This window comes from Artibeus jamaicensis, unplaced genomic scaffold (genome assembly GCF_021234435.1).
Source record: "Artibeus jamaicensis isolate MK-2021 breed Jamaican fruit bat unplaced genomic scaffold, CSHL_Jam_final contig_60, whole genome shotgun sequence".
Taxonomy (NCBI): Eukaryota; Metazoa; Chordata; class Mammalia; order Chiroptera; family Phyllostomidae; genus Artibeus; species Artibeus jamaicensis.
This window is the reverse complement of record NW_026521900.1, coordinates 10,341,611-10,484,527: the sequence shown is the minus strand read 5'-3', so window position 1 is coordinate 10,484,527 and position 142,917 is coordinate 10,341,611. Positions and strand designations below refer to the sequence as shown.

At 43.8% G+C, this 142,917-nt stretch overlaps 5 protein-coding genes, 1 non-coding gene and 2 pseudogenes across 8 annotated transcripts; 4 read left to right on the top strand and 4 right to left on the bottom strand.

The window, feature by feature from the left end:
- The first annotated feature begins 1,061 nt into the window (after window positions 1–1,061).
- ELK1 (ETS transcription factor ELK1) lies at window positions 1,062–7,233 on the top strand. Its single transcript, XM_037160006.2, has 5 exons — window positions 1,062–1,271; window positions 3,252–3,701; window positions 4,585–5,004; window positions 5,674–5,775; window positions 5,861–7,233. Exons 1-5 carry the CDS (start codon window positions 1,062–1,064, stop codon window positions 5,957–5,959), a joined length of 1,281 nt encoding a protein of 426 aa, XP_037015901.2. The 3' UTR covers window positions 5,960–7,233.
- A 4,044-nt stretch (window positions 7,234–11,277) lies between these two features.
- Window positions 11,278–17,436, top strand: CFP (complement factor properdin). The gene is made up of 9 exons (XM_037160020.2): window positions 11,278–11,882; window positions 11,968–12,118; window positions 13,583–13,758; window positions 14,165–14,335; window positions 14,475–14,666; window positions 14,853–15,026; window positions 15,278–15,469; window positions 15,638–15,749; window positions 17,208–17,436. Exons 1-9 carry the CDS (start codon window positions 11,804–11,806, stop codon window positions 17,371–17,373), a joined length of 1,413 nt encoding a protein of 470 aa, XP_037015915.1. The 5' UTR covers window positions 11,278–11,803; the 3' UTR covers window positions 17,374–17,436.
- A 4,068-nt stretch (window positions 17,437–21,504) lies between these two features.
- SYN1 (synapsin I) lies at window positions 21,505–70,141 on the top strand. 2 transcript variants are annotated; one of them, XM_037160043.2, is made up of 13 exons: window positions 21,505–22,017; window positions 29,980–30,037; window positions 30,140–30,231; window positions 32,552–32,708; window positions 32,879–32,968; window positions 63,920–63,982; window positions 64,734–64,876; window positions 64,968–65,042; window positions 65,140–65,242; window positions 66,462–66,602; window positions 66,928–67,015; window positions 67,116–67,707; window positions 69,080–70,141. In XM_037160043.2, the coding sequence occupies exons 1-13, from the start codon at window positions 21,641–21,643 to the stop codon at window positions 69,105–69,107; spliced, it is 2,007 nt and encodes a 668-aa protein (XP_037015938.1). In that variant the 5' UTR covers window positions 21,505–21,640; the 3' UTR covers window positions 69,108–70,141. The 2 variants fall into 2 exon arrangements, with proteins under 2 accessions (XP_037015938.1, XP_037015929.1); XM_037160034.2 differs by having other exon boundaries at window positions 69,042–70,141.
- On the top strand, window positions 35,068–35,254 carry LOC119060466 (U2 spliceosomal RNA). Its single transcript, XR_005084595.2, has one exon. It is a non-coding gene; the product is annotated as a U2 spliceosomal RNA (small nuclear RNA).
- Window positions 55,981–59,549, bottom strand: TIMP1 (TIMP metallopeptidase inhibitor 1). The gene is made up of 6 exons (XM_037160073.2): window positions 59,414–59,549; window positions 58,382–58,510; window positions 57,596–57,675; window positions 57,278–57,404; window positions 56,931–57,055; window positions 55,981–56,252 (listed from the first exon to the last, which is right to left on the bottom strand). Exons 2-6 carry the CDS (start codon window positions 58,500–58,502, stop codon window positions 56,082–56,084), a joined length of 624 nt encoding a protein of 207 aa, XP_037015968.2. The 5' UTR covers window positions 58,503–58,510; window positions 59,414–59,549; the 3' UTR covers window positions 55,981–56,081.
- ARAF (A-Raf proto-oncogene, serine/threonine kinase) lies at window positions 70,132–81,438 on the bottom strand. 2 transcript variants are annotated; one of them, XM_037160056.2, is made up of 16 exons: window positions 81,335–81,438; window positions 79,901–80,055; window positions 79,640–79,743; window positions 78,766–78,868; window positions 78,521–78,675; window positions 78,310–78,408; window positions 76,217–76,373; window positions 76,085–76,112; window positions 75,862–76,007; window positions 75,567–75,769; window positions 73,083–73,259; window positions 72,935–72,981; window positions 72,305–72,423; window positions 71,944–72,075; window positions 70,912–71,046; window positions 70,132–70,710 (listed from the first exon to the last, which is right to left on the bottom strand). In XM_037160056.2, the coding sequence occupies exons 2-16, from the start codon at window positions 79,994–79,996 to the stop codon at window positions 70,576–70,578; spliced, it is 1,836 nt and encodes a 611-aa protein (XP_037015951.1). In that variant the 5' UTR covers window positions 79,997–80,055; window positions 81,335–81,438; the 3' UTR covers window positions 70,132–70,575. The 2 variants fall into 2 exon arrangements, with proteins under 2 accessions (XP_037015951.1, XP_037015956.1); XM_037160061.2 differs by having other exon boundaries at window positions 76,217–76,358.
- Window positions 81,439–89,039: 7,601 nt separating this feature from the next.
- On the bottom strand, window positions 89,040–89,595 carry LOC119059313 (60S ribosomal protein L12-like; annotated as a pseudogene).
- A 16,135-nt stretch (window positions 89,596–105,730) lies between these two features.
- Window positions 105,731–106,334, bottom strand: LOC128628216 (60S ribosomal protein L32-like; annotated as a pseudogene).
- Window positions 106,335–142,917: the final 36,583 nt, after the last annotated feature.

The window sequence follows — 142,917 nt, the reverse complement described above, 5'->3', positions numbered from 1 at the left end:
AGGCCAGACCCCTGGGGCTGAGATTCGAACGATGAGGAAGACTTCTACACAGAGGAAGGGAGCCCTACATGGAGCGAACAGCCTTCGAGAGGAGCTGGCAGAAGGAACCTCCTGGAAAAGTTGATGTGCGATTTGGTAGAAAATGCAAATGAAAATGTTCAGGTGAACGGCATTATATTAGTTTTCTATTCCTGTTATAACAAATTATCATAAACCTAGCTGCTTAAAATAACAAATTTATTATGTAAGTCAGAAGTCCAGCACATGTCTCACCAGGCTAAATCCAGGCATCAGCAGGGCAGCGTTACTTTCTGGAGGCTCCAGGGGAAGATCTGTTTCCTGGTCATTAAGGTCGTTCACAGAATTCAGTTCCCTGATGTTGTAGGATTGAGGTCCCTGTTTCCTCACTGGCTGTCAGTCGAGGGCTGTTCCCAAGTTTAAGAGGCCACTGCCGCATTCCTTGGCTCAGCACCCTTCCATCTTCAAAACCAGCAATGGCAGGTTGAGTCCCTCTTGTGCTTTGACTCTCTTCTGCCTCTTCTGTCATCACATTTCTCTGAGCTGCCTTTCTCCCTCTGCTTTTATTAAGAGTTTCTGTGATTAGATTGAGCTCACCCAAATAATCCAGAATAACCTTTCTGTTTTAAGGTCTATAACCTTAAATCAATCTACCAAGTTCCTTTTGACATAATATACTCAGAGTTTCCAGAGATTAGGATACAGACATCTTCGGAGGGACTACAGTCTGTCTACTAGAGTCTGCCCTCTGGCCTCCAAAGATTCATATTTGTCTTACATGCAAAGTTTATTCATATTCTCCTAATGTCCCCAAAAGTCTCATCCCATTACAGGGGTCATCCAAAGCAGGGCTGACGAGCTTAGAATTTGAGTATGAGGGTCTTTAGAGAATGATGATGGGCTTTGGGGACAGAGGTGGAAGTAAGATGGCAAGAAAAGAATCTCCCTCCTGCTGACCTCTGCTCCATCCTGCCCACAGACTCTTGGCTCTGAGCCATCTACCCTCCAGGTACCCCTGGGATGGCGTGAACACTACTCCAACGATGGACCCCTCTGTGACGCTGTGGCAGTTTCTGCTGCAGCTGCTGAGAGAACAGGGCAATGGCCACATCATCTCCTGGACCTCACGGGATGGTGGTGAGTTCAAGCTGGTGGACGCTGAGGAGGTGGCCCGGCTGTGGGGACTGCGCAAGAACAAGACCAACATGAATTATGACAAGCTCAGCCGGGCCTTGCGGTACTACTATGATAAGGTAAGGCCTCAGAAAGTAGGGCTGAGGACCCCCAAATTTATATCATTTATTTCATTTTCTTCATCACTATAGCTATGACTTTGAAACCAAAATTAAACTTGGCCATTTCTTACCCTTACCCTACTCTCAGACCAATGCTGGGCTCCCCAAAACATTTTTATCTCGGTTATTTTCTTGTCTTACTGCTTTGGCTAAGACCTTAAAAGTCATGCTGTCCCACCATGTCCCACACATTTCATTTTCTTACCTTATTCTTATAGCCAGAACTTTAAAAAACACTATTAATAATGACTTTTCTCATCCTGTGCTTTGGAACCCCTGGATCACTCCTGCACTCCCCAGTTTTGTTTTTTTTTTCATAATCTGCTGTTATTCCAGAATAAGAAATCCTGAAGATTCTTGAACCAAAACCTCCATGAGGGTATCATGCTAACTTTTCTTTATCTCATCATCTGAGACCCTTAAACTTTTCATCAATTATTTTGTTTTCTTTTGTTATCCTTTAGCTGAAGTCTCCCAAATAAAATATATAATGCCAGCTGCACACCCCATCCTCTTGTGTTCCCAGAGCAACAGTGGTCCACTCCAATATTTATGTCAGTTCTTTTATTTTTTCATCTTCTTCCTCTAGCTACAATTTGAAATGTTCCTCATCTTATCCTCTCAGACTTCCGCATCAGTGCTGAGTTGGCCTTCTCCCCCAATATTTAGACAAATTATGTATTTTATTTCTTTACCTGACACTTCCAAAACCACATTAATGAATACCGCTTTTCACTTTTTTTGGGAAACAAAACCACCCTGTGACATACCTGACCAGCATGAAGATATCCCCAGGGTACCCCAGCACCACCCCCGTCGGGAAGCCTCTTTTCCTCCAGAACAGCCCTGGACCTATGTGTACACCATTAATCATTTATAGCATTTATTCCATTTTCATATTCCTTTAGCTCAAACCTCCAAAACAATATTAATAATGAGGCAACCTCACTGTGCTCTGAGACCACCAGAACATCCCAGACTCTCCAGACCCATCCTGAAATATCCCAACATGCTCTGTGACCCACCCAAGCCAGCCTTGAGATTCTGCCCCAAATTTATTATTAGTATTTTAATGTTCTTGTCTAGTTGCTATCAGTTACTTCATTTTCTATTTGCCTTAGCTTAAACCTCCACAAAAGTATTAAGATGTGGCTCCTCATCCTGACCTTGTCCTGTTCAACGTCTGCATCAATAGCTTTAAATAATCCTCTATATTAGTAATACATTACTAGTAATACATTAGTAGCACATTCTTCTATATTACTTTAGTCTCTTCCAACATTTATGTCAATTACTTCATGTTCCCATCTTACTGCATTAGCTAGACTCCAAACCTGTGTCCTGGCAGCCACCCCCAAGGCCTGATCCTGTTAACCAGACACCCCTGGTTCTTGGAGCCAGGAGGAAAGCTTGTTCCTGCACCTACTTCCCTAGGTGGGCCCCATCACGGAGAGAAGCCACTAAGTGTGTGCGGGGTTATCTGAGATGGGGGTAGGGGAATTGGAGAGATGAAGGTGAAAAGGGACAGAGGGAGTCTTGGAGGGGGACGGATGGGGGGAGACATGGAAGGGAGACAGGGGAAGAGGAGAAGGGCAGTAGGCCACAGAAGAATTGTGGAGGGGAAAATTGAGAAAGGGGAGAAACTGGGGAAAATACAGAGGGGGAATTGGGATGGGGAAGAAAGAGAGGGAGAAACTGAAGGAGGAGAAGGGAGGAGCCCAAAATTGAGAGAGGTGTGCGAGATGTCAAAAATAGGCTGGGAGGGGGAACGTATGGGGAGGCAGACACAGAGGCGGGATGGTATATGTAAAAAGACCGAAGAGGGATCTGAGAGAAGACACTAGGAGACATACCCTTCCACTGTCCCCCAAAGCCACACCCTCCTTGCACCCTGGCCTTTTCTTCTAAGGTACCCTATCCTGTCTCCTCCTTTCCCAGAACATCATCCGCAAAGTGAGTGGCCAGAAGTTCGTCTACAAGTTTGTGTCCTATCCCGAGGTTGCAGGGTGCTCCACTGAGGACTGTTCACCCCAGCCTGAGGTGTCTATTACCTCCACTGTGGCAAATGTGGCCCCCGCTGCTGTACATGCTGTCCCTGGGGAATCTGCCTCCGGGAAGCCAGGAACACCCAAGGGTGCAGGAGTGGCAGGCCCAGGTGGCTTGGCAAGAAGCAGCCGGAATGAGTACATGCGCTCAGGCCTCTATTCCACCTTCACCATCCAGTCCTTGCAGCCACAGCTACAGCTGCCCCTGCATCCAAGGTCCATCTCAGTGCTTTCCAATACAGCCGCAGCAGGAGCAGCAGTGCCCCCTTCAGGGAGCAGGAGCACCAGTCCAAGCCCCTTGGAGGCCTGCCTAGAGGCCGAAGAGGCTGGCCTGCCTCTGCAGGTAAGGGCTGGAATATGGAAATTCAGTAAGAGGAGGGATGTGTAATTTGCAAATGAGGGTAAGAGAAGGGATGTAAACGTTCTATTAAAGGAGATATAGTGGAAGGATAGTGGAAGGAGGGATGCAGGTGCCTTTGGAGAAAGGGTTGGGGAGATGGGCTATGCTCATGCTGAGAAGGTAGCTACATTAAGTGTGCTACTATTAGTAGTACACCCAACTTGTATTAGGTGCCCTGAACGTATGTGTTTGCTTAATGTACTGTTTCTTCCCACTCCCATAATCAACTGCAGGGCCTTTTATTTATTTTTAAATATTTTTTTAAAGATTTTTTAATTTATCTTTAGAGGGGAAGGAGAGACTGAGAGAAACATCAGTGTATGGTTGCCTTTCATGCATCCCCTGCTGGGAACTGGCCTGCAGGGAACCAGCATGCAACCCAGGCATGTGCCCTGACTGGGAATCGAACTGCGATCCTCTGGTTTGCAGACCTGTGCTTAATCCACTGAGCTACACCAGCCAGGGCTTCAACTGCAGGGCCTTTTAACTCACAGGTTGTTGGGGATGGACCCAAGAATTTGCAATTTTTTTATTAGCTTTTAGGTGAGGCAAATGCTGCTGGTCCTTAAAGTTTTTTAGAACTATGGTTTTTCAAGACTTGGAATAATATCCCCAGGAGTCTGGTCCTGCCCCATCCCATCCTTAGGGGCAACCCTCAGATAGAAGAAGCTGCCCCAGAAGTAGCCCTAGTTCCTTGGCAAAGTCCCAATCCTGTTGGAGGACCTGCCTCGATATGCAGTTATGCCCCTAGTACCAAGTGCTGTTTTCCAAGGGAAGTCATTGCTTCGCCACCCCAGCAATCTATACATACTCCCTCCTCTCCCAGGTCATTCTGACCCCGCCCGAGGCCCCGAACCTTAAATCAGAAGAGCTGAATGTGGAGCCCGGGGTGGGCCGGCCACTGCCCCCAGAAGTCAAAGTAGAAGAGCCGAAGGAAGAGTTCAACACTGCAGCCAGTGGGGAGGCGGGGTTTGTGCCGGAAGCCCCTAGGGCCGGGCGGGAAGTCCCTCCTGCAGTTGTTATGGAGACGGCAGCGCCCGGGGGCGGCCTCGGGGCTTCCACAGCTTCCAGCACAGAGATCCCCCAGCCTCAGAAGGGCCGAAAGCCCCGGGATCTGGAGCTTCCACTCAGCCCTAGCCTGCTAGGTGGGCCAGGACCCGAACGGACTCCAGGATCGGGAACTGGCTCCAGTCTGCAGGCGCCTGGGCCGGCACTAACGCCATCCTTGCTACCTACGCACACATTGGTGAGTGTCTGCGGAGGGGCGGGGCTGGCTCCCTGGGCAAATGGGATTGGCACGGGGCAGGGGACTAAGAGGCATTAGGTTGATCCTGAGAGCCAATGTGGTTATCTGAGGGAGCTGGAGAGTGCAGGGACAGGTTGATAAAAGAAGGACAAGAGCGAGGCTCCAAAGCTGAGGGATCTCGGTCAAATGAAGGGCAAGTCTGGGAAGTTTTATGGGCGGAGAATGAAGGAATGAGAGGCCATGTGTAGGAACTGTTTCTCAGTTGGGGCATGGAATGCAGAACCTGAGCTGAGCAGGGCTTTTTGGCCTGGGATTTGCTTAGCGGGTTCTGTGAGGTAAAAGGTGGAATATAAGGGTTGGGGGTTGAGCCTGAGCTATTGGGATAATGACTAATGAGGTTTGAAATCCTCATGTGAACAGCGTCTTGTAGGTGGTCTTACCCAGTGAGGCTGGGGTGGACTTTCAAGAGTTGGGAGGGGTTGTCAATGTAAAGTTGGAGAGAGATCACAGACACATCCTTGGTAGTTATGGTGTAGGTCTGTGTACTTCCGGGGACTGACCTCGGAAGTCTTAGTAGAATATCTGGTGGGGCATGTATCAAGTTCCTTCCATTCTCACACACCTACCTGCCCGCCGCTTACCTGAGCTCTGACTACTGCTTCCCCACAGACCCCGGTGCTGCTGACGCCCAGCTCGCTGCCCCCCAGCATTCATTTCTGGAGCACCCTGAGTCCCATTGCTCCCCGTAGCCCGGCCAAGCTCTCCTTCCAGGTAGGCTCCTCTTCCCTCATCTAGGAGTGGATGAGAGAACCTAACATGGCTCCCATCCATGACCTCTCTCTATTTCTGTCCCCAGTTTCCATCTAGTGGCAGCGCCCAGGTGCACATCCCTTCCATCAGCGTGGACGGCCTCTCCACCCCCGTGGTGCTCTCCCCAGGGCCCCAGAAGCCATGACTACCACCACCACCTTTTCTGGGGTTACACCCTGAACTTCTCTCCAGCCAGCTGTCTCAAGAAGAAACATAGTTCAGCTGACAGACTCGTGCTATAGTCATGGTGGGGTAGGGTTTCTTAGGAAGAAAGATTTCTCAGTAATTTTTCCATAGGAAAATTATCTACTCTCTATTTTTGGTCAGTCTCCCAGCGGCCGCACTTATACGTCTCCTACCACAGTAGTGGGGACGGTTTATTTATTTATTTTTTGAAGGCCACTGGGAGGAGCCTGGCTCAGCCCTTTTCAGGGCAGTGGTGAGGACATCTCCAGCTTCACATTTTATCCCCCCAAGATGAGACAGTTGGGGTCTGGCTTGAGAAGGACCTTTCTTTATTTATTTCTCAGCCTGCCCTTGGGAAGCTGAGGGAGCCCTGTCTCCATTTTGGGGTGTGGGTAGAAGAGCTAGCATGTTGTGGTTTCTTATTCCTGGCTGTCCCCAAGGGTCCGGGAAGAATTTGTGCCATTAAATGGTTTTGGAGCCTTGACCAAGTCAGACTCACCCTCGGAATAGGTATTCTCACCACCACCCCCCAGCCTTTTTCTCAGACAGCCTGTCCTTTATCAGCCACCTTTTTGGCCAGGGACGAATGCCCCTTTTGTTCTTCTGCCCCTGAGAAGCCATTCCCGTGTCTGCCAAACTCCTGGGGTCCTGTCTCTTACCTCCCAATGGAGGGTTATTTGGGGGAGTAGTCCCCGTCTGGGGGACCCCTCCAGCCAGTACTCCAGGTCTCCCTGTCCCCTACCCTCTGCCATTTTGATAGTATAATCTATTTTTAAACAGGGCTTTTCGATAGGGGAGAGGGGTCATCTCTTCCTATATCTGAGATGGGGTGGGTGGGAAGGAAGGGATGGGGATGTATCTTCCTGCCGCCCCCAAGTGTTTATTTTTGATACCAAATGTGTATTTTCGGCTCCCTCCCAGCCCCCCAATTTCCTGCGGGCGGGTACAAAGGACCCTTTAAGTGTCCCTGGAGTTGGGAGGGAGGAATAGAAGGGCGTAAAGCCTGTCCTATGTGATTTCCAGGCTGGAGAGGATGGGTTCGAAGGCCTCCTGGCTCACCACCTGTCAGCACCAGCCCAGCCCAGGCCTGGACACCTGGGGGTTGGTGATTTGGGGGACGGTGCTACACCTGTCTCCACTGTTCAATTTGCTTCCCCCAAAATGGATCATTTTTTTTCTAAGAGTCCCAGAGAATGGGGAATTGTTCCTGTAAATATATATTTTTAAAGGTGATGTTGGATGCTGCTAGCATTTTTTTTTTCCCTGATGCTGTGAGGGCTCAGTGTGACTGGCATTGCTGTGTATAAAAGGTTACAAGGGTGTGAGATTGACTGTGGGAGAGAGAGTATGATACTTTGCATCAGAAACAGTAGTAGAGACTGTAGTTTGGTAACTGGGTGTGAAAAAGAAACTGTAGAAAGCTGTGGTTGTGTGCATCTCTGTGTGAAATCATGTGTGAGAGAGTAGAAGTTATAACCACAAACTTGACACTGTGTTTGTGTGAGAAATTCACTGTACAAATGAATGAGTGATTAAGGTACTGTACAAGAAACTGGTGATGCGTGTGAAGTAATATTTATGAGAAGATAGTAGGGACTGCGTACCAGCCACTGTTTCACCAGGTGATGGTGAACGAGACAAACAGTGATCAGAACAAGGTGTGAGAGCCTGTCAGCCTGTCAGGGACTATGTGTAGGCAAAAATTCACAGTATGTAAATAGGTATCTCAGTGTTGGGAGATGGATTATGTGTGAAACTGTTCGTATAAGGCTGTTGTTGCAGTTAAAGTCATGGGAGCATATGTGCGAAGTTGATTGTATGAGAGAAAATGGCTGTGAGGCCAAATGGGTGCCTGAGACACAAAATAATGAGAATGCATGATTATGTGTATGAATATTGTTTGTGTGAGAGTAGCAAAGACTGAGAAACTGAGAAAAAGTGTCTGGGGCTGGGAGAGTATGAGAGGCTGCAATTGTGTGTATACGTGGGTGTGTGTGTGTGTCTATACCTAGAACTAGTAGGAAATTAATCGACAGTTACTACTCCAGTCTAGCCCACAGGCTCAGGGACTGAAAGTGAGAGAGAAAATGATGCTGAGACTGAGTGTGTCTGAAATGGTGCAAGAGGCCCCATAAATGTAAGAGATGATAAGAAATAAAGTCAGTGCTGTGTGAAAGTCAGTGCTGAGCAGTTATGGGAGAGTGTGGGTTTTTTGTGAAGCATTTCATAAGAGAGTGTAAATCAGACTATATTTTTGTGAAAAACAGACTGCAGGACACTGAGAGACTGTGATTGGTGTATCCAGGAAACCAGCAAAGCTATAGTTGAGCTTGAGGCTACATGATAAACTAACTGATTAAAATGATGGTGTAAATGATTAAGATGGACATGAGAGACTGTGTATAAGGCTTACTGAGAGCCTAGTACCAATTGTGGATTAGTGGCCACAGATGTCAGAAACTGACAGGGAAAAAGACCATGACACTGAATGGGTGGCTGAGGCAGTGTCTGAGAAACCAGCTGTGTATCTATGTGTCAAACTCTTTGCAAGAGACGTTATTAAAGCCTATAACTCAGACTGGTATGTTGGAAGCTGCTTGAGAAGAAATGTGAGACTAGGTAAGACAGTGTCTGAGATACTGTGTAATTATGTGTATGTGTGAAACTTAGTTATAATCAGAAACTGGATATGTGAAATGGGGCCTTGAGTATGAAGAAGTAGGGGAGATGGTGATTGTGTGTGTGTGTGTGTGTGCGCGCGTGCAAAAACCTTCGTAAGAAACTAGTGGTGGCTGTAAATCAGTAACTTTGTGTATGTGAGAAAATGACAGCTTAAATCAATGGTGTCAAACTCGTTCTCACCGGGGGCCACATCAGCCTTGCAGTTGCCTTCAAAGGGCCGAATATGATTTCAGGACTGTATAAATGTAACCACTCCTTAACTAGGGGCAAGGAGCTCGGCACTGCTGCCGGGTAGAAACAAGGTGCCGGGCCAATAAAACAAGGTGGAGGGCCGGATTTGGCCCAGGGGCCTTGTGTTTGCCACCTGTGCCCTAAGTGGTTGAAACATCAAAAGGTGTGAGTCTGTGTGCACGTGGAAAACTGACTGGTGCGAGTAAATATTGGTCATGTTGGCCGAATGAAACAGGCTATAAGATATGATTGTGTGTATGAATTGTTAGTAGGAGATAATTGTTGACCGGAAATGCGTGACAGAGAAAATGACTCCTTGAGTGAGTGAGTGAGTGAGTGAGTGAGTGAGTGAGTGAGTAAATATCTGAGAAGCTGAGTGATCCTGTATGTATGTGAGCCTGTTTGTATGAGACTGCAGTAGAGGCCACAAATCCAGAACTGTGTGTGTAACTATGTTTAAAAATAGAGAAAATGATCGACACAGAATGAGAGTGCATGAGAGACTGTGGAGTAAATATGCCAGGCCTATGAGAAAATCCCCTTGTGTGTCCTCGTTCTTCTCAGTCCCCTCCTCCTCAGCCCCTGTGCTCCATTTCCCCTCAGTTCTGCAAAACTTGAAATGCCGGACTTCCCCTGGGCTTTGCCTTGGTTCCCTTCCTCCTTCTCAGAACTCTGACCCAGTCCGGGCACTTGAGACTATTCCCCCACCCCCACCCCTGTGACACCCACATTTTTTCCTCTAATCTAGACTCTCCCTCTTAGCAGTTCACAGAATCTCTCGAGTTTTATTTAATTTATTTCTGCAGTCAGCAGATTTTTCTTGGACCCTGCAGACACAGCAGTTAACACACCAGACAAAACAACTTACCCTTGTGGAGCTGGTATTTGAGAGAGGGCAGCAGACAAGAAACCTAAATACATCATACAAGGTGGCAGTACAATAATTACATGAGACAAGACTCTCACTCTTTGTTTAAATAAGAAACCTGCAGAGTCATTTTATTGCCCAAATATGTGGGAGAAGAGGAAAGCACCGACAGTCCTCTTCCACAGTGAATCTTATGAGTATTTATTTATACAGCTTAGGATCAAAGGAAATACCAGTTATAACATTATTACCAGGGCAACGGATAATTAGATAAAGCAGCCAACCTGAAGTACAGGTTTCTTGAATTTGTTTTCACAAGATAACATAGTGCTAACGCCTGAAGTCTTAGAATGCTAACAAGACCTCTTTGTTCAAAGCAAACTTTTTGAAACGGGCGACTATTATCAGGAAACAAGTACATCTCAGTGTCAACATACCTTATCGCCCATAAAACAAGATTAATATTCTTGAGAAAATTCTGTTTTATCAGTAAACCTGACCAAATCAAATTCTTTTACTCGTGCAAAATAGCATTTCTCACTCTAAATTGCAGGGGAGATTGCCTTCCTACCTTTCTTAAATGCCTTATTGTTATTTTAAATATTCTTTTAAAATGGCTCATTAAGGGTTATAAAAAGATAGCAAGTCCATAGAACTCAGTTTTACCTGCATGGAAAATGGGTTGAAGAGGAATTAAATATTAACAGTATAATAAGCATGTAGAATAGTTTTTCTAGATGAGACCTACAAAGGAAAAGAGTGGTCATGAACTGGAATGATGGTTCTTTAAGTGCGGTCCCCAGACCGGCAGCGTCATTGTTACCTGGGAGTTTCTTAGAAATGCATGTTGTTGACTCCAGACCTGCATGATTAGAAACAGGTGCATTCCAGCAGTCTATGATTGGACCAACCTTCCAGATGATTCTGACGCACACAGGTTTAAGAGTCACTGGGCTAGAGAGTGACAAGGGTGCCGTACAAAAAGGGTATCTGGGGAAGGCCTCAGGGAGGTGACATTTATCATCTGTGTATTCTTTTAGAGTGTAAGCCCCCTGAAGACCAGGATTTTGGGCTTATTCTCTGCTCCATCCAATACTGAGAATAGCATCTGGCTCCAATAGGTGACCAATAAATGTTGGATCAAAGTATGTAACAAACACAGAGCATCTACTATATGCCAGACACTGTGCTAATGACTTTTTAAAACAAGCGTGGCAACAAACCCTATGATGTAGGCTCAGGGAGCAGGGTGTCACCTACCCAAGTTACTCTGATGGAATATGACCAGGCCAGTTCCTCCCCAACCACCCCCTCCACAGGTCCTAAGGTTGTCCCCAGCTGGGCCACTGGGACAGTGGCCATCTCCAATTCACTCCTGAATTGTCCACACACTCTTGCCACTTCTCCTTCTCACTTCCCATGTGCTGACCTCCCTTCCCCATGCTGACCACAAGGGACCTCCCTTTCAGGAAAGAGAAGGGTGGGTTAAGTCAGGATGGAAAATGAAGCAATTACCTCAATGCTAACTTCACCCCATGAGGAGGGACACACTCCTTTCAGCCTTGCTGAACATCCCCATGAGGTTGATCCTGTCACCATAGGGAGTGTGCATTTTACAGATGAAGAAACAGAGTCTCAGATTCAAGTGACTTGCCCAAGGTTACACAGCTAGGAAATTCATCTTGCTCCAAACTCCTGTGCTTCATTTGCCTTCAGTAAGAATTTGGTCAAAGACCATTGACTGAGTGCCGAAGGGCTGCTGGGCAGAGCGTCAGTTGCTAGGGATACAGTAACAAAACTGGACTGAGAGGGAGACAGGAAGTAGGGAGGGTTGAGTGGAGAAGGTGGCACAGGGGCAGAAGTGACAAGGGAGAGGTGGGAGCTGTAAAGACCTGTCCTCCCCACCACTGCTGCTCTTTGCCCTCCCAGTTCCTCCTGCCCCTGGTTCCTCTTTCCTGCTGATTCCGAGAGCAGGTCAGCTCACAGAAAGTCAGGCGGGGCTGCGGGAGTGCAGTGCTCAACATGCTTAATCCAGCACAGGCCTCTCGGTCACTGCTGCTGTGGCCGCCACTGCTGCTGCTACTCACCCTGCCAGCCACAGGTAAGTGAGTGAGACCAGCTTGCCCCCAGAGGGGCCTGGGGCCACCACACCCCTGACCATACCCCCTCTCCCCACCCTGTTACAGGCTCAGACCCTGTGCTCTGCTTCACCCAGTATGAGGAATCCTCAGGCAAGTGTGAGGACTTCCTGGGGAGAGGTGTCCGTGAGGAAGACTGCTGTCTCAACCCTAACTATGCCTTCCAGAAGCCTGGCAGCAAGCTCTGTCAGGCATGCAGGTTAGGGGGAGCCTGGGGTTGGGGGAAGGCAGGAAGGACTGTCTGCAGGGTGACCCAGAACTCAACTCTATCCTTTTCTGGGGTTCCTAAGGACGGTTCCAAGGTCCTGATCATGACCGTAGCTCTGGATTTTTCAGCCTTGGTTCTGTTGATATTTGGGGCCAGAAAATTATTATTGGGGTGGGGGTTGACCTATGCATTGCAGGGTGTTTTGTAGCATCTCTGGCGTCTTAATTATTAGATGCCAGTAGCAACTCGCCACACCAGTTGTGATACTCAAAAGGTCTCTAGACATCAGTGAATGTACTGCTATAGCTTACATATATTGAGCACTTCCTGCATACTGGAAGCATTGTGAATGGGGAGCAATACAGGTATTTCTTTTTTTTTTTTTAATATATTTTATTTATTTAGTTTGAGAGAGAGGGAAAGGGAGGGATAAAAGGAGAGAAGCATCGATGTGTGAGAGAAATACTGATTGGTTGCTTCTCACACACCCCCAACCGGGACTAGCCCACAATCCAGGTGTGTGCCCTGACTGGGAATCGAACTGGTGACCTTTCACTTTGCAGGATGACGCGCAACCAACTGAGCCACAGCAGTCAGGGCTAACTCAGGTATTTCTGAAGGTGGCTCGAGTCCCCTAATTGTGATGACAGCTCATGTTGAGTACTTACTGTATACAGATGCATTGTGGAGGTGAGAGAGTTTGGGGAATGCTGAGGGCAGCTTCAGGCTCCTAGTTATGATGACACTTTACATTCACTGAGTACTTCCAGAATACCAAGTGCACTGCAGAGGCAGTGGGAGGGGCAGCGAGACGATTTCTGAAGGCAGTCATGAAGGCCACTTATATGTATTGAGCATTTACTGTATGCCAGACATATTTTCTAGCTGCTTACTGTATATCCCAGATACACTGGGGATAAGAAGCTTATGAGTTTTTTTAAGGTAGTTCTGGACCTCTAATCATGTCAACAGTTCACATCTCTTTAACATTATGCTGTGCAGGTGTTTGAGGATAGATCTGGCATATTTCTGACGATTTCTCTGAGCTCATCGGGATAAACTGATCCTATCTCTTAAGCACTTCCTGTTTGTACAGTGGTGGCCCAGTGGGTTTCTGACGTGAGTTCTGGATCCCTAGTCCTTACATTTGCTTACTGTATGCCTGGCACTATCCTTGGGGGACTTGAAAGGGTAGCGGCCCCAGGTCCCCGACCGTGAAGGTAAATGATATTTATTAAGTACTTACTGTGTGCCTGTCTCTTTCCATTCAGTCCCCCAACATCCTTAAGAGGTAGGTACTCTCATTATTTCACACATATTTGTCCCACACCCCTGCCTATGCCTGCCCACACTCTACAGCCCTATAGGCTATCCTTGCCAGCTTGGGCCAGGATGGGAGGGAGATATATATAAATATATAAATATATAAATACACACACACACTTCTCTCTGCAGGCCCCCAAAATGGTCAGTGTGGTCTAGTTGGACTCCCTGCTCAGTGACCTGCACCGAAGGCTCCCAGCTGCGGCACCGGCGCTGCATAGGCTGGGGCGGACAATGCCCTGAGAAGGTGCAGCCTGGGACCCTCGAGTGGCAGCTGCAGACCTGTGAGGACAAGCCATGTTGTCCTGGTGAGGAGGATCAGCAAGACAGGCATGCACTGCCTGTTACTAGGCGCTGGGAATAATTGGGACAGAGGCCCTGAGGGCGGGGCAGTGCCTGATATTTGTTAGGCTCCAAGGAGGAGGCAAGTGTGGCTTTCATTTTGAGTGCTATGAGGTATGGGTGGAGGAGAAATGTAATCTGATTTGGGTTGTGACCTCCTTGATGTCAGGAGGAAGATAGTCTATGTGATGAGGGGTGAAGCAGAGGGATCAGTGTGTAGGTGACTACAGTAGTCCAAATGAGCAATGATGGTGGACCAAGTGTGACAGAAGATTTGGGGACAAGATTAGCTGATGTGGTGTACATGAGGAAACAAGGACCCCAAATAACACCCCTAAACTCCATCCTGTCCCTTTCTCTTCTCTCCCACAGAGATAGGTGGCTGGTCCGACTGGGAAGCCTGGGCACCTTGCTCTGTCACCTGCTCCAAAGGGACCCGGACTCGCCGTCGAACATGTGATCGGCCCGCCCCCAAGTGTGGAGGCCGCTGCCCAGGAGAGGCAGAGGAGTCAGAGGCCTGTGACGTGAAGCAGATCTGCCCCAGTGAGTGAGGGAAGCCACAGGGCACTGATGCAGGCACCCAGGGTGGGTCTGAGTGTTATAGCATAGAACTGCCAGGGTGAAAGGACTTCAGCACGCGTGACCACAGTTGGCCTCCTCCTCCCACCCTACCCCACCACAGCACACGGGGCCTGGGCTGCTTGGGGCCCCTGGGGCCCTTGCTCAGGCTCCTGCCATGGTGGACCCAACATGCCTGTGGAAAGACGAACCCGCACGTGTTCTGCGCCTGAGCCCTCCACGAAGCCCCCTGGGAAGCCATGCCCAGGATCGGCCTACGAGCAGCGGGCCTGCAGCGGCCTGCCACCCTGCCCAGGTACATAGAGATAAGGCCTCTGATGCTCTGCTCTTGATTTGGGCACAGATGCTCTGCCATTTCATGGGATAGATCTTAGTCCACGTGACCATGGAGCTCTTCATTTGGGGATGGTCTGCCTCATGGTCTAGGGTCTGAAGGGGGGAGATCATGGTGGCCTTTCCCTCACTCCTGTTCCCCCAACAGTGGCTGGAGGCTGGGGGCCATGGGGCCCTGTGAGCCCCTGCCCGGTGACCTGTGGCCTAGGCAAGACCACAGAACAGCGGACATGTGATCACCCTGTACCCCAGCATGGGGGCCCCTTCTGTGCTGGTGAAGCTACCCGGACCCACATCTGCAACACAGCTGTGCCCTGCCCTGGTCAGCACCTCAAGATGCACCATTTCTATGCCTAAATCTCCACCCTTCTCTGCTTCTGATGCCTTGTTCCTGCCCCAAATTCCTTCATTCCTGGCCCTGATGCCTTGGTTCCACCTCTGATTCCCCCATTCCCCCATCTCATCACCCCCACTCCCTCCCCCAGCACTCATTCCTTCCTTTCCTGGCGCGGGACCAACCCCCTTGCTGGCTCCCTTCTTTGGTGCAAGCCCCTGCTACTCCTGTCTCTGCAGTGAATGGAGAATGGGGGGCATGGGAGGAATGGAGCACCTGTGTCCGCCCGAAGATGCAACACATCAGCTGTCAGGAGATCCCAGGCCAGCAGACACGCTCAAGGAGCTGCAAGGGCCGCAAATTTAATGGACATCGATGTCCTGGGGAGCAACAGGATATCCGGCACTGCTACAACATCCAGCGCTGCCTCTGTGAGTGCTCCCCAGACTCTCCTGTGAGAGTGGGCAGCCCATGAAGTGGTGGAGATTTCTGACTGTCTGCCATGGATCCCATGTCCCTGTAGCCTCCGTCTCACTAGCCTGCTGAGACCCGCTAAGACCCGCTGATTCTGACTCAGTAACTCCCTCCTCTTATTTCAGGGGAAGGCTCATGGTCAGAGTGGAGTACCTGGGGGCTGTGCACACCCCCGTGTGGACCGAACCCCACCCGCAGCCGCCAGCGCCTCTGCAAGGCCCATCTCCCCAAATTCTCGTGAGTGAGGAGGCAGAGTGTACCTAAGAAGGGGTGATGATATTGCTATGTCAGCATTTAGAGCAGGAGAGTCGGCTACCCCCACCCAGTGCTTCCATCAATGGGCCTAAGGTGCCTGCTCCACCAAGTGTCATTTCCCAGCTGCAGGAAGTGGGGGAAACTAAAGAAGAAGCTGAGAAATAAGATATTGAAGGGAGAGTCAGTAGCCTCTTTGCCCTCAAGTCACTAATTCAGTTACTCAGTCATTCTCCCATTTATTCAGTCCCACTTGTGTCCATTTGCTCACTCTCTCAGTTACCCATGCTTTGATTGGCTTGTACAGTCACTCAGTCACTCGTGCTGCTTCTGTTCACTTACTCATTGCTTCAGTCACCCATGCCTCCATGGCTGATTCGGTGTCTCACTCAGTGTCTCACTGTGCCCAGGCACTCTAAAGCCTCTTTGGCAACAATTGCAGACAAACACAATCCAGACCCCATGGATCTCCCAAGAGATCCAGGTAGGCAGGGCCCTGACAGAAGGCATATGAGGAATGGTTGGTATGTGGAAAAGGGACTGCCACCTGAACCTGGGGTTAGGAAACTGATTGGGCCACCCCTGACAGGAAGGTGTCGAGACTGTGTGAGCAGAGTCCTGGACACAGGTGATTAGCCACTCAAAGTGTTTCCATGGCCAGGGTAGCCCAGATGTGGGAGAGGGTTAAAACACCCACTCATCCCTTCTTATTTCCGCATAGTGTACATTAAGCTACTAGATTAAGTGGCTTGTTCCCATCTCATGAAAAGCCTACAATTTGGAAAGTGTTCTCCAGCTGTGGGGTTTTGAGGAGTCCTGAAAATGAGTTAAGGGTGTTGAATGGAGGCAGGAAGGACTTGGCAGAGTAAGGGAATGAATGGGGAAAGGGCTGATTGAGAAAATCAGGATGTGAGTGAATGGAGGGCTTGCTTAGTAGGCGAAATGACCCAGGCAAAGCCCATTCTGGACACGGGACTGAGTCTGGATAAAGTGGAAGAGAGGCAGAGATTACCTTGGGTCAAAGATTTGGGTACAACAATAAGACCTTGAATGTCAGGGCTAAGCATTTGGTTGTTTTCCAGTGGGCAATGGAGAAAGATGGAGAGTTCTGGATGTAAGAGAAGGTAGCTTGTGTCAACTAGTAACAATCATTGGCATTTATTGAGTACTTACTGTGTACTAGGCACAACTCTGAGCAGTTTACCTAACGTAACTCACTTATCCTCACTCAGCCCAGTGAGGTGGGTATTGTTATTATTACTTCCATTATTCCCATTTTTCAGATGAGGAAAAGTGAGACAAAGGAAGATAAAGAAATTGCCCAATATCTCACAGTGTAAAAATAGTGTTAGGCACATAATATGCACTCAGTAAGAGTTTGTTGAAAGCATTCTTGCCTTCCCTGAGCTTCTCCCTTGCATTCCCCCCTTTCTAATGCCTCAGGCCCACTGTTACCATCGTTGAAGGTGAAGGAAAGAAGAATGTGACCTTCTGGGGGAAACCATCGTCAGTGTGTGAGATTCTACAGGGGCAGAAGGTGGTGGTGGAAGAAAAACGGCCATGTCTACACGTACCTGTCTGCAAAGACCCTGAGGATGAGAAGCTCTAACACCTCTGTTCCATTCTGACACCCCTAACCTCCTAGACATCAATAAAGCAGCCTCTTCCCCAAGAGTGGAGCAATAGCATCTTCTAGGCCAAAAGGCACAGCACAGATAAAGTCACAGTGGCCTATTGTGGAAAACTATTTTCCACTATGGCCACAGTCTGGCAGGAGTGAAGGCAAATATCCACCTTTTCCACCCTTTCACTGCTGCCAGAACCCCAATGTCTGCCCCCACCCTCTCCTCTTCCCCCTAGTTCCTGGGGCCACCCAGTATATCCCTCTGCAGAGCTCCATTATGGGTTTCCTGTTTGGCTACCCGCCCTTCCAGGGACTTTCTGATTGGCTGGCGTGCTTTATCCATCTCCCCACCTCCTAAAGCTCCCTAGGTTCCCACCCGCCAGAGCCTCTGGGCTGGCAGATTCCACGTCAGTCCAGGGTGAACAGCAGCAGGCAGCAGAGGCGTGGCTGGGGTGGGCACCCTGCTGCACCAGCATGTGCATCTACGCATGTCCAACAGCCTAGCTCCAATGCTGCAATTAGTGGTGACAAATAGCTCTGGAGCGTGGGGGGTGGCAAGGAAGTGCCTATGAAGAGCTCTAAGCTGAGGTGGAGGCAAAGAGAAGCTGGAGTCCGCATCTGCCAGGAGAAGCCCAAACCCAGATACAGATTCCTGTTAGCATTTGTTCATTCATTCAACACTCATTAGCATCTACTGTATACTAGAACTAAGTCTGGGCATCTGGGGTGGAGAAGGGTGGGTAGAAGGAGAGGACATCTGAACAAGGTAACAGACTCAGAATAGGTGATCCTTTCCTTGGAACATCTTGTCAACACCTACTAACAATAGTCCTGGACATTGTGGGGGATAGGGAAGAAGAGGAGTCAGAGTGGTGTGTGTCTCCACAGTGAGTGGAACAAACCCAGACACAAATGCCCTTAGCACTTGCTCATTCATTTAGCAGTTATGATTGCTGGGCCCCTTGTAATGAGACAAAGTATAAGAATTGTAATTATGGTGATAGCTAGTACTTAGTACTTGTGTGCCTGGTAGTGTTTTAAGCCTCCATAGCATGAATTCATTTAATTTACAATGAACCTATGAGGGTTATTATTATTATCCCCATTTACCAAGAAGGAAACAAACACTATAGGTAGCGGACTGGACATTTCTGAAGCCCCATGTCAGGGGCAAAGTTTAGGACTTAGTCCTGTGGGTGGAGGAGCACATGTGTGTGGGAGGGTTCAGAAGGAAGATTTGTGACACCTGAAGTCTGTCAGGACATTCAGTTGTCTGGGTTGATTTTCCCTTGTGTAAAATGGGCTAGTTGATGGATTGAGATGAAGACAAAGTTGATAAGTATTTGGTCATCTTGGCAGGAATAAGCCAAAGTGAGGGGTTCCATTTGCAAGTACAGAGTATGAGAGAGGTATGTGTTTACAAGAAAGTGGAAGTTTGTGTGCAGTGTAAATTGCCTATGGGTCTGTACAAAAATTGAGGATGTATTGAGTTTGTGCAGTGAGTGTGAAGTTACAACCATGTGTGTACTGTAACAATGAGTTATAGGGGCGTGTATGTGCACACACACATTAAGGCAACATGGATATGTGTGTTATAAACATAGGTACACACACAACAAAGAAATGCATTCTTGGGAACCTTCTTTTAAATTCCTGCTGGAGAAGATGGAAAGAGTCCAGTGGAGCCTTACCTCTGCCTCAAAGTTGACACACTCCTGGGGGGAATCCTCATTCTTCGGTAAAACAATCTATAAATATTAATTTATAGAAATTGAACTACCTGCAGAAAGGCAGTGGTAACGGGGTCCATAAGTACTAGGAAACTAGAAATAGGACCCCTGAGAAGAAGCAGCCTAGCAACAGATTGGTAAGGAGCCAGAAAGGTCTGTAGCCCTGCAACTGCTCCTGTCCCCCAGAGAGGGCACCATAGGGCCAGCATAACTTGTTTACTTCACTTACTGAGCAAAAAACTGGGGCGTACATGCTTGGAAATGTTGGGAAATACCCGATTTGGGGGGAGTTACAGAATGTGAGGAAAACTGGGGTATTAAGTGCCAGAGAAGGCATCCAGGAGAGGGGGGGAAAGAATGTCCAAAGCCAAGGACTGGAGGTGAGATGAGCTGGCTGGGGTGGGGGAGGAAGTAGAGGACATTTTGGAGGTATTTGACTTGAGGACTGTGGGAGCCTAGGGGAAAAGGAGATGAAATACAAGACCTGGAAGAGGAGACTTTCTGAAGACCTTGGTCAAAGATGATCCTTGGGAGGGTGAGGGAGAACATTCCTGACAGAAGTCACAGCACATACAAAAATGGAGTTTTCTCTATCCCATCTTGCACCCTTAGAGGTAAGTCAAAGGATCATTTTCAGTTTGAAGGCAAGCACTCTGACTCCAGATCCCACACCATTACTATGTTGTTTTAACAGGCCAGTAACTTAATGAATGAAGAGTGGACACATGAGTAAGTAAGTGGATGATTCATCTGAAAATCCTGCAGGCAGAAGAGACTCCAAATCTGCCTACTTCTTGCCATATCTTCTACCTTCTATCATCATTCACTATGGCCCACAAGGCCCTGCCCTACTGGTCCCTGATAACCTCTCTGACCTCATCTCCTGCCATAATGGCCCTTGAATAAGTTTTTCCAGCCATACTCACACCTGTTTCTGGAACATGCTTTTAAAAATGTGGGGATCACATAGTGAACATGACCCTTTAGGAATGAATTGGAATTCTTGGGTCTCTTCATCTATAAAATAGAAATTATATTAACCATCCCATAAGATTGTTGTGAGGGCTGGATAAGACTATATGTAAACAGCTAAGCATTGGGTATTTTAAAATGGACTTGTGCTCTCATTGTAATCAGGATCTTAATAGGAGCTGACAAAATGGCTTTCACAGCCCTCCTCTGTCAAGACTATAAAGGCCATTTGCTCATGTCACAAACATTTGGCACCTACTGTGTGCATACCCTAAGGTGTGTCTTCCTCTGTGGGAAGTTTTGGGGTGCAGAGGGAGACAGTTGTGGGCACTGATACTTTGTTATTGTGGGTTTTGACTGTGTCCAGGGCAAACGACTGGACCCAGTGTGAGCAACCTAGTGTGTGTGTAGAGAGGGATAGGCGTAGTTACATCGGGGCTAGAGTTCAGGGAATGTGTCTGTGTGGTTGATCTAGATTTGTCCATCATTGTCTGTGGGCATGTGTTTTGTCTGGATGTGTATACTCATGTGACTTTCCCTGGTTCTGTGTGTGTTGGTGTGGTGCTTATGGGTATGTGTAAGTGTATATGTGTGCATGTATGCATGCGTGCCCTTGTTTGTGTGTGTGTTTAGATACCTCGATTGGTGTGTGTTTTTTGTCTGTACATGCCTCCATGTGTTTCCTTTTGTGTGTGTCTACATGTATTTCCACGTGTATGTTACTCCCTGTGATCCTCCAGCACCCCTGCCAGGGCAAGGATGTGTACCCTATTTAAGTCCCAACCTCCACCTGTCTAATGCTGTCAATACCTCCCTTGCACCTCTCTGCCTAGCTGAGCCTGTGTGTACTTGGACAACTTATCTATCCACGGGTTACTGCGTGTGACCCCCACCCCTCGCTGTGAGTGCATTCTCTACTTTTGTGTCTCCGGATATGCCTCCATTCCCACCCCCACATGCCTTCTGTGGTGCATATCAACACTGGAAACCGAGTATTTGCGGAGGGTCCTGTGTGTGGGTGCGACTGGGTGTGCAGATCAGAATGAGACGGGGTGGGGGGCTTGCGTGACCGCCCACTCTGACCTTTGCTTCAAGCACCCACCCCGCCCCCACTCCCCAAATTGCGCATCCCCAATCGGAGGGGGGGGGAAGGGAACAGGATGCGGCGTGGCGCTTGCGCACGGCCCCCTTCAGAACCACGGACAGCGCCTTCGCCCCCGCCGCTGGAGCGCGCCACTGCCGCCCCGGCACCAAAGGCGTGCTGACGTCACTCGCCATTCCTCCCCAAACTCCCCTTCCCTGTAGTCTTGGTCGCGTCCGCGCTGCCGCTGGCCCAGCCGGACTGCACCACAAGGGGCGCCAGATAGGGGGGCACGGGCGCGACCATCCGCGCTGCGGCGGTGGCGACTCAGCGCTGCCTCAGTCTGCAGCGGGCAGCGGAAGAGTCGTGTCGTGCCAGAGAGCGCAGCTGTGCTCCTGAGCCCCGCGCAGTCTGCCCCCGCGACTCATCACCAAACTGCTCCTAGGACCCCCTGCCCGGCTCCGCAGCCATGAACTACCTGCGGCGCCGCCTGTCGGACAGCAACTTCATGGCCAATCTGCCAAATGGGTACATGACAGACCTGCAGCGGCCGCAGCCGCCCCCGCCGCCACCTGCTGCCCCCAGCCCTGGGGCCACACCCGGTCCCGCGACCGCCACTAACGAGAGGGTCTCCTCGGCCGCCCCCGTGGCCTCTCCGGCCGCCCCTAGCCCTGGGTCTTCAGGGGGCGGTGGCTTCTTCTCGTCGCTGTCCAACGCGGTCAAGCAAACCACTGCGGCCGCTGCCGCCACCTTCAGCGAGCAGGTGGGCGGCGGCTCTGGGGGCGCAGGCCGTGGGGGTGCCGCCGCCAGGGTGTTGCTGGTCATCGACGAGCCCCACACCGACTGGTAAGCCACTGCTGCGGACGTCTCCCCCGCGGGCCTGGGTCCCCAGATGGTTCCGTGATGAGCAACTATCGAGCACCACTTGTGTTTCCTGCACCTGACACCCTCACCCAAACCCTTTTCCTTTAAATTACGCTGGGTGCTCTCTGTATGCCCAGTCCTTACCCCCACCTCCCCGCCACCAAGTCCTCGATCCATACAGGAAGCAATTATCCGGCGCCTGCTATGTACCTCCTTCCCAAAAGCCTGGGCTTCCATATATCCTGTGAACATTTGAGAGCCTAATGTGCCCTGTCCACCTGCCCAACCCTCTCACCAAAGGCCTTGTCCTCTAATGGATCTCGTGAGCATTTATCAAGTATGTGCAGTGTACCTCAGTGGGAGCCCTTCCCCAAGGCCTTTGACTTCCATGAATTTTGTGAACATTCATTGAGAACTTGACATGTGTTTTGTCCCCCTCAACCCTTCCCCTAAGGCCTTCACTCTAATAGAGCTTGTGAGTGTGTATCCAGAATGAGCTATGTGCTCCACCCCAGTCCTCCCCTCAAAGACCATTTAAACTATTCAGTGACATTGAATAGTTTGAGTGCCTGCTGTGTATCCCACCCCAGCTTCTCACCGAAGGTGTTGCCATTAATGGGTCCTGTGAGCCTTCATGTGTGCCCTCTGTGTGTCCCAACCCCAGGCCCCTTCTCCAAGGACCTATTTCTCAAAAAACCTAGAAAGCATTTATTTAATGCTTGTTATATGCCCCATCTCTAAACCCCTTTCTCGAACATACCATTTTCCTCAAATGAGTTCCAAGAACATTCTTGAACCTTCTCTCTGTGACTCATTTCAGACTCTCTTCCCCAAATCCTTTTCCTACAATGGATCTAGAAGGCATTTATTGAGTGCCTCCTTTATCCCCCATTCTCAAGCTACTCCTTCAAAGATCTTTTCTTTGGTAGACCCACCTAGCATTTATCCACTGCCTACTGTGTGAACTTTCTCTAAAGACTCTTTCCTCCAGTGTATTCAGGAAGCATTTATTGAGGGCCTACTGCTTACCCCATCCTCAAACCCTTTCCCCAATGCCTTTCCTCTGGTGACTTCAGTCTGCATGTATTGAGCACCTTCTACGTGATCCAGACTTCAGTCCTCTCCCTAAAGGCCTTTGCCTCCAATTAATACAGTAATCAGATATCTAGCACTGTGTGCACCATTTCAATCCCTCTTTCCAAAGACCTCATCTTTTTAATCACTCCTTGGAGCATTTGTGGAGCATCTGCTGTGCACCTAATGTGGTGCCTTTTCCACAAAAGTCTTTCCTCTCCTTGGCTGGAGGATCAAGCTTACATAGATCAAGTTTCTGCATCTTCAATCCCCTTCCCCCAAAGATTTTCCTCCAATTGATTATATGCCCATCCCTAGCCCTCCCTCCCCAAATATCTTTTCTTTGAATGGATTCAGTGTGCATTTATTTCCTGTCTGCCAGGCAGCCAATTCTAATTATCTTCCCCCAAAAGCCTTTTCCTCCAATGGCTCCTGCAAACATGTATGGAGTGACTTCTGTATGCTATATGTTCACACCTCCTCCCCAAAGTTCTTTTTCTTTTAGTGGTTCTAGTGAGCATTCCTCCATCACCCCTAGGAGAACCTGCATCAATCATAAAACCTCTCTCCAGGGTCCTTCCTTTGATAAGGCTAGAGCCTAGTTTATAAGGGTTACCCCCTTTCTACTCCCTTCAGTGTCTCTAGGATTCCCTCTCCCACTCTTAAAACTATACCTCAAAGGGTCTTACTTCTATTTAAGCCACTAAACATGTATTGAGCACCTACCATGTAAAAGTCATTCCTAGTCTGGAGGTTCTGGCACTGTCTCAAGTGCTCCCTCCCCAGGGGTCTACTTTAGTCTAAATATATTGAGTACCATTTCTTTACTGGTTAGACAACCATGCCCTACCCTAGCAGTCTTTATATTCAGAACCATTTATTCATTCTACAGATATTAATTGCATACTTTTCATGTGTCAGAGTGTGGGGGCATTGATTAAGCACTACTATATAATAGGACAACCCCTCCTTCAGTTCTTCCTTCTAATCCTAACCACAGGCTGGGTTCTCTATAGCTTTTTGTCCACTTAATACCACGATTCTTTAATGAACACTTATTATATACTACTAATAACTCCTTATTCATTATTTCTTCTCCTCCCCCTCTTGTAGCCCTAATACCCCTTCAACAGTCTTCATCCTGCTTTCCACACTACACAATCCTGAAAACTCTTAATGTGCACCTACTATATTCTGGCCAGGTTCCCTCCCCCACTTGGCAGCCATCTTCCCAACTGCCACTTTCCCCAAATAATCCAAAAAGCATGTATTAGTCTCTCACTGTACTCGGTTCAACCACATTCTCATTCCTGCAGCAGACTCTTCTAGTCTTTTCTGCAACAATCTATAAAGCATTTGTTGCACACATGCTACAATTCCTTCACCAACACCCACTCACACAGATGCCATCTTCCTGGCTAAATTTGCTCCATTGACGTCAACAAACCTTCAAGAGGCCCCTTCTAAATATTGGTAACCACCCTCTTTTAGATATTTCTTCTCCACTGTGACCCTCCAGGCAGATGCTATGCTGCTTTTTCCTTCCTTCTGGCAAACTATCTTAATTACCTACTGAATATCGACAAGACTCCTCCCCTTTCCATAATCATAACTCCAGTGTTTTCCATTTTTCTTCTAATTTGTCCAGCAAACATGTATTGAGAACCTGCTGAATTCAGTGAAATATTCTTCTCTTTCCCTTCTGCATCCCAGAAATGACCCCCCTTTATGCCAGCAGCTGCTCCAGTCTTCTTCTAGTCAATCTAGCAAATATTTATTTAGTACCTACTATAGGTGAAGTAGGATGGATAAAGGGAGAGAGCCTTGTACACCAGGCTTAATGTGGGGAACAGAGACCTTTATTTACATCACCAACTTGCAGACATTCAGAACTACACAAGTTTTAGTGATCTCAGCCTGGAATAAAGGAGGAATTGTGCAAACTCTGATGGATTGTACACTTAAATACAATCTGACACCTTTCCCACCAAACTTCACCACTCTCATTCCTTTTCATGTCTTGAGTCCTCTGTGATTTAAAGTTGCAGATTCTGAGTTGAGAGTCATCTTTCCTTTTTGGAGATAATTTAGTCAAATATTTTCCAAATTTTGGACTACCTATTACCAGCATTTCATTTGCTTCATGAAGTAGAATAAATGAAAATAGAAAATAACAGGGTATATTGCATATAAGTGGAATTATTATTTAACAAAAGTGTTACTCCAATAAGAAATAGAATCAATAATATATGACATGTTATATATGACATATGTTATATATTACATATACTATAATACATTTACTATATAATGGGTTAACTGTATATAATATATATTTGTGTGTTTTTCTTCATGACATGGAATAAAATAGAATAGGAAATTTCAGACTCCTACTGCACATAGTAAATATAATGATTTACTGAAACTTTCATTCTAATTATATATATATTTAAACACATTCTACTATACACTCTAGATACATGTACGTATAATATGTAATATACCATATATTGTATGTTATATTATATAAGACAGCCTATATTTTATTTGCTTTATAACCTATTGTGTGTATTATATAATAAATATTATATGCATAGGGTGGGTTATTATGTAAACATGTATGTAGTGGGTTATATAAACTATATTTTTTATTGTGGCTTCTTTTCTGGGACTTCCCTGGAAGCAGACCTTGAGACTCTGAGATTCGCGTGCAGATTTCTTGGGGAGAGCTCTGGGGAACAACACCTGTTGTGGGGGAGGAGTGGGGGGAGCAAGAGTTGGCAGAAGGAAAGGTTGAGCTATGATGCAGCCACAACAGAGGTCTCAGCCAATCCTCTGGGGAGCTCTGGAGCTGTGAGGATTATCCCAATGGAGTTGGGGGAGCCATGCTTCTGAATTCCTGCATCAGTCAGTTGTTGACTGCAGGCTTCCTCCTTGGAGGAGAAACAATCTTGGGGAAGGCGAACTTGTGGTACAGAGGGCAATTCCCAGGGTGGAATAGCATTGTGAAGCTTCAGCAGTAGCTGTTCCCAGACGTTGGGGGATAGATGTGAAGGCATATGTCCACCCCTTGTGCTGCTCAGGTTCACTTACTCCTTAGAGTGAGTTCATCCCATCTGGGAACACCATTTCCAGGACTGTAATTGGCCTTGTCTTCTGGTGGTAACTTGAAAGAGCATGGTTAGGGGGATGAACTACAGCCTCCACTGCCACAGTTAATAAATGTGGCATAAATAAATCTTATGCATTGTCTTCTGTACATTCTAGATTCCCCTTACCCTCAGCTAGCAGCTCTCTTAGTTTCGGTAGCTTACCTGGTTCATGGTCCATTCCCTCATCCTTGAGAGATCCCTGAGCCTTTGGTCCCCATGTTGTCCTCAGCCTGTGGCTGGGTTCTTGTCCACTTGCTATCTAAGTCGAGCAAGGAGTACCAACAAATACCCAAGTACATCACTTGGGTGCCTCCCTGCACCCACTATGTAACAGCAGCCCTGACTCCTCCTGATGATCAGGATCATGTACCCCTGCCCAGACGGTGACTCTTCTTCATGGCCATTGGCATGTGAAACCTGAAGTGTCCAGGTAGCACTCAAAGCTTAGAATGTAATGGGATTCTTGCTGTGTCCCCTGGTAGCAGTGTCCCCCCTTGGAGAACCAGGACCTCTAACCTTGCAGAGCTCTGAGGAAACAGGAAGCACACATTCCAAAAGTGGATCACTGGGATTGATGGTAAGCTGGGCCACTCCTACTTTCACCTGAGTCCCCAGACCCATGTATTTTACATATTACAAACAAAGCACAAATGATGGTCATTGATTTAGGGTGTATACCAGGTTTTGAGAATGGTGTTCTGTTCTTGCATGGTATTAAATCTAAGTTGGGGTCTTAGCTGTGGTTATAAGAAGTTTCATAACTCTTTCAGGCCAGCAGCTTCTGGGTGGTGTGGTATATAAGGTCATCTGTTGATTCTATGATCATGGGCCCACTTTTGCACCTCCTTTGCTGTTTGATATAAGGTTATGTGGGATCCCGTACTCGTGGAACACACACTGTGTAAGCCCTTGGTCAGTGATGCTAGCTAAGGTCCTGCAGTCAGGAAAGGCAAACCCATACATAAAATATTCCAGTCAAAATTAATCATTACTCTTTACAGAGTGGAGGAGGCCGCAAAGTAGCTGGTTGGTTTTTTTGAGAAATGGTCCATGTCAGAGACTCACTATTGGTCTCTGGTGCCAGCAGGCTGAACATTCTGCAATGATTCTGTAAGCTTCTACATATAGCTTCTATCTCTGTTACTCTTGCCACTTCATACATGTGCCTATCTGCCAGCACTGGGGTGACTGAATCAAAAGCCTGGCGGGCATCATCTGGCTGACTCAGTCTGTCTACCTGGTTGCTTAGTGCCACTTTCGCAGTGGATGATGTCTGGTGGGTGTTAACATAGAATAGAAAGATCTTTGCTCCTCATTGTACTTCATCTCCACTCCTCTATGTCCACCCACATTTTTGTGTCCCAGACCTCCTTGTTCTAATTTTCCAATATGTTTCTTTTGAAGCCTCTGACAAATTGCCAAGCCATTCAGTGAATATATATTCTAGTTATGGGCCACTTCTCTTTCCCCACACAGTAGATGGCCAGGTGTACAGCTAAAAGCTTTCCCCATGGGAAGCTCTGCCACTGTTTTCAAGACCTCTCTGAGTGGGGCTACAGTGTAGCCACTGTCCATTTTTGGCTTCCACTCATACACCAAGGCAATCCATTTATGAAGCAAGCTTAGGCTTTTTCTCTATCTACTGGTTGTAAGGAGTCCCTTCAAGTGAGCTGAGGGAGGCACTAGCACAATAGTGTGGATGACAGACATGGGCACCCGGGTTACCTGCTCAGGAAACTTGTTTTTCTTATTTGGGGTCAATCCTGGCTGCTGGACCTGTCTGACTTGATTAATTGGCAGGGCCTAGCTTGTAATGGACATTTCTGGTTGCATAGTTACTTGGTACCCCATGGTTAAGCATTCTGTCTCTATTGGGGCCCAGTACTACACCAAGATTTGTTTCCCAAAAGGTGTGTAATTCTCCGATGCACATGGCATGGCCTTGCTCTAGAACCTCAGGGGCCTCTCACTCAAGCTTCTCTTAAGCTCCATACTGCATCTTTTCCCACTATTGACACCTCCAGTATCACAGGAGCTGCTGGATCATATGGCCTGAGTGGCAGGACTGCTTGCATCATGGCCCAGACCTGCTGCAGAGCACTTTGAGTCAACACAGCATGTCAGGGGCTATCCGTGCTTCACCCCCGACAAATGATGGTTCCTCATTGCCTGCTAGCTGCTGGGTGACTCAGTTCCAGAATGGTATTAGAGTCTTCCTTGTGGCTTGACTTCTCTGGCCCACTGTTTCAGGTTAGGTTCTCTGGAAGCAGGTTTGGAAGCAGAAATTTGCATGTATGAGACTTATTGGGGAGTACCTTTGGGATAAACACCTGTAAGGAAGGCAGGGTTGGACAGAGAAACTGGTCCAGTGGTTGCATCAGAGGCCTCAGCTAACCCTAGGGGGAGCTCTGGGGCTGGGATGGTCCTTCAGAATCAGCCTGTATTGAGGCAAAGAAGCTGGCCTTTGTACTCATTCAGATCAGGTATAAGTCGTGAGCTGCCTGAAGTATTTGTAACCTTGGCTAAGGCAGTTCCCTGTGACAAAAGACAATTCTCAGTGGGATACAGCTGTGAGCTGTCAACAGCTAATATTCAAGGTGCATTGGCCTTGAAGAGAAAATCTGACCAGAGTATCCACTGCACTTATGATCAAAAAAGTTTGAAAAATAGTGATATAGTTTGCAGTTATCATTTTATAAATAAAAAATACACAGGTCTTTAAAAGATTTTCTTCCAACCCTAGTAAGGGTTCAATGTCAGTAATGGAGTGAGTGAGTGAGAGAGAGAGAGAGAGAGAGAGAGTGTGTGTGTGTGTGTGTGTGTGTGTGTGTGTGTAGAAAGAGAGAGAGAAGTAAATAACTGTGTTTGAGGTCTTTGGGGTATATTAGTCAACTCACAAGGGCCCATTTGTGCTATTTATATGTGTCGTAGACTCTGATTGTGTGCATGTAGGTGACCTCAAGAATGGCTTGTCCCCTCACTCCGTTCTATGAGAAAATTGATTGGGGATAAGCTTCTGTCTGTGGAGAAGTTTGTCAGGTAGGAAATCCTGGGTCTTGGGGAAGAGGCCACTGTAAACCTAGCCCAGCTGGGGGTGGACTTAGTGACAGTGACATGGCAGTTTATGATGTGCCTACTGCTGCTCTTATCCCTCTTCCCTCTGATCATTTCTACTCATCTGTAGATGCATTCTTTCCCACCCCCATCACTGCAGTCTCCAGCTTCTGTAGAACCACCACCAGCTCGCACCTCTCAATCTGTCTCTCCTTTTCTGATACCTGTCCCATCCATGGCTGTTCTGTTCCTCACAGCACACAACCGGTTGTATGTGATGAATGTGCTCTTCCTTGGGAAAAGGCCAGAGAGCCAGGATATGCTTCAGGCTGTACAAGCAGATAGAGGCACTGAGACATACCCAGGTCATTTATTTGTATCTAATGTTCTTTGCCATTTACAAACCTGCATGCAATTTCAAAGTATATTACAGTTTACAAAGCACTCCTCATTTTCTGAAGCTTTCCAAAAATATTTACAGTAACAGTGTGACAAGCAGACCATACTCTAAGAAATACCTGCTCTCTGGGGTTTAAGGACTTATTTTAAAGTTTGCAATATTCTTTGACAAAGTATTTCAACAATCATAAATCACTTTATGGGCTTGGGTTTTGTCTTCCTGAGATTTGAGCATTAATGGACGTACTCTGCTTTTCCTTTACAGGGCGAAATACTTCAAAGGAAAGAAGATCCATGGAGAAATTGACATTAAAGTAGAACAGGTTAGTTGGAGCAGGTGGACCTGGGGATCAGCTGTCCAGATAGCAGACTAAGTGGTCATTTTTATGTGATATGAATGAATTGCTGAGTTTTTTCCTTTCCAGGCTGAATTCTCGGATCTCAACCTTGTGGCTCATGCCAATGGCGGATTCTCTGTGGACATGGAAGTTCTTCGGAATGGGGTGAAGGTTGTGCGGTGAGTATTAAAAGGGCAACTTGGTGTTATAGGAGAGGCATAAGGACTCCCTTAGATCTGAGGGAGAATCTCTACCTCTGCACTTGTCCTGTGAACAAGAACTTAAGCTCATAACAATAGTCAAGGTATGGAAGCAACCTAAGTGTTCATCGATAGACAAATGGATAAAGAATATGTGATATATATGTATGCACACGCACACGTGTACATACATATATAAAATGGACACATATGTGTCTATATATGTGCACATATGTCCATATATACACAAACACGTGTGTGTAGTCTGTCCAGAAGCTTCTAGCCATGTAATATAAAAATAGAGACATTTATTGAAGAAGATACAAGATATAAGAAACATGGTACATAGGACAATGATGCCTCAGTTCCCTTCAAAGTAGGCACCTTGGGGCCTCACACAATTCTCCCAATCACCATCAACTGCACCATTGTATCTTCCTGAATCTCACTGACAGTCTGAAATCTCTTTCCTTCGAAAGGTTATTTTAGTTTTGGGAAAAGCCAGAAGTCACAGAGTGCCAAATCTGGGCTGTAGAGGGGATGAGTCATCTGGGTGATTCGATGCTTCACAAAAATACTCTGCACGAGATGTGATGCGTGAGCAGGAACATTGTCGTGATGAAGCTGCCAATCAACAATTGCTCATAGCTGCAGCCTCCTGAATCATCCAAGTAATTTCTGTGGAGGAATGTTTAGGATTAAGGCAAAATTTGATGCAGATTTGTTGCTCTACTCACTCAATCATTTTGAATTTGATGGCCACACAGTACGCATGCTCACTGAATCCATCACCCCCACAGACTACTACACTGAAGTCATCATTATTCACACATGTGCATTCCAGTCCACTCTCTTGGCTGCCAGGTTACATTGATGTCACACAAACTGTTCTTGTTATGCTAACAATGGTTGGACTTTTCCCAGACAAACTTCATACACACACACACAGACACACTCACAATGAAATATTATTCAGTCATGAGAGGGAAGGAAATCCTACCATTTGTGGCAACATGGGTGAACCTTGAGGACATTATTGTAAGTGAGATAAATCAGATAGAAAAAGACAAGTACTGTATGACGTCACTTATATATGGAATTTTAAAAAGCCAACTCATAAAAAAACAGAGTTAAAATGGTGATTACCAGTGGTTTGAGGCTGGAAGAATATGAAAGATGTTATTTAAGGGTATGAACTTGCAACTGGTAGATAAATACATCCTGGAAATTTAATGTACAGTATAGTGAATATAGACAAAAAGGTTGTATTATAATCATCAAACATGCTAAGAGATTAGATTTCAATTATTCTGCCACAAAAGTGAAATTACTATATGATATAATAGACATGCTAACTACTGGTACAATGGCAATCATGTTACAATATATAAATCAATCAAATCAACATGTCAGTCATATACCTTAAATTTATGCAATGTTATCTGTTAAATATCTTTTGATTTTTAATAACTTAGGCACAGAATGTGGAACATAGCTTCTCTTCTAAAGAAGAGTCAAGGATTCCAGCAGACCACAAACCAAACATTTCAGTTATTTATTCAACAACATTTCCTGAGCATCTACTGTACACCAGGTGCTACTCCACATTTTACCTTCAGCAAACATTTATTGAGCACCTATTGTGTGCCAGGTCCTGTTCTATGTGCTGAGAATCTGACAGCAATCAAAACAGACCCCCCAAAACCCCACAAAATCCCTCTGTCCTTATGAAGCTTACTTTCTATTGTGTGGGATACACACAATAAACAAATAAATTACAACATGTAAAGGTGCTAAGAAAAAATATATAGCAGCAAAGGGATTGCTGGCTAGTGGAGGGATCTGCAGTTTGGATATGGTAGATCATTAGTGTAAGACACATTTGAGGAAAGACCTGAAGGAGATGAAGGAGAGCTACATGCAGGGATCTAGGGGGAAAATGTTTCAGGCAGAGGGCCCATGTAAAGACCCTGAAGTTGGAATTTATTCTGGGCAGCTTCCTTTGAGGACAGCTAGTCGTCTGAGAGGTTGTGACTAGAGAACTATCAGAACTGTAGGTAAGCTGGAAGCTGACCTTGGTGAGGAGAGGAGCATGTAGGAAAGGCTTAAAAGGGTCACCAGATGGGGAAAGGTTAGAAAGGGTGCTTGTGTGGGAGGAAACAACTTGTGCATATATACTGAGGTGAGAAACTACTTTATAATTTCTAGGTGCTGTGGAAATGTGGAATCTTGCTCTTTGTTCTAAGGGTGGTGGGAAGCTTCTAGGGGGATCCTCAACACTCCTACCCATGTGCCCCAGGTCTTTGAAGCCAGACTTTGTGCTGATTCGTCAGCATGCCTTCAGCATGGCCCGGAATGGAGACTACCGCAGTTTGGTCATTGGGCTGCAGTATGCTGGAATCCCCAGTGTTAATTCCTTGCATTCTGTCTACAACTTCTGTGACAAGCCCTGGGTGGTAAGTGACAAGAAAGGTGTTATTGGCAGGGGGAATATCTCATGCATGCAAGTAGGAGCTCAAAATCACTGTAATTTTTGGGAACTGAAGAAGTTTGGAAGCTTGAATCCCCAGATTGGAGACTCCCTCAGGTGAAGGACTTGCTGACCTGTCTCTCCTGGCTCTCATAGTTTGCCCAGATGGTTCGACTGCACAAGAAACTGGGGACAGAGGAATTCCCTCTAATCAATCAGACCTTCTACCCCAATCACAAAGAGATGGTGAGTCTGGGGGAAGTAGAGTGGGCAGGAGGGAAAAGCATTCTGCCTACTGCAATAGTATTACCAATGAATGTCACCAGTGGTGTACTATCAGAGATTACAGGTGGCATGTGCATGTGAAGAGGGGAGTTGCTTTGCGATGTGTTTATTCCATGTGTGTATTCATACCATGAATTTACTTACATGATTAAAAGTGTGATTTAAATCGTTGATCCTGTTGCATATGGTACCTGCTGTCATGAGTACCAAAAATTGATTTAAATACAAATTAACACAACTAATATAATGAATCTGATTATATTACATATAGAAATTAAGTCATTGTTGCTAACATTATCAAATATTTCTCTTGATGGAAATGTTACCAATGATTCAAATTAGGACTGGCAATAAAAATTATTAGTAGCAATGTTATAAATTAAATTGCTTACAAATACCAACTGAACTGTTGGTTACTATTATCATAAAATATAATCACTAATATTACAATTTATCACCAATACTGCAAATTATTAATACTGATGTAAATTATGAATAATAGTGTTATATATTAAGTTATAGTTCCTAATACAAGTGAAATAATTATAACTAGTATTATCAAAGATTATAACTATTATTATAATTATGAATATTACTAATTATGCTCTAATATAAATTATAAGTCCCTGTTTTGAATTATATTATACTTAATAATACAGATTATATTATGATTACTAACATCATCAAATATTATAATTAACATTATAATTTATTACCAGTGTTGTAAACTAAGATTATCAAAATAAGCAATTAGTACCTATGTTTTGAATCAGGTTATAATTACTAAAATAGCCCTGGCTGGTGTGGCTCGGTGGATTGAGCACTGGACTGTGAAGCAAAGGGTCACCAGTTCAAAGCCCAATCACAGCACATGCCTGGGTTGAGGGCTAGGTCCTCAATAGAGGGCACATGAGAAGCAACCACACATTGATGTTTCTCTTCCTTTCTTTCTCCCTCCCTTCCCCTCTCTCTAAAAATAAATAAATAAAATCCTTATTAAAAAGTTATAATTACTAAAATAAATTAAACTGCCCTGGCTGGTGTGGCTCAGTGGACTGAGCACTGGCCTGTGAACTAAAGGGTCACTGGTTCAATTTCCAGTCAGGGCACATGCCTGGGTTGCAGGTCAGGTCCCCAGTGGGGGGCACATGAGAGGCAACCACACACTGATGTTTCTTTCCTTCTCTTTCTCCCTCCCTTCCCCTCTCCGTAAAAATAAAATAAATAAAATCTTTAAAATGAATTGAACTATTAGTAAAAAATTGTAAAATATTTTACAGATTATTGTTAATGTTACAAATTAAGATTACTAATATAAATTCTGAGTAACCATGTTTTGAATTAAATTGTAGTTTCTAATAAAATCATGAATATGGTTTACATTCCAATTGTTATTATAAATAATCACTAATATTAAAGTTATAATTACTAATGTAAATTATAAGTACCACAGTTATGAATCAAAATTTAGTTACAAATAAAAATTGTTCACCATTACTAATGCTGTCAAACTTTAAAACTAATTTTTTAAAAGATTTTATTTATTTTATTTTCAGAGAGGGGAAGGGAGAGAGAAAGAGGGGGAGAGAAAGATCAGTGTGTGGTTGCCTGTCACACACCCGCTACTGGGACCTGGTCTGCAACCCAGGCATGTGCCCTGACTAGGAGTTGAACCAGCAGTGCTTGGTTCACAGGCAGCACTCAATCCACTTAGCCACACCAGCCAGGGCTAAAACTATTTTTTTTAATAAGCAATATTACAAATTATGTTTGCTTGTATAAATAATCATCACTAGTTTTATGAATTAAATTACAATTAAATATCAGTATTGACCCAACATTACCAACTTGGTTAAATAACATTAGCACTATTATTAAAAATTCTTACCAATATTACAAATTATGGTCACTGATATAAATGCACAGTGTTATAAAGTTTACTTACAGATCAATATCAAATCACTAGTTCTAAGGAAACCCAATTTGTCTATCATTATAATGATAATTCCATATTCTTTAAAAGACAGTATAGCTGACTATGATTAAGAACATGGACTCTGACCATTTCTTGGCCTTTTGGCTAAGATCAAATATAGAGATATATTCTTATCAATTTAACATATGTCCTCTATCCAAGGACAACATATTAAATGCATTTTTGGAGCAGGGATATAGACTAGGAGCTCCCTCCATCCATGCAGCTCATCAACCCAGTATTGCAGCACCTCTAGGAATGGTGCACCCCCTTGGGGACAAAAAAGAAATAAAAGAACATGGATTCTGTAGCTAGAATTTCTGTATGGGAAACCTAGCTCTGCAACTTATTAGCTTCCTAATATAAAAAACATCACTTAAATGGATTGTGCCTCGGTTTACTCATCTGCAAAATGTGGGTAATAATACTCCTGCATCATAGAGTTGATGTGAGAAATAAATTATTTAGTTAATGAAAGTGTAATTATATAGGACAGTATATCTGTCATATATTAACTGCTACCTCCGTGTTGACAAAGTTCCCTTTCATTTCTAGTTTGTTGAATGTTTTTATTATAAAAGGACAAATTGAACTTTGTTAAATGCTTTTTCTATGTTTATTGATATGGCTATGTGGGTTTTGTCCTTTATTCTACGAATGTGGTGTTTACATTAATTGATTTTCATGCAAGTTGAGTCACACTTGCATTCCTGGGCCAAATAACTTGATCTGATACATTATCTTTTTAAAAAATATGGACAACTATAATTGAACAATAACAAAATAATTTAAATTGAAAATATATTTTTTATTGATTATGCTATTACAGTTTTCACAATTTTTTCCCCTTGGCCCCCCTCTACTGGGTACCTCAGTTCCCTCCAGCAATGCCCCCTTAGTTCATGTCCATGGGTCATGTATATAAGTTCTTTGGTTTCTCCATTTTCTATACTGTTCTTAACCTCCTTCTGTCTATCCTGTAACTACCAATTTGTACTTCTTATTCTCGAAGTCCCCCATGGACAGGTACCTCTTCCCCCATTCTTCCCCTTCCCCCTCCCAGCTGATTACCCTCCAAGTGTTTTCCATATCTAGGATTCTGTTCCTGTTCTGCTTGTTTGATTAGTTTGTTTTCTGTTCCTGTTATGCTCGTTTGCTTAGTTTGTTTTTTAGATTCAGTTGATAGTTGTGAATTTGTTGCCATTTTAATGTTCATAGTTTTGACCTTTTTCTTTCTTTAAGATTTTATTTATTTATTTTTTTAGAGAGGGGAAAGGAGGGAGAAAGAGAGGGAGAGAAACATCAGTGTGTGGTTATGTTTCACTGGCCTTTTCCTTACATAAGTCTCTTTAACATTTCATATAATAATGCCTTGGTGATGATGAACTCCTTTAATTTTACCTTGTCTAAGAAGCACTTTATCTGCTCTTCAAATCTATTTTTTTAAGATTTAAAATTTTATTTTATTTTTAGAGAGAGGCAAAGGGAGGGAGAAAGAGAGGAACAGAAACATCAATGTGTGGTTACTTCTCACATGCCCTCTACTGGGGACCTGGCCTGCAACCCAGGCATGTGCCCTGACTGGGAGTCAAACCGGAAACCCTTATGGTTCATAGGCTGGCCCTCAATCCACTGAGCCACACCAGCCAGGGCTGCCCTTCAATTCTAAATGATAGCTTTGCTGGGTAGAGTAATCTAGGTTTAGGTCCTTGCCTTTTATCACTTTGAATACTTCCTGCTAGTCCCTTCCAGCCTGCAAATTATCTTTTGAGAAATCAGCTGACAGTCTTATGGGAACTCTGTTGTAGGTAACTCTCTCTGCTTTTTTCTTGCTGCTTTTAAGATTCTCTCTTTATCTTTAACCCTTGGCATTAATTATGATGTGTCTTGGTGTGGTAGTCTTTGGGTCCAATAGGATGGGGACCCTGTGTTCCCAGGACTTGTATGTCTATTTCCTTCACCAAATTATGGAAGTTTTCTTTCATTATTTTTTCATAAAAGTTTTCAATTTCTTGCTCTTCCTCTTCTCCTTCTGGTGTCCCTATGATTCAGATTTTGCATGTTTGGAGATGTCCCATGGGCTTCTTATTCTATCCTTTCTTTAAAATTCTCCCCCCCCCCCGCTGTTCTGATTGAATGTTTATTTCTTCCTTCTGTTCCATATCATTGATTTGATTATCAGCTTCATCCACTCCACTTTTGGTTCCCTGTAGATTTTTCTTTATTACACTTAATACCACCTTCATTTCTGCGTGGGTCTTTTTTATGCTGTTACAGAACTCAGTGAGTTCTTTGAGGGTCCTGATAATCAGTGTTTTGAACTCTGCATTTGATATCTCCATTTCATTTAGTTCTTTTCCTGGAGTTTTGTTCTGTTCTTTCATTTGGGCCATGTTTGGTTGTCTCCTCAATTTGGCAGCCTCCCTGTGTTTGTTTCTGTGTATTAGATAGAGCTGCTTTGACTTCCTGTCTTAGTAGTGTGGCCTATTGTAGAAAAGGCACCTGTACATTGTGTGGGTTGGAGCCTTAGGTAATCACCCAAGTAGGGCAACCTGTTTCCCCACTTTGTGGCTATGTGTGGGGGAGGGCTTGGTGAGGGGACAGTGCCAGGGCCTGACTCCCAGAGATTGCCTGAGATAGCCCCTGGGAGGAAGCTATCTCTCAGCATTCACCCTGCTGCCAGTCACTTCACTTTCTCCCCTTCTCCCCATATGCCACTCGTGCCCTTCTAGCTGTTGCTCTGGTGCTGAATATTAGAGGGGGTGGTTCTGCGTGAGTCCTAAATCTGTTGTGGGCCCTTTAAGAGGAATCTCTTGAGAATCCTGCAGTTTCTTCCACTGCCCCAACCCCCACTGTTTTTTTTAACATTTTATTTATTTTTTGAGAAAGGGGAAGGGAAGGAGAAAGTGGGAGAGAAATATCAATGTGTGGTTGCCTCTCATGAGTCCCCTGCTGGGAACTGGCCTGCAACCCAGGCATGTGCCCTGACTGGGAATCGAACCGCGATACTCTGGTTCACAGGCTCACCCCCCACTGGTTTTCATAGCCAGAAGTTACGAGGACTTATCTTCCTGATGCTGGAACCCTGGGCTGGGTGGTCTGGTCTGGGGCTGGGATTGCTTGCTCCTAAGTTATCTCTCCCAATTTTTATCCACCACACATGAATTTAGGACCAACTGTTCTGCTGCCTCCCAGCACCATTTTGTGTTCCAGCTCTTCCTACCTGTCTGGATGAATGTGGCTCTTTTAAATCCTTGGTTGTCGGACCAAGGGTTGTTTTTTTTTTCACCCAGCTCTATAAACTCCCTCCCCTCGGACATCTGTTGATATCTCTCTTCTTTTTAAATATTCACATTTACAACTATGAATTTCTCTATTGGCACCACTTTAGCAGCATCTGTTAAGTTTTGGTATGTTAGGTTTCCTTTTTCATTCATTTCAAAGTATCTTCCAATTTTCCTAGTGATTTCTTCTTTGATTCATTGATTATTTAGGAGCATGTTGTTTACTTCCCACATATTTGTGAATTTTCAAAATTTCCTTCTGTTACTGGCTTCTAATTTCATTCAATTGTGGTCAGATAAAATTTGTATGATTTTAGTTCTTTTACATTTATTAAGATTTGTTTTGTGGCTTAACATATGGTTGGTCCTGGAGATTGTTCTATGTGCCCTTGAGAAGACTGTGTATTCTGCTGTTGTAGGGTGGGGTGTGCCATAGATGTCTGTCTAGTTGCTTTATAGTGTTGTTCAAGTTTTCTCTTTCCTTATTGATCTCTGCCTGGTTATTTTATACCATATCTAAAGTAAGGTATTGAAGTCTCCAACCATCATTGTTGAATTGTTTATTTCTCCCTTTGATTCTGCCTGTTACTTAATTTTTACTGACTGATTGATTTTAGAGAGAAGAGAAACATCAATCTGTGGTTACACTTATTTATGCATTCAGTGGTTGATTCTTGTATATTCCATGACTGGGAATTGAATCTGCAACCTTGGTATATAGGGACAACACTCAATCAGACTAACTGAGCTACCCAGACAGGGCCCTGCCTGTTTTTGTTTTGTGTATTTTGAGGCTTTGTTGTTAGAAGCATACGTGTTTATTATTGTTATATCTTTTTTGATAGATTAACTCTTTTCTCAGTACAAAATGGCCTTCTTTATCTTTAGTAGCAATTTGTTTTCAAGTCTATTATATCTGATATTAGTATAATGATTCCAACTCTCTTTTGGTTACTATTTGCATGGTAAATATTTTTCCATCCACTTACCTTCATCTTATTTGTGTTTTTGAATCTAAAGTATGTCTTTTGTAGGCAGCATATAATTGTGTCATATTTTAATCTATTCTGCCTATCTCTGCCTTTTCATTTGCGTGTTTAATTAATTTACATTTAATGCAATTAGTGATAACGTAGAATTTATGTTTGCAATTTTACTATTTGTAAAAAAATAGTACGTACATTCTATATTTCCCATACTATTCTTGCCCTCCCCCTACTTATTTTCTACCTACAGTCTATGCTACTTATTTTCTGTACCTTCTCCCCCCTTCTCCTCCCTTCTCCTCCCTTCTCCTCCTCCCACTTCCCTGTTGCTACCCTCCATGTGATCTTCATTTCTATGGTTCTGCTCCTGATCTATATTTCTTATGTCTTTTTTTGGCATTCCTTCATGAATATATACTTTTGTGTTGAGTAGATATTTTCCACATTTAAAAAAAAACTATTTCCTGCCCTGGCTGGTGTAGCTCAGTGGATTGAGCACTGGCCTGTGAATTGAAAGGTTGCCATTTCAATTCCTGGCCAGGGCAAATGCCTGGTCAGGCTGGGTCCCCAGTAGAGGACATGTGAGAGGCAATTGATTGATGTATCTCTTGCACATTGATGTTTCTCTCCCTCTCTTTCTCCCTCCCTTCTCCTCTCTCTAAAAGTAAATAAATAAAATAAGTGTTTTTTATTTATTTTTAGAGAGTGGGAAAAGGAGGGAGAAAGAGAGGAAGAGAAACATCAATGTGTGGTTGCCTTTCACACACTCCCCAATAGGGACCTGGCCTGCAACCCAGGCATATGCCCCAGAGTGGGAATCGAACTGGCAACCCTTTGGTTCACAGGCTGGCACTCAATCCACTGAGCCACACCAGCCAGGGAAAATAAATAAAATATTTTTAAAAATTATTTTCTTAGTAGTTTCCCTGGGGATTACAGTTAAAATCTTAATTTATAACACTTTCAATTGAATTAATACTAATTTAATTTCAACTGTATTTTAAAATTTCCTGTTTATAGCTTTCTTTTCTCATTACTCCTTTGTGCTATTGTCATACAAATTATATCTTTATACAACATATACCCATGAATATAGACATTTTTAAATTTATTTTTTCAATATATTTCATTTATTTATCTTTAGAGGGGAAGGGAAAGAGAAAGGGAAATATCGATGTATGGTTGCCTCCCATGAGTCCCCTGCTGGGAACTGGCCTGCAGCCCAGGCATGTGCCCTGACTGGGAATTGAACCATGATCCTCTGGTTCACAGGCCAGCACTCAATCCACTGAGCTATACCAGCCAGGGCTTAAATATATTTTATTGATTATGCCATTACAGTTGTTCTAATTCCCCCCCTTCATTCCCCTCCACCCTGCACACCCCCTCTCCCAACATTCCCCCCTTAGTTTATATCCATGTGTCTCGAGTTCTTTAGATTCTATATTTCCCATACTATTCTTGCCCTCCCCCTATCTATTTTCTACCTACAGTCTATGCTACTTATTTTCTGTACCTTCTCCCCTCTTCTCCTCTCTTCTCCTCCTCCCACTCCCCTGTTGCTACCCTCCATGTGATCTTCATTTCTATGTTTCCGCTCCTGATCTAGCTGTCCTCTTAGTTTGCTTTTGTTTTAGGTGTGGTTCTTAATAACTATGAGTTTGCTGTCCTTTCACTGTTCATATTTTTTATCTTCTTTTTCTTAGATAAGTCCCTTTAACATTTCATATAATAAGGGCTTGGCAATGATGAACTCCTTGAATTTGACCTTATCTGAGAAGCACTTTATCTGTCCTTCCATTCTAAATGAAAGCTTTGCTGGATAGAGCAATCTTGGATGTAGGTCTTTGGATTTCATGACTTGGAATACTTCTTTCCAGCCCCTTCTGGCCTATAAGGTCTCTTTTGAGAAATCCGCTGACAGTCTGATGGGAACTCCTTTGTAGGTGACTGTCCCCTTATCTCTTGCTGCCTCTAGGATTCTCTCCTTCCTTTTAATCTTGGCTAATGTAATGATGATGTGCCTTGGTGTGTTCCTCCTTGGGTCCAACTTCTTTGGGACTCTCTGAGCTTCCTGGACTTCCCGGAAGTCTATTTCCTTTGCCAGATTGGGGAAGTTCTCCTTTATTATTTGTTCAAATAAGTTTTCCACTTGCTGTTTCTCTTCCCCTCTGGTACCCCTATAATTCGAATGTTGGAATGTTTATAAAGATGTCCTGGAGGTTCCTAAGTCTCTCCTCATTTTTTTGAATTCTTGTTTCTTCATTCTTTTTTGTTTGGTTGTTTCTTTGTTCCTTCTGGTCCACTCCCTTGATTTGAGTCCCAGTTTCCTTTCCATCACTATTGGTTTCCTGTGCATTTCCCTTCATTTGAATTAGTTTAGCCTTCATTTGTTCCTCTAATTTGTGACTAAAATCAACCAGTTCTGTGAGCATCCTGATCACCAGTGTTTTGAACTGTGCATCTGATAGATTGGCTATTTCTTGGTCGCTTAGAGTTATGGGCTCTGGGGCTTTGAATTGTTTTTGAGCCATAATGTTTTGGTCTGTTCGCACCTGTTACATATGAGGAGTGGAGCCCTAGGTGTTCATCAGGGCGGGGCGACCCAGTCGCTGGGTTGTGATGCTGTATGTGGGGGCGGGGTCAAAGGGGGCAATAGCGGTCCCCTCTGCTGCTTCCCGCTTCTGGGGCCTGTGTGGTCTGTCTCACTGCTCGCTCCTTCGCTGGTTTATCTGTGTGCGCAAATGTGTGACTGCGGTCAGCCTGCTTCCTTGTGTCCTCACTGGGTCCACCTGGTGCTACCCCACACCTAGGATCTGCCAACCGCTTCTGGGTTGGTCCAGGGGATCTTTCCTGCCCTACCCCACTCTGCCGCTGGCTCCGCCCTTCTTACTGGTCTGGCTAAAAGGTTCGTTGTTGTCGGACTTCCATGCAGTTCAATTTTCTGTGTTTTGGTTGCATTTTTGTTACTAAAATTTTGTTGTCTTTAAACTTGGTTGTGTGAGGAGACACAATATTTCCACCTACGCCTCCATCTTGGCAGAAGTACCTAGGCTTTTTTTTTTTTTGGTTTAAAAAACATTTTTTTTTAATCTTCAGAGGGGAAGGGAAAGAGAGAGGGAGAGAAATATCAATGTATGGTTGCCTCTCATGTGTCCGCTCCTGGGAACTGGCCTGCAACCCAGGCATGTGCCCTGACTGGGAATCGAACTGCGATACTCTGGTTCGCAGGCCCGTGCTCAATCCACTGAGCTACACCAGCCAGGGCTATAAGTCCCTAGACTTTTAATTATTGTGTTTTATAGTAGGCTTTTAAATTAGAGGAAAAATGTGTTACACACAAAAATGCATTCATACTGTTTTTTAAATATTTACCTCTATATTACAGGTACTTTTTATTTCTTCATGTGAATTTAAGTTACTGTCTGTGTCATTTCATTTCAGCTGGAAGGACTCTCTCAGTATTTCTTGTAGACATGTGCTGGTGATGAATTATCTCTGTTTTTGTTTATTTGTGAATGTCTTAATTTCGCCCTTATTTTTTTACATTAAATTTTTTTCAGTTACATACACAGTTGTTAAAATATTACTGACTATATTCCCGATACTGTACTGTACATTCCCATGACTATTTTGTAACTAGCAATCTGTACTTCTCGATCCCTCTCCTTCATTTTTGAAGTAATGTATTGAAGGATATAGAATTCTTTCAATGCTTTGAATATGTTCCACTGCCTTCTGGCCTCCAAGGCTTTTGTTCTTACTGAGAGTCCCTTGACTGTGATGAGTCACTTCTCTCTTTATGTTTGGCCTTTATAAGTTTCTTTATGCTGCATCTAGATGTAGATCTCTATGAGTTTATCCTACTTGAATTAAGTTCAGTGAGCTTCTTGGATGTATAGATTAATAGTTTTATAAAATTTGGGAGGTTTTCAGCCATTTATTCCATCCAGGATTCTTTATTGCACCTTTTTCTCTCCTCTCACCTTTTGGTACTCCCAATATGTGTGCATTAGTATGTTTTATTGTATTCCACAGGTTTCTGAAGGTTTGCTAATTTTATTTATTTATTTTTCTTTCTGTTCCTCAGATTGGATAATCTCAGTTACCCTATCTTCAGGTCACTGATAATTTCCTCTGCCAGCTCAAATCTGCTGTTGAGCCCCTCATTTTTCATTTTAGTTATTGTATTTTTCAATTCCAGAATTCTATTATTTTAACAAATAGAGACTATCAACCATTCTTATACTTTTAAAAGTTTAGTTTTTTAGACAGGTTTTTTTTAGTTCTTTGAAAATATTCTAAATAGCTGATTTATAGTCTGTCTATTTATTCCAACATCTGGGCTTCCTCAGGGAAGCCTAGTGTCTATTGGCTGCCCCATTTTTTTGTGTTTGGGGCATATTTTATTGCTTCTATGCATGTCTCATAAATTTTGTTGAAAACTTAACATTTTAAATAATATAATGTGGCAAATCTGGAAATGAGACTCTTCTCTGTCTGAGGGGTTTGTTTTTGTTGTTCTTTGTTTTATGAGTGATGTTCTTGAATTATGTAAAGTGTATTCTTTGTCATATGTAACCACTGAAGTTTCTGCTTCATTAGTTTAGTTGTCAGCTAATAATTGGACAGGTATTTCTTTAAACACGTAGAATCAGTAAGTCTCCAAGCTTTTGCTGATGGACCCTTTGTGCATGTTGTAAATAGCTTACAACTTTGTCTTAGCCTTTTACTTGTGCTGAGCCTTGAGGTCAGGCAGAGTACCTGGGCATGCACGCAGTCTTATGTATATTTATGGCTTTCTGTATTCCCAGGAATATGTCAGAGCTTTTCAAAACCTCGTATGGAGATTTTATTACTCAACTTTTCTATTAGGTTTTTTTTTTTTGTCAGCTCTTTGTTTGTCATAGCTGTAATCACTGCCTTGAGCACCTGCTATGTTAAACAATTGCTACTAATTGTTTCTAAAAATCACCCTCAGGCAAAGCTGTTCAAATTAGGTGAACTCTGAGTCAGGTCAGTTCAAACTAGGTGAACTCTGAGTAAGGTCAAATAGACAAGTCCTGTGAGTGGAGTTTTCTAAGAAAGTGCCAGATGGTCCAAATGAAGAATAGCTCTCTGAGAATGGAACTTTGAAGGGACTGCAACCTAGTTCTGTCTCCTTCTGTGGTTGCTAAGCTCATGGTTTACTTTAGGATTGCAAGGCTCTTGATTTTCAAGGCTCTTGTGGAAGTAGGGAGAAGGGATGGGAAGAGGGTAAGTTCAAATGCCTCAAAACTTACTGTTTTTACTGAGATTCAGGCATTTTTCAATTGTTAGAAACCTATGCTCAAGCCCTGGCTGGTGTGGCTCAGTGGATTGAGTGCCATCTGGCAAACTAAAGGGTCATCAGTTCGATTCCCAGTCAGGGCATATGCCTGGGTTGTGGGCCAGGTTCCCAGTGGGGGACATGCAACAGGCAAGCACACATCGATAGTTCTTTGCCTCTTTTTCTCCCTTCCACTCTCTCTAAAAATAAATAAATAAAGCCTTAAAAAACCTGTGGTCAATTTTCAAAGTTCTGAAAAAATTATTTTGATAATTTTTCCTGGTATTCTCATTGATTTTATGAAGGAGAGGATTTTTATAGGCCCTTACTCTCTCATTTTCACTTATATCACCTCTAGGCATATCTTGTTCTTTCCCCACTTCAGCCCTAGGATAATGGTATTTCAAAGCCAAGATATGGCAACTAGGTGTACTCATTGCTACCGGACTGTCCTTGCATCTATGCTCCTTCATTGTACAGAGCCAGGAAATTTCAAATATATGCATATGAAGTATATTCCTACTGATACTTCCAGTTCTAAATTAACACATTCCAGGGTTCCTTGTAGCCTTTTCCCATTCTATATTTCTATTTCTTTTCTCTAACAGTGAGAACCCTAGCCTTCAACATTATCAGTATATTTACTTATTTGTTCAATCAATCCTACAGTGTGCAGAAAGCATTTTTAGACTTTCAACACCCATACCACTGTGAAAAACAAACCTAGTAAGGTACAGCTTGAGACTTGTTTGCCCTTTTTATGTCTTCAGAGGAGAATATACAGCCAAAGTACTTCATTCAAGAGTTACTTGGTTTTGTTCATGTTATTTCTCATTCAGCATGGTTATTTTAGTTCAAATGTAGATTGTTTCTCTTTGTATTAATTTTAATTTCTTAACTATACTGATTTAATTTTATATTTTATATGTTATATATTTTAAAGATTTTATTTATTTATTTTTAAAGAGAAGGCAGGGAGGTTGAGAAATATGAATGTGTGGCTGCCTCTCACGTGGGCACAATGGGGACCTGGCCTGCAACCCAGGCCTGTGCCCCAGTTGGGAATTGAACCAGTGACCCCTTGGTTCACAGCCTGTGCTCAATCCACTGAGCTACACCAGCCAGGGCTAATTTTATATTTTTAAATGTAAGACATTAGCATGTCTCCAAAAGTCAAAATATTAAAAGGCATGTACAGATAAAATGGATTTTATCCATTTTATCAGGTAAATAATCAGCTAAAATATCAGATAAAATTTTCTGTGGAATACAGTTAACAAAACTTGACCCCATTGGAGCTTAGTGGTCCAATTTCCATTAAAAAATAGAGTTATTATGGGACTACCCTATAAAACTAGCATCAGGTCCAGATGTTTTCATAGGGTAATTCTAGCAAACTGTTAGAGGACAGTTAATCCCAATGCCACATAAATTGTTCTAGAGAACAAAAAATGAAGAGAAACTTCCACATTATTTACTAAAGCAATTATAACATTTATAGCATAAAAAGCATAGACCATTTTTATTAATGAATATCAATATTAAAATTCTAAGTAAAATATTAGTAAATGAATTCAAAATTACATTAAAAAATAATGTAGCATGACCAAGTGGGTTTACTTTTGGGGATAGATCTAAGAAGAAAATCATATGATTATTTCCATTAATATTTTAAACACCTTTGACAAAATTCAACACCTATTCTGGTAAAAAATCAATCAAAAATACAAATCAACTGATTCCTTCTTAACATGATAAAATGTGTATACGTCAGTCCTAAAGTTATCAACCTGATGGGACAATGTTGAAGGCATTTCCATCAAGGTCAGGAACAAGACAAAATGCCCACTGTTTCCAATCCTTTCCAATATTGTAATTGGGAATATTAGACCAATGTGATTAGATTAGGAAAACCAAGTATAGTTGTGAGAATGGATAAGAGGACATAAAAGTATCTGTTTATAAATGATATGATAGTACACCTGTAAATCTCCCAAAGAACCAATAATAAAGCTAATTCAAACAATAAGAGAATTCAGTAACAGAATATGAAATCAGAATGCAGAAATCAGTAGTTTTCACATGCACAGATAATCAGATATAATGTATAATTGAGGAGAAAGCCCTCAATTATGATAACAAAAGAAAAAAAGATAAAATGCTTGGGGCTAAAGTCAACAAGGGGTATGCAAACTTATATGAGGAGAAGCTTAAAACACTCCTGGAAGATACAAAGGTAGACTAATACAAACAGAAAGTTGTTCCTTCTTCTTGGACAGGGTAAATTAACATCACAAAGATGTCAGTTCCCCTTCTTAACTTATAAGTTAAAAATGTAATGCAACCCTCCAAAATATACCTATAAACTTTTATCTGTAACTGGACAAATTAATATTAAAGTTCATATGGAAACAAAACCCTGCAACTATAGTCAGGGAAACCTTGAATTTGAGAGCAGGGGGATTAGTCATACCAACCTACAGGGGGTTAAATGCCTCTGCCAGGAAATATGTATTGTATGAAGCTTTTCTAATTTAAACAGTATGATGCTGATACATGAATAAACAAACTGACAGACTAAAGGAAGAAAAATTTAAAGTCCAGATATAGATCTGTTTGCACATAGAAATTCAGTAGTCAATAAAAGTGGTAAGCTTTGTTTTTGACATTTAAATTCTCCATCGGTCTGAAATTGATTTTCTTTTTTTTTTAGCACTCTTTACAAACATCTTTATTACATATGTTCTTTAACACTTTTCTATGTGCATTGCAGAATGGCCATCACATCCATTCACTTACATAATACTAGTCTCAACATAGCAAGCAAGTGGCACTGTTAACAAATATCTTTATTACATGTATTCATTGGAATTGACTTTCATATATAGTGTGAGGTAGGTATGGATCCAGCTTCATCTTTTTCCTTATAGGCAACTTTTTTTCCCCCACTGATTTGCTGTGCCACCTCTGTCATATACTGAAATCTCATATATGTATGGGGCAGGTTCTAGACTCTGTTCTACTCCACTGGTCACTTTCTCTATACCTATACCAATGTAGTACTTTCTTAATAACTATATTTTCTCATTAATTCCTGATATCTAGTAGAGCAGTTGCACCTCCTCACTCTTCTGTAGCTGTATAGAAGCTATTTTTGTCAGGGACACAAAGAACAGAACTTCAGAGGCCAGGAAGAAGACAGAGTTAATGGTGGATAGTAGGGGCAGGTGGTGGCAAAGGCATTAGAGTTCCGACAAGCCAGCTTGCCACCCCTACTTCCTCTTTGACCCCCAACTCAATGTCAACATGGAGGGGCAAAAGCTAGGCCTGGATTCGGAGAAGCAGTTCTCCCTACACTGTACTTTGAACCTCTGATGGGAAGGTTGCTTAGCCTCGATCATGTGGTGGGAGACACTATCAGGACTCTGGCTCCACTACCACATCTACTCCCACCCAGGTTGCAGACCACCAGAAATCCTCAGGGCTGTTTAGCTCAGTGTGTCTAAATAGTTACCAGTTAGAAGCGGGGTGCATGAGAGGACACTTATTAAGCATACTTTGACTTTTCTGTGACTCAGCTTCCATAGCCTGGTGATCTGCTTACATCAACCTGGTCATGTAGACCTAGGGGTAGTGGGTGCTGTGGCAATAGGGACTTCATCTCCCTTGCTGCCTGCATTCCAGATGATTTGCTCAGCAAATATTTAAAGAGGGTTCACGATGTGACAGGTGGAGTCCAATGCCAAGGTCTCTCTGAATCCAGTTTCCTCTCTGTGCCCAAGATTCATGGTCCCTTTGCAATGAGGAAAGAGAGGGTGCTTTGGGGTCAGAATTGGGGTCAGGGATGCCATGATTGTGTGAAATAGAGAGGGCAGGAGTGAGTGAGGAAATGAAGGAAGGAGCAGGAGAGATATGTCATAGGGTGAGAGGCTTACTTTCAAGGGGCCAATTTCAATGAGATATGAGAAGTCCAGAAAAGGAAACACATCATAAGTGTACAGCTTACTGAATTTTCAGAAAGTGAACATACTCCACCTGTACCCAGATCAAGAAACAGTATATGACCAGATAGATTCCTTAGCACAGTTAGAAGCTGATGGTCTTTGGGATGCTTGAGGGGACAATTGGGGGGAAGTCAGTGGGCTTAGGGAGGTTTAGGAGTTTGAGGAAGGTAGAGAGTTTCCAGCTCACTGTGATTAAGTAAAAGTGTGTGTCTAAAGTAGGAGCCTGTTGTACCTGAAAATTCAATAGCAGATATTGGGTCACCAGGGAAGGTAGCCAAGTTCATGGCTTCATGTTCTTCTCACCAGTGCTCAGCCAAGCGATGTCCCTTCATGGATATGGCAAGGTTGAATCCTGGTATGTGGCTTTGAGAGGGCGGCAGAGAAGCACCTGGAGGTGGAGTACTGTTCTCCAAATGCTTCTCCTCATAGTTTCTGCTCCTAGAAAAGAAGGGCAGCAGGGACTAAGGAAGGGCAGAGGAGCCAGGGAACAATAGAAGGAATAGCAAATGGTGAAACAGGGAGAAGTGGGGAGCAGGGAGGAAAGAAGACAGTGAGGATGGGTGAGCAGGAGGATGGAGAGCAATATGGACCATGGAGAAGAAACAGGAGGCAGGGAATAGGGAGCAGGGCTCAAGGAGTAGAAGTGGAAACTGGCAAACAGGAGCAAGGAGCAGAAAGAACAGAGAAGGACTACTACTGTGTCTGCAGGATTACCTGAGGGGCACATTCAAGACCCAGTGCTATCCTTTTCTTTAGACATTTAAAAGCTCTCCAATGTGCTCCTCCCTGAGCCACTTCTAAAGATATACCACTCATTCCCTGAAGTACAGCTTCCCATCCTTCAAAGAGCCTAGAGGGGACAGATGCTATGTCCTGATGGTCAGTAAAGTGTGACTAAATGTCCTTTGGCTAAGATAGACTGATTATTGCCAAGTGGGCAGTAGGAAAGATTCAGGACACTGAGCCAGGGACAGAATAAGCTGGGTTGACTGAAATTGGGAAACACAGTATCCTGAGGTAGGGGGCACTTTGAAGGACAATGCCCCAGGAAGGGGACACTTTATTCCAGGGCTGGAACAGGAGGGCTCAGGATGAAGAGTTCATGCAAGGTAAGGACAGGCTGGCTGACCTGTGATGAGGAATTCCTAAAGGGGAATCTCTCCTGGTAATGTCGCCACAGCTGTTTTGGTGGGTGTGTAGACATAACCACACTGTTGTTGTTTTTTTTTCTTTACAAAAAACTTTTTAAAAAATCCTCACCAGAGTATGTTTCTTTTTATTGATTTTACAAAGAGAGGAAGTGAAAAGAGAGAGACAACAATATGAGAGAGAAACATCGATCTGTTGGTTGCCTTGTATACACGCACCAACCGGGGATCGAACCCGCAGCCTTTTGGTATATGGGATGATGTTCCAACCAAATAAGCTACCTGGCTGGGTCTACACTGTCCTTTATATCTGGGTACTTCCACGAACCAGAAGTTCAGAACCCCTTTAGAAACCTTGATTGTGTATGAAGGGCAGAAAGGGAGAGGGACACTGAATCTAAGGAACATTTATGTGGTGAGGGTCTGGGGTCTGAGTATCATATAACATTAGTAGCATTTGATTTTCAGAGACCCACCCTATTCCCTCAGCAAGAACTGGGTCAGGAGCTTATATTTTGATGAGGAGACAGGTGTGGGGAAGGGATGGTCAGGGTATCTTAATGATTTGAACTCATAATGCTTCATGGTCTCAGTGAGGAGGATGAGCCCCAGGAATTAAACCACAAGGACTAGGGGTGGGAGAAACATGTCAGGAGGTTCTTTGGAGTTCAAGTATATAAGATTTTTCTCCATCCTTAAGAGTCCTGAAAAAAATTTTTTTTCAGAGCACCTCCCTGCCAGGCTCTACTACTTCAGTGGGGTTTATCTGCCCTTCCGGAACTTCACTGTGAGCCCCTGTGTTGGAGGCCTCTCTGAGGTCTGCCCAGACTTATCCATGTCTGAGTTATAATAAACAGCATGGGATGTGGTAGCTAGCACCCAAAGGCCTACCCTAAGGGTGGTCATAGACAGAGCTATGGCAAGGAGGTGCTGGGACAAAGCAGGGACCAGCAGTAAGGCAGGATTCATGGCAGAGGCCTAAGGGGTATGGCGGGGGGTGGGGCGTAGCTCACCCCCAACCAGAAAAGAATTAAGAAAGTATCCATCTAATACTACTTCTTTTTTAAAAAGATTTTATTTATTTATCTTTAGAGGGGGAAGGGAAGGAGAGAGGGAGAGAAACATCATTATATGGTTGCCTCTCCTGCATTCCCTGCTGGGAACTGGCCTGCAACCCAGGCGTGTGCCCTGACTGGGAATCAAACAGTGATCCTTTGGTTTGCAAGCCTGCACTCTATCCACTGAGCTATACCAGCCAGGGCTAATAATACTTCTTTAAAGAAGCCTAGTGTCAGGGGAAGGCCCGTTTAATGTGTGGTGGGGGCAAAAGACTGAATCTGGGCCTTTATTATCAACAGCTCCACCTCTATCCATTGGAGCTGTTGCTCTCCACAAAGGTTCAGAAGGCCAAAATTCAGTGATGGATAGTCAACAACAGGGAGGTGCAGCCTGGACATTTCTGCCCACATGAACCTGCTATTGTACTCTTTCAAGAGATCAAACCTTTAGCCTTCTGTCGAAGTAAGGATTGGTAGTTGGGGAGTAAGTCTGGAGTTCTAACAGCTTCTTACGCAGACTTTTGACTAATCTTTTTTTTTAAGCTCCACCTTCACTCCCATATCCAGAGAGAACTTGTACCCCAATCCTTTCCTTTGGTTGGGGCTGTACAGTGTAATTGGATTTGGTCCTCAGATTTTACCAATATGGTATAGGAGGTCTTTGGGACTGGATAGTAAGATGTAGGTGTCAGTCACTGCTCATAAAAAGAAGGGGTTGGTCAGACCTGGCCAGGTAGCTCAGTTGGTTAGAATGTCATCCCAATGCTCCAAGGTTGTGGGTTTGATCTCCAATCAGGGCACATATAAGAAGCAACTGAATGTATAAATAAGTGGAACAACAAAACAGTATTTCTCTCTCTCTCTCTCTCTCTCTCTCTCTCTCTCTCTCTCTCTGTCTCTCCCTTCCTCCCTCTCTCCAATCAATTTTTAAAATTAAAAAAATAAAAAGATGGTCTTATAGAAATTTACCTCTTGCCCTGGCTGGTGTGGGTCAGTGGATTGAGCACAGGCCTCTGAAGCAGAAGGTCACCGGTTCGGTTCCCGGTCGGGGCACATGCCTGGGTTGTGGGCTGGGTCCCTCATAGGGGACATATGAGAGGCAACCAAACATTGGTGTTTCTCCCTCACTGTTTCTCCTTCCTGTCCTCTCTCTCTAAAAAATAAATAAAATATTTTAAAAATAAAAAAAAGAAATCTACCTCTTCATCAGTAATTAGGGGTGAGGGAGAGATGTTTCCACATAGGGGGTAATATATTAGGGACCTGTTCTAGCAGAGAGATTTTCTAATTAGAGATATCTAAAGATGGGGTAATGTGTCAGTCAATAGGGGCTGTATGGATGGGTAGATGGGGGTTTATGAATGGAAAGAACTTTAAACAGTCTTATCAATGAGATAGACAGCAATGGTGGGTATTTCTGAATGGGAAGATATGACAAGTTAAGTCATCAATAGGATTACTTTGATGGACATATCTGAATGGGGAGATATGCCAGTGGATCAAGATATATGAATAGGGAGATTCATCAGTAGAGGTTGTCAGTGGAAATTATATGATAGAAAGACATTTCTGAATAGAGAAATTTGTCAACTAGGTAGTCACTAAGGGATATGCCAATGGGTGGACAATTATGAAGAGAGATATTTGTCACTGGAGTCTACCAGGGGTGACAGATTGCTGCTGGGTATTTGTGAATAGGGAGATTTGTCAACAGGGGTTATCAATATAGATATGTCAAAGAGGTATTTATGGATACAGAGGTAGCTCAACAGAGGTATTTGTTAGTAGAGTATTTGTGAAAGAAGGGGTTTGTACAGTCAGGAGAGGGGACTTTTTAATTAAAGGAAAGATTTCCTAGGCATTATAGATTTGTCACCTGTAGTCTTGGTGAGAGTAGAGATTTATAAATGTAGTTTTTCATCCATAGCAAACACTGCATAGTGGGAACATTATCACTGAGGGGAGGGGTGGTCCTCAGAAGTCTTGAAAATGTTGGTATTTTTCAGTGGCAGGATTTGCAAACTGGGAAACAGTATACAAGAATCATTGTAATAAGAAAAACAACTAATGAGCCCCTGGCTGGTGTAGTTCAGTGGATTTAGTGCAGGCCTGCAAAGCAAAGGATCATGGTTCTATTCCCAGTGAGGGCACATGCCTGGGTTGCAGGCCAGTTCCCAGTGGGGGATGCAGGAGAGGCAACCATACATTGCTATTTCTCTCCCTCTCTCCTTCCCTTCCCCTCTAAAGATAAATAAATAAAATCTTAAAAAAAAAGAAAAACAACAAATGAACATAATAAATATTTGAAACATCTGTGGGGGAGATTATCAGGATTATGAATTATACTGAGGTTTCCAGGGTACATTAAGTTATTCCTACTGATATTATATGTTATTTCCAATATTAGAAATGGTCATTCCTAATTTTAAACACTATTTGCAAAGTTATACATTAAATTTTATTTATCATACTACTAATAATTAATACTTGTAATGCTATGTGCCTACCACTGTTCCAGGCAATTTATATGTATGACTTCATTTAATGCTCACATTGTTCCTATGAGTTAGGCATTTTTATCCCTATTTTAAAGATGTGGAAACTGAGGCACAAAGAGGTAATGTGATTTCCCCAAGGACACAGTGCTAATACATGGAAGAGGCAGGATTTGAATACAAGTGACCTGGCTTCAGCATTCATACTCTTAATCATTATACTATATTACCTATCTAGAAATTGAATCACTGTTAGTAATATTACACATGAAGTGATTGTTCGAAGAGTTTTGTGTGTTGACCTGAAAAAATTACCGAGGGGTGAATACACCCATGGATCATCCTCCAACCCTAGCACAGACCTTGGAAGGATTCTGGGTAGGGACTGTGAAGCCCATTTTTTATGGAGAAGGACTGAGGCTTGACTGAGGGAAAGGCCAGCCCCCAGGCTACCCATTGAGCTGGACACCATGCTGAACACCTCACACACAGGGCTGCCACCCCCATGTGCTTCCCCTCAGCCATCAGGGTCTCTCCCAAGCAGAGATTCACAGATACACAGAATGCTGGGGTAGGGGTGAGGGTAACTTACTTTACTCACTTTAGTGGGTTTTCTAGAAGTGTGATGGGGAGATATAGTGACCTCAGGACTACAGATACCCTGCCAGGAGCTCCTGCCGGGGTGTGGGGGAGATGGCCTTGTATGTTGCCCTGTACTCTGTGAAAAGGGCTGCAGTAGAGTACATCCGGGTGGTCCACTCTGCCTTGAAGCACTAGTGTTTTGATCCAGGGCGCCACCTGAAAATGGGCAGGTTGGCAGGACAATGGCCTTCACACTGGGCTCCATCTTTCACCACCACTTTCTATGTCATGTTCCTCCCAGGGGTTAAAATGGCTGGGGGCTCAGGGAACAAACAGCATAAGAGTGCAGGCAGCTTTTGGTACTAGGGTTTGGTGAACTATTGGGAACTGCCAAACTCTTGCAGGCAGTTGAGGCAATAGTGACATAGCCACAAGGGCCAAACCAGGGCCTAGGCCCTTCCCTTACAGTTATACCCATCACCGAGGGCTGCCATTTACTCCTTTTGGTAGCCAGGGTTCAGAACCCACCCTCCCAAAGTATTACCAAGGTGTATATGTTGACGTAGAAATTGTTACTGTAATGGGTGTCCCCTGCTCAAGCAGATAAACCCTGAGTTCTTAAAATCCATCCATCCTGACCTGGGACATATCTTGAGCCCTCAGGGGAGCCTCCAGTAGTGCAAAAGGACAGGACCACAAAGGATCCCAGGGGCCATGCTTGGAGATCCAGAATACCCTGGAGGAGACCCAGGTTCTTACTGGCAGGAGCAGTGGATAGTCCAGTGGGAAGGAATTTGGGGGGCCTTTCTTTTACCAAAAAGACATAGTGGAGACTTTTTTCCAGCAGACTCAGGTCAACAGGTCACTTGAGTATTCCACTGAATGTTTGTACCTATCAGAATTTCTGGTTCCTGTGAGCCTCACTTAAATCAAGACCTTTGGGGTGTAAGAGGCAAGAGCCAGGAACTGGAAAGGGCCCAGAGGGGCCTGGACTCAGCTGTGGGAGCAGGAAAAGCCTAAAGAAGGGGGTGTTGGGAGGATCTCTTGCTCAGGTCTTATGGGGGAAGATAAACCAGAAATGTGAGCCTCTAGTCTAGAAGCCCGTTTTGGCGAGGGGGCCACTGTGTAGAAGGAGATATGGAGAGACGTGGAGGCTGATGTTCTTGATTGCTTTTGATTTTGAAACCTTACCTGCACTTCATTTCCGTTAAAGTTGGTCAGAAGAGTGATGAGAGGAGAGGTCGGAGAAGGGGGAGAAAGGGATTTCTGCCCATCTTTCCTATTCCCCAAACAGCCGATTCCAAGCAATCTCCCCGAGGGAGGCCATAGTGAGGGAGGGGAGGCCAAGGCTCCTCCTCCTCCCAGACTCTGTGGCTGCTTATGTGGGGCTTGGGGGTCTGGGACCCCTGGGGCTTTCCCCTTTTGCTCAAGTCAAGCTCCCAGTACAAAACCCAAGGATGGGGACAATAACACCCACAGGCTTGGATGGGGCAGGACATCCTCACTGGGTGACATTAGGACAATGCCCAAGGAGAGGAAAGCTGTTAGCCAATTGATACGGCATTTGTCAGTGGGGGATTTGTGAATGTGGGAATTTGCCAATGAGGTAGTGATTTGTCAAGCAGTGGGTAATTTATGAACCACAGAGCCCTGTGCAAATAGGATTTATAAATTAGTCTAGTGAAATGTTTTAAAGTGTTGAGAGATTATCCGATAAACTGTATTTGATAACACGGGTTAAATTACTGACATTGCAGATCACCAATGGTAATGTCAATGGAGAGAATTATGAGGTTCTGGGACCAGTGGAAGTATCCTCAGCACTCTCCATGGCTGGGATGTGGGGAAACCAGATGTCAGGGGCATCCCCAAGGCATTAAACCCTTTAAACACCTGTTCATGGCTGAGGAAGAGTCTCTTTTAATGACATGACCCTCCTCCTCCACCTTCTTCATATAGCATCTTGAGATCACACCTAACTTCCTCCCAACCGATGGGCAGAGGCTTTTTGTTTTTAATATAAAAAGCCAATACCTTGCACCCCTTATCCCCTCAGCATCTGTCCCAGGGTGCTCCCACCAGGTCATCAGTGATATGGGTTTGTTCCCAGACACGACACAGGGACACTGCCTGCTGAGTGGTAGGTCTTTATTTCATTGTCTTGAAGAAACAAAGACAGGAGTGGGAAAGGGGATGAATACTGTGCGGGTGTTGGCTTCTGCTGGGGGCAGGATTCAGGCAGTCCGGGGGCGCAGGGACTGCCAGGTGCACATCCCTGGCTTCCGTGGGAGGCAGGCAAGGTGGCGGCTCTGGAGGCCCTTGTCAGAGCCTGTGAGCAGTTGGTCTGTCCACAAGCAGTGAGTGTCACTCTGCAGTTTGCAGGGAATGGATGAGCAGGGAAACACCTGAAGGAGGAGAGGGAGACGCATCTCTGAGGGCTTCTCCTACCCCCGAGTCCCCTATGGAGAATTTTCCCCTCCCCAGCATTCATCGTTGAGCTGTATCCACCTGGATACAGACTCAAGAACAGTTCCTCCCATTTGGGGAATAGTCACTGGACTCGATGAGGTGACAGTAATCCAGTGAAAGGATCAGTTTCTTGGTGGTTGGGGGCACTTGTGGGGGTCAGTCAGGTGAGTCTCCTGAGAACTATCCCATAGGACAGGGAACAACTGGCCGTAACAGGGAATAGCTGGTAGATGGAGAACTTAAATATAGGAAGGAGCTGTGGGGCTCAGATAAAGTCAGTGGGGAACAGCATTTGGGTTCTTGGAGAACATTCTAGAGAATCAAGAAACAAACCCAGGGGAGTCGGGAACAAACATCAGCACTACAGAATAGTCACAAGGGAAAGTTAGAGGGACAGAAAGCAGCTAGAACAGTGAATTCCCAGGTGTGAGGCACAGGGCAGAGGAACATCCAGAATGTCCAGAACAGTCTTAGGTTTAAGGGAACAGCAAGGAAGATCAGGGGTAACCCAAAGGTTTGGGGAGCAGCCATTGGAAGGAGTGAGAAACAAACCGTGGTTTAGGGAAGAGCCCAAGGAGCCCTCCCCAGGTGGCAGGCAGGGCCCAGGCACTCACTGTGCATTCCTCACAACCAGCAGTGTAGAGCTTGGTGAAGCCCCGGCGCTGAGCAGGGCTCAGACTGTTCCAGGGAGCCACGAAACTGCAGGTGGTGATGTGCAGGTGACCATTCCACAGTTGTCCTGGGGAAGGGACAACAGGCAGCTTCTGATTAGCTGGGGCAGGTGGTGGGGGACTGGCAGGGTGGCCTGGCTTGGCATCCCTGGAGTACAGACTCTGCTGGGGGCCTTCTGATAGGCTGAAATTGGGGTGCTCCCTTCCCTCAGAGCCTTGCCCAGTCAGGGTTGCCCTGCAGCATCTGAGGGACAGGTAGCATGGCCCAGGACTAGGGGGCGGAGCCTCACCAGCGATGAGAAACTCCTCACTGCGGTTCTGGGACTGGTGGAAGTATCCACAGACACTCTCCATGGCCGGGGTGTAGACAAACTGGATGTCAGCAGCATCCCCCAAGGTGCTGAACCCTTTGAACATCTGTCGATGGGTAAGAAGAGGAGTATCTTTTACTGACATGATCCTTCCACTCCACTTTCTTCATATCGCATCCTGAGATCACAACTAACTTCCTCCCAACGGATGGACGGAGGGTTTTTTTTTGTTTTGTTTTTGTTTTTTGACAGGGAGATAGATGTTAGGAACTGCTGAGGAAGGGGCAGGAGGAATACCTTGGTCATCTTTATCTCATAACGCTGGTATAAGGTGGTCTGGTTGACTTCTGCTGTCCCCATGAACTTGGCCCTGATGACTGCAGGAGAGGAGAGGAAGAAACAAGTCAAATGGACTGTGTGAGCCAGTAAAAACAAAACAATCACGACAGTCATACTAGCAAAGCACATACTTAAATAGGGATCGCTGGATGCCAGACAACACACTGAGAGATTTGTACATTTGTTCAATGATGCACCTATACATGGAGTGCCCACTCTCTGCCAGGTACTGCTTTAAGCCTTTTTCATATAGTCATCATATGTTCATTCACTGAACAAATATTTTGGAATGCCTGCTGTATGCCAGGCACTGTCCTGGTAGTTAGGATCACAACAGTGAACAAAACACAGAAATTCCTTCCCTTGTGGAACTCGCATTCTAGCCAGGAGGACAAAGGCTAAAACACAATCAAAATAGATAAGTCTATTCAGAACTGGATAAGGGGAATCAGGAGTACTAGGGGACAGGGGTTAAATTTTTAGGAAGGTAACATTAGAGGCAGCCATCCATATGGATACCTGGGGAGACGGGTGTACCAGGCAGAGGGAGCAGCCAGTACAAAAGCCCTGAGGAGGGACTGGGCCTGGAGCAATCAAAGGAAGCCAGTGAGAATACCAGTGTGGCAAAAGCAGAGTCAGGGCAGGGCTGAGTGGAATTGTTCTAGAGGTGAGCTCCATCCTGAACCCCACTGGACTGAGAGGGAAAGTAAAGCACAGTGTGTGAGCAGAGTGGGCTACACTTACCAAGGTCAGAGCTGCAGAAGGCCATCTGTGGGTGGGGTGGGGCACAGGTACAGGCCAGGCTGGGGCCTGTCAGACACAGTAACAACAGGATGCCGGAGGCCAGGGGCATAAAGGGGGCCATGGTGGGTTCTGCAAGAGTGGGGAGGAGGAGTTAGTCAGCCTCCACCCCAGCTGATCCAAGGACCTAGGCAAGGCCTCCCACTCCATCCTGCTCCACCTTCACCAGAGACAGGATTAGGCTGCCACGCTTGGGCTAGAGGGGTTGGGGAGTTTGGGGATTTTAAGGGGGTGGGTATTTGAGAGCCCAGAGGATTTTAGGAGGCTAGGGGACTGGGAGAGTTTCAGAGTTGTGGAGTGTGTTTACGGGACTGGGTAAGTGGGTAGATTATGGGGTTGTGGCATTTGGGGAAAAGGGGGCTGGGGGAGTTTGAAGACTTAGTGGGGTTTGGGAATTCAGAAAGTAGAGGAGTTGGGGGTAAGGAATTTTTGGTTTGGGGAACTGTAGGAATCTGAGGGGAGGTTGGGAGTTTCAGGGTTATGCATATTGAGAGAGAGAGAGAGGAGGCCGGGAAGTTGAAGGAGGCTGAGGAATTTGGAGGAGGTTGGGGGGTTAGGAGTTGAAGAACTGGGGGGCTTAAGGGGAGATCCCAGAGGCATTTTGGAGCAGGCGAAGTTTTGAGGTTTCTAGAGAGTTGAGGATTTAGGTATCTGGGTTACTGGTGGAGCTGGGGAGTTGTGGGAGCTTCAGGGGTTTGGGTATAGGGGATCTGGGGGGGGCAATGAGGAAATTTAGGGGAGGTAGCCATTTGGGAAGCCTCTGTGGTAGTAAGGGCTCATGAGCTTGGGGGACTTGGGATGGATATCAGGGGTTGGACGGAATTTGGAGCAGTTCCAGCCTCACCCCACCCCCAACCCGTCCTCTCCCCCTTGACCAGCCCAGGGTCCTGGTGCTGCCTTTCAGGCCGAGCAGCCAGATGTCCCGCAACAGCAAAGTTCCAGCCCAGCCCTGAGGCCGCCCAGGCCCCTGCCTACCTCTGGTGTATCCTCTCTAGACGCTGGGTCTGCAGCGATGGCGGCAGTGCCTGAGCGGCGGAGGATAAATGTCCACGCGAGGGGCGGGGGTGGCAGCGGTGCGGAAACCACAGGCCTCCAGGCTTCCTGGATGCATTACTCATCCACCCACCGTCAGTAGTGGCCAAGGGGCGGGCCGAGGGCTGCCCGAAAAGAAACTTTAGCCTCCTGAACTCCCTCCCCCTGGGCCTCGCCCTGCTCATCTCCCTCCCCCATCTCCAAGTCTGGTCCCAGTCCTTGCAGGCGGCCTCAGTGGAGAGCTTTAGAGTCGGGATTCCCCTAGTGCAATCACCTAAAGTCTTCAAACTCTCCATAGTCTATCCAATCACCTGCGCCCACAAACTCCCCATGGATGAAGCCCAAATTAATTCATTTCGTGAAAAAACATTTGTTGTGCACCTACTGTATACCGAGCACACACTGAAATTCCTGTCTGGTAGATCCTTACATTCGGATGAAGGATGGGGAGGCAGAGAGGAGACTGAGTAGAAGCAGTGGAGAGAGATAAAGCAGGTGAATGGAGGAGGAATACAATGTGGGGTAACTGAGGCACTGAGAGATTAAGTTGACTTTTTGAAGATCACAATAGGTGACACAACTGGGATTTGAACTCAGTGGCCTGAAGCCAGAGCCTGGATCTTAACCCTGCTCAGAAAATACAGGCAAATAGCATTTATGTAGCACCAACTGTGTACCAGGCATTCAGCATAATTTATCTCACAAAGGTCACAATTTTTGCAACAACATGGTGGATCTAGGGACTGTTATGCTAAGTGAAATAAGCTAGAGAAAGACAGATACCATATGATTTCACTTATATATAGAATCTAAAACACCCCAAACCAAACCAGACACATACTCATAGATACAGAGAACAAACTGGTGGTTGCCAGAGGGTAAATGGGGTGCGTAAAATAGGTGAAGGGGATTAAGAACTACAGACTTCCAGTTATAAAATAAGTAAGTCATGGGGACGCAATATATAGCACAGGGAATATAGTTGATAATACTGTAATAAGTTTGGATGGTGACAAATGTTAACTAGAATTGTCACGGTGATCATTTCATAATGTGTAAAAATATTGAACCACTATTATGTACACCCGAAACTAATATAATATTTATGTCAACTATGATTTAATTTTTAAAAAACTCATAATAAGCCTCCGAGATAAGCACCGATTTTTTCCCCATTTTACAGATGAGGAAACATGAGGCATAGAGGAACTGAAGAACTTTCCCAGGATCACAGGGCATGGCGGGGATTTTAATTTATGCCAGCTGGCCTTGGGATTTTAACCCAGGCTTGGCATGCTAGGGAAGGTGCTGGTGGATTAATGAGCACTGGGGTGGGGGGAGTTGAATGATGAGGAAAGAGACCAGTGAGTCAGGAGAAAACTGATACTCTCCCATCCTGTCCTGCCCCTTCCCCACCAACTCCTCCCCTATCATGCCCCTGGTAGGGGGTGGGGTGCGGCAGTCCCTGCCTGCCAGCTTCCAGATGCTACCTGACTCTTCCCTAGGGTCCTGGGAAAGGGCTCTGAGGGCTGACTGACGTCCTTCAGTTGTTCAGGGAGGACAGACCAATAATAATAATAAGGATAGTGATGATACTAGTCACTTACTGAGCAGTTACTGTGTATTGTGCCCTGAAGTCTGTGTAAATTCTCTTCACTCTCCATTGCCCTCTTTCTAATTAAGCCAGATTAATTCAGGGAGGTTAACCCAATCAACAATACCATCACAACAAAAACTACCAGCGCTTATGGAATGCTTAATGGACATCAAGCACTGTTCTAAAATCTTTGTTAGTTCATCTCTCAGTCGATCCAGATTGGTTCCTTGTTAATGTTGGCTAACCAAGAGATGTTAAAGCAGTAATTATAATAGTACCTAACACTTTTGGAGGATGCAGACTTCCTGTGCTCCAGATAGTGTGCTAAGCATTTTTCCCGACATAACTAATCTGTTTCTCACAATATCCCTATGAGTTAGAGACTGTTCATATTCTGAGTATGCAGATAGGAAACTGAGAAAAAAGATTGACTGGCCTGCCCAGGAATGAGAGTGAAGAAATGACTGTTGGGGAGACCAAGGGGGGGGCAAAAGACGTAAAGCAGGAGTTTGGAGAAGCTGATTGTGAAAGTGGGGGAGTGAGAGTAAATGAGACAGGGGGCTGAGTAACTCAGTGGTGGGGGCCAAAGGGAGAAATGAGGGAAGGGAAAGTCCTGATGCAACCCCTCGCTGACCGTGGTTTTGACGCCAGCTGAAACCTGAGTCAGCACAGAGTTTTGCTGTCTACATGTAAAGGGTTGTGTGGATCCAGGTTATTGTGCAGGTTTTGAAAAATTGGTGGGGTTTCATGGAAGAGGATCTGGGTGTGTGACCATCTGAGGAGCTGGGTGTGAGGGTGGGTGGCCCTGGGGCCCAACTTGGTGTGCAGACGGATACCTAGCAATCTCCACAGCACACCAAGTGTTTGGACCTGATTGTGCCCTTTGTACAGATCAGGAAACTGAGGTACGGGGAGTATTAAGTATACTTCCTGGGGTCCCACATGGTTTCGGGAAGAGGAGAGGCCAAGATTCAAAGCTAGGTTTCTCCAGAGGATCCCAGAGTGCAGAGCTCCACTCATGCACACATGTGCAGGCACACATACACATGTCCACAGTGTTGTATTCAGGCCCAGGTCCAGAGGAAACAAGGAGGGTTTATAAAAAGAGGAGCCTAGAAAACCTGCTGTGTCTGTGTGTGTCTGTGTGTGCTTGCACAGCTCTCTAGCATTCTGCTGTGTCCCTGCCCCTGAGGCTTGCCTGTGTGCCTTTCAGGTTGTGTGTGTATGGTGTATGTTTGGGCCTGAGTGTTTTGTGTTGTTTCTGGCAGTTGAGTGTCTGCCTCTGTAAAGCAGGTAGGTTGCACATGTAATTGTAGATGTTTCTCCTCTCTGTGAGCTGTGAGTGTGCCCGAGTGTTACGTCAGCCGCCGCCTCTGCAGTGTTCCCCTGCAATTCTGTCTACAGGATCCTCGAAAACCCCCATCCAACACGGTGCCTCTCTCAGTGCCCCATAGTGACGCCAGTCATTTGGGAAATGAGGAAGGTGGGAGTGCAGAGGGAGGGTGATGCCTTAAGGGCAATTGGTCACCCTGAGCTTGCGGGCTTCCTGTGCCTGTCGGGAACTGGGAACCACTGCTGCCTCAGCCACCCCTCCGGGAATGCCATCTCTGTACCCTGTGGGGCAGCTGTCTGCACAGCAGATGGAGGGTGTGGCCCTATGCGCATCCATATTATGGTAGAGCTGGAGTCGCCCAACCTGGTCCCCTGGATCCTGCCCAGGGTTGGGAAACTTGAAGCATCACTGCACCTGAACATGTGAGCATATGAGAGTGTGTGTGTGTTTGTGTGTACACACCCAGGACTGTTCTCTGTATGCTTAGGAGGGTTGTGGTGTCTCTGGCTGTGTGCACGCCTCTCTTTTTGTACATACGGCAAGGCGTGTTCTGTCCCTAGATACACTTTTTGTGTGCCCAGGAGTGGTGTGGGTCTCAGTGGTTTCTGTGAGTATCCAAAAGTGTGTCTCTCTGTTTATTGTGGGTATATCTAAGGGTGTTGCATGTGTGTCTGTTGACTATGTGCCCAGTTCTGTTGTGTGTGCCTTTCAGGGTTGTGTATGCCTCTGCTTTCTATTGTTGTGCCCTGAGGGTTGTCTTTGTATTAATTACATGAGTAATATTCTGTGTTGTGTGTCCCTCTGTTGTGTGGATTTGGATGATGGAAGGGGGCTGTATGTGTTCCCTCACTCAAAAGTGTTGAGTGTGTGCCGCTGGGCAAGGAAGCTGGCCAGAAATGCTGGTCGGTTCCCACCCCACACTGTGAACGCCAGGCTAGATAAATGACTGACTGTGGGTGTCTACACAGTTGGAGAGTGTGATGTGCCCCAGAGCCTGTGTTGGTTGCAGATCTCTCCATCTCACGGGTCTCAACATGCGTGGGCATGTCTGGGCTTGGTTGTGTAGCTCTGAGTTTTGAGGGTTTGTGTGTGTGTCTAGGTTGTGAATGTGTGTGGACAAGGCTTACATACAAGGCCTGGCTGAGGGGTCCAGTTGCTACATGTTCACCACCACACCCCCATGCACGCACGTCCACACATCACTTCTCTATCATCCAGTCACTGTATAAACAAACTTTCCCTTTTCCGGAAAAGGCCCCCACCCTTGCCTCTGCCTGGGAAAGCAGGGGCAGGAAGTCTGGAGGTGGGGGAGGGAGGGACAGGCAGACAGGACTCTGGGTTTGATTATGAGCTCAGAGGTGCTGTGTGACCCCCAGCTGCCGTCTGCCTGCCTCTGACCTGTCTCTTCTGGGAAAGGGCTCCTCATGGGGCTCCTGCTGGATGGGATCCCCTCAGCATCACCCCAACCCTGGCAATCAGCCCTCCTGCCCTGACCATGCTCTGCTTTCTACCCTACCAGCTCAGCAGCACAACGTACCCCGTGGTTGTGAAGATGGGGCATGCGCACTCCGGTATGGGCAAGGTGAGTCCCCGGGTTGAGTGTGTCCCTGCATTTGTAAATGGTGTATGCTCCTGGCATTTGCTTATGTATGTAGATGTATATTGTGTATTCAGCGCACACCAGTAATTCTGTATGGTTGTGTGTCCTGTGGTGTTTTTATCTATTTGTATCTTTTCCCTCATATTCTTACATTTTGTTCGCCCAATTTTCTGACATGTAGTCAGCTAGTTTTATGTGTCCTGTTATTTTGTTAGTGTATACAGTATTGTATCTGTGTATAGGTATGCATCTGTATTGAACACACACTACATAATCTTTTACATCCAGGAGGCCTTGGGGCCCTGTATGTTTTCCATCTGATTTTTGTCTCTGTATATGTAAAAAGCAGACTTGTAATTTGTATGTTGGAGTGTGTCTGTGCTTCTGTTTGTATATTATGTATACAATTGATTTTGTGTCTGTGTGCGTATACTATATATATAGTTTTCCCACAGCTTTATTGATAGAATTCACATACCATACAACTTAACTATTTAAGATGGACGATTCAATAGTTTTTAGCATGTTCAGGGTCATATACACCCAACTTTGTGTCTCTGTGTACATGTAAAACCAGTAGGCTCAGAATTATGCATGTATGAGTCCCTTGGTATGTGCACCGAATTTTTGTGTATTCAGCTCACCAGTGTTATTTGGATGCATGCCCCCATCCCGAGGCACCCTCATTTGCTGCCCTGTCCAGCCAAGGCCCCAATCCCTACCCCACCCACAGGTCAAGGTGGACAACCAGCATGACTTCCAGGACATTGCAAGTGTTGTGGCACTGACCAAGACGTATGCCACGGCCGAGCCCTTCATTGACGCCAAATATGACGTGCGTGTCCAGAAGATCGGGCAGAACTACAAGGCCTATATGTGAGTGGAGAAATTGAAGTCTAGGTAGGGGTCTTCTGTTATGCCCTATGCAGTTCAGGTCCCCAAGAATCTCTCCTGTCTCGTCTCCCAGGAGAACATCAGTATCAGGAAACTGGAAGACCAACACTGGCTCTGCAATGCTTGAGCAGATTGCCATGTCTGACAGGTGGGTAGCCTGAACACATGGGGGATGTGAAGTGAGGGTGGGAGTGTGGTTGACCAGGCAAGGCACTGACAGGCTTTCTTGCCCCATGTATTGCCAGGTACAAGCTGTGGGTGGATACATGCTCAGAGATTTTTGGGGGACTGGACATCTGTGCAGTGGAAGCGCTGCATGGCAAGGACGGAAGGGATCACATCATTGAGGTGGGAGCACCTGGGGATTGGTGGGGGCACAGAGGGAGGAGCAGGTGCATGACAGGAAGCACTCCATGGCCCAGATCGTCCTCAGCGAGTGCAAAATGCTTAGTAATCTGTCAGGTGCTTGGGAACAGGGACACCCTGGCAAATGGCAAAATTCTAAGTAAACTCTTAGCTACTTTGTGATCTTGAACATCCTTAGTGAATAGCAAAACACTGGTTAAATGTAAAGTGCTCTGTGAACTAACTTTAAAGTGTTCTGTGAACTGACAGGTCCTTGGCAAACAGAAACACACTTTGTAAACTACAAAGAACTTCGGAGAGTACTAGTTGATACTAAAGCAGTCTGTGCTATGAAGTACCTCATAAAGTAGGATGTTCTTGGTGAATAGCCAAGTGCTTTATAACACTATAAAAAGGAGCTCTGTAAACCGGGCAGTCCTTGTTATTGAAGCAAAACACTTGCAAAATTCTAAAGCTTTCGGTAAACAATGGTGCCCCTGGTAAACAGTGCAGCAATTTGTGAACTGTAAAATGCCTTGAAAATTTAGAGTGCTTTGTTAACAGCAGCACTTCTTACATGTTAAAGCATTTTGTGTACACCGGTGCCATTTCCAAAGCACTGTCTAAAGTCTAAACACACCATCTATCCCATAGTCCTTTGTAAAGAGCAAGGAGCTTTGTAGACTGCGAAGTACCACGTAAGCCACAAAGTTCTTTATATAGGACAGAGCTCCTAGCAAACTATGAAGCAGGGATCGGCAAGTGTTTTTTGTCAAGAGCCAGACAGTGCACATTTTAGGTTTTGTGGGCTATATACTATCATTGAAGGTACTCAACTCTGCAAAAGTAGCCATAGACAACATGTTAAAAATGTGGCTGTATTCCAATAAAACTTTGTTTATTTACCTAATTTTCACATGTCATGAAATCTTGTGACTTTTTTAACCATTAAAATGTAAAAGCTATCCTTAGTTCGGGGGCTATACAAAAACAGGTGCTGGACTGGATTTGGCCCGTAGGCCCTAATTTGCTAGCACCTCATAAGCTGTTCAGTACCTTGTAGGAGGAGATAAGCCTTCCTCACACTGCAGATAAGTGCCTCTCAAACTGAAGCTTGTTTCCTTGGCAGCTGCCATGCCTTCTGCCAACTTAAAGCACTTTGTCATGCACCCTCATGTGCACTTCCTGCCTCTCTCCTCACTGGGTCCGCTTTCCTCCCCAGGTGGTGGGCTCCTCCATGCCACTCATTGGTGACCACCAGGATGAAGACAAGCAGCTCATCGTAGAGCTCGTGGTCAACAAGATGGCTCAGGCCTTGCCGCGGCAGCGGGATGCCTCTCCTGGCAGGGGCTCCCACAGCCAGGTCAGCCGGTGGTGGGCAAGCCAGCCCTTGGTCCTGCTGTGTGTCACAGAGCTAATCAGCAGCGGGCTGAGGGTGTCACCATTACCCATGCCGTGGCAATCAGGCAATTGTTTCAAAAGTTGATAAAGAGCTGCTACCCTGACTTTCCTGTGTGCCTCCTGACCCCTCCCCTGGGGGTCCCCACCAAGCCACCTGACACCCCCTCGGCTCAGCCACAAACACAGACAACACCCAGCACACAGGGAACCTGTGCTATTCTGATTGGTTGATGCGCCACTGGCTGGTAACTATTTTTAACCTCTCTTGTTCCACTCCTCTGCCACAGGCTCCATCCCCAGGAGCCCTGCCCTTGGGCCGCCAGACCTCGCAGCAGCCCTCTGGGCCCCCTGCTCAGCAACGACCCCCACCACAAGGTAAGTCAGGGGCCAGCTTCCTGGGCACCTGCCATCTGGCAATGCCGCTACCCATCACTTGCTGGTTCTCACACGTGGACTCTTTCTCTCTGTCCCTCAGGTGGCCCTCCCCAGCCGGGCCCAGGCCCACAACGCCAGGGACCTCCGTTGCAGCAGCGCCCGCCCCCACAGGGCCAGCAGCACCTTTCAGGCCTTGGACCCCCAACTGGCAGCCCCCTGCCCCAGCGCCTACCAAGTCCCACATCAACCCCCCAGCAGCCTGTGTCCCAGGCCCCACCAGTGACCCAGGGTCAAGGCCGCCAATCCCGGCCAGTGGCGGGAGGACCTGGGGCGCCTCCAGCAGCTCGCCCACCTGCTTCCCCATCTCCCCAGCGCCAGGCAGGCCCCCCACAGGCTACCCGTCAGACATCTGTCTCTGGTCAGGCTCCACCGAAGGCCTCAGGGGCTCCACCAGGTGGTCAGCAGCGCCAGGGTCCACCCCAGAAACCACCAGGCCCTGCTGGCCCCACCCGCCAGGCCAGCCAGGCAGGTCCCATGCCCCGCACTGGGCCACCCACCACACAGCAACCACGGCCCAGTGGCCCTGGCCCTGCTGGACGTCCTACCAAGCCACAGCTGGCCCAGAAACCTAGCCAGGATGTGCCGCCACCTGCCACCACTGCTGTCGGGGGACCCCCGCATCCCCAGCTCAAGTAAGGGGACCCCACAGCAGCCCTTGCCTTGCTGCTCACAAAACATGCTCCTGTACCAGGAGAGCAGCCCCAGCTCCCATGTTCCTCAGACCCAGATCCTGTTCAGGGGTCTAGAGCTTTCTTCAGTCTGGGCCAGACCCTTCCCCCAAACTGTCACCTCTCAGTCCACAGAGGCTCTTGTCCTCCATCCCAGGTCCTTTTCCCTCCATACGAGACTTGGTGTATGATTCCAGAGAAAACCCAATTTCACTTCAGAGTCTTCCCAGTAGGCCCTGGAAAGTCCCCTCCTCCAGCCCAGGTACCTTGCTGGCCCTCCTTCATACCTCCCCACCCACCAAGTCCTCCTCTCATCTCCGAGCCTTCCCTGCCAAACTCATCCCCCCTGACTCCTCCCAGCTAATATTCCAAATTGCTCCCCCTTCCAATTCAGCCCTCCCATGTTACTTCACACTCCTTCCTGTCATCCTCATACTTTTCCTACAGCCTGGGCCAGTGAATTTCAACACTTTCATCTCATGGCATGCATAAATTAATTACAAAAACTCTAAGGCACACCAAACATTGTATTTTTTTGCTGATCTGACCAAAAAATAGGTATAACTTTGATTCATTCACATGGGACACCTACTGTTGTGTTGGCTGTCGTCATTTTTTAACTTGACAATCTAAGGGGAAAGAGGTCAGTGTCCCTGACTAAATAGTCAAGTATTGCATATTTTTAAAATTCTTGTGGCACACCAGTGTGCCTTTTGCGGCACACAGTTGAAAATCACTGCTGTAGGCTCCTTTCTGGTCTATCCCCAAATCCTCCTGCTCCATCTCAGTCGCCTCCCAGATCATCACACCATCCCGCCTGCCTCTTCTGATCCATTCCAGACCCGCCCCACCTCAACTCAAAAGTCCTCACTGCCCCATCCAACTGCCCCCCTCCCCTTAGATTTGCTCCTCCCAGCCTGTCCTTGTTCCAAGCTGTCCCCACCTCCCTCCTGGATGCCTTACCTTTAGACTGGAAACCTCCCTGCCCAACTTCACCTTTCTATCACACGCCTCCCAGCCTAGCCCAGATTTGAAGATTCGGCCCTGGACTCTGCCCACTACCCCCAGATTTCTTCACCTTGGATCCCAGGGCTCCCATCCTAGCCCAGGGCTCCCCAATTCCCACCTGATAATCCATCAGGGTCCAGGTCTACGCTGATGGGTGGGAGGGTCGCAGGCATGCCCCAGGACCAGAGGGGCAGGGCTGGGGCCGGGCCTGGGGTAACGCTGTGTTTCTCTCCCCCTCCTCCCTTCCTCTTCCCCCCTCCCTCCCACGCCTCCACCTTGTCTCTCTCTAGCAAATCCCAGTCTCTGACCAATGCCTTCAACCTTCCAGAGCCAGCCCCGCCCAGGCCCAGCCTTAGCCAGGACGAGGTGAAAGCTGAGACCATCCGCAGCCTGAGGAAGTCTTTCGCCAGCCTCTTCTCCGACTGACACCCTACCCTGAGAACCCCACAAATTCCTGGGCAACCCCTCTCTGGGCCCTGAATCCACTTCTCACTTCTGAGATCTCCAACTCCCCTGAGAAGCCCTCTCCTGGTTCACTAATATCCCTCTTCTCACTCCTCCGAATGCCCAAGTCCCTAGAGAAACCTCACCCCGGGTCCTAAACTTGTTTCTCATGTTTGGAATTCCCAAGTCCTTGGGAAGCCCACTCCTGCTCACCTCAGGACCTACTTCTTAGTTTAGAACCTCCAAATTCCCAAAGACCTCCACTCCTGGTCCCCCAGAGTGCGTTTTCCTTCCTAGAAGCTCCCAAACACCAGGCAACCCACTCTGGTCGTAACACCATGGAGTCCCCTCCTGGAGACAAGAAATTCATGGGAAACCTACTCCTGGTCCCAGCTCTCTCAAGCACCCGTTGTTCCTCATCAAAATTTCCCAAATCCTTAAGAAACTTCTGAGTCCCCTTACGTGGATCTCCCATTTCTGGAGATCCACCTCTTCAAATGCCACCACCCAGCCCCACAAGGATTTCCCTTCTCCCTCCCCCCCAACTCCGGTCAATACACTGGGAGCTCCTCCCACTGCTAAGACCCCTCATTTCCCCAGGGACTCCTATCCCACTCTCCTGCCTTTGACAGCTGTCTTTAAATATGCAAACTCTACCCATTCTCCCAGAATCCTTTGCACATGGAAGGCCAGTGGTCCTCCACATCCCCACCTTTGCGTGATGTCTGTGTCTGTGACTGATGTGGCCTCCTCTCGTGCCGTGCTTGGCATATGTGGTACTCGTTCATCGTGCCGCCTGTGGTGATGCGTGCAGTGGCGCTGTTTACGTGGTCCGCACCTCCCCACAACCTTCACTCCTTGCCTGGACTCACCCCCACCCCTCAGCAGCTCTGAACCCTATGAGAAGAGTCGGGAAGCAAAATAAACAAGCAAAGGCCCAGCAGAATTATGTGCTTCTTGGTGAAGAAAGAGGGGAGTCCTTGAATGGCGGGGGGAGACACAGAAGGGGCCCCCAAATCCATATGGAGTGCTGGGGACCCCAAAATCCAGTGGAAGGCACATCAGGCACAAATTCCAGAGAGGTTCTGAGTGGAATCCCTGCTACAAATCCCAGTCATTGGAGATGGAAGAGCTCCCAAATTCAGAAGTATCCCCAAAGGCAGGCAGAAACCAAACTATAGAGGAGGCTGTGATCTGTCTTTGAGGGCCCCTCAATTCCAGAGACACTGGAAAAGCGCAAGGGGATACCCTCACCTCCCGGGGCAGGAATTGGGGCATCCTGAGGCCGTATCAGGGCAGAGATGGAACATCAATTGGTTGGTGGGAGGGCTCCTTGATGTAGAAGGCTGAGATTGGCTCCCTGGTGGCTGGGAGTGGGGCCTAAGGCACAAGGCGGGCTGCGCTGAGTAGACAGGCAGGTAACTCATCAGCCTGGGTGCGGTGCAAGGAAGGTTCAGAGGCACTCCGCTCAATCTTGGGGAGTGACCGCTGCAGCAGCTCAATCGTGGCCAGGATCTGGGGGCAGGGTCACATGAGGAGGGGTATCCAGGGCCGCATGGGAACCCAACCACCACCAGACCCCAGCCTTACAGGGAAGCATATACACACACATTGTACAACTCTGAGCCTTGAACAGGCACAGTTCACATTCACACCCCGGAGTCTTCCTTCTCAGAGTCCCCTCCCCAGGGTATCCACCCCTGCTACTGGACCCACCTGGGGGAAGAGAGGCCGCTCCTCCCGTTGGAACTTGAGGCAGTCGGACAGCAGGCGCCGCATGGCCTTGGGGCAGTTGCTGGAGATTTTGCTGAGGTCCGGGGACAGATAGCCACGGCCCACCATAAAGATAATCTGGGGTAGGGGAGACAGGGATGGATGATCTGGGCTGGGAGGCCCAGGGAATCTGGGGTCTCAAGACACCTGGGAGGTTCCTTTTGAGGAACTGGGGTATTCTGGGTAATGGGGCTCTAAGGATTGTGGTATTTCGTGAATCCAAGAATTCTGGGTATCTGAGACCTTGGAAGGATTCTCTGCTTGTAGAACACCAGGATTTAAACTTGGAGGAAGTCAAGGACTGTAGATATCTGGGGCCCAGAGGATTACAGGTTCATACCTTTCTAGGGGACTTGTGGTCTGTGGGAAATCTAAACTTCTGGGTCAGAAGGGAGCCAAAGGATTCTAGCCCTCTAGAGTTTGTATTTTGTGGGGGTCTGGGGCCTGAGGACAGTGGGTCCATGAGTCTAGAGGATCCTTGGTTTCTAAAGGCCTGGGAGATTCCAGGCCTTGAAACCAGAACTGTGAGAGTCTGGGGCCTGGGTTATTGTGGGTGCCAGGGTCCCAAAGCCTGCCAAATTCCCAAGGCCTGAATAATTGTGGGTATTTGTGAGCATTCCAGAAGCACAAAGGGATTATGTTTCTGGGAGAAATCAGATTCTGAGCTTCAGGAATCTGCAGGATTTTGAGTTCCCAGGCCAGAGGACTGACTGGTAGTTGTCAAGGGATCCAGAGGGTTTCTGGGTATTTGGGAGCTTGGGTAAATTCTGGACTTTGAGGACCCAGACGGTTGTAGCTGTGAGGGAAAAGATTCTAGGTATAGGAGGCCCAGAGAATTCTGGGAGCTCTAAACCCAGAAAATGTCGGGTTTCTGGAAGAAGTGTGGCATTCTTGGTCTGTGCAAAGGAGATTGGGGGTTTAGAGGTTGAGGGGATCCCTTAGCCTGCGAGATTGCAGGTAAGGCGAAAGGCTCACCTGGTCACGACTGCCAATGTGGCTATAAGGCAAGGAGCCAGTCATGAGCTCATACAGCACAACCCCATAGGCGTAGACATCCGACTGGAAGCTGTAGGGGTTCGGGTCCTGCATACGGATCACCTCAGCAGCCTTCATAGGCCAGACCAGGCAGGGAAACCAGGGAAGTCAGCAAATGGCTGGCCCATAGTCCCGGATCCCACCAGCCAAACAGTGTACAATTCAGAGCCACCCACATGAGGTGAAACATGAACGAAAAGTCCAGGCAAACAGGCATCTCCATCCCCACTCCACAGCCGATGTCCCAGCCCTGCAGCCCATGTCCCTATATGCCCCCGGTCCAGACCCTGGCCCTGCTCACCATCCACAGCACAGAGCCTGAGGGCTGCTCTAAGGGCTGAGCCCCGCTCCACCGTGTCTTCACTGTGGCCAGGCCGAAGTCACCGATCTTCACCGTGAGTCCCTCGTGTAGGAAGATGTCCGCTGGGGTTAAGGACCACTACAAGGACTCCCAACAGGCACGCCTCTCACGCTCACTGGGAAGCTCTCACTAACACCTCCATATCAGTAATGCCTCTAACCCTGACCAGAAGTCCCCCCGTGTCACAGAAACCCACCACAACCTTGACTTGGGTGGGGAGCTCCAATGAATGCCCCCTACACTTGCCCTCCTTGAGTCCTGATCAGGAAGCCCCTCTAAAGGCACCCACACCCACTGTGCCCACGATCAGGAACTCTCTTTAATGCCTTCCACAACTGCCACACCTTAGACTGTGACCAGAGTCCCCAAGAAGAGCACCTGAACAAGCCACAACTCTGACTCCCGACCAAGAGACCCCATTACAGGCTCCATATCAGACACAGCTCTGCCACCTGGTAAGGGCCAGGTGACACATGCCCCTCCCACTTCATCCCCAGAAGTCCCCCACCAAGAGATATCCCTCTAAGTCCCTCACCCCACTCCAGCCCTTTGACAGTGACGGGTAGATACTGTTAGATTTGAGATCTCGGTGGATGATGTTCTTGGCATGGAGGTAGCTGTAGGGGTGGAAACAGGTGGAAAAGTGGCTGGGGGCTACCTCATCTCCCTCCCCCAGGTCCCCCAGCTCCCTTCCTAGTCGCTAGGCCAGGGGGCTCACTCCATGCCCTGGGCAGTCTGCCGGGCCACATCAATGAGCTGGACCATGTCGAAGCGTGTTTCAGCCACATGCAGATGGTGGTAGAGGCTGGAGCCCTCGCACCACTGTGTGATGATGGCAAATCCTGGACGGGTCATGAAGCCCATGAACAGCAAGATGTTGACGTGACGTGTCTTCCTGCAGGCGGGGAGGACAGTATTAGGGCAGGGAGAGAAAAGAGCAACTGTCACTCACTTTCTGAGCATCAGGAATGGGTCTGTTCACTGACACCTCCTGTCATCATTTCTACCTTGCCTTTCAGGAAGCTCAGATTCAATACATCTGTGAGATACCTTTATTGGGCTGATTTGGAGCTGGGGCTTATGTTTTGAGCTTCTTCATCCCAGTCTCCCAAAAGCAGGAGGGATGGATTACCTCCCCCACCCTGTGTCACCCAGTAGTGTCTTAATCATAAACACCTGCCATACCTCTGACCCTGACCATTACCTGGTCCTGTGACCATTTTACAGATGAGAAAGTAGAATGGCAACTTATCAATATTACACTGATCTAATGTAGTATTGATAAATGCCAGGTAAAAATGTTGGTGATGTGATTATATCCTGTTAGTCACCATAAAAGGCTTAGAGGTAAAGAACTTGGTTTGGACTCAAGTTAGATGCTGTGTTCCAACCCAGGCCTCCCCAGACACTCACTGTGCAATCTCAAGAGGACACTTAACCTGTGTCTCATTTTCCTCAACTGTGATCATTGTATTAGCTATCTTATGGAGATGTTGGGAGGAGTGATTAAAAATCTGTAAGGTACACAGAACAGCACCGAATACAAGCAAGCCCTCTGAAAATTCCACTGTCCCTGTTATTATTGCTCCTAGGTACCTGGCTCTGCCTCATGGAAACTCTGTCACGTATAAATAAATAGATGAGGTCTTAGATAAAAACCTTCTTCATTTCTTATAGAAGTATTAACCATGGCTATGGTAACACCAGTGTAAACACAGTTGACCCTTGAACAGCATGGGTTTGAGCTGTGTGGATGTTTTTCAACAAATACCTGTATGTTTTTTTATCTGCAATTAGGAGTCTGCAGACTGAGGTCTGACTCAGTGCACTGATCTATGTCATTTTATGAGAGCTGAACATCTGCAAATTTGGGTGTCTACATGTGGGTCCTGGAACCAACCCCCATGGATACTGAGGGACAACTAGGTTTTGGGGTAGTCAGAAGTTACACACAAATTTTTGACTGTGCAGGGAAGCTGGCACCCCTTACCCCACATTGTTCAAGGGTCAACTGTAACATCACTGATGCCCTGCAATTTTGCCATGTCAGAGAGGGTAACAAAGCACATAAACATTCTTCAGAGCAGTCATATTACGGTTGAAATATTAATATAATGCAAATTAACAACATGCTCCAATCATTGGTATTTCACAGAGAAAGATGTTTTCTTACTGTGGCATCCATCGTGAAGATACATATTAGAAGAGCACAAGGAGTTATGATAACATCAACTCTGTAACATAACTGTGCCCACCTGTCAAGAGAGGAAACCCTAGGAGTGGTAGTAATCAAGAGTGGCAAAAACGGAACGCCAGGGTTTCCCGGCACAGATGAATTAATATAGTATTAATGATATATTAAGTAAAGCAACCCTAATCATTAATTAAGCAATGGTTAAATTATGGTTATGATTATAATGAATACAGTTGACCCTTGAATAACACATGGGTTAGGGGTGATGATCCTCCATACAGTTGAAATCCACATATGATTTTCAACTCCCCCAAAACTTAACTACTAATAGCCTACTGTTCAGCAGAAGCTTTACTGATAACATAAATAGTTGATTAATACATATTTTATATGTCATATATATCAGATACTGTCTGTATTCTTACAATAAAGTAAGCTAGAGAAAATGTTAGTAAGAAAATCATGAAGAAGAGAAAATACATTCACAGTATTATTGAAAAAAATCCATGTAGAAGTGGACACTGTTGTTCAAGGGTCAACTGTAATGCAGTTCATTAAACAATGGCATTGTTATAATTAATTAAGGACAAGAATGCAACACAATAAACATAATACTAATGACACAGTATAAGCAGAGGAGAAGGAAGGACGCAAGCCTTCCTGGCAATGCAGTTAACTAGCAGCATTAATATTAATGTAAGTGCACTCAGTGACATCCTACGGCCATACCCATTTCACAGCAGGCAAACAAGCCCCACGTTTTGGAGCCAGAGTGGTTAATTACTGTCAATATTAACCCAAACACAAACAATGACATCATCAGAGGTCTTCTAAACATACCTGTTTCCCAGAAGGGAAAAGGACACTCTTGATACAACTTAATGTTTATGGTTGTAGCAACACAAACACAGGTGATGGGCAGAAGCGCCTGAACACGGCCTTTCCCCAGAGGCACCAAGGCCACGCCCACTGCCCTCTCCCCGCTTTCACACACACGTGCAATCTCACCTGAGCACCTGCATCTCGTTCTTGAAGGCCTGGGCCTGCTCAGCTGTGGGTTGGGCCACCTTGAGCACCTTCACAGCCACATCGCCATGCCACCGCCCGCGAAACACGGTGCCAAACGAGCCCGTCCCGATCCTCTTCAGCAGCTGCACCTCACTGGGTGGCACCTCCCAGTAATAGCCTGAGTCCCGGTACCCCAGATTCTTCTGTGGGCCACATGGGCGGCATCTCAGGGGCCTGCTCACATCCCTTATCACTCGGCCTGTGGTACCCCCCACAGGTTCCCCCTGGAGCTTACCACTTTCTTCTTGTCATCGGCCAAGGACTTCCTCTCCCGCTGTTCTGACGGGGACTTGGAATGTGGGGACTTCCTCCCCGAGGACACACTGGCCGGGCTGGGGCTCCCCCGGGGGGCTCCATCACCACTACCTCTACTACCAGCAGCTGTGGTTGGGAAAAGGAAGTGAGTGGAGGCAAGTGGGGTGGAGGTGAGGCTCAGGGTGTAGGTACGGGGGACTCACCATCGGTGCTGAAACTCTGGGCAGTGAGCTAGAAGAAAAGGGACAGGGGTCAGAGAGAGGATGTGGAGGCCAACAGGAATGGCTCTCCCCTCTGCCTGGTGGTCCCCTGTGACTGCCTCCCTTGACACCAACCTGGATGAGGCTGGAGTCCATGGGGGCTGTGGTGCTGACCATATGGACGTTGGGGGTAGATGTAGAGCGGATGCGCTGGAGAGGGGCATTAGTCGGGGCAGGAAAAGGGAAGCGTTCAGGGTCTCGGTGCTGGGTGCAGGAGCTGCCAGGGGAAAGGCTGTGAAATCACTGTCAAATGAGCAGGCAAACCATTCAAGCGCACCCACCCTACCCCATCATAAACGTGTGCTTAAGCTCACACAGTAAATGTCCGCTGTTAGTGCTTTGTTCATTTGTTCAAGAAACATTTATTGAGTGCCTGCCATGTGCCAGATACCATGCTTACCATGCTAGGCGGTGAAAATAAAACTAGGCAAAACAAGTAAAAGTTTTTGCCTTCATGAGGCTGATGTTCCAGTAGGGAGAGAGAAAATAAAAGCCAAAGAACACTTAATCTGTCTGATGGTGATAGGTGCAATGCAGGAAAAAATAAAACAAAATAAGGAGACAGGAAGTATCACTGGTGATGTCAGGAAGGGCTTCTCTAAGGAGGTGACATTTGAAGAAAGACCTAAAGAAGGGACAGTGAGCCACACAGATAGTGGGGAAAGGATAATATATAATACTTCATAATAATATGTACTATTCAACTATATCATATATAATATATATAATCTATATTAGAATGATGTTTCAAAATATACATATTATAATGTTATATATGTTATATGTACATTATATAAATTATATTACAAAAATATTTATACATTTTCAAATCTTCACTCAAGGATATGTTTATTGATTTTAGAGAGAGAAGAAGGGAGGGAGAGGGGGAGAGAAATATCAATGAGGGAGAGAAACATCAATCGGCTACCTCCCATATGCACCCTGACCGGGGATCAAATCCACAACCTTTTTGGTGTACGAGACATCACTCTAACCAACTGAGCCACCAGGCTAGGGCACAAAAATATTTCTTAATGTTCCCTTCCACTATCCTGAAATGAAATTCATTCATAATTCATCCATAATTAAAAATAACATAATGCTCCAACTTTATTACTTTATATATTAAAATATATGATAGTCTACATTATATAAAAATATCATAAATCTGCCCTGGCTGGTGTGGATTGGTGCATTGAGTGCTGGCCTGTGAACCAAAGGGTCGCTAGTTCGATTCGGAGTCAGGGCACGTGCCTGGGTTGTGGGCCAGGTCCCCAGTAGGGGTTGTGCAAGAGGCAACCACACACTGATGTTTCTCTCCCTCTCTCCTTCCTTTCCCCTCTGTAAAAATAAATATTTTTTTAAAGTTATAAATCTAACCCATGATACATTATCATATACCATAAAGACATTATAAAATATATAAGACATATAAAATGCGTATGTTATAAACTTTTGATATATGAGAGCAATAATGTATTAAAATACTTAACATAGTAATTTTAATACTTAATATAGTATTAAAATACTTAACATAAAGAAGAAATAGAAGGGAATTTATAACAAAATAATATGTATTTCAAAATGGAAAGGCTTGAGCATTATACTGGAAGAATAAAGTAGTCAGAATTTAGATGCATATATAGATATACATACACACCTATATAAACACACTTATAATTAATAACAACTTATACCAGATCTTCTAAGCACTGGATGTCTTAATTCATTTAATCCTCACTAAAACCCTATGTGCTAAAAAGTATCATTATCCCCTCTTTATAGATGAGAAAACCGAGGCCCAGAAAGATTACATGACTTTTTCAAGGTCCCACAGCTCTATGCCCTTACTCACACTTGTAGGTGCTCAACAAATGTTTGTCAAGTAAAGGAATGACAAATGAATGACATCTTGTAATAAGTGTTGGTGTTCTCTCTCTCTCGCACACACACCCGTACCTTTCCCCAGCCCTGTCTTTCACCAGGGCTCCCAGTCTCTGAAGTGCTTGTTTCCTGAGACCGTGCAGTGCAGCTGGCTCACTTTTTCTACCTGTGACTTTCTGAATAAACTTTCGCTTGTATTTGGAAGAAAAAAAATGGCTTGTGGTCTATAAAGGTCTCCAGATCTCTTTCTCCAGATAGTAGCCCTTTAGCCTAGGCATCCCTACCTGGAACCTTGAAGGGTTAGCAGCTCATTTGGAGGGCGGTTTGAGGGAGCCTCATGCTGTCTGGAGCCTCCGGACAAATCCTGGACACTGTGGTAGAACCTTGAGGGCATTAGGAATATACAGCAAGGGGGCAAGGGTCAGCTGTCTATAAGAGTCTTGTGGCTGGACATCTGTCCTTCCCATCCCCCCACCTACCCCAGCCCAGGCTCACTGTCGGCGGTTGGTACTCATGTCAACACAGACTGTGGGGACCTTAGAGGAACAATGCTGGTGGAACTTGTAGCCACAGGTTTGGCAGCGGAAGCCATGGAACAGAAACTTAAGGCAGAAGTCACAGAACACCAAGCTGAAGAATGTCTTCCGTACCTGTTGCCACAGAGCAGGAAAGATTGAGGCCTGGTCAAGGATCCTCTTCCCACACCCAGGGTCTGCCCCCACTGTCAACCCTGCACTCACAAAATTGTGCATGGTCAGTGGGACATCTTCGAGGACCTCCACAATGAGCTCCTCGCCATCCAGTGGGGCAATGGCTGTGTCCCAGGCAGTGACTGTCTTTCGCCTGCAGGAAGCAGGGAGGGGAGTGAGTGGAAAGGTAGACAGAGGCCCTGGGAAGGCAGAGAACCCCTGACAATCCCTCCAAGTCTGTCATCCATGGAGTAACATCTGGCACATTTCATTCTCATCATGGCAACCCTAGGAACTAGAACCTATCACAGCCCCACTTTACAGATGGGAAAGCTGAGGCTCAACGGGCTAGTGACTCACTTGCCCAAAGCCACAGGGGATTGTGAGTAATGGAACAGTGTGAAGAGTACATGCTTTCAACCACAAGGTGAAGAGCAAATAAGATAGTGAAAACCTAACTAAATCTCAGAATTGCTAAGCAAGCCCCTGAAAAAAACAGCTGATGAGGCACTGAAACAACAAATGAAAAGCAATGTGTGAATTAAACAAAAAATTAAGGAGCCCTAGAACAAAGGAATAAATGGAAGATCAGCGAGTCCCGACTCAGCAGGCAGAGAATGGCAAAGCAGTGGTACGAGAGAGATGAGAAATTGATGAAATAGTGAAAAAACAAAACAAATGAACAAAATAGAGAGCAGTGAAGACTTGGGGACCAAGGAGAGAGTGTTGCTGACCTTACAGGACAATGAACTAATGAAGTGATGAAACAAAAGCTGGACGCACTCACAGATTCCCTGAACTAAGGGAATACTAATGAAGACTCCACAACAGCATGAAGGAGTCAGAAGACTCTGAGGAGGGAGCAGGAGATAAGCAACCAGACAGTAGAAGGACGGCGGAAGCAAGGAAGGAAGGTCACACTTACCCCTTGATGAGCCGGTAGACCACGCAGCAATCCTGATTGAGACCCCGCACTTTGAGAGCCTTGTCTAGAGAGTCATAGACACTCATGCCATCCCGAACAGTCACCTGTGCAGATGTGGGGGTGTCAGAGCCTAAGAGAGGCCCCAGCCAATTTTCCCATCCCTTGGCAAACACCTCCTCCCAGACCTTTATACCCTTCTGATCCAAGATTTAGAACTGGGTCCATCCATACCCCTGACAGTTTTGCTCCCATCAGACTCACCACTGTGCGCTGCTTGTTGGGCAGGTATACTTTAACAGTGCCCACTCCCCGGGACGGCTCAGCCCCGTTGGCAGGGGGGCCCCGTGGTGGCTCCATGGAGCCTAGGACTTTGTCAAGACAGGCTGGAGCAGGGCTGGGCAGGTGCCATGGGGCTCCTAAAAGACAGAAGAGGAATTCAGAGATCCAATAATGATAATCTGGAATCACAGTGGCAGGGGACAAAAAATAGTTCAATCTCCAGGCTCCATATCACCCCCAGTAGCCTAATTTCCACACAGCAGTCCAAGGAAACTTGTTAACAATCTTGAAGTAGATCCAGTTCCTCCTCTGCTCTGCCAGGATCTCTATATGGGGCTAGGTGGGGGTGGCCTAACACAATGAGAGACAGCACACACTGTTCTGGAGGGCACAGAAGCCCACAAGTCTCTGCTGGAGGCTAATGGAGAGGTCAGCACACACTGCAGTGGGATGTGTTGGGTACATAATGGACATGAACAGGCTGTTCTGCCTTTTTAATGGACAAGGGGGTTACCAGATGCTGTATGGAGGGAAGAGTCACGGACAGGGTGAAGGGGAGTGAATGGATCAGCTATTGCCCTTAATTTGGGAGAAATGGGAATTGCACCAGAGTGTTCTTAAGGGCACCGTGGGCAACCATAGGCCCTGGGCTGTAATGATGGTAGGCTCACAGACACTGTTAGCTGACTAACGGGAGTCACTAGACTGTGATGGGGGTTCACAGAGACTCAGGAGACACTATGCTGAAGGGAGATATAACAAAGGGAGATGAAAGTGAAGACCGTAATGGGGAAAAAAACTGGATAATGGTGGTCGCTAGACATTGTTAGGTGGAAAAGGAGGGTAATGGTGCATCACCAGTCATTGTTCAGGTGAAATGAATGGAGGTGAAGCAGAGAGGCTCCAAAATTATCCCCGTTGACTAATGATGGGGTCATAGACACATTTCTGCTGATAATGGAAGGAAGCTGGATAAGGTTACACAGGAGAAATGGGGGAATCCTCAAACGATCCAGAATAAGAAAGCAAGTAGTGAGCCACGTCTCCACGCACTTCCCGTTGTTGGTAAGGAAAGGTCATCAGATACCTTAATGAGATTTTGAGGGGACCCTGACACAACACCCCACTGTCCCAAATCTGTTCAGCTCGGCCCCGCCTACCGAGGGCCTTCCAAATCTGCGCAGGCGTACTATCACACGCGGTGGGTGAAACCATCCCCGGAAGCTTTACACCGGTATTGCCGTCTACCTCCTGCGGTCGACGATGGTCTAACCCCGGTCAAACCACTCCTCCGGTTCCGGGCCGGGGGCTCTGGGGCCCAGGCGTCGCCACCCTGTTGCTAAACTTTCGGTCCCGGTTCTCTGCCCCAGCCCAGCGGTCGCTCCAGAAACCTAACACTACCAGGCCCGCCCTCACCTGTCAGGCCGCAACGGCCGCTGTCGCCTCCATCTTGAACTTGTCTTCTTGTTTCCTCGTAAAGTCCGCCTCCACTGTCCCTTAGGCTTTCGCCATTGGTGCCACAGGACTCAGCCCTCAATCTTAATTGGAGCAGGGTCACGCCTGTCAAGACAGGACCAACGGGATGTGGGTCGCGTTCCGGATTAGGAGGGGCTGCCCGAAACGTCTGGGTCTACGGTAAATTCACCAGTCCTGATTTGCGCAGGCGTAGTCAGGAGGAATCCTGTGTGCAATGCGCTTTAACCCCAATCGTGCCGTGGCGGAATAAAACAAGCCTGTTTTTCATTCACTTGGGGCTGACTTTAGGAGTTCCTGAATCTGGGCAGGGAATCCCTAAGCGCTCTTTTTTTGTCCCAGTGACTCGGAGCCCTAAGTTGCCATTTGGGATTTTTCTGGATTTCAGTTGTACTGTATTTGAAACGGGTAGGAAACAGATCAAATATCTGCAACGTTTTCCAATTCTGAAAGTAATAGCCTTTTATAATAGTGTTCTCTAGTGTGGCCAGGCCGAAGATCTGGTCCTAGAAGGGGCAGCCTGCTGTTCTGAGGGACTTCCGTTAGAAATGGAGTTAATAAAGATTTTGAAAGTCTAGTCATATATGGCCAGGTGAAGAGGGGAGGCAAGTGTGGACCTCGAATGGGGCACAAGCACGGGGAGATGTGTGGAGGAGTTGAGCGGTAAATACAATTTTTAAAAAGATGACTTTAACCTGGTGTTAAAAATGAGAGACTTGTCACCCTCCCTTTTCTTAGAGCATTTCCTTTAAAACACACACACACACACACACACACACACACACACACACGAAATTGTCAGTTTTTCCTGCCCCTTTCAGATGTATGTAAATCTTTTAAAAGTCTAAGTAAGCCTCCAGACAGTTTTACAACCCAAGGGTATTTATCTTAAGGACCTAGAAGTCATCTCTTTGAAATGTAAACATCCAGAAGATAGCACCCCTACCTAAGTCTCAGTAGGAATTTGATCTAGGTGGCTGGCTACAAGTTAGCTGCTTGTCAAAGACAAGTATTTTATTTTTCCTTTGGATAAAGATATACAGCTACCCCAATTACCAGGTGAATTTGAGATGAACTATATGTAGCAAATGGTAATATAAAGTTCTCTTACTTAAGGACGAGTTATTGTCTTTCTTGAAAAATACATGTAATGGGTTATATCTCCCTGGCAGTATAAAAGGTCAAGGTTTTTCTGTCTTTGCTATCTCTTTAGTGAATTGCTTGTGATGCGCATCACAGTCCGGTTTAACACTTTTCAATAATAAAACTATTTCATTATTTTTACCTCTGTGGAGAGGATACACCGTGTTGGCACTAGATTTTAATTTGTTCCCTAGCAGTATGAATGGCTTGTTGTGCTTGAAGTGACTACGGTCTCCTGTTTGGAGTCTCAGGATCCCTCTGTGATAAAGTGGGAAGGATCAGAGAAAAGCCACTAGGTGAGGGAACCTCAACATGCTTCAACTTATATTTTTAAAGTGTTTTCTCTGCTTGTAAGGAGAGAAACAAAAGTTCTGCTTACTGAGCTGCCATATGACCTCAATTTCCCACTGCCCCTTTTCTATTAGGATCTTCACCATTCAATGGCTAAAATTAAAAAGACACACAATAAATAGCACATATTGATGAGAATGTGGAGACACTGGAACTTTCATGGATTGCTTCTGTGAGTGGGATCATGAAATATTACTGTTAACCTAAAATTAAAAGGCCAAAGTGAGAGGCAACAAGCATTTGTTCTAAATAGCGATTTAGAAAGCACCGATTCAGGCAGAAACCCAAATAATGTTCAGGTTAGGAGGCAATGGGTATTTATTAGAAAGGGAAGGGGAACAATTAGATTAATAGAAAGACATTTTTATAAGTGCAGATAAGCTAACACAGTGATGTTAATTCTAAAGAATGTTTTTAATTTCCAGCCCATTAGTCATAATATTTGTTTTCTTGTTGTTTTTGCAAACAGTTGTTTGGAGTACGGTGCTGCTTTAGGTCCTGTCCAAAGGCTATTTTGCCCAGTTTACACGTTCCAAAGGTTTGAGGAATAAGACATGCAAGACAGTTCCTCCAGGGTGGCAGCTCTGACTCCATTTTGAAGTGGCTCCATTTTTTTCACACTACTGAGCAACAAAAAGGAACAAACTACTTCATGTGTCTATGAATCTTTTAGACATAAGGTCCAGTGAAAGAAGCCAGACACAAAAGAGAAATATTGTATTATTCCATTTGTATGAAATCTAAGCCAGGCAAAACTAATCTATAGTGAAGGAAATCAGACTAGTTGTTGTGCTGCAGGAGAATGACTGAGAAGGGCATGAAGGAACCTTGGGAGGTGACTGGACAGTCCAGTATGCATTTGTCAAAATTCATCGAACTCTGCTATGGAAATGGGTACATTTTATTATATGTAAAATATAACCCAATTTAAAAGTGCATGACAAAAAATTGCTTCCAACATAATTCTAACATTTGGATTGTTTACAAATTCTTATTGTCTAGAAAAAATTTTAAATTCTCTTTTCTAAAATTGGATCCCTGGTCCCCACCCCATCTCCCAGTGCAAGAGCCATGGCACCACATGGAGTCAGCAACAACTCCAGTTGAATCTTAGTGAGGAGCTTCACAATGCTCACCAAAAGGAAGATGAATTTAGGGGCCTGTGTAGTGCATTTTAAATTTCAATTCATTGCAGACTGGTACAACCATTATGGAAAACAGTATGGAATTTTCTCAGAAAAATAAAAATTGACCTGCCTTTTGACCCAGCAATTCCACTGCTGGGATTATATCCTAAGAATCCTAAAACATCAATTTCAAAGAACCTATGCACCACAATGTTCATAGCAGCACAATTGACAATAGCCAAGAGTTGGAAGCAACCTAGGTGCCCATCAGTAAATGAATGGATCAAAAAATGGTGGTACATATACACCATGGAATTCTATGCAGCAGAGAGAAAGAAGGAGGTACTACCCTTTGCAACAACATGGATGGAACTGGAAAGCATTATGCTGAGTGAAATAGGCCAGGAGTTGAAAGACAAATACGATATGATCTCACCTTTAACAGTAAGCTAAACAACAAAACGAACAAGCAAGCAGAAAAAAACAAAGACACTGAAATAGAGAACAAGTGGGCAGTGACCAGAGGGGAGAGGGAAGGGAATTTAAGGGGGAAGGGGGGAGGGATTTGGGGGAACAAATATGAAGGACGCAGGGATGAGAGCTGGGGGGGTGGAGATGAGAGGGAAGTAGGGAGCACGTGACGGGGTGGGGCTGGGATGGGAGAAATAGACAAAAAACTGTACTTGAAAAATAACTTAAAACACAATGCAATTTCATTTTAAATAGTGTTAAATATAGTAAAAATATGTCAAATAAATAAATAAATTTCAATTCATTTGAATATTATTTAATTTGTTTAAAAATGTTAATTTTTAGACAATGTTTGAAAACAAATTCCTGGCTCTGTTGCACAACATTTACAAAAAGATGAGCTGCCCTGGCTGGTGTGGCTCAGTGAGTTGAGCCCACCTGTGAACCAAAAGGTTGCTGGTTCCATGTCCAGTTGATTCCTGCTCAGGGCACATGCCTGGGCTGGGAGCCAGGTGCTCTCTTGGAGGCATGGGAGAAGCAACGGATGAATGTTACTCTCCCACATCGATGTTTCTCTCCCTCTCTTTCCCCCTTCCCCTCTCTCTAAAAACTAAATTAAATCTTTTTTTTTTTTAATGAGCAAAAATCGACATCCTGAATGGAAGGGGGGACGGAGATCACTGAAGGGCAATGCTTTCTCAAGGACTCATTTCAAACCCATCCGACTGGCACAGCTTCAGCCACGTACTTCTTCACAGGTACCTGACAAGCCATGGAAGTCGTTAAAGTAATTTGGGTTATCATCATCATCATCAACACAGTAAAACCATCAGGCACAACATGTATTAAAACAAAAATTAAAACCAGAACTAGTTGATTATGGTTGTCTGATATCCCCCCGGAAATTATCCCTCTAGAAATTTCAAAATATTTTAAAGTGGTTGTTGGCTTTTATTGTTGTTGATTTTAAATTCTTAGAAACATGTCTGGAAAATATACAAAATCTCAAGTGTTCTCCGACTGTGTTGGTAATCCCACCCATTTTATAGCTGAGCAAACTAAGCTTCAGGCTGCCCTCACCGGAGGGACAGAGGGAAAGTTCGGCAATGCAAGTTGGGTAAAAAATGTCCAAACAGGGTGCAAGCCAGGGGCACTTCCTTAAGGAATCTTGGATCCACCCCAGCAGTTCTGCACGCCTGAGGCTCTCCTCTAAAACCTGCCACTTTCATTTCTCCAAAGCCACCACCTGAAGAACGCCCTTCTGAAAACCGATCGCATAACCTCCCTCAGCTACCCATTTTGGGAGAGATGACCACGCACAGATGGAGGAAAAGCTTCAGGCCCCTCTGGCTTGACTCAACAATCCCAAGTACCCCGCTCCGCAGTGCCACCAGATGTGGTCTCCAGGGAGCCGCTTTAGGCTCCAGGCTCCTGACAGGCAGTGAGATCAGCTTATAGAAATGCAGTAGAGGGAGAGCTTTAGACCACCACTGGGCTTTGAGGGGCTTTACTTCACTCATGCGCTTAGAGTTAGAAGAGAGCGGACTTCAGACACGGAGAGGCGTGGAACAGATCAATAGCTACGCCCAGGAGGTGGGCTTTGGGCCGTCCCAGCCAATGGGAGTCTGTGCGAGCCAGAGGCTGGCCACAAACCAACAAGGGAAAGTTATTTTTAACAAAATAACATTGAAAGTAAATTAACAGTATGGAATTTTCTCAGAAAAATAAAAATTGACCTGCCTTTTGACCCAGCAATTCCACTGCTAGGATTATATCCCAAGAATCCTAAAACATCAGTTTCAAAGAACCTATGCACCACAATGTTCATAGCAGCACAATTGACAATAACCAAGAGTTGGAAGCAACCTAGGTGCTCATCAGTAAATGAATGGATCAAAAAATGGTGGTACATATACACAATGGAATTCTATGCAGCAGAGGGAAAGAAGGGGCTACTACCTTTTGCAACAACATGGATGGAACTGGAAAGCATTATGCTCAGTGAAATAGGCCAGGCATTGAAAGACAAATACCATATGATCTCACCTTTAACAGGAAGCTAAACAACAAAACAAACAAGCAAACAGAATAAAAACAAAGACACTGAAATAGAGAACAAGTGGGCAGTGACCAGAGGGGAAAGGGAAGGGAATTTAAGGGGAAAAAAGGGGAGGGATTTTGAGGAACAAGTATGAAAGACACAGGGATGAGGACTGGGGGCAGGAAATGGGAGGGAGGTGGTGAGACGGGGCAGGGGGGGCTGGGATGGGAGAAATAGACAAAAAACTATACTGGAAAAATAACTAAATAAAAATTTTTAAAAAGAAAGTAAATTGTAATTAAAAAATAAATAAAAGTACCTTTATTTATTTTTTAAATTTTTATTTATTGATTTTGGAGAGAGAGGAAGGGAGAGACATTGATTTATTGTTCTACTTATTTATGCATACATTTGTTGATTCCTTATGTGCCTTGACCTGGAATGGGCAAACAACCCACTGGGGATGACACTATAACCAGCTGAGATACCTGGCTAGGGCTAAATAAAGGTACTTTTAAATGAGTGGCAATGCAACCATAATTTTTCCATCTATAGCAAAGTATGGAAGTTTCCAGTCCTGAATATTCCTTGAAGAGATTTTTTAATATACAACTCTGGGGCCAGAGTGTGGGAAGTTTACAAGTAAACCTAAACATTATTTATTAAATTTTATTTATTTATTTGTCTTTAGAGAGAGGGAAAGGGAGGGAGAAAGAAAGAGGGAGACAGGGACCTGGCCCACAACCCAGGCATGTGCCCTCACTGGGAAGGGAACTGGCAACGTTTTGCTTTGCAGTCTGATGCCCAGCCCACTGAACCACACCAGCCAGAGCTAAACATTACTTTTAATAGTCTTTACCAATGTTCATAGCAGCACAATTTACAATAGCCAAGTGCTGGAAGCAACCTAAGTGCCCGTCAGTAAATGAGTGGATCAAAAAACTATAGTACATTTACACCATGGAATGTTTCAAAGCAGAAAAAAAAGAAGGAGCTCCTACCCTTCACAACAGCATGAATAGAACTGGGGAGGCTTATGCTAAGTGAAATAAGCCAGGTAGTGAAAGGGTGAAAGACAAACACCATATGATCTCACCTTTAAGTGGAACCTAATCAACAAAACAAACAAGCAAGCAAGCAAAATAGAACTGGAGACACTGAAATAAAGAACAAACTGACAGTAACCAGAGGGGAGAGGGGTGGAGGATAAAAGGGGAAAGAAGGGGAATGGTCAAGGCAAGGCAAGGAACGGTCAATGCACGGCATGTATAAAGGATCCATGGACAAAGCCAAAGTGAGGCAGGATATAGGGTGGGAGGTAGGGGTCGGTGAGGTGGGAGGGAATGTTGGGGTGAAAATGGAGATAATTGTACTTGAACAACAATAAAAAAAAAGAAACTTACAAGTGTATTTTCATTTCTCTCCCCCCTGAGATTTATGCTATTGTTGTCATGCATTCTACTTTTACATGTTATAAACCCCATAATACATTTTTTGCTCCAATGGGCAATTATCTCTTAAAGAATTTTAAATACACAAAATCTTGTACATTTACCTATGTAGTTATCACTTCCAGTGGTCTTCAGTCCTTTGTGTAGATATTGATTTCCATCTGCTATTATTTGCCTTCTCTCTGAAGGACTTCTCTTAACATTTCTTGCCTTGTAGGTCTGCTGGTGATGAATTCTTTCAGCTTTTGCATAGCTGAAAGCTCCCTTATTTCGTTTGTTTTTAAAGTTAAGCTTTTAAAAAATTAAACCTTTCATTTTGAGATAATTGTAGATTCACATGCAATTGTATGAAATAATACAGAGAGCCCTTGCTGGGTAGCTCAGTTGCTTAGAGCACTGTCCTGATACACCAAGATTGTGGGTTTCATCCCAGGCCAGGGCACATACAAGAATCAACCAATGAATGCATCAATAAGTGGAACAACAAATCAATGTTTGCCTTTCTCTCTGTCTCTCTCTCCCCATCTCTCTCTAAAAATAAATTTTAAAAAAGAAATTCAAATTAAAAAAGTAATACAGAGAGATCAATATACCCTTTTCCAAATTTTCCCTGGTGATAATTTCTTGCAAAACTGTATCTCAACGAGGAGAGCTCCTCAACTCAAGGAGTGCGTTGGGCTTCATCTCAGTTTCCTGGCCCTTTGTTGTACCTGGAAACTCTCTCAAGGCATAAAGTTGGGGTAATCACAGAACTTACCTTCTTTATTTACCATTTCTCAAGGATCATTGTCCTCCATTTCCTGATGTCCAGTGTCTTAAAACCCACTGTCCCATTTATATTGTCAAGGATTTTTCAGTTCTTTCAGCTGGGTGTTTTATCTGGTCCTTGTTACTCCATCTTGGCTGGAAACAGAAGTACCTACTCTTGTTCTTAATAATTTTACACAATTCCCAAAATTAAGCCCCTGGGTGCTTTTCCCAAAATAATGATACAACTCTGGCCAAAGTGTTTTTTGTTGTTGTTGTCAAATAATTTTTAATTGAAATATTTCTCTTTGTAGTGCTTAACTAGCCGGGCATTCCACTGTACCACACTGTTCATGTCATTTACGATGTCATAAGGGTGGCAGCCTTTGACATTGCAGCCCACAGACTGGGCACTCACCAGGATCTCTCTAATGGTCCCGGAGAGTTCTCTGGCTAAAGATCAGTGCTGCATCTGTTGGGCAATGTCGACAATCTCATCAAAAGTGATATTTCCACTGTGCTTAATGTTTGGGTTCTTTTTTTCTCTTCTGTCTCATGGTGGTTCTTTGATGGCTTTGATGATCAGGGCAGAGGCAGAAGGCATTACCTCAGTCTGGGCCTGTCTGTTCTGATGGTCAGGTTCACTGTAATCCTCAGACCCTTCCAATCACTGCTTGCTTTGGTGACGTCATCACCAACCTTTTTTGGAGACAGGCCCAGGGGGCTGATCTTGAGGGCCAGGGCAGATGTGGCACCGACTTCCCCACCAGAGCACCTGAGGTATAGGACTTTGATCTCACTGGGGTTGAACTTCGGTAGCATGGTGCAGGCAGCTGGTGTCAGATGAACCCAGATTTGGGACGACAGAAGAAAGTTGCATCTACCCTCTCCAAGCTGAAAGCCAAAAGTGGACAAAGTATTTCTACTTAGTTCTTTTCAGAGAGAGGGAAAGGGAGGGAGAAAGGCAGAAAGAAAAACATCAGTGTGTGAGGGAAACATCGATCAGTTGCCTCTCACACGCCCCCAACTGGGGACCTGGTCTGAAACCCAGGCATGTGTCCTGACCAGGAGTCCAACCTGCAGCCTTTGTATTCCCAGGCTCGTGCTCAATCCACTGAGCCACATCAGCAGGGTTGGCCAAAGTATTTTTAAATGTTTTCTTAATCCTCACCCAAGGATATGTTTATTGATTTTAGAGAGAGAGGAAGGGAGGGAGAGGCTGAGAGAGGGGAGAGGGAGAGACCGAGAGACAGAGGAGAAGAGAGAGAAGAGAAACATCTGGTCAGTTTCCTCTCATACATGCCTGACGATTAAACATGAAACCTAGGTATGTGCCCTGACCAGGAATTGAACCCATAGCCTTTTCATGTATGGGACGACATTCCAACCAACTGTGCCACCCGGCCAAGGCTGGCTAAAGTATTTTTAAAAGCTGCTGTCGCCCCAAAACTTCTGTGATTTTTCACACTGGAAGAAGTTTCTTAACACTGAGCATTCTTCCTCTGGAGAAGGCCTATCTGTCATACCTGGGTTTGAGTCTAGGTTAGCAGTTAAATGCTTGATGTAGAAATAGTCTATGTATACAACATGCTCTAGCACAATATTTCTGTCAATCAGCCATTTTATATGAGACATAAATACCTTGAGGCAGAGAGAGAATATTTTCTGGGCCTTCTGAAAAAATGTTACTATCTGTAGAATTCCATCCTCAGCTTTAATATTAAAAAAATTTACCAATATATTTATAGAGAGCAAATGCATCTAGAATATTAGGCTTGTTGTTTATGGTAAAGAATGAAGGCATCTTTACCACATGTCATGGGCTGAATGTTTGTGTCCTCCCAGAATTTGGATGTTGAAACCCTAACTCCCATTGTGGCTGTATTTGAAGATGGGGCCTCAAAGAAAGTAATTAAGATTAAGTGAGGTCATAGGGTGGGTCCTTGATCTGACTTATTAGTGCCCTTATTAGAAGAGATTACTAGAAAGCACTCACTCACTTTCTTTCTCCCTTCCTCTCTCCTACCCTCCCTCCCCTTTTTCCTTCCCTTTTCCCCTTTATTCTTCCTTCACAAAGAAGAGGTCATATGTTCACATTGAGATGGTGGCCACCTATGAACCAAGAGAAGAGGTGTTATTGAAGCCCACCTTGCCAGCACCTTAATTGTGGACTTCCAGACTCCAGAATGTGATAAATAAATTTCTGTCATTTAGGCCTCTCAGTCTGTGTTATTTTGTTATAGAAGTTCCAAAGACTAATACACTGTATTTCTTTTTTTTTCTTTTAAAAATTATTTATTTAATTGTTGTTCAAGTACAGTTTTCTTTTACTCCCATCCCAGCTCACCCCCCCATTTTCACCCCCCTTAGTTCTTGTCCCTGTGTCCTTTATACTTGTTCCTGCAAACCCTTTCCCTTTTCCCTTGAAATTCCCTCCCCTCTCTCCTCTGGACACTGTCAACCTGTTTTCTATTTCAGTGTCTTTGGTTATATCTTGCTTGCTTGTTTGTTTTGTTGTTTAGGTTCCGGTTTAAGGTGACATCATATGGTATTTGTCTATCTGGTCCTCCCAACACCATTTGTTGAAGAGGCTATTCTTACTCCATTTCATGTTGCTGCCCCCTTTGTCGAATATTAATTGACCATAGAGACTTGGGTTTATTTCTGGGCTCTCTGTTCTGTTCCATTGGTCTATGTGCCTGTTTTTATGCCAGTACCAGGCTGTTTTGATTACAGTGGCCTTGTAATATAGTTTGGTATCAGGTATTGTGATCCCTCCTACTTTGTTCTTCTTTCTCAAAATTGCAGCTGCTATTTGGAGTCGTTTATGGTTCCATATAAATTTTTGAAGTGTTTGTATTTTGTCTGTGAAATATGCCATTGGTACTTTAATAGGTATTGCATTGAATCTATAAATTGCTTTGGGTAGTATGGGTATTTTGATGATGTTAATTCTTCCAATCCATGAACACAGTATATGTTTCCATTTGTTTGTGTGTTTCTTGATTTCTTTCTTCAGTATTGTGTAGTTTTCTGTATATAGGTCTTTTCCCTCTTTGGTTAGGATTATTCCTAGGTATTTTATTTTTCTTTTTGCTATATTGAATGGGATTTTAAAAAAATTTCTGCTTCTGCTGTTTCATTGTTGGTATACAAAAATGCCTTTGATTTCTGGATATTGACTTTGTATCCTCCTGCTGTTTTGCCAAATTCATTTATTAGGTTGAGCATTTTTTAGGTAGAGTCTATAGGATTTTCCATGTACACTATCATGTCATCTGCAAACAGTGACAGTTTTGTTTCCTCCTTTCCGATTTGGATGCCTTTTATTTCCCTTTCCTGTCTGATCGCTGTGGCTAAAACTTCCAATACTATATTGAATAGAAGTGGTGAAAGTGGACATCTTTGTCTTGTTCCTGATCTTAGTGGAAAATATTTTAGTTTTTGCTCATTGAGTATGATGTTGGCTGTAGGTCTCTCATATATGGCTTTTATTATATTGAGAAATGCTCCCTCTATTCCCTTTTTGCTGAGTGTTTTTATCATAAATGGGTGCTGTACCTTATCAAAAGCTTTTTCTGCATCTATTGATATGATCACGTGATTTTGGTCTTTGCTTTTGTTTATGTGATGTAACACTGTATTTCTCATTCAAGGATGGGGATCAAGGGCCATTTCTTTTCTCTAGTTTACACTAGATTCACATTCTTAATAACCATGTGAGCAAAGATGTTGTTAGCAAATGTCATGGAAAGAAAATCTTCAAACTGTCTTTTTATCAGTGTTTCCTTGGGAAATCACTAAAAACTAACAAGTTCTTAGTATTTATAAATATGAACTCACCTGAAAACCTTTACAATGTTATAGATGATACAAAATTTGCAGTCTAGATAGCATTCTCTCTCATGGGAACTCTTTTCCAAAACCGAAGGAAAAAAAGATATCTTATAGCATTAATGTAGAATGAGGTGACATAAGTTAGGTTCAATCCAGGTAGAAACTGGCATAGATGAGGTTGGAATAAGAGGAGAATCAGACCTCCTTCCTTCCTTCCTTGGTCCCAAGGATGAGGAGGCAAAACTTGCAAGGGATAGAATGAGATAATGTAGTCCTGTCTTTCCCACTAGGGCCTTGCCTAGCTTTGTAACCCTGTCTATGTTCATTCCTTTATTCCCAGCCTTGCTGCTAAAATAATGTAATTTGTACTGTGAATTCAGAAGAATTTTAATTGATGCTAAAAATTACAGTGCCAAAGCTATTATATTAATGTCACAGAATTGTGTTTCTCTTAAATTCCTTTCTTTAGACCTGGCTGGTGTGGCTCAGTGGATTGAGCACCAGCCTGTGAATCAAAAGGTCACAGGTTGGATTCCGGTTGCAGGCCGGGTCCCCAGTTGGGAATGTGCTAGAGGCAACCAGTCCACATCGATGTTTCTCTTCTTCTCTCTCTCCCTCCCTCCCCTGTCTCTAAAAATAAGTAAATAAATCTTTAAATTTTTTTCATTAAAAGTTTGAGCTCCCATGAGAAATGGCACTTCCTAAATTTGAAGAGTAATATTGGCACCATTAGGCCCTAAGATATTTGAGATTCTTTCTGTAACCCATCACCTAATGCTTTATTCTCTCTCTCTCTCTCTCTCATTTTCTTCATGCCAATTATTTTATATTTTACAGTTTTAAGGCTCCTAAAACTGGTAATTACTAAATCTAGTAACCTTTATCATACCTTTCTGTGTCCTCACTTGGTGGAAGGGAAGAGGGAGCTCTCTGGGATCTTATCCCATTCTCAAGGGCTCCACCTTCATGACCTAATCACCTCCCAAAGGCCCTACTTCAAAATACCATCACCTTGGGCATTAGTTTTCAACATATGAATTTTGGGATGACAAAAACATTCAATCTGTAATAGGTGCCTTACAACAGAATACAATTATTAAATGTAGAAAAAAATAAGTTAAAAATCACCTTTTTTCAATCATTCCTGATTTACACAAGAATAATTCGTGAAACCCTAAATGGGAGAGCAGGAGTTTGAGTCTACAAAATATCCTACTCATCATCAAAGAATCTCTCTACAAAATACTTGCTTATTAGAGAGAGAAAAATTTACAATAGAAAAACTTGGCAGTCATCACTTTAACAACATGATCAAAGTTAATGTTGGGACTAATACACTGCTCCAGATTAAAAGTGCCTAAAAAGAATGTGACAATTAAATACAATGTGTGATTCTAGATTGTATCCTGAATGGGGGGAAATGCTTTAAAGTATATCGTTAGGAAAATTGGCAAAATTTAAATAAGGACTATAGATTATATAATATTTCTATCAATGTTGAATTTCTTTTTTTAAATATTTATTTTATTTTTAGAGAGAGAGGAAGGGAAGAAGAGAGGGAGAGAAACATCAATGTGTGGCTGCCTCTTACGCACCTCCAACAGGGGACCTGTCTGGAAACCCAGGCATGTGCCCCAAGTGGGAATAGAACCAGTGACCCTTGGGTTCACAGGCCTGTGCTCAATTCACTGAGCTACAGCAGCTGGGGCTCAATGTTGAATTTCTTGAATTTGATAACTGAATTGTAATTTTGTGAGAGATGTTCTTATTTCTTTAGGAGATACACTCTGATGTAGTTGATAAACTTTTAAAATAATATTTTATTTATTTTATAATTATTTTTAAAGAAAGGGGAAGGGAGGGAGAAAGAAAAGGAGAGAAAAACATCGATGTGTGAGAGAAACATCCATCAGTTTCCTCTTGTTAGGGCCCCAACCTACTAGGTCCGAACCCACAACCCACGCTTTCGCCCTGACCAGGAATCAAACTAGCAACCTTTTGCTTTGTGGAATAATGCCCAACCAACTGAGCCACACTGGTCAGGGCTAGCTAACAAACTTTTAACATCTGTACTTATTCATAATGTAGTAAAAGTAAACATAAGATTTCAAATCAAGTTATTATTACTTACAGGAATAACTACATCAGTTTTCCTTTGCCCCAGTTCTTTCTCCTTTTGGGCCAATTCAGTAAGAGACAGATGGACTGGCCTGTAGGTACACAGGTTGGACTACAAGAGAGGAGCAGCAAAATTCAGATTCTTGGAGTTTATACTGGAATAAGACAACTGCCTAATCCTCTTTCCTCCTGAGAGAGAGAGAGAGAGAGAGAGAGAGAGAGAGAGAGAGCCCGTTGCACTTGATCCTAGTCCTTCAAAATCTTCTGGAATGTAAATAATTTGCTGTGGGTTCCATCTCACTTTGAAAGGTAAACATGTATCTTTGGGGTGGTAAATTTCTGCCTATGATCTCCTATTATCTAATCACTCTTTAAAATGTCCAAGCCTCTAAAGCATCTCTATAAGATTTTATTTAAGCCAAACTGATGAAAATTGCCTGGAAGTAAGATTTCAAATGCTTCCAAGAATGAGAATTTTGCAGTTTCTTGTATATATTTGAAATTAAGAAGGGAGTGTAAGGAATATTATATGAGGGTGGAAGAAAGCAAGGTGGGGATTGGATTATAGGATAGTGAACAAGATTGTGTGCTTTTTTGAGGTCCGTTATACTTATTTTAAAGGTGTGTTAACCTAGATGCACAAAAACAATGGACAAGGGTGGTTTAAAGCAAAGACAAAACTTTTACTAAAAAAGTTATGTGGATGGAGTGTGATTATTCTGTAAGTATAGCCCACTTACACATACGTAGGACTTCCACATCAGCAAGTTTTGCTCTAAAGTTTCCTGGCCCTTCCTTCCCGGTGCCACAGTTCAGCAGAAGACCTGGTGTCTGCAAAGGGTGTGATGAGGGTGCCCATCCAAGAGTACTGCGGAAGCAAATGCCCCCAGAGAGCAGAAGCCAGTTGCGGTAGGGGAAGATGAGAAGGCGGCTCTGAAGAATTGTTGGAGAACTAAGGAATGAAGAGGGGTTTAGCCAAGCGACAGCTGGTATTGGGAGACAGATGATCCGCCTAGAGGGAATGAAGTTAGTAACACTGCTAGAAGCCTTTTGTGATCTAGATTAGTCAGGCAAACCTTTTGGAGGGTAGGGTGGGGAGAGAGTAGTTTAATGGTGTAAAAAGTACCTGGTACATAAAAGGAATCTCTAGAAGTTTGTGGAATAAATGAGTAAATAATCCTTTAATTCAAAATATACTTTAATGACAGAAAGTCATAGAAAGGGTTTTTTTTCTCTCTCTTTGAAATCCAGATAAAAACAACAGCATTTCATGGTTCAGTTTTTAAAATTTGTTTCTGGAAAAGAGATCCATGCCTTCTGCACATAAGTGGATTTTTCCACTTTTTTGCCGAAAGGATAAAAATGACCAATTATATAAAGGCTAAAATGAGTCATTTCGTGTATGTTATTTTCTACTGTTCTAAAAATTCTTTTAAGAAAAAAATTAAAAAATTGGTCCAAATGTCTTGAATCTTTTTGATAAGCATGTATTTACTTCCTGTTTCTTGCCTTTTCATTCTTCTATATTTTCTTTTATGAAAATGGAATATTCAAGAAATAAAAAACAAATAAAAGGATATGCAAAACAAAACAACTATCCTAATTGTAAAATCTGGGAAATAAAAAAAATGTAGGAAAATCAGCCATAATCTCTGCAGTAACAGCCATTGTTTATCATTGTGATGTATTTCTGTTTAATGTCTTTTTCCTGAGCATTTATGTTACATGTATGCATCTTTGAAATTCACTTTTAAATGAGAATAGGAATCTCAGGGGAATAAAAGCTGCAATATGAAATACTTGCATGGTAATTACATAATGGGATATTTTCCCAAGCTGCTAGTTATTCTTAGAAACCATTTATTCTGCCTCCTAGATTAAAAGGAAATGCAGACGCCATCTGTTGTTAGCTGAACAGCTGTAACTGGAACCGGATAGCCCTGTGGGTGGAGAGTGGGAGGCTAGGAGCCCTTGTTCCTGATTTCCTAACTGGTAGCTGCAGTGTCTTCTATACATGCCTGATTATGGCTCAGAACAGAGGGCCCTCTGCTGGGCTGTGTGCAAAATTCTATTCAGGGAATTTTCTGGAAACACGCCATGGGGAATGTAGGGAGTGGGGAAAATTTGAGAAGCAAAGAAAACAATTAAGTATTCATTGGGAAACTACTTGGAAGATACAATACTTAGATCATGAAGTTAGAAAGTTCATGTTTCCTCTCCCCTTATTAGTAATACCTGAAATGTATTGACCTGTTAAGCTTAATTTTTAAAATAATTACAAAAATAATAAATCAATAAAGTTAACTGCTAAAACGATGCATTTTTATCATCACTCTGGGAAGCAAATCTATGTAATTTTCAATACCTGTAACTTTATTATCTTGAGAATCTTAATTACTGTATTTAAAAATATTAAACTTCCTATCCACCTGTAAATCAGTGGGGATTTTTTTTAGAATCACTTATCTCCAGCCACACACTGGAGCAGTGACAAAGAAACCATTAGATTAGGTGCTTGGAAACCCTTTGATAAGAATCTCTAGGCATTTGAAGTGTTGGTGTAGGCTTTACTCTCTGCTTCTCCCAGTTCAGATATTAACAAAAGAGAAGAATAAGAAAGAATTACATATAATGAGATATTTATATGTCCATTAAAATGAAGGCACTAACTTGGAAAGATGCCATTATTTTATGGCCAAGTAAATATAAATTGCAGAGCAATAAGCATTCACTGACCTTTTTGTTAAAAAATTATGTTGCTATAAGAATGACAAAGTGTTCAGAAGCATACAAAATTATATTTTTGGAGGCCTAACTTACCAGTGTTTTCTTTAATGACATCTAATTTGTCAATTATAAAAATATTCACCCTTGCCTTGACCAGTGTGGCTCAGTCGGGTGGGTGTAGTTCTCCCTGCCTCCCAATCGGGGCATGTGCCTAAGTTGCCAGTTTTGTTGCAGTCGGGGTGCCTGTGAGGGATGAACAATCGATGTTACCCTCTTGCATGACTGTTTCTTTCATTCTCTTCCTCCCTCCCCTTCACTCCAAAAATAAATAAATAAAATATTAAAAAAAATAAAATTATTCACCTTTGTTTTAATTTCATATTTCCAGTGTTTTTTTCTTTAGTTTATTTTTTAACATTTAAAGCTTCTATCCAAATGAATTTTCTTTTAGTGTGAGGAGTGAGGGTTTTCCCCCCTCAAATACCTACTAGATGCCCTAGAATGATTTGAAAATTATGTGGAATTGTCAGGAAAACGGTGAAAGCTTTTAGTGGAAGAAATCAGAACTGTTTAAATATTTGCAGTTTTATAAGTAGTGAGATGTAGAGGAAGAAAACACCACAGAACAGGCAATTCAACTAATCACTACCAAAAATAAAATTGTGTCAGGACATTACTTGAATAGGGATAAGCCACGGTATGTGCAAATTCTGATGCATGTTGTTCTGGAATAAAAATCTCTAAGTTGGTAAGGCAGAAAAATGCTTTTATTGCCTTTATCTTAAGTTTATAAGAGCTGAGTAATTTAGCCCAGGCTGGGTGGCCCAGTTGGTTGGAGTGGCATCCTGTGCACAAAATATTGTGGGTTCAATTCCTGGTCAGGACACATACTTAGGTTACAGGTTTCATCCCTCATCAGGGCCTGTACAAGAGGCACCCAACTGAAGTTTCTCTTTCACATCAATGTTTCTCTCTCTCTCTCTCTCTCTCTCTCTCTCCTTCCCTCCCTCCCTCCATCACTCCCTTCCTCTGTCTCTAAAATCAATAAAAATATCCTCAGGTGAAGATTTCAAAAAATGTCTCTGAGATAGGCACCTTCACCCTTGAACATTCCCTCTTACATCGTGAGCCATAATTTTGGAATGGTAGATGCCCTGTACTGGAAAGTATAACTCAGACAATCTCTGGTACTCCTGCACCTATACTTCACTGAAGAAATGCTGAGGTTAATGAGGCACCTGGGTAAATTCAAAAGGGAGAGTTGGGTTAAAGATCTAAGAACCACAATCAGCCTCTTTCTCCTCTAGGGAGACAGAGAGACAGTCTCTGCCTCCTTTCTGACATCCACGTCACTCCCTGTATGGTAAAACCTGAGACTAGAGTGAGACTTTTTCTGGCAAGCGTAGATGCTTGGTTGGCTGAATTCAAGATAAACAAGTAGTTGGGAAGCTGCCAAGGTAGGGTGAAGGGCCATAGGTATAGGATGGTGGAAGTCTGAAAACCTCTCAGAGGCCAGGCAGAGGTCCCCACAGCAATCCCCACCCTCAGAAGGAGCCTTTGAATGGCAGAAGGCAAATGACATGACTAGCTTGAAAGGAAGGATGCTTTGGAAGGGTGTATGAGCCTGGCTAACTAGTTCACTTCCTGTTCTCCTTCTCTTCCGGAAGGCTTTCCCAAGGGTTACAAGAGCATGGCACCCCTGTGAAACCTTGCTGAAGTGTCAGGAACCAAAATAAGGCTTACCTCCTGGGCTGTACCCACAGAGAGCACTCACAGGCCTGCATTTTGGACAGAATATGCCCCAGGGAGGGAAAGACTAGCAACCTAGTATTTATCTGACACCTGTTGTATGCCAGGCTCCATGTTGGCTGTTTTCATCTAACTAATCTAATTTCAAACTTATAAGAAGCCTGCAATGGGAGTATGTGTATCTGCCTCTGCAGACTTCCTCCCTTAATTCAAGTCTTCATTCCCTCTCACCTGGAGTATGATTTTCATTTCCTAAGCTGTTCTCTATGCTTCAGACTTTTATTTTGTTTATTCGTCTTTACAGACAAAGTCAAAATATTTCAAACTTTGTTCAAACACAGCAATGATAGCAAGAACCATCAACAAGTGACAGGCATGATACTTAATGTCTGGGTCAAAGGCCATGAGGGAGCTCTTGAATGCCTGTCAGTCCCTGCCCCTTCACTATTACTGTTCTTTCCTCCCTTATACCTTGTCGTGACCTTTAAAAAAGATTTTATTTGTTTATTTTTAGAGAGGAGGGAAAGGAGGGAGAAAGAGAGGGAGAGAAACATCGATGTGCGAGAAAAACACGATGGGCCTACCTCTCACATGCCCTCAACAGGTGACCTGCCCTGAAATCCAGGCATGTGCCCTGACCAGAAATTGAACCTGTGACCCTTCAGTTTGCAGGATGATGCCCACCTGCTGAGCCACATCAATCAGGGCAGCACTCCAGTCAGGGCTTGCTGTGACCTTTGGCATCAGTTAAACACATGCAGGAAAGAAAGTCACTTTCAAGGAGACTGGGCTCCACCTCATTACAAAGAAATGCCTCCAGTTCTGAGGAAAAGCAGAGACTGGAGATGCCACCCTGCTCCCTGCACTTGACCTGCCCCATCCATAGTCCCAGTTACCCAGGACCTGGCTCGGACTGAGGGCAGAGAAAAAATGAGGAAGATACTCTCCATTTGGCAGTATTGGGAAGTTGAAGAGATTGTGGGTCACTGACCAGATGAGAGCCCCAAACCAAAAGGCAGAACTCTGAGGAGTTACCAGCCTGTTCTGGGGAAATACATCTTTTTTGTTTTTTAAAGGTTTTATTAATTTGTTTATTTGTTTTTAGAGAGAGAGGGAGAGAGAAAAAGAGGGAGAGAAATATCAATGTGTGGTTGCCTCTCACGTGCCATTTACTGGGGACGTGGCCTGAAACCCAGGCATGTGCCCTAACTGGGAACCGAACTGGTGATCCTTCCAATCCACTGAGCTACACCAGCCAGAGCAGAAAGACATCTTTAAAGAAAGACAATCAACTTGATTCACACATGGCTTAGGTCAAATACTTGTGCAGAAATCCTAACAAATGACTCATCCTCAGATTCTGGGAGCACTGGAATATTTAAAAATTGTCATTGGTTGCAAACAATGAAGGGGGAAACATGGTGAAAAGCAGTCTTCTAAAGGCAAAAAAGGCCTGTTTTTCAGGCTACTGAATTCAAGGCCCAACACTAGTCCTAACTCCCCATTTCCATTCTTACTGCCCCCAGATACCTCCTCCACACTGCCAGTGGTCAGACACCTGCCCAACACTAGTTCGACACAATTTCTCTCCCTACATTGTCCTCCATACTCTGGCTGCTGCTTGCCTCACCCACCTCCCTTGCTGTGGGGCAGGCTTGGGATGTGAGAGCTAGAACTTAGGGCCACTGGGCACCTGTTTTCTTTGCCACAGGAGCCCACACCCTCTCTGTCAATTTGGTAAATTCTGTCTTACATCCCATAGCTTAGTTCTAAGATAACTTCATGGGAGCGGCATTTTATGGTCCCTTCTTGACAAATTCTTCCCAGCTCCCCCTCCACACGCTCTCCCTGACTGCATTTGGCCATAATGTCATCTTTCTTCCATCCTCCTCTGAGCTCCTTCTAATTCCCCTTTGTATCCCAACTGCCTGAGAGCTGTACATATACTTGGTGAATGTGGGGCTAGAAAAATAAATAGACAAATGTGTGTAGAGCTTAAGGCTTTATAAGGTTCAGTCACATCTAAGTTCTAAGATCTATGTTGTGTGAATGAATCAGTGTGCAGGCTAGGTCACTTGGCTCTAGTGTTTGCAGCCCTCCTCCTCTTCTAGGCAGCCCTCTTGGTGAACTGTCTGCAGTTGGCAGTCTGTGGGGTCTCTGGGGCAGCAGCTGGCTGGATTCTGGAATCAGCCTTCATATCTGGGTGCTTGGAGTTGTCCCCTTACCTGGAAAATATTCCCATGTGTCTTGGGTCAGGCTATCTGGTCCCTGGTCTGGGACAGCAGGAGGGATAGCTTGGTCCAACCACGAAAGGTGCATAGGAACATGTAAGTGGGGGATTCTCAGAAAGAGAGGATGGTAAGTGAACACCATTTGGAGTGATTTGACACTGGGTTTGTGTAAGGTCACTGAGATCCCTCATGGCCCCCTTCGCAATGGCAGCCTAGGGGCTAAACCAAGAGAAGGCCTACAGGCTGGGAGCCAGGTTTAGATTTTGAGGTGATTCTGAATTGGGGAAGGGGAGTGTTGATCCCAGGTAGCCTGAGCTCTAGAGACCTGCAAATGGCACAGAGAAGTGGCTGCTTCCAGTCCCCCACAAGCTCCCTCCCCCACCCACTCCTAAACAATTGTCCTGTTGTCTTGAAATGTCATCATAAAGCATTTCTAGAGTCTTTGGCCAGAGAGTAGTGACGAAGATTCTTTCCTTGACCAAGCTCTATTCCAGGTCCCCCGAACTTCTCAACTACACCTCAGCTTTTGAGCTTCTGTGCTCCTCTCTGCATTGTCCGATTTTGGCAAGAACCCTGCTAAGTCAGTTTAGGTAGAACACCCCTCCTCCATATTTGATTGGGTTCCTCCTCCACATCCTCGGATGGTGTCTGATTACCCTGGCCTGTCTTCAGAAAGAATAATTTTAGGTCGGTTTAGCCGAAATCCCCTTTAACCCTGATATTCTCTTAGGAATTTTCCATCCACTGACACTGACTCCACCTTGGCTGTAAGTTGCTACCTTCCCGTGTTGTATTCAGAATTGAACCCAGTTCCATACTGAGGTCTGTTTTCCCCTATTGCAATAGTCCTGAATAAAACCTGGTTTACCACTTTACTGCTGAGCTCCGGTGTTGTTTGACAATGGCAGGTCCCAGTCCCAGAGACCTCAGGCCCAGGCCCTCTTATCTCACTTCCTCTGCTCTCTGCCCGCAAGAGGGGGCTACAAGGTGCTAGGAATTTGCAGTCTGCATCGCACCTCAAGTTCTGTCCTTTCTGGCACCTCCTTCCGGGACCACAGAAAACCAGGAACTGCAAGAAGGGGCTCTCAGCTCATGGGGCAAGTGGTCCTGGCTCAAGATTAGCCTCTGTAGCGTCACAGCACCAAGAGGAGTCTGGGGCTTGGGCAAGTCACCAGCAGTTCCGCCCGCCCAAGGCCCCCTTTCGGCCCGCTCATTCCCCTGGGTCCAGTGATTGCTGCTAGTTCTATAAATAGCTTCTCTGGCTAAGACCCATAAACTGACAAGCAGACGACTAGAAAGGGGCTAGGGAGGGAGGGGTGAAGAAAAATCAATTAACAAGCAAGATGGAGGAGGAGGGAGAGAAGAGAGAGAACTAAGAGCGGCCACCATTTGCAAGTTCACAGTGTGAACAGCAGGAGGCGCCAGAGACCGCCTGAGGCCAAGGCCGAGAGCCAATGCGGCAATGCCCACGCCGGTTTTCCGCAGTACCGTGGGCTGTCTCTGCCTTCGGACTCCTGGCAGCTCCGCCCCGTTCTGCAAATCACTCTAGGCTCCGCCCCCAACCCCAACCGGACCTGGGTCTTTAGCGCGAATGAGTAGCCCTCCTCTCCATCATTCTCCAACTTCTTGTCCATATTTATTTTCTTTTCCTAGATGATAGGTAAATAGAGAGGGGTGTGTGTGTGTGTGTGTGTGTGTGTGTGTGTGTGTGTGTGTGTGTGTGTGTGAGATAAAAGTATTTATCCAAGCTTTATTTGTGAAAAGGAAGCACTGGAAACATTGGTTGGGGAATAATAAATTAAGAAAACCAGAGTAGATGTTCTCTGTAAAAATATAAAACCATTTAAAATACTGTTATCAAGACTGTGTAACATCATGGGAAATGATTTTCATATAATATTAAGTGAAAAATGCAGGCTACACATGAATCTATATGTAAAAATGTTAACTACACACAGAAAAAGAATTATAGCAAAAACTCACCCCAAATATGAATCACGGTTTTCCACAGGTATGGCGATGTTTTTCCATACCTTTATTTTAAAAGACATATTTTAAAATTTCAAAGTGTATACTATACTTTATAGTTATCTGCAGGCACTGCCCAGGCTATGGACCTGTAAAATAAATTTCACTTGAGTATATTGGGCCCAGGATGGCAGGTGAAGAATTCAAATTCAGCCCTGACTCAAAGCTTCCCAGGTCGGTGCAGGAAGACAAACTTGGCATCTTCTGTCCAAGTAGGAAGGGGCACTCCGTCTTCATCCTTCCAACTCAATGCAGCAGGCAATGAGTGGTCTCATGCTGTGTGTGGGACCTGATTTTTAGCTCTGGCTACAGAGGGACTGAGACATCTGGGCAAGCTGCTGAAAGAGCCACCTTTTTGCCCAGAGCACACCTGCCTACTAAGCCTGTGCTCTCTGGGGTATGGGGCAGAAGTAGCTGCAAAATAAACTGGGGGAGTGGAGGTGAGAAAAAGAAGCCACTCCTATTCCATTCCCCTCACTTCCTTTCTCCTTAGTCAGATCCTTTCCTCCTGTGTTCTCAGCATTCAACATGTCACTTCCAATTTGTCACTGTGACTGGAATAAATGGAGGGATGAGTCAGGACTTGGCAGTGATGGAGGAGCTGGAAAGGAAGGGGTGGACCTCTGGCTCTAACACTTCCTATTACAAATTCAACCCATGCCTTCAGCTGCTACACAGGTGGCTGGGAGAAGGGGACCCAGTGTCAAGTCAACTTTGGTCATTTTCCCTCCTCTCCCCAACTCACTTTGGCTTATACTTCTGCCCTGTGTCCCAAGCTGATCTGACACTTAGTGCCACTGTTTCACACTCCTCCAGGACCTCTGTTTTCACCTGATCCAGTGTACATTAAATTCTGATCCAGAATATTATTAGGATGTGAAACACATGTATCTTGAAATTGAGTCTCATCGGTTAGAAAGAATCTAACATATATTTCATCATTATGCTCTTCCCCATCTGTTTATTATTTTAAATATAATTTAGGGCTTATGGTTCATACAGTTATCAATATACTATTTTATATGATGACATTTTGATATTTTGACATTTGATTTAATAACTAGATTTAGAATTTTGTAAGCCATGATTATGTCTAACCTGATTTAGGCCTCACTGTCAGGTCCTACCAAGACAGCACCATCTGATAGAAATATAATGCAAGATGCATGAGTAATTTTAAATTTTCTAGTAGCCACTTCATAAAAAGTAAAAAGAAACACGTGAAATTATTACTTTTAAAAATATTTTATTTACTTATTTTTAGATGAGGGGAAGAGAGAAAGAGAGGGAGAGTAACTTCAATGTGTGCTTGCCTCTTGTGTGCCCCCTACTGGGGACCTGGCCCACAACCCAGGCATGTGCTCTGACTGGAAATCAAACTGGCAACCCTTTGGTTCACAGGGCACTCAAACACTGAGCCACACCAGCCAGGGCATGAAATTATTTTTAAGAGTATATTCATTTGATAAAAACAGAAAGTAGAATGGTGGAGGCCAGAAGCTGTGGGGGGTGTGCCAATTAGTGCAAATACATATATTTCTGTTGATGGAAGAAACATCCAAACCTGTAGAGAATTTTTATAAGTTTATCTGAGCCAAACTGACAACATATGCCAGGGAGTAATGAGGCAGGATAGTAAGAAGCTAGGGAAATTCCTTCACAAGTAGAGTAAGGGAAACTGAGGGAAAATAATTAAAGAAAGCCAAATGATTTGAGCAATTTACAGCTAGCTAACAAATTACAAGGTTTTATCTTTCCTAACCGAGGACACTTAGGAACAAATGGTTTACACATGCCAGACCATCCCAGGACAGAGTGGCCTTAGTCCTGGTCCCTCTTCAGTGATATTCTTTGTCAATATGAGTAAAACTAATCAGAAAATAACTCCTGACCCCTCTATATGTACATTTTAATGAATAAATATTTTGAAGAACACACTTGAAAAACTAATAAATATTCTGTTAAGGCCCTCCCCTAGGATTCCAGCCAGCCAGACAAAGATAAAATGCCTCAAGTCAAAGGATCCATTCTTTGTTCTTGCTAAAGCAGCCTGCCCATGTCTTGCATCTCTGCCCTCTTCTTCCTAGATTCTAAGGGTCCCCATGAGACTTGCAACCAGGAGAGCAGCAGGCAGCAACAGCTTGTCCTGGGCTAACCCCTTGAACCTCTGTCCAAGGCCCCTGTTTTATCTTTTTTTCCCCTGTTGCTTCCTGAGGCCCTTCCTTTGTTTCACTGTCCCCAGCTTTAATAAACATACTCTCAAAATCCCTGGAACTGTGTTGTGAAATCTTCCCTGCATAAAGTCAAGAACCCACCTACTACTGGGGGACCTGAGGCAGACCCACTATGGGCCCAGACCCTGTCCAGTAACAGCAAAATCTCCCAAATACTCTGAAGAATAACAGTGGGATTTTGGGGCAGAATTGTATGGTTTTATTAACACAAATACAACATGTAGAAACTGTCCACTCATCTTCTTTGCTCTGCAGGCTGACATTGAGGTTGGTGATATTGATGGCCAGCTGGGCAACTCTTCACAATGGCCTTGAACTTCTTTGAGGAGACATTGTGAGGAATCTCAGCACAGTAAGATTTGTCACACATAAGCAGCACTTCAAGCTCCTCGACATTGTGGAACAGGAACTTCCAAAAGCTATTGAGCAGCATGTACTCTGTTTTCTTGTTGCTCCCATAACCAAGGTTGGGCATCAAGATCTGGTCCTTGAATCTTCTGTGTACCCTATTGTAAATGCCTCTGGGTTTCTGCCAGTTCCCATTAATTTGGACATAACAGTCTGACTGGTTCCAGATGGACTTCTTGATCTTCTTTTTGACAATCTTGGGTTTCATGAGGGGTCTGAGGTCAGCCATGGTGCTAAGTAGGAGATGGCAGCCACCTCTGTAGGCAATGCCCAGGAAAAGAGAGAGTATAACAGTTTTGAAGCTTCTTTTATGCATTTGAAATTAAGGAGGGAATGTACATGGAAGCTTAGAGAAAGCAGTGCAGGGATTGAATTACAAGATACTTAAGACTATGTGCTCTCTTGAGGTTTAATATCCTCTTTGAGGATATTACTTCTGGCTTTTCAAAGGTGTGTTAACTTACATGCACAAGAACAATGAATAGAGCTGTCTTACCTTTCACTAAATAAGTTATGGCCATGGCTAGTGTGGCTTAGTTGGTTGGAGCATCCTCCCATGGTCTGAAAGATCACAGGTTCTATTCCTGGTGAGGGCACATGACCAGATTGTGGGTTTGATCCCCAGTCAGGGCATGTACTAGAAGGCAACCAATCTGTTTCTCTCTCACGTCAATGTCTCTCTTGCTCTGTCTTTCTTTCCCTTCCTCCCTCTCTAAGAGCAATGAAAAAAAATGTCTTCTGGTGAGGATATAAATAAATAAGTAAATAAATAATAAATTATAGGCCTGGGGCTGACTACCCACCATGATCTGCCCAGTTAGAAACTTATAATCACATCACCCAGTGAAGTTACTTTCCATAGAACCTCCTATTTTTAATCCACATTTCATTTAACTAATGCAAAAAAGAATATAAATGGAGATACCATTTTTTAAAAGATTTCATTGATTTGTTTTGAGACAGAGGGGAAAGGAGGGAGAAAGAGAGGGAGAGAATTGTATGAGAGATACATCAATTGGTTGCCTCTCATATGCCACCAACCGGGGACCTGGCCTGAAACCTGGCCATGTGCCCTATCTGAGAATTGAACCATCAACCCTTTGGTTCAGCCCACTGAGCCACACCAGCCAGGGCTGGAGACACTTTAAAGTGAAGTTGGAGCTACCATCCCAGAACTGCCTTGACCTGGACCAAAAGCAACATCATATTTCAAACAATTGTTTGTTGTGACTACTGGACTAAAAATTCTTTAGAATCAGCATTCTTATATTAGCGTGTCTGAATTTATAGAAATTTCTCCCTTAACGAAACATGCATAAAAAGGCCTTACTGACAACTGTAACAGCATAATCAATTAAAAAAAAAAGAATACAGAAAAAAAAAGGCCTTACTGCCCTGGCTGGTGTGGCTCAGTGGATTGAGCTCGGGCCTGCAAACCAAATGTTTACCTGTTTAGTTCCCAGTCAGGGCACATGCCTGTGTTGCAGGCAGGGTCCCCAGTGGGGGGTGTTTGAGAGGCAACCACACCTTGATGTTTCTCTCCCTCTCTTTCTCTTTCCCTTTTCCTCTGTCTGGAAATAAATAAATATAATCTTTTTTTAAGTCCTTCCTTCTTACTCATGTAATTGTTCTCTTTCCCTTTGTCATAAATACCCCTTGCCTTCACCTCATAGTTGGAACACTATTTGGGTCTCTGCTGTAATCACTGATTCGTGAAGAGCTATTCTTCTGGATCTCAAACACTTGATGCCTCTCATGTTGGGCTTTTATTTTTAGGTTAACATCCAATACATCCTCAGTTATATCATTTCAACATATAATCAGTCTGAAAATATTATAGTCATGCACCACTTAACTAAGGGGATATGTCCTGAGAAATGTATCATTGGAGGATTTTGTTGTCAAGCAAACACCAGAGAGTGAACTTACACAAACTTAAATGGTATAACCTACTACACACCTAGGTTTTGGGTATAGCTTATTGCTATGTAGGGGGAGGAAAAATAATTTTTCTTCTGCTTTTCTGGGTTCTTGCCTGAGACATCACTGTAATAAAAGACAGATTAACAGGAGAAAAAAAACAAACTTAATAACATGTTTATCTCTTGTATACATAAGACAGACCCAGGAAAACTGGGTAACTCACCAAAAGGGCTGAAGCCACCAACCTTAAATATCACCTTGATCTGAAGACTGAAGATGATGGTGGTTAGGGAGGCCAGTTTTGGGAAGTTACCAAGAAAAGCACTATAAACAAGGGTAAGGTTATTATGTAGATTTAAGTCTTGCTTTCTGCATTAGTAACAGTGTCTAGAGATAAGGTCACCCCCCCCTTCCTGGTACAGCAAGGGTGACACCCTTACAAATAGAGATTTCCCTAACAAATATAAATGTCTTTCACAAAGGGTAACTTCTACTTGGTTTTCAGAGCTTCTCCCATGTCTAACATTTCTTAAAATTAACCAACCTAAAATAGTCCTTATGTCAAATAGACATATTTGGCGGTGACAAATTCCACTCCCCTATTGTTCCTAGTCTACTAACCTATACCACATATTGCTGTGCTGAATACTGTAGGCAATTATAACACAATGGTATTTGTGTAACTCATTGCACTATGACATTAACATGGCTACAGCATCACTAGATAATAGGAATTCTACAGCTCTGTTATAATCTTATGGGTCTATTGTCCAATGCTGGGCTTCTCTAACTCCATCTTGTTCAAGCCTGCTTTGTTCCCATGGCCTTTTAGGCTGATAGTTTCTGCTTAGTCTTGTATGTAGACAGGTTACTCATTAGAGGGATTCTGCTTGCAGCTTGAGTTGTAACAAAACCAGCCCTTTACCAGAAAGTGCCTTGGAAGTATGTACAAAAAGAATGATTGTTTATCGAAGATTTGCAGGAAGCTCATAACCAGAGTCACATCAACTATAGTTAACAGAGTAAAAATAAAGAGGTTTCACAATCTTCCTCAGACCCCTGGTATCTAGATATCTATGGTTATCAATCACCTTTTGCCACTCCCATTTCCTCCTTCCCTTGACATAAAAGAAGCCTGAATTCTGTACTTTCTTAATATGGTTCTTTAGGACCCTAGTTTGCCGTTTTCTTGGTTTGCTGGTTTTCTGAATAAAGTAATTTTCCTTGCTCCAACAACTTGTCACTCCTCATTGCTTGCCATGTGGCAAGTGGTACAAGCTTGGACAGGATTACACTATATACAGACCATCATTGATCTAAATGTCATTATGCAGCACATGATATTAGGAGACATTGCACATTCTTTTTCCATGCTAAATCATTGAAATCCACATGTATTTTACATGTCGTAATTCCTGTGCCTAGCAGCTACTTATGAATTCTCCATTATTTTATAGGCCAAGTGAGAAATCTTGCATTAACTTAATTTGAAGATGAAATACTGGCATATTATTTTCAATTATGTCATATTATGAAATAAGCATTTTTAGTCACTGAGTCAGAAGAGTTGCAATTCTTTATTTCATAGATAACATGTGTTGAAACAGAAAGTAGCAGATGTTTATGAACTATGTCTACTCTGTTTTATTATTCATCTTAATAATGATGACCATTTATTAAATACTTACCTCTTGCCAACTCATGCATGTTTTATAGATCTTCTGGAAGCACACTGTTAAGAACATGGGACTCTGGAGACAAACTGTCTATGGATTAATCTTGATTCAATCATTTACTAGTTGTGTAACTTTGAATATGGGCATTGACGGTTTTAATCCCGTTTTCTCACTTATCATATGGGGAAGATAATAATGTCCACCACACGACGTGAGAATTCAATGAGATTATTATTATCAAGACCTTAGCCAATTGCTTGGCTCATGTGAGCCCCTCAGTGAAAGTTCACCTGCTATTATTACTGTTTTACTCAATCCTTAAGACAGCCATGTCAGGCAGGTATTATGACTTCTGTTTGAGAGGTGATGAAATTGGGATTACATAACTTTTCTAAGGTTACAGGAACTGTTACAAAATGAAACTGGCTTTTAAATTTGTTGCCCAGATCCAGAATCCAGGGTTTTAACTCCCATGTCACCCCTCCCCCCTTACTGTCAGTTCTCATCATGACCGACATAAGCAGAGAAATTGGTTACATATGATTTGGGATCCATGCAACATAAAAACTTCCTACAAGGTTTTAATATGAAAACTGAAGATAAGTAATTGCAGAGCCTTTGGAGAGAAAAATGACTCTGGCAATTAAATAGAACAGTTATAAATAATTTTTATTGGCAGGATTTTTGGATACCTTTTTGAATAGATGTATAACTTTTTCTGTTTATAAATTTATCTTGTTAATTATAAAGTCAGAGTAAACAAAACAGCCTAAAGCATTCTAAAAAGCACCCATATTCTCATTGTCTCAATTAAATCACCAGACTCATTTTTTCTGTGTGTTTGTAGAATGATAACAGAGAAGCAGACTAACAGAGAATGTACATATAGACATGGAACTGGAGAGGAGAGGAGAGGAGAGAGGTGAGAGGGAGAAGGAGAGGGAGAGGGAGAGAGACAGAGAGATATTGTAAATATTGTAAAAAAAATATTTACAATAAATGAGGACCAGGGAATTCTGAAAATTGCCTCCTGGTTGTTCTGTCACATCTTGGCTGACCTGTCACTAATGTGACCAGGTTGGGAGTTAAATTAAACATCAGGGGATGCTCAGAGCCAGGGTTAGTCAACAGGAATTGGGGGTGAGGCCATTGGGAAGGACTGTGCAGGTTTAGGTCTTGCTAGGGAGCAAATGGTACCTGAGTACATCACATATAAGGGCACTAATCCATCAGATCAAGGACCCACCCTATGATCTCACTTAATCTTAATTACTTTCTTTGAGGCCCCATCCTCAAATACAGCCACAATGGGAGTTAGGGTTTCAACATCCAAATTCTGGGAGGACACAAACATTCAGCCCATGACATGTGATAAAGATGCCTTCATTCTTTACCATAAACAACAAGCCTAATATTCTAGATGCATTTGCTCTCTATAAATATATTGGTAAATTTTTTAAATATTAAAGCTGAGGATGGAATTCTACAGATAGTAACCTTTTTTCAGAAGGCCCAGAAAATATTCTCTCTCTGCCTCAAGGTATTTATGTCTCATATAAAATGGCTGATTGACAGAAATATTGTGCTAGAGCATGTTGTATACATAGACTATTTCTATATCAAGCATTTAACTGCTAACCTAGACTCAAACCCAGGTATGACAGATAGGCCTTCTCCAGAGGAAGAATGCTCAGTGTTAAGAAACTTCTTCCAGTGTGAAAAATCACAGAAGTTTTGGGGCAACAGTAGCTTTTAAAAATACTTTAGCCAGCCTTGGCCGGGTGACACAGTTGGTTGGAATGTCGTCCCATACATGAAAAGGCTGTGGGTTCAATTCCTGGTCAGGGCACATACCTAGGTTTCATGTTTAATCGTCAGGCATGTATGAGAGGAAACTGACCAGATGTTTCTCTTCTCTCTCTTCTCCTCTGTCTCTCGGTCTCTCCCTCTCCCCTCTCTCAGCCTCTCCCTCCCTTCCTCTTTCTCTAAAATCAATAAACATATCCTTGGGTGAGGATTAAGAAAACATTTAAAAATACTTTGGCCAACCCTGCTGATGTGGCTCAGTGGATTGAGCACGGGCCTGGGAATACAAAGGCTGCAGGTTGGACTCCTGGTCAGGACACATGCCTGGGTTTCAGACCAGGTCCCCAGTTGGGGGGCGTGTGAGAGGCAACTGATCGATGTTTCCCTCACACACTGATGTTTTTCTTTCTGCCTTTCTCCCTCCCTTTCCCTCTCTCTGAAAAGAACTAAGTAGAAATACTTTGTCCACTTTTGGCTTTCAGCTTGGAGAGGGTAGATGCAACTTTCTTCTGTCGTCCCAAATCTGGGTTCATCTGACACCAGCTGCCTGCACCATGCTACCGAAGTTCAACCCCAGTGAGATCAAAGTCCTATACCTCAGGTGCTCTGGTGGGGAAGTTGGTGCCACATCTGCCTTGGCCCTCAAGATTGGCCCCCTGGGCCTGTCTCCAAAAAAGGTTGGTGATGACGTCACCAAAGCAAGCAGTGATTGGAAGGGTCTGAGGATTACAGTGAACCTGACCATCAGAACAGACAGGCCCAGATGGAGCTAGTGCCTTCTGCCTCTGCCCTGATCATCAAAGCCATCAAAGAACCACCATGAGACAGAAGAGAGAGAGAAAAAAAAAAAAAGCAAGCAGGCCCTGGCTGGTGTAGCTTAGTGGATTAAGCACAGGCCTATGAACCAGAGGATCACAGTTCAATTCCCAGTCAGGGCACATGCTTGGGTTGCAGGCCAGTCCCTGGCAGGGGACACAGAGGCAAACAGACATTGAAAAAAAACAAAACAAAAAATCCGGTGGAAATGGGAGGGAGGAGGGGAGCATGGGGCGTGGTGGGCTGGGATGGGAGAAATAGAAAACTGTACTTGAAAAATCATTAGATTTTTAAAAAGATGCAAAAAAAGAAGAAAAAACCAAAAAACAAACACAAACATTAAGCACAGTGGAAATATCAGTTTTGATGTGTTCCTGTACTGGCAGGCAGCCCTTGACTCTGTCTCTTTCTGTTCCCTCCTCCAGGCCATTAGCTGTTACATTTCTGGTTTTCAGACCCAGGGTACTACTACCCACTCTCTCTGGCTTCCCTACTCCTGTCCGTACTTTTGACATTTTCTTAGTCCCCTTGGAGTACCTAGTTTGAGAATGCTAATCTGTTTTCTACCAGGACCTTGGATGGCAGGATAGAATATCCTTAAAGTTTTATTATTTGCATTCCTTTTTTATATGCCTTTCAATACCTGTTTTGGTATATTGTGTTGTCATAATGCAACCGTTTTTTGTTTTCCAGCTCTACATTTTCTACTGCATTATTTAATGTACAAGTCCATAGTTTACATTGAGATTCACTCTTTATTTTGTACAGTCTATGGGTTTGAACAAATGTATAGTGACCTGTATCCGGAATTACAGCGTCATACAAAGTAGTTTCATGGCCCTAAAAATCCTTTGTGCTGCACCTATTTATCTTTCCCCCTCCCCATGAAACTCTGGAAACCACTGATCTTTTTACATCTCTATAATTTTAACAATTTTTATTGTGATAAAACAAACACAGAATATAAAATTTACCATCTTAACCATGTTAAAGTGTATAGTTCAGCTGCGTTGAGTATATTCACATTGTTGTGTAACAAACCTCAAGAACTTTCTCATATCACAAATTGAAACTCTGTACCCATCAAACAATTCCTCACTTCCCCTTCCCCCAGCCTCTAGTAACCATCATTCCACTTTCTGTTTTGATGAATTTGACTACTCTAGGTTCCTTATAAAAATGGAGTCATACAATATTTGTCTTTTTGTAATTGGCTAATTTCACTTAGCATAATGTTCTCAAGGTTCATCAATGTTTGTAACATGTGACAGCCTTATTTTTTAAGACTGAATAATATTCCATTGTATGTATATACCACATTTTCTTTATCCTTTCTTCCATAGATGGGTGCTTGAGTTGCTTCCACCTCTTGGCTCTTGTGAAAAGTGCTTCTTTGAACACGAGTGTACATGTCTCTATTATTTTGTCTTTTGCACAATGTCGTATATTTGGAATTATACAGTATGTAGCCTTTAAAGATTGGCTTTGCTCACTAAGCAACATGCATTTAAGTTTCCTACATGTCCTTTTGTTCCTTGGTAGCTCATTTTGATTGCTTCATATCTTTGTCAACATTTGGTATTATCAGTACTTTTAAAAATATATTTTATTAATTATGCTATTATACTTGTCCCATTCCCCCCTTTATTCCCCTCCGCCCTGCATACCCCCTCTCACCTGCATACCCCCCCATTTAGTTCATGCCCATGGGTTGTACATATAAGTTCTTTGGCTTCTACATTTCTTATACTATTCTTAACCTCCCCCTGTCTATTTTGCACCTATCATTTATGTTTTTATTCCCTGTACCTCATTATTCTACCCCCACCTCTCCCGACTGATAACCATCCATGTGATCTCCATTTCTGTGATTCTGTTCCTGTTCTAGTTGTTTGCTTAGTTTGTTTTTGTTTTTAGGTTCAGTTGTTGATAGTTATAAGTTTGTTGTCATTTTACTGTTCATAGTTTTAATCATCTTTTTCTTAGATAAGTCTCTTTAACATTTCATATAATAATGGTTTGTGATGATGAAATCCTTTAACTTGACCTCATCTGGGAAGCACTTATCTGCCCTCCCATTTTAAAGGAAAGCTTTGCTGGATAGAGCAATCTTGGATGCAGGTCATTGCCTTTCGTGGCTTTGAATAATTCTTTCCAGCCCTTTCTTTCCTGCAAGGTTTCTTTTGAGAATTCAGCTGCTAGTCTTATGGGCACTCCTTTGTAGGTAACTCTCTCCTTTTCTCTTGCTGCTTTTAAGATTCTCTCCTTATCTTTAACCTTGGGTAACTTAATGATGATGTGCTTTGGTGTGTTCCTCCTTGGGTCCAACTTCTTTGGGACTCCGGGCTTCCTGGACTTCCTGGAAATCCATTTCCTTTGCCGGATTGTGGAAGTTCTCTTTCATTATGTTTTCAAATAAGTTTTCAATTTCTTGTTCTTCTTCTTCTCCTTCTGGTACCCCTATGATTCAGATATTGGAATGCTTAAAGTTGTCCCAGAGGTTCCCAAGTCTCTCCTCATTTTTTTGAATTCTTGTTTCTTTACTCTGTTCTGGTTGACTGTTTGTTTCTTCCTTCTGCTCCAAACCATTGATTCGAGTCCCAGGTTACTTTTCTTCACTGTTGGTTCCCTGTACATTTTCCTTTATTTCACTTTTCATAGCATTCACCTTTTCCTCTATTTTGCGACCAAACTCAATCATTTCTGTGAGTATCCTGATTACCAGTATTGTGAACTGGGCATCTAATAGGTTGGCTATCTCTTCATTGCTTAGTTGTATTTTTTCTGCAGCTTTGATCTGTTCTTTCATTTGGGCCACTTTTTTTCATTCCCACATGCCTGTTACTTAGTAAGAGGTGGAGCCTTATGTATTATTCGTCAGGGTGGGACAACCCATGTTGCTGCATTTCATCACTGTATGTGGGGGAAGGGTCTGAGAGGGAATAATGCCACTTGCTCAGCTGTTGGCTGGCTTTCAGTCACTTCCTCCACTACTCACAAGTAAATTGGGCCCTTCTGGTACTGATTCTGGGTGGGTGGGTCTGTGTATGTTCTAGGACCCTGTGGGTCTCTCCAATGAACTCTCCTGTGAGGCTGGGAGTTTCTTCTGGCACTGCAACCCCCAAAGGTTTTTTCAATCAGAGGTTTTGAGGCTTTATTTCCCTGCACTGGAACCTTGGGCTGCACAGTCCGTCTTGCTCCCAAGTTGTTCCTCCCAGTTTATCCATGCATGAATGTGGGACCACCGCTCTGCTACCTTGCCCACCCTAGTCCTCCAGCCTCTGCCTTGCCACATGTCCTCTCCACTGCAGCTGCCTATTTCCATCCCTCCTACCAGTCTGGATGAATGTTTCTTCCTTAACTCCTTAGTTGTCGGATGTCCATACAGTTCTATTTTCTGTCAGTTCTTCTTTTTTTTAAAAAAAAATTTGATGAAGTCCAGTTTATATATTTTCTTTCTTTTTAAAAAATATTTTATTTATTTATTTTCAGAGAGAGGGGAAGGGAAGGAAAAAGAGAGGGAGAGAAACATTAATGTGTGTTTGCCTCTCATGTGTCCCCCACTGGGAGCTGGCCTGCAACCCAGGCATGTGCCCTGACTGGGAATCAAACTGTGATCGCATGGTTCCCAGGTCCACGCTCAATCCACTGAGCTACACCAGCCAGGGCTTCTGTCAGTTCTTCTTATGTTTTGTTTTTAAAATTGTTTTCCTTCTTATGGGTGTTTGAGGAGGCACAGTTTATCTACCTACACCTCCATCTTGGCCAGAAGTCAATAAATACAATCTTTAAAAGGAACTTCAAAAGTGACAATGACTCCTGTTAACCTTGTTGTTTAATTGGGGCTTTGTAAATAGCTCCAGTTAATAGGTCTGTCAATATTCTCCTGGGAAACAATCTCACTGAATTGACAACTGTAATACTTAGAATGTCTGCTTAAAAAGAGAGAAAACAAAACACCTAATGCTCAGAGAATATGGAAATGTCTGACTATTTTTTAAAGATTTTATTTATTTATTTTTAGAGAGACAGAAAGAGGAGGAGAAAGAGAGGGAGAGAAACATCAATGTGTGGTTGCCTCTTGTGTGCCCCCCACTGGGGACATGTCCTGCAGCCCAGGCATGTGCCCTGACTGGCAATTGAACCAGTGACGCATTGGTTCATAGGCCAGCACTCAGTCCACTGAACCACACCAGCCAGGACATAAATCTCTCACTATTTTACTCTTATTTTCTCTAATCTGTGCCCAGACTCTTAAAACAATCTCAGGGTGGCATGGCAGTGGTGAAAGGAGACCTCGAAGGAGCCAAAGCCCTGAGGATGGATAACCTTCCTCTCCAGTAGGTGGAGCTGTGGTCCCAGTAGGAAGGACGTACCTTTCTCCCCAGAGGGAAGAACTTGGTAAAAATTACTCCATAAAATGGCTTATAAACTTGAGCAGTCAGTAAAATTTTACTGTAAATAACCAGGCAGTAAAATATTTTAGACTTTGTATACCATACAGTCTCTGTCACAACTACCCAATTCTGCTGTTATATAGCAGGGAAGTATCCAATACATGCACAAATCAGTGTAGGTGCTTTCAATAAAACTTAAAACAGACAGGAGATTAGTTTGGGCTCATGGGCTGTAGTTTCCTGGCCTCTGCCATAGAGGAATGAAAACTTACATGCACATAAAAACCTGTACTTGAATGCTTATAGTAGTTCTATTCATAACTGCCTCAAACTGAAAACAACCCAAATGTCCTTCAAAGAGTAAATGTATAAACAAATTGTGATATATTTATGTAACAGAGTATTACTTAGCAATGCAGAGAAATGAACCATTGATACATGCATCGAAATAGATGAATCTCAAAGTATTATGCTGAGTGAAAGAAGCCAGATTCAGAGCAAATTTTCCTGATGACTCCATTTATATGACATTCTGGTAAAAAACAAACAAACAAAAAACAAAACTAAACAAAATATAGGGACAGAGAACAGATCCAGGGAGTCCTAAGAATGTAGCAGTTAAAAATGATGAGGTAAGATATTCTTGTTACTACTGTAATAAATTCCCACAAAGTTTGTGGCTTGAAACAGTACAAAATTTAATTCTTTCATCTTTTTTACCCAGTCTGGTAACCCTCGTCCCCTCTGACAGCTCTCGGTCTTTTCTCTATGAGTCTGTTTCTATTACGTTTGTTAGTATATATTATTCATTAGATTCCATATATGACTGAAATCATATGATACTTGTCTTTCTCTGACTGGCTCATTTCACTTAGCATAATGTTCTCTAGACCCATCCAGGTTGTTGTAAAGGGTAAAATTTCCTTCTTTTTAAAAAATATATTTTATTGATTATGCCATTACAGTTGTCCTATTCCCCCCTTCATTCCCCTATACCCTGCACACCCCTCCCCCACCATTCCCCCCTTTGTTTATGTCCACGTGTCACAAGTTCTTTACATTCTATATTTCCCATACTATTCTTGCCCTCCCCCTATCTATTTTCTTCCTACCATCTATGCTACTTATTTTCTGTACCTTCTCCCCCATTCTCCTCCTCCCACTACCCTGTTGCTAACCCTCCATGTGATCTCCACTTCTGTGGCTCTGCTCCTGATCTAGTTGTCCTCTTAGTTTGCTTTTGTTTTAGGTGTGGTTGTTAATAACTGTCAGTTTGCTGTCCTTTCACTGTTCATATTCTTTATCTTCTTTTTCTTAGATAAGCCCCTTTAACATTCATATAATAAGGGCTTGGTGGTGATGAACTCCTTGAACATGACCTTATCTGAGAAGCACTTTAACTGTCCTTCCATTCTAAATGAAAGCTTTGCAGGATAGAGCAATGTTGGATGGAAGTCTTTGGATTTCATGATTTGGAATACTTCTTTCCAGCCCCTTCTTGCCTGTAAGGGCTCTTTTGAGAAATCCAATGACAGTCTGATGGGAACTCCTTTGTAGGTGACTGTCCCCTTATCTCTTGCTGCTTCTAGGATTCTCTCCTTCATTTTACTCTTGGCTAATGTAATGATGATGTGCCTTGGTGTGTTCCTTCTTGGGTCCAACTTCTTTGGGACTCTCTGAGCTTCCTGGATTTCCTGGAAGTCTATTTCCTTTGCCAGATTGGGGAAGTTCTCTTTTATTATTTGTTCAAATAAGTTTTCCACTCGTGGCTGTTCCTTTTCCCCTTCTGGCACCCCTATAATTTGAATGTTGGAACATTTAAAGATATCCTGGAGGTTGCTAAGCCTCTCCTCATTTTTCTGAATTCTTGTTTCTTCATTCTTTTCTGTTTGGTTGTTTTCTTCCTCCTTCTGGTCTACTCCCTTGTTTTGAGTCCCAGTTTCCTTTCCATCACTATTGGTTTCCTGTGCATTTCTCTTCATTTCACTTAGTGTAGCCTTCATTTGTTCCTCTAATTTGTGACTAAAATTAACCAGTTCTGTGAGCATCCTGATCACCAGTGTTTTGAACTGTGCATCTGAAAGTTTGGCTATCTCTTGGTCACTTAGAATTATTGGCTCTGGGGCTTTGAGCTATTCTTGAGCCATAATGTTTTGGTCTGTTTGCATCTGTTACATATGAGGGGTGAAGCCTTAGGTGTTCACCAGGGCGGGGCCACCCAGGTTGCTGGGTTGTGACACTGTATGTGGGGGCAGGGTCAGAGAGGCGCAATGGCATTTGTTCCGCTCTCAGATTTCTGTCCCCTCTGCCACTTCCCACAAGCAAAATAGGCCCTTCTGGTGCTTGTTCCTGGGTGTGTGGGCTTGTGTACCCTCCAGGACCCTGTGGGTCTCTCCAGTGAACTCTCCCAGCACCTCAACCCCAAAAGTCTTTCTAATTGGTGCTTTCAGGCTCTAATTCCTGTTGCTGGGGTGCTAGCCTGAGTGGTCTGTCTCACCGTTTGCTTCTTTGGTTGGTTTATCTGCACTCAAATGTGTGACCGCAGTCAGCTAGCTGCCCTGCGCCCTCACCAGGTCCACCCGTTGCCACCCCACGCCTGGGATCCGCCAACTGCCGCTTGTACTCCTGAGTCAGTCTGGATGATCTTTCCCGCCTGACCTCGCTCCGCCACTGATTCCACCCCCTTACCGGTCTGGCTGAATGGTTCATTGTTTTTGGAAGTCTTTCGTACAGTTCAATTTTCTGTGTTTTGGCTGTGTTTTTGTTACTAAAACTTTGTTGTCTTTAAACTTGATTGTGCAAGGAGGCACAATGTTTCCACCTATGCCTCCATCTTGGCTGGAAGTCCCTTTTTTTTTACAACTGAGTAGTATTCCATTATGTAAATGTTCCACAGTTTTTTAAAATTCAGTCATCTAGTGATTGGCCAAAAAAAACCCCAAACATAAAAAACTCATATACATAGACAACAACATTGTGGTTACCTGAGGGGAAGGGAGGTAGCGGGAGGTAAAAGAGGGTATAATTTTTTAAAACATTTTATTTTATTTTTAAATGACTGTTAGTTAGGATTACTGTTTTTTAAATTTATTTATTTAAATTTAGAGGGGAAGGAGAGAGGGAGAGAAACATCAATGTATGGTTGTCTCTAGTGCATACCCTGCTGGGAACTGGCCTGCAACCCAAGCACGTGCCCTGACTGGGAATTGAACCTCGATCCTCTGGTTCGCAGACCTGCGCTCAATCCACTGAGCTACATCAGCCAGGGCAAGAGGGTACAATTTTTTAAAAAGAAAGAAATACAACTTTCCACTAATAAAAAAATAGTACATAGTTATTATCTTACAGTTTTGGAGGTCACAAATTCTAATTGGTCCATTGGAACTTGATTTCTTGATTTAAGAAATCAAGGTGTATGCAGGGCTACATTCCTTCTAGAGCCTCTTGGGAAGAATTCTTCTCCTTGCCTTTTTTACCCTTTAGAGGTTATCTGCATTCCTTAGCTTATGGCCCCCATCTTCCATCTTCAAAGGTGGCAGCATTTCAGTCTCTTGCTGTATCTCTCTCTCTCTCTCCTCTGACCCTTCTCCTTCTTTCTTCTAAGTACCCTTGTGATTACATTGTATCCACCAAGATAAGTCAGGATAATTTCCCTATTTTAAGACAATTCACTTAGCCTTGGCTGATGTAGCTCAGTGGATTGAGCACTGGACTGTGAACCAAAGGGTTATGGTTCAATTCCCAGTCAAGACGCATGCCTGGGTTACAGGCCAGTTCCCAGCAGGGGACTCACGAGAGGCAACCATACATTGGTATTTCTCTCCTTCTCTCCTTCCCTTCCCCTCTAAAGATAAATAAATAAAATCTTTTTAAAAAGATAATTAATGTAGTCATATCTGCAAAGTCCTTTTTGCCACATAAGGTCACATATTCCTAGATTTCAGAAATTAGGCTGTAGATATCTTTGAGGGCATCATTATTCTGAGTAGCACAAGCAGGTTTACATGTATCAATATGGAAATCCCTGTAGTCCATATTTATTTCAAGCTTTATTTCTAATTGGAAATGCAATTTGTAGAAAAACAAGATTATTCTTTAAAAAATATTTCATTTATTTAGTTTTAGATAGAGGGGCAAGGGAAAGAGAAAGAGAGGGAGAGAAACATCAATGTGTGGTTGCCCCAAACATGGCCCCCAACTGAGGACCTGGCCCACAACCCAGGCATGTGCCCTGACTGGGAAGTGAACTGGTGACCCTTTGGTTCGCAGGCCGGCACTCAATCCACTGAGCTACACCAGGCAGGGCAAGAATATTCATATAAGTACAGAGATGTATTATAAAGTTGTATACCTGAAATTTATATTATGTTATTAACCACTGTTACTCTAATAAAAATGTCCCTATAAAAGGAAAAACCAAAAATAAACTGTATATTTTTCTATGTACTGTATATGTAAATGCATAGAAAGTGGTCTGGAAGGATATCCAGTAAACTGACACACAGCTGTGACCTCCGGCATGGACTCTAGGATCCAAGTGGATGGTCAAGTGCAAGACCATCAGGCCTGATTGTCAGAAAGCTTCAGGAGAGATTTCTTCAAGACAAAAGAATGAATAAGCACATTTTTATTATTTGAAAGAATGAACTCTAGCCAGAGTATCTAGATTTGAATCTCAGTGCTAGCACTTGCTAATATGTGATTTGCAATGATGTTAGGCAATAGAAAATATATTTTGGTCTCTGCCCCTGGTTCCCGGCACAAAGCTCTGAAAACTCTTGTAATTTCTTAAGTGATAAGAGCAGTAAAAGCATCTTTTGTTCTAACATTTGATCTTTGACACCAGTTCCTGACACAAAGTTCTTGAAACCCTTGTAATTTCCTGGGTGATAGGAGTGTCTATTGTTCTAATGAGGTGGCTCTGGGTGGGCTCCTGGATGGCTCTTGTGTGGGGGCTTATCACCAAAAAACCATGTCATAATTAGAAAATTGGAATTTTCAGCCCTGTTCCTCATTCTTCATAGAGGGGAGAGTGGCTGAAAATGGAGTTAATGATCGATCTTGCCTGTGTAAGGAAGCTTCTATGAAATCCTAACAGTATGGGGTTTGGAAAGCTTTCAGGTTGCTGAACACATGGAGGTGCTGGGAGAGTGGAGGATCTCTTGTCTCCCAGAATGAAACCTCACAGCATGCACAGTTGCAAAAACATCCCCAATGAGTCCAGGACTCTACCAAGAAAACCCTGAGGACTAATGAAACCCAGTGCTTCTGACTGTCTGGCAAAGCCCATCACAGTGAGGAGTGAGCCCCAGAACCAGGCTATGCTCCACCATAGGCTGCAAGGACCTGCCCTGTATTAGCTTGGCTGTCCCCGTAACCCAGCACACACCAAGGTTAGGATGCCAGCACTGCTGTCTGGCCTGGCACGTGGACCCCAGAGGAGCAGGCAGCTAAGAACTAACCTAACCTCCCCTCAGGGGGAATCTTGAGAGTAAAGTACATCTTCCCAAATGTATACCCTACTTAGCCTTCATCAAATTTATGAAACTAAATGCACAAATGCCAAGAGCAGGCTTCTCAGGTGGTAGAAATGGTGGTGGGTGGGAGGGGTCCATCCTCACTCTCCCATAGCTTTCCCTGTGGGTGTGAAAAGGTAGTGTTAGACCTGGGCCCCCTAACTAGTGGTAAAGGCCAGTGTAACCACTGGTAGAATCCAGAGTTAACCTACTGCTCTGAAAAGAAGGCAGCTGGGGTAGGTAACTTAGCAGTAACCAAGGGAAGTAACTCTTCTCTTTTCTGGATGAGGCCTTCAGCCTGTCATTTCTTCTTGGTCTCCTTGGTATCCTCAGCTGAAATTAAAGTACGGAAAGCAGATGAGTTCTGGAGCATTTTGTAATCCCAAACTTGGGCAGCTTCCGTGGGCTTCCAGCAATTCCCACACAGAGCCCAACAAAAGAAGAGTGATTAATCCTTTTTAAAGAAAGTGCAAGTCTCCCTGAGTGGTGTGGCTTAGTGGGTTGGGCATTGTCCCACAAACCAAGGGGTCACTGGTTCCATTCCTGGTCAGGGCACATGCCTGGGTTGTGGGCCAGGTCCCTGGTTGGGGGCATGCAAGGGACAATCAGATGGATGTTTCTCTCACACATAGTGTTTCTCTTCCTCTCTTTCTCCTTCCCTTCCACTCTCTCTCTCTGAAAATAAATAAAAATAAAATCTTAAAAAAAAGAAATTCCAAGTCCACTTACCTTTAAGAACAGGCAGAAGGAGGGGCCACTTTGCCTTCTGCAAGGGCTGCTGCATAGATCTTCAGGTGTAGCTTTAGAGCTGATGAAAACCAGCTTTATCCCTCCCTTGTCCCAGCTTGTGAGTGATGTACCTCACTTACCCTGCTATTTCCCTGACTGAGCAGGGCCATTGGCAGAGTCTAGGTCCACTTGTGGCAGGTAGATGTGGTGCCAGCAAGGACAATCAGAGCATGCATTGGACACCAGCACCACCCCCCTCCACTTGCCACGTACTGGTTCCTCTGATTCTGGGGCCAGAGCACAGGACTTTCAGGTTTTGCTTTGATTAAGGGAGCCATTTTGGGCCATAACCATAGAACTGTAAAGGGCCCTAGGACTGTAAGGGGGAGTGAAGTGTATCCTCGGCCCTTGAGAAGCTCATGGATTAATGAGAAAGATAGTCAGTGTGACAGGACAGTGCTGTGATGAGAGCATATGTGCTAGCCTGCCCTGAGATATGGGAGGGCTGCTAGAAGAGAGGGATCAGGGAGCTGGCATCTGCAAGACAAGCCTTTCCCCACAGTTACCTAGTGGAAGGCTTGCCAGGAGCAACCTCACCTCACCATTGGGCAAGCTTAGTTAGGCTGTGCCTGAGTGTGGACAGGCACTCTCCCATGCCACCATCAATACCCACTATCTGGGGATATCTGATGATGATGAGGCCACACCTGGGCATGGGAACACAAAGCTCAGGGCTTGTCACTCAAAGGTTCCATTCTCAGTTCCTTCCTGCTCTTTCTATTGCTTTCTCATTGTCCTGCCTTGTGCTAGGGATGAATGAGTTTTTGCTTGGGTACCTCCATCCTGGACAGTGAGTGAGGACTATTACTAGGTTCTCCAGGTACTTCTGATGCTCATACCAGGGCAGTGAGTGTGAGTCTCACAGGCCCCTCACAGGCCCCTGTGAGCAGAACAGAATTGGACCCAGAGGATCAGTACACACAGCAGGGCCTGGATTTGAATCCTAGCTCTTGACCACTATGTGAGTTTCTCGCTGTGCTGACCTCTCTAGGTCTATTTCCCTATGTGTTTCCCTCTTAGGGCTGCTCTGAAGGCATGTGTATGAACCACTTCCCATAGAACCTGGCATTCCCAGTTGTGCCATTAGCATGCATTTGCCACTGCTGATGTCTACTGAGACATCTGATCTGAGTCTCTTCCCATTCCCAATGGCATGGGGTCATTTACAACTTACATTTATAAGTATTAAGTTCACATCCATTAAGATGGATTGGTGGCTAGAGGGATGAGAGATAGAGATGTAGCAAATATAATAAAATGTTATAGAGCTAAAGCAAACTATTTATAAAGTAAATATAACAAAATCTTTTTTCAAAGATGCTTCTGGTTTCTTTTTTTAGTGTTTATTGATTTTAGAGACAGTGGAAGGAGAGGGAGAGAGGGGAGAGAGAGAGAGAGAGAAAGAGAGAGAGAGAGAGAGAGAGAGAGAATATGGTAGGAGAGGAGCATCAGTTGGTTGCCTTCCACACGTGCCCCAACCTGGAATGAAACCTGCAACCTTTTGGTGTATGGGATGATGCTCCAATGAACTAAGTGACACCAGACAGGATACAAAATCCTATTTTATAATCTAGATGATAGATACATGGGTATTTACTGCACAAGTCTTTCTACTTTCCTCAGTGTTTGAAAATTTGCATAATAAAATGTTGGGGAAAACTCTAATAAAAATAACGCACAAAATATATAAAATAAAAACAGCAAATTGATGATAATTGTTAGAGCAGGGTAACAGTTCTTAGGAGCTCATTATGCCATTCTTTTATGTATGTTTAAAATTTTCCAAATTATAAGGATTTTTAAAAATTTTACTGGGATGCAAATTGGGCACACTGTGCTAAGTGAAATAAGCCAGTCACAAAAGGACAAATACTATATGGTTCCAGGTATATGAGGTACCTAGAGTAGTCAAATTAATATAAACAGAAAGTAAAATGGTGGCTTCTAGGAACTGGAGGAGGAGGAAAATGGAAAAAGTTTAGTGATTAAAGGGAACAGAGTTTCAGATTTGCAAGATGAAAAAGTTCTGGAGATCAGTTGCACAACAATATGAAAATACTTAACACTACTGAAGTGTACACTAAAAAATGGTTAAGATGGTACATTTAATGCTATGTGTATTTTACAACAATTTTTACACTTAAATATTTTAATTTACTTGGCAAATATATCATGTGGACACTTGATATAGGCCACAGTGCTAGATACAGTATACAAAGTTCAGTAAAAATTGACCCTATATAGTTTTAATTCCAGTTCTTCCTCTTTTTAGGTATGAGAATAGAAACAAGTTATTTCATTTTCACTTTATCTTAAAGATGAATATGAAAATTCCTGTAAGTCAATGCAAAGATATTTTTAGACAAAGACTGTAGAGAATTTACTGTCAATAATCTAGGCTTGAGAAAAACATACCACAAAATTCTTTAACCTTAGAATAGAAATCTCAAAATAAGAGAAGAATATCAGCAATGACTCTTACAACATATGCATAAAATGAAATCTAAATGGGTAACGACTAGGCATTTAAGAGAAACATTCTCTATAATAAGGAAAAATAATCCAGAACTTGAATATTTTTATTAAAAAAAATAAAATACAGCCTGGGCTGGGGTGGCTCAGTGGATTGAGTGGATTGAACAAAGGGTCACTAGTTCAATTCTTAGTATAGGGCACATGCCTGGGTGCAGGCCAGGTCCCCAGTAGGGGGCACATGAGAGGCAACCACACATTGATGTTTCCCTCTCTTTCTTCCTCCCTTTCCCCTCTCTATAAGTAAATAAAATTTTTTTTAAAGATACAAGTGAACAGCCAGATGGAAGAGATGTGTAGGGCAAGGTATGTGCTTCTCCAAATACACCTTGCCTCTCTCCCAGGACCTCTACATGTTCACGAACCTGGAAGCTCTCCAAACCCCATGCTTTGGGATTTTATGGAGGCTTTGTCAAGTAGGTGTAATAGATCATTAACTTCATTTCCACCCTTCACAGGAGAATGGGACGTGAAGCTAAAAATTCCAAGCTTCTAATCATGGCTTGGTCTCTCTTCTTACCAGCCCCATTCATGAGACCACCCGGAGTCACCTTATTAGAACAAAAGACACTTCTGTTACCCAGGAAATTCCAAAGGATTTAAGAACTCTGTGTCAGGAACTGGGGTCAAGGACCAAATACTTGAACAAAAGATGCTGCTAGTGCTCTTATTACTTAGGAAATTACAAGGATTTTAAGAGCTTTCTGCCAGGAACCAGATATATATGTTTTTTCACAAGCAGTTGAACATATTTCTCTGTACTGTGTTTCCTGCAGATTGGCATCTGGATGCAGAGGCCAGATCTGGTTCAAGTTTGATCTCTTTAGCCAAACTGCAGGTAGTAGCATGTCTTCTCATTAGGGGGCACATAATGTCTTGTCATTCTTTTTGTGATGTTAGCAGCTTAGATGCTCAATGTCTAGATCCATTTATTGGTGGTTGCAAAATAGTGATATTCAAATTCTAACAATTCTTTTTGTTTATTAATTTAAATACTTTTATAGAGATGCTTTCACTCATCTGTTATTTTGTTACCAATACCTCAGTTCATATAGGCAGGATAAATGTTTTATTGGTTTTCCTTTAAGTACCAGTTTTCAAGAAACTGACTTGGTTTCCTATAATCCTCAAAAAGTCACCAGGTCATTGTAAATTCATCGATTTAAACATCTTAGATGGGTTTCAATGGAATTGCAATTATCTTCTTAGAGCTCAGATTGTCTTGTCTCACTTGTGACCAGTGGGACACTGCTGAAGCTGGCTCGCAGATCCTTTAGCCATGACCCTACTAGGCCTTCACAGATTCCTTATCATCTGTTATGATGACAAGATTCCAGGATTATCTTTACATTTCCAGTCCCAGACCTGGAATCAGCAATTTAAAAAAAAATACTAGGTCTTTATTTTTTACAATCTGGATCCCTGTGTTGCTCATTACTACTGAATTGGTCACTGTTTCTAGGCCTCTTCAGCAGACAGAGCTAGAAAGTGCACATGTACACACACACATTCTTGTTTTAAAATAAGTTACCTTATGAGATTGCACTACTTTGAATTCAAATTCAGGAGTATAGGTTGTTTGTTTTTTCTAGATTATATCTGTATCTCCTTTATTCCACACTAAAAATATAGGTTGTTAAAGACAACAGGAGATGATAGAATTAGAATACCATTATGTTAGGGGTGCCCAAGACCACTTCACATTTAGTGACTCACTAGAAGGAGTGATTGAGCATATATTTGTATTCACAGTTAAGGTTATAACAGCACAAGGATATGCAATGAAACCATCAAGGGAAAAAGACACAGGCAGAGTCTGAAGGATGCCATGCACAGGCTTCTTTATGTTGTTTCCCTCCCACAGTGAGTCAGGCAGAGCTGGCTGTTTCCTAGCAACAAAAATGCAGCAACAGATAATGTGATATCACTGCCTAGTGAAGCCATTAGAGACTCAGGGCCCAAGGTTTTTGATGGGGATGGTCACTAGACACTCTCTGCCTGGCATATACCAAAATTCCAGACTCTTAGAATGAAAGCAGATAATCAGCATAAAATACACTGTTCACACAAAGTCTGGGCACAATGAGTCATTGTCATCAGTTAAGAAATGGTGGAAACACTCCTCATATTCAAGTTCCTATCCAAGGGCCAACCTTGCAGGCAAGACTTTCAAAGGACAGCAGTCTCAGGCTGGCTCTGTTAGCCTTTTCTTGATAGTGGACTCCTTGAGCCTTCACTAAGACAACTCTACAGCAGAATTAACTGTAGTCCTCCCACATCAGGTGAGACCTATCTGTAGTATTTTTTTAGATAGAGGGGAAAGGAGGAAGAAAGAGAGGGAGAGAAACACCAATGCGATAGAGAAACATTGACCAGTTGCCTCTTCTTTGCACCCCGACCAGGGACTGAACTCATAATCTAGGCATGTGCCCTGATGGGGAATCAAACCAGTGACATTTCACTTTGCAGGATGACATCCAACCCACTGGACCACCTGGTTAGGGGCCCCATCTGCAGTATTGACCTCAATTATACTCTACAGGGGCCTTAGGTTTCACCAGTGGAAACAAATCCCATTAACTACAAAGATCTATCTTAGAAAGCCAGATAGGTTCAGCCTTAAATTTCTATGTTAACCCCTTTTACCTGGCTCACAGCATCCATTTAGGCACAGTATACTCTGGTCAGTAAGTAGAAGTTGACCACAAAGCGTTCTAGGCTGAGGCAGTGTTGGCATAGTCAGGGAACGCACACACAGGAAGTGAAGTCCCAGAGGGCACATGTGGCAACCCTGGAAACAGAGGTCATTTAATAATTGTGAGGATATCCAGAGCAGGACAGACATTAGTCAGGCTGCACAGGTTAACAGACCCCTCCACTGCCACCTCTCACTATGCACCCTCCCACTCAGTCCAACCAAATAATTGTTTAGTCTTTGGTTTCAGAGAGACTACCTAAAGGCAGTCGGTTTTCTTCAGTATTGCTTCCATCATCACCCTTATGAGTGTAGACAACATCTGGAGGTGCTCTGTGCGAAAAGAGGTGGGGGGGTGCCACCCCTGATGCCTCATTGTCCAGCTCTGTCAGGTGCAATCTACAGTCAGTTTGAATTCGATGTGCTCACAGCAACTTGGAAACAAAACACCATGGGTCATTTTTCTTCAGGAAGAGGGCAAAGTGTCCAGGAGCAGTTCAGAAAAACAAAGATCATTAACACCCTCTGTACTCCCTGGCACCTCCACAAGCTTTTAAATTTTTTTCTCATCTAGGAGTTGGTTCTTTGAAAAGATAAACAAAATCAACAAGCCTTTAACTAGACTCATCAAGGAAAAAAGGAAGAGGACCCAAATAAATAAAATCAGAAATGAAATAGAAGAAATTACAACTGATACCACAGAAATACAAAGGATTGTAAGAAACTACTATGAAGAACTATATGCCAATAAATTTGAAAACCTGGGTGAAATGGACAAATTTCTAGAAACATATATTCTTCCAAAACTGAATCAAGAAGAAGCAGAAAGCCTTCTTGATTCTGTTCTGTGAACAGACCTATAATGGCTGGTGAAATTGAAGCAGCAATTAAAAAAAAAAAAAACTCCTGGCACACAAAAGCCCTGGACCAGACAGTTTCACAGGAGAATTTTGTCAAACATTTAAGGAAGAGCTAACCCTTATCCTTCTCAGACTATTCCAAAAAACACAAGTAGGAGGAAGATCCTCAAACTCTTTTTATGAGCCCAGCATCATCATAATCCCAAATCCAGATAAAGACAACAAAGAAAGAAAACTTCAGGCCAATATCACTGATGAACATAGATGCTAAAATCCTCAACAAAATATTGGCAAACTGCATCCAGCAATACATTAAAAAGATCATACACCATGATCAAGTGGGATTCACCATGGTGGGATGCAAGGATGGTACATATTTGCAAATCAATAAACATAATACATCACATAAATGAAACAAAAGACAAAAATCACACAATAATATCAACAGATGCAGAAAAACATTTGATAAGCCACAGTTACCATTTATGATAAAAGCACTCAGCAAAGTGGGAGTAGAGGGATCATACTTCATTGTAATTAGGCCATATATGAAAAACCTACAGACAATATCATATTCAATGAGCAAAAACTAAAAGCTTTCCAATTAAGATCAGGAAGAAAATAAGGATGCCTGCTTTCACCACTTCCATTCAACATAGCATTGGAAGTCCTAGCCACAGCAATCAGACAAGAAAAAGAAATAAAAGGTGTCCAAATTGGAAAGGAGAAAATAAACTGTCATTGTTTGCAGATAACATGACAGTGCACATAGAAAATCCTATAGACACCACCAAAAACCTATTCAATCTAATAAGTGAATTTGGCAAAGCAGCAGGATACAAAGTCAATATTCAGAAATTGAAGGCATTTTTGTACACTAACAATGAACTATCAAAAACAGAAATCAGAAAAAAATCCAATTTGCCATAGCAACAAGAAAAATAAAGTACCTAGGAGTAAACCTAACCAAGAAGGTAAAAGACCTGTACTCAGAAAACTACACAACTCTGAAGAAAGAAATTAAGGAAGACACAAATAAATGGAAGCATATATCATGCTCACGGATTGGAAGAACTGACATCATCAAAATGTCCATACTACCCAAAGCAATTTGTAGATTCAATGCAATACCTATTAAAATACCAATGACATATTTCACAGACATAGAACATTTAAAAATTTATGTGGAATCATAAATGACCCCAAATAGCTGAAGCAATTTTGAAAAAGAAAAACAACGTAAGAAGGATCACAACTCTTGACATCAAACTATATTATAAGGCCACTGTAATCCAAACTGTTTGCTACTAGCATAAGATCAGAGACATAGATCAATAGCACAGAATAGAGAACCCAGAAATAAACCTATGTCTTTATGGTCAATTAACATATAACAAAATGGGTGGAAGCATAAAATGGGGTAAAAATAGTCTCTTCAATAAATGGTGTTGGGAGATCTGGACAGCTATTTGCAAAATATGAAACTTGACTGCCAACTAACACCATACACCAAAATCAACTCAAGATGGATAAAAGACTTAAATATAAGTTGCAACACCATAAAAGTCCTAGAGCAGAATATAGGCAGGAAAATCTCAGATATTTCATGTAGCAATGTTTTCACTGATATGTACCCTACAGCAAGAGACATGAAGGAAAGAATAAAGAGATGAGGCATCATCAAAATAAAAAGCTTCTGCATGGCTAAAGAAAACAGCAAAATGAAAAGGAACCAACCATATAGAAAAATATATTTCCCAATGATACCGCAGACAAGGGTTTGATATTCAAAATATATAGAGAATTCACAAACTGCACTCCAGGAAGACAAACAATCCAATTAAAAATGGGCAAAGGACCTGAACAGACACTTCTCTAAGGAGAACATATGGAGAACCCAAAGACATATGAAAGGATGCTCAATATCACTAGCCATCAGAGAGATGCAAATTAAAATCACAATGAGACGCCACTTCATATCAGTCAGAATGCCCATCAGAAACAAATCAACAAACAATAAGTTCTGGCAAGGTTGTGGAGAGAGGGAATCGTAGTAGATTGTTGGCGGGAATACAGACTGGCACAACCATTGGGGAAAACAATATAGAATTTCCTCAAAAATCTGAAGATGGAGCTACCTTTTGACCCCGCAATTCTACTGCTGGGATTTCTAAGAATCCTGAAACACCAATCCCAAAAAATCCTGCCCTGGCTGGTGTAGCTCAGTGGATTGAGTGCAGGCCTGCGAACCAAAGGATCGTAATTTGATTCCCAGTCAGGGCACATGCCTGGGTTGCAGGCCAGTTCTCAGCAAGGGACGTATGAGAGGCAACCATACATTGACATTTTTCTCTCTCTCCTTTTCTTCCCCTCTAAAAATAAATGAGCAATACTAACACCTTAATAAATAAAATCTTTTAAAAAAGGAACCTATGCACCCAATGTTCTTAGCAGTACAATTTGCAATAGCCAAGTGCTGGAAGCAACCTAAGTGCCCATCAGTAAATGAATGGATCAAAAAATTATGGTACACTTCTGGCCAAGATGGAGGCATAGGTAGACACACTGTGTCTCCTCGCACAACCAAAATAAGGACAGCAAAAATTTGGCAACAAAATAACAACCAGAACTGACAGAAAATTGAACTGTATGAAATCCGGACAGCCAAGGAGCTGAAATAGACACATTCTTCCAGACCGGTAGGCAGGGCGGAGTTGGGCAGCCAAGCGGAGAGGGGTCATGGCACAGGAAATGGTGACACAGGGCATGTGTGCAAGACCCAGAAGGAGGAACCTGGACAAGCGGGTGGTGGCTGGCAGACTCCGGGCACAGGGTGGCAAGGGCAGACCCTGAGAGGCAGCGACAGTGAAGCGGGGCACCACTTGCAAGGTGGCTGGCTGACGAGGCAGCAGTCCCACATTCACACACAGATAATTGGGGAACAAGACAGACCGAGAAATCCAGGGTCCCAGCGCCAGAAAATAAAGCCTCAAAACACCGATTGAAAATACCTGTGGGGGTTCAAGCACAGGGAGAGACCCCCAGCCTCACAGGAGAGTTCGTTGGAGAGACCCACAGGGTCCTAGAACACACACAAGCCCACCCACATGAGAATCGGCACCAGAAAGGCCCAGTTTGCCTGGGGGAAGTGGCAGAAGGGACTGAGGTTCTACAGAGAGCAGAGCAAATGCCATTGTTCCTTCTCAGACCCTGCCCCCACATATAGCTTCACAACCCAGCTACGTGGGTTACCCCGCCTGGTAAATGCCTAAGGCTCTGCCCCTTACTATGTAACAAGTGCATCAAGACAAAAAAAAATGGCCGAGACAGAAGAACAGATCAAAGCTCCAGAAATAATACAACTAAGCAACCAAGAGACAGCCAACCTATCAGATGCACAGTTCAAAGCACTGGTAATCAGGATGATCACAGAACTGGTTGAATTTGGTCACAAATTAGACGAAAAAATGAAAGCCACACTAAGTGAAATGAAGAAAAATGCACAGGAAACCAACAGTGATGGAAAGAAAACTGGGACTCAGATCAGTGGAATGGACCAGAAGGAAGAAACAAACAATCAAACAGAAAAGAATGAAGAAACAAGAATTCAAAAAAATGAGGAGAGGCTTAGGAACCTCCAGGACATCTTTAAACATTCCAACATCCGAATTATAGGGGTACCAGAAGGGGAAAAGGAACAAGGACAAGTGGAAAACTTATTTGAACAAATAATAAAGAAGAACTTCCCCAATCTGGCAAAGGACATAGACTTCCAGGAAGTCCAGGAAGCTCAGAGAGTCCCAAAGAAGTTGAACCCAAGAAGGAACACACCAAGGCACATCATAATTACATCACCCAAGATTAAAATGAAGGAGAGAATCCTAGCAGCTGCAAGACATAAGGGGACAGTCACCTACAAAGGAGTTCCCATCAGACTGTCAGCTGATTTCTCAAAAGAGACCTTACAGGCAAGAAGGGGCTGGAAAGAAGTATTCCAAGTCATGAAATGCAAGGACCTCCATCCAAGATTGCTCTATCCAGCCAAGCTATCATTTAGAATGGAAGGGCAGATAAAGTGCCTCTCAGATAAGGTCAAGTTCAAGGAGTTCATCATCACCAAGCCCTTATTATATGAAATGTTAAAGAGACTTATTTAAGAAAAAGAAGATAAAAAATATGAACAGTGATAGGAAAGCAAACTCACACTTATTAAAAAACCACACCTAAAAAAAAAAAAACTAAGGAAACAACTAGAACAGGAACAGAACTACAGAAATGGAACTACAGATCACGTGGAGGGTTATCAATAGGAGAGTGGGAGGAGGAGAGAAGGGGAAAAGTTATAGAGAATAAGTAGCATAAATGGTAAGTAGAAAATAGGGGGAGGGCAAAAATAGTATGGGAAATGTAAAAGCTAAAGAACTTAAGACACATGGACATGAACAAAAGGGGGGAATGTGGGTGGGAGAGGATGTGCAAGGTGGAGGGGAATGAAGGGGGGAAATGGGACAACTGTAATTGTATAATCAATAAGATCTATTTTAAAAAACTATGGTACATTTATACCATGGAATACTATGCAGCAGAAAGAAAGAAGGAGCTCCTACCCTTTATAACATCATGAATGGAACTGGAGAGCATTATACTAAGTGAAATAAGCTAGGCGGTGAAAGAAAAATACCATATGACCTCACCAATAAGAGGAACCTAATCAACAAAACAAATAACCAAGCAAAATCCAACCAGAGATATGGAAATAAAGAATGAACTACAGTAACCAGAGGGGAGAGGAGGAGGGAGATAACAGGGGAAAGAAGGGAAAGGGTCGTCAAGGAACATGTGTAAAGGACCCGTGGACAAAGCCAAAGGGGGGGTAGGATATAGGGTAGGAGATGGGGATGAGTGGCGCCGGGGAAAGTGGTGGGGGGAAAATGGAGACAACTGTACTTGAACAGCAATAAAAAATAAAATGAAATATTTTTTAAAATTTTGCTCCATGGTTACAACACTAGTGTGTCTCACTCCATCAAACCTCACATTTCCTAATCATTTTATTAGCCTCTAGACCTTTTGTTGGGAAGGGCTGTATGCAAGAAGAAGAGAAGTATTTTCCCAGGAAAATATATTTTTAAGATTCTACTTATTTATTTTTTAGAGAGGGGAAGGAAGGGAGAAAGAGATGGAGAGAAACATCAATGTGTGGTTGCCTCTCATGTGCCTCCAACTGGGGACCTGGCCCACAACCCAGGCATGTGCCCTGACTGGGAATGAAACTGGTGACCCTTTGATTCGCAGGCTGGCACTCAACTACTTACTGAGTCACACCAGCCAGGGCCCATGAAAATATTTTCATACAATGTAATCAGAGAGACAGGCATGCCATATGCAGGAACTGGTCTGGAAGAATCCTGAACTTGCCTTTTTTTTCCAAAATGGATTTATATAACCTCCTACTCTTTTGGTCCTGATCATTTCCCCAGTGAGCAGCCTAAACAAAAATCAATCTTTTGCAAGGGTCAGCTGCATTTAATATTCTGATGCCTTGCAAAAGTGTGTCTAGTAATAGAGTGTTGAGGGAAGTAGAGTTAGGCTATCAGTTCATTGGTAGAAGCTGCAAGTAATTTGGAAAGTTGAACACATCAAGTCAACAAAAGTGAGCCTTCTGCAATAAGGGGTGAGGAGTCTGATCTGTGGGGAGTGGGTGAAGGGGTCATACGCCTGGTGATGTCCTTCCCAGTTTGCAGAGGTCAACAGGAACCACAAGTTAGCCACATAATTAGTCTCTGTATCAGAAATATGAAGCAGAGCAGCAGCTCAAGTAAGTGTACAAGCCCTTTCTTGTTAGCACTTGTGTGATATTCAAATATCATATCCACTCGTCATCTGTTATATTTTCATAGTTCATGGCCCTGCGGAAGCTTTCTTAAGTAGGTAAGGGTTCTAGAATCTGAGTCCTATTCTGTGAGATATACATACTTTCAATTGAATACAGCTCACAGTGAGGCTGAAACAGCTGCAGAACACAGTTTTAGGTTTCAGGGTAGAATCAGGCCAGGGCAATTAGTGTGAATCCAAGATTCTTTTTAAAAGACAGTAATATTGTAGTAACTATGTTCAGTGCCAGATGGGTACTTGAAATACCAGGTGGCACCAGTTTGTAAAGTATGTGATTGTCTAACCACTATGCTGTGCACCTGAAACCTATACAAAATAATATTGAATGTACACTGTAATTTAAAAACAATTTTTTTAAAAAGCCAATGTTTTTTTTTTTTTTCCAGTAGCGGCAAAGTTAAGACAGGGAAGGGCCAGACAACTGTGTTCCCAACTGAAAGGCAAGGCTTTCCTAAAAGCCCTTATCTCATCAGTTTTAGCATCCAAACAGACTCACTCAAAAATATGTGTATATGCAATGGAATTCTATGCTGCAGAGAGAAAGAAGGAGCTACTACCTTTTGCAACAACATGGATGGAACTGGAAAGCATTATGTTGAGTGAAATAGGCCAGGCACTGAAAGACAAATACCATATGATCTCACCTTTAACAGGAAGCTAAACAACAAAACAAACAAGCAAGCAGAAAAAAAAAAACCAAAGACACTGAAATAGAGAACAAGGGGATAGTGACCAGAGGGGAGAAGGAAGGGAAGTTAAGGGGAAAAAGGGGGAGGGATTTGGAGGGAACAAATAGGAAGGACACAGGGACGAGAACTAAGGGGGGGGAAATGGGAGGGAGGTGGGGAGCAAGGGGCGGGGGAGGCTGGGATGGGAAAAATAGACAAAAAACTGTACTTGAAAAATTAAATAAAATCAATTAAAAAATATGTGTATATGACTGGAAAATCAGCAGCTTCTACCGCCAAGCACTTTGTTTCAACAATAGCACATTAGCACATTGGGTTTTGGATCTACAAAAGTACCATTTTTATCTGAAGATTGCCTCTCTTTATATGTTGTCCCCCTTTTTCCAAAGGCTCCAATTTGAAACAAACAAACAAACAAACAAAACCCCCAGCATTTGTTATGGGGTCTTGTTCTTTTCTCAATACTCAGAGTTGAAATGGCAATCCACCAGCAGCAAAAAACAAGGGAGCTCTGATCCACGTATACTTTTCTTTTTCCTTTGCAGCTTTCCGTATCAGATCATCTCTGTCTAGCACTGATGAAATGACACATATAAAATTTTACATCGATTTTTACTTTACACCCAGGTGAGATAGCTTAGTAGAGACTCAATGCCCAAAGTTTTTACTGGGACTTAGTCGCTAGGTACCTTCTGCTGGGCACGTACCAATACTCGAGATCCCCAGAAGGAAACTGATTTTCAGCATAAAACACACTGCTTGCACAGTGAGCCCCACTATCAGGTAGACAATGGTGGGAACCCTCCTGAAATCCACTTTTGAGACAGCAGTCTTATACCTGCTGTGGCAACCCCTTTCTGGAAATCCATATTATTTAGTCTGAGAATAGCAATGCTAATACCAATACCACTGACAAACTTACTAAGAATAGTTTTTAAATGGAAATATATTTTTCTTATTCTCTCCTAATCTTTTCATGACTGCACTATATCTATACTACCTGAGTCCTTGCATACTAAATTCTCTCTTTGAGCTGTTATTAGTCTTAATTCTTGGTTCATTGCTCATCACCAGTCCTTAGGTCAAAAATTCTGTAGTCATTTTGGTTTTCTGAAGCTTGCTCTTGAATAGATTCATGAGGGAGGACTTATGAGGACAACATTCCTTCAGTTCTTGCATGGTGATAACATTTTGTCTATGTCCTTTAGAGTTGAAAGAATTTTTCTTGGTATTAATTTCTTGGCTAACATTTTCTTTCCTGTGTATCTCAAATGTTACTTTAGTCTGGCATAAAGGGTTGCTATAAAAGTCTGATGATGATCTGATTTTCTTACCTTTATAGATCACTTGCTATTATTTTCTAGATGCTCAATTTTTTTTCTTCAAATTTTACATCCAATAATTTATGAGAACATGATTCGGTGCTGGTCATTCTAGGTAGATATTATCAGGTACACAATGCACTCTTTCAAATATCTCCAGCCCCCCAGAGACACCAACTACATGTATATTAGGCATCTTGAATTTATCCCAGAGCTGGTATTCTTGTTCATTCTTAAAGTATTTTTGGAGTATTTCTGGTACTCTTCTACATTCTAGTTTGGATATTTTCTATTACTATGCCTGCAAATTCACTAATCTTTTTTTCTGCAATGTTTAATCTGCTATTAATTCCATTCATGCATTTTTTTATTTCAAATAGTTTTCATCTTTAAAGTTCTATTTGGGCTTTAAAAAATCTTCCATGTCTCTATTTAATATGCTTAATTTAGGCTTTGAACATTTGGAATAGAGTTATAATGACTGGTTTAATGTTCTTCACTATTTATTCATAATCTGTGTCATTTCTGGGTCAATTTGAATTAATTTATATTTCTCCAAATTATATGTTATATTTTCCTGGTTCATTGCATGTCTGGTTATTTTTTACTGGTTGACAGACATTGTGAATTTTACTTTGCTTAGGTCTGGATATTTTTCTTTTAGACAAGTAGAAGGGTGACTTCATTCACAGACTACTCAAAAGCACAGTTTGTAGAGGACAGGGATTTGTATTGGCAAACTTGTTGCACTCTTTTACCAGCCTTTCTTATTCCCTGACTGCCTTGGAACATGTGTCCAGGAGGCAAACCCCCCAACCCCCACCCACTCACCAGCCAGAAGAAAAAGCCTTATGACAAGGAATACAAAAGCTTTATTCTGGGACACAGCTAATTTATCTGGGAACAATTTGATTTTTTTAGGTCTTGCTTTTAAGCTTTATTAGGCAGGACCAGAACAGCATTTTGTCTAGGAATAATTTTACTCCCCCTACTGTCCTTCTACATATTCTACTCAATTCCCTGTGAATTATGAGGTTTTCCACTGTATCTAGTAAGATGGAAACTATTCCTAGCCCTCTGTGAACTCCAAGGATTATTCCCTATAATCCTTTCTGGTGGTTCTTTCCTTAGCCTTGCATAGTTTCCTCACATGCATGAGCTGAGGAGTACTTAGCTAAAGATTCAAGAGGTACCTTCTGTAGATCTCTGGAAGTCTTTCCACCTCTATAGAGCTCTCTCCTCTCTAGTGCCCTAGCTGCCATGGTCTCCTTGGACTCTCACGTCCATCTCCTTAATCCAGGAAGAGCACTGGGCTCTCCCTGGATTCCTTCTGTCAGCAGTGTGACTAGAAACTATCCAGGCTGAATCATTTGCAGGGCTTACTTCATTTGTTTCCCTGTTCTCAAGGAGCACTGTTACTCATTGCTTGATGTCCAATGTTTTGAAGATCATTGTTTCATATATTTTATCATTCTTTAAGTTGTTTCAGGTAGAAGGAAAAATCTGGTCCCTGCTACTCCAACTTAGCCAGAAACAGATGGAAACCTGGTGTGCTCTCTCAGTATATTGTTTCAAAATTTTTATTATTTCAGGAAGTTTTCTTGAATTAATTATAGCTTTTTATATATTTTTTGTTGCCTCTCTCCAGTTTTATTTTTCAGGAACTCCTATGGTATATGACTTGGATCTTATTTATTGTATTTTTCTTTAGCCTCTACATTTTCCATACTATTCTTGCCCTCCCCCTGTCTATTTTCTCCCCACCATCTATGCTACTTATTCTCTGTACCTTCTCCCCCACTCCCCTCCTCCCATTCCCCTGTTGCTAACCTTCCATGTGATCTCCATTTCTGTGGCTCCGCTCCTGTTTTAGGTGTGGTTGTGAATAACTGTGAGTTTGCTGTCCTTTCACTGTTAATATTTTTATCTTTTTTTCTTAAATAAGTCCCTTTAACATTTTATATAGTAAGGGCTTGGTGATGATGAACTCCTTGAACTTGACCTTATCTTAGAAGCACTTTATCTGCCCTTCCATTCTAAATGAAAGCTTTTCTGGATAGAGCAATTTTGGATGTAGGTCCTTGCATTTCATGACTTGGAATACTTCTTTCCAGCCCCTTCTTGCCTGTAAGGTCTCTTTTGAGAAATCCGCTGACAGTCTGATGGGAACTCCTTTGTAGGGGATTGTCCCCTTATCTCTTGTTGCTTCTAGAATTCTCTCCTTCATTTTAATCTTGGGTGATGCAATTATGATGTGCCTTGGTGTGTTCCTTCTTGGGTCCAACTTCTTTGGGACTTTCTGAGCTTCCTGGAATTCCTGGAAGTCCATTTCCTTTGACAGATTGGTGAAGTTCTCCTTTAGTATCTGTTCAAATAAGGTTTCCACTTGTTGCTCTTCCTTTTCCCCTTCTGGTACCCCTATAATTCAGATGTTGGAATGTTTAAAGATGTCCTGGAGGTTGCTAAGCCTCTCCTCATTTTTTGAATTCTTGTTTCTTCATTCTTTTCTGTTTGGTCATTTTTTTCTTCCTTCTGGTCCACTTCATTGATTTGAGTCCCAGTTTTCTTTCCATTACTATTAATTCCCCGTGCACAATCAACTAGTTCTGTGATCATCATGATCACCAGTGTTTTGAACTGTGCATCTGATAGGTTGGCTATCTTTTGGCCGCTTAAAAGTATTGGCTCTGAGGCTTTGATTTGTTCTGATTGAGCCATTTTTGGTCAGGTCACACCTGTTACGTGTGAGTGGTGGAGACTTAGGTGTTCACCAGGGTGGGGCAACCCAGTGGCTGGATTGTGACACTGTATGTGGGGGCAGGGTCAGAGAGGGGGCAGTGGCACTTGTTCTCCACTCTCTTGGATTTCAGTCCCCTCTGCTGCTTCCCACAAGCCAGCACCTTTTCAATTGGTGCTTTTAGATTTTATTTCCTGTTGCTGGGGCCCTGGGTTGTGTGGTCTGTCTCGCTGCCTGTTTTTGCCTAGTTTATCTGTGCACGAATGTGTGACCACGGTCAGCCCCGCACTGTCTGCACTCCTGGGTCTGGCTGCCACTGCCTTTTCCTGCCTCGAACCCTCTCCACCGGCCACTGACTCTACCCCTCTTACCAGTCTGGTTAAATGGTTGTCGGAGTTCCATACAGTTCAATTTTCTGTCTGTTCTGGTCGTGTTTTTGTTTCTAAATCTTTGTTGTCCTTAATTTTGGTTGTGGGAGGAGGCACAGTATTTCCACCTATGCCTCCATCTTGGCTGGAAGTCTGTATTTTTCTATTACAATTTATCTCCCCCCACCCATATTCTCTTCCAATTCCACCCACCCCAGTTCCAACGTGGATTTTTTTTAACTTTGGTATTTGTCATTTGTTCTCAAATGTTTTCTTCATTTCTTTTTTAAAATTTCCTTCTTATTGTCTTGTATTTATTTTAATCCATCATGTGTTGTGTTTATTTGCTTCGTGCTTCTTATCATTTAGCCTTCCACTCCAATGTTTTTTGTTGTATTCCTAAATATTTCCTGGGATCTGTCAAGTTATTTCTGAAATTTTCTAGTTCTTATTTAAGTTATTCTCTTATAATCTTGCATCATTTTTGTAATTTTTTAGCTTGTCTGCAGTAGCTGATTAGTTTTAAGGTGTTTGGTAAGCATGTGTTCTGGCATGCTTTCATTGTCTCTAAGGATGGTGTTCTACCCCTTATGCTTTTATCCTTACAGCAACATTGTATGAGATTTGTCCTTTGGACATTTTTGTTGCTCTTCTTTGTATAAATTATGTTCCCTTAACTTTTGGAAGGAGGTGGTGTTCAGGGTAGCATCTCACAGGTCAGAGCTCCCTCTTCTGTTGTTTTTGTATAGTGCTAAAAATTATGGCAACTTTGTTCTAAGATTTCTTAGCTCTATTACCCCACTTTTATCTGGACATTTTCTTTCCTTCCTGAAGTAAGCTAAATAATGGCTTCCTAAGGGAAATTCATGCTGTAATTCTGTAACCTGTGTATGTTACCATATGGCAAAAAAAAGGACTTTTCAGGTTTGATTAAGAATATTGAGATGGATACATTATCCTGCATTATCCAAGTAAGCCCTAACTACATATAATAGCAAGTGTCTTTATAGTAGGGAACTGGATGGAAATCACACAAATAGAAGAGGAGAAGGAAATGTGACTACAGAGAAAGATATTGGAGTGATGTGGCCATAAACCAAGGAATACTAGCAGCCACCAGAAGCTAGAAGAGGCAAGGAATGGATTCTCCCTTAAAGCTTCCAGGAGAAGCACAGCCTTGTGAGCATTTTGATTTTGGCCCAGTGATTCTGATTTTGAACTCTGGCCTCCAGATCTGTGAGAGAATAAGTTTACATTGTTTCAACCCACCAAGTTTATGGTAATTTACTATAGCACCAATAGGAAACTAATACAGAGTTTGTACCAAAAGTGGAATGTTGCTATAACAAATACCTAAAAACATAAAAATTGCTTTGGACTAAGGTAATTGGATAACAGGTAGAGGCTGAAGGAATGTTGAGGAACATTACATAAAAAGCCTAGATTGCCTAAAACAGACTTTTCATAGAAATGCAGATACTGAAGGTACTGTTGGTGATAGCTCAGAAGAAGTGAGGAACATGGTAGAAACCCCATATTGTCTCAGAGAATGCATCTATCAACATAAACAGAATGTTTATAAATATATATACAAATGTAATGTACAAATATAAAAATTAAAGGTGCCTTTTATGAGGATTCATAAGGAAATGTGGAACATGTTATTGGAAACCAGAGGAAACATAATCTTTGTCATACTATGACAGAAAACATAGCTTAACTGTGTCCTTATATGTGAAAATCAGAATTTATAAGCAATAACTTGGACATTTAGCTGAGGCATTATCCAAACAAATTGGTGAGGTTGTAACCTGGTTTCTACTTTCTGTGCATAGAAAAATGTGAAAGGAAAGAGATAAACTGAAGGAAAAATTGCTAAACAAAAAGAAACCAATTATTGATGATTTGGGAAATTCTTGGCCTACCCAGATTGCAAAAGGTGCTAAAATTAGGAGATTCAGTGCTAGGAAAGTATGCTCTGGAGAGCAGGCCAAGAGTGTGGCCAAACAACCTTTTCCTAGTACTTAAGAGATTTAGCATATGATTTACGGATCCCTTCAACCTTCATAGCAGAAGCCGTGAATGGAACTGAGATTAATGAGAAACAAATCTGGGGAGGAGCCTCTTGTCTAATGATATACATTCCTGTGACATACACAGGAGGTTGCAATGTTTTTAGAATGTTATACCAGCAGAAATACTGCTAGCTTGGATGGAAAGGGACAGAGACAGGATAAAATAAAGGAAGGCTGTCAGACTCCTAAAATTCTGCAGGTAGAAAACAGGGCTATAAAACTACTCAGCTTCAAATATGTGTTAATCATCAAGAAAAAGCAAGAATGACTCTAAGAATAGAGTTTTGGGCCCATAGGGTGGATCCTCAAGTTACAAAAGATTATTCCCAGGCCTTGAAGCCTAATGGAATGTGCCCTGCTGATTTTGAAATGGTTCATTAACAATAACTTCTTTTTTTCTACCATTTTCACTGTTTTGGAATAGGAATGTCTGTAACTCTTATCCTATGCCTGTTCCACCATTGTATTTTGAGAACAGATAACTTGTTTTCTATTTTCTTTTTTCCCCCCAGGTCCACAGATGGAGAGGAATTTTGCCCAGGAGGACATACTTAATAGAGTCTCACCCATACTGGATTTACATGACGAGATTTGGGACTTCTGAACAGATGATATTTATATGAAATTTTGGACTTGAGAGGATGCTGTAAGCTGCAATATTTTGACACTTTTGAGGGTGTTGGAATAAGATGAATGCATTTTGTACATGGGATGAATATCAATATTTGGGGGCCAGTGAGTAGGCTATGGTAAGTTTTATAACAGCT

Coding starts and splice junctions, on each gene's coding strand:
- SYN1 (XM_037160034.2), top strand. CDS start 21,641: ATGAACTACCTGCGGCGCCGCCTGTCGGACAGCAACTTCATGGCCAAT. Junction 22,018..29,979: donor GACGAGCCCCACACCGACTG/GTAAGCCACTGC, acceptor TTTCCTTTACAG/GGCGAAATACTTCAAAGGAA. Junction 30,232..32,551: donor AATGGGGTGAAGGTTGTGCG/GTGAGTATTAAA, acceptor CATGTGCCCCAG/GTCTTTGAAGCCAGACTTTG.
- CFP (XM_037160020.2), top strand. CDS start 11,804: ATGCTTAATCCAGCACAGGCCTCTCGGTCACTGCTGCTGTGGCCGCCA. Junction 12,119..13,582: donor AAGCTCTGTCAGGCATGCAG/GTTAGGGGGAGC, acceptor TTCTCTCTGCAG/GCCCCCAAAATGGTCAGTGT. Junction 14,336..14,474: donor CGTGAAGCAGATCTGCCCCA/GTGAGTGAGGGA, acceptor ACCCCACCACAG/CACACGGGGCCTGGGCTGCT.
- TIMP1 (XM_037160073.2), bottom strand. CDS start 58,502: ATGGCCCCCTTTATGCCCCTGGCCTCCGGCATCCTGTTGTTACTGTGT. Junction 57,676..58,381: donor CTTCTGCAGCTCTGACCTTG/GTAAGTGTAGCC, acceptor CCTCTCCTGCAG/TCATCAGGGCCAAGTTCATG. Junction 57,405..57,595: donor ATGAGATAAAGATGACCAAG/GTATTCCTCCTG, acceptor ACCCATCGACAG/ATGTTCAAAGGGTTCAGCAC.
- ELK1 (XM_037160006.2), top strand. CDS start 1,062: ATGGACCCCTCTGTGACGCTGTGGCAGTTTCTGCTGCAGCTGCTGAGA. Junction 1,272..3,251: donor TGCGGTACTACTATGATAAG/GTAAGGCCTCAG, acceptor CTCCTTTCCCAG/AACATCATCCGCAAAGTGAG. Junction 3,702..4,584: donor AGGCTGGCCTGCCTCTGCAG/GTAAGGGCTGGA, acceptor CTCCTCTCCCAG/GTCATTCTGACCCCGCCCGA.
- ARAF (XM_037160056.2), bottom strand. CDS start 79,996: ATGGAGCCACCACGGGGCCCCCCTGCCAACGGGGCTGAGCCGTCCCGG. Junction 79,744..79,900: donor CCAACAAGCAGCGCACAGTG/GTGAGTCTGATG, acceptor ACATCTGCACAG/GTGACTGTTCGGGATGGCAT. Junction 75,770..75,861: donor CCGATGACAAGAAGAAAGTG/GTAAGCTCCAGG, acceptor TGTGGCCCACAG/AAGAATCTGGGGTACCGGGA.